This window comes from Trematomus bernacchii, unplaced genomic scaffold (assembly GCF_902827165.1).
Source record: "Trematomus bernacchii unplaced genomic scaffold, fTreBer1.1, whole genome shotgun sequence".
Classification (NCBI taxonomy): Eukaryota; Metazoa; Chordata; class Actinopteri; order Perciformes; family Nototheniidae; genus Trematomus; species Trematomus bernacchii.
The window spans coordinates 1814029-1945130 of NW_022987689.1; the positions used below are offsets into that span (position 1 = coordinate 1814029).

Below are 131102 nucleotides of genomic sequence, written 5' to 3' on the forward strand. Positions count from 1 at the left end.
AAAGATTGTTATGGCAAGCCAGTAAATATTTGGGAATAAATAAAGGAATGTTTTAAAACATATAGCCTATATATATTAACATTACAAATGTTTAATTAAACGTATAATATGTAATTACATTATTCTAATTTAATTATAGTCATATTTATGCAATAATGTAATTATTTATGCTTAATGAAGGTAGTGAATGAGGCAAAAACGTAATTTATAATAGTTGTATTCAAATGTAAACATTTTTTATTAGACTCTGGTACAAACTTAAAACTTTGCATGCATATAAACATTCAGCATTTAAGATACGGTACTTAACAAATATGTTAACATTTTTGTATATTTATATATGAGTAGTTAGTTAATTTAGTTTGCAAAATAGCTGTGTTACACTGGGTTTCGGATGGGTGGATCGTCTACGTAACACCCATCAGCAGATGACAACAACAAAACAGACTGAGGGTGTTAGCGTAGTTAGCTACCTGAGATAAACAACTGGTGGTTTTGCCCGTCTGTTACATCATCTCGGCTGTAGTTTGTCAAATTGGATATATCTTTTACATCCATAAAGTGAATCCGTACAATCAGCCATGGATGACACATTATTTTAATCTTGTGTAGTCTGGCTAACGGTAGCCAAGTGGCTTGCTAAACTAGCTCTATGTATACCAAGCTTAAACAGGTTAGCTAGCTAGCTCTGTTGCTAGCTTTTTAGCTAGCCGTATCGCCTAGGAGAGGTGGAGACCAAGAACAGTGAGATGCGAGCAAAGTAAGGTAAGGACAACGAAATCATTAATTGAACTAATTCAATGCAGAATTTCATCATTGTACCGATATAAGTATTCGCAGATGATGTTGGCTATTTTGGCTAATCTTATTACATTTGTCAAATTAATCGACGTTAGGAATCCTGCGCTAGCCTGACAGCTGTGTTAGCTAGTAGCCAGTTAGCTTCGTCTGCGGGTTGTTATTGCCATGTAGCTTGCTAGCAGCTGCTGGTGGCCCCTTCTTTGACACTGTAACCATGACTAACCGGAGGCCTCTAGGGTAGAGATAAGTGTCCGTATTTTCACTCCTATTAACAGTAAACATTTGGACTCTAGTAACCCTTATTGATACAAGGTCTGCAGACGTGCACACCATTATTAACGGCGATGTGCTAACCAACATCCACTCATTGCCAGTGACTGGGATAGCAACTTAGCTGGTAAACATAAACAGTTAACGTTTGGTGGTTGGTAAGCGTTAACTCTGTTCTGTTATTTGTATAACTCGGTATTTTATCACCGTAGACGTCTCACCAGATAGACATCAGTACATGTCAACGATGTGCTTCTGTCTTGAAAGTATGCCTTTTTGTTTTGCAATAGACCAACATATTACGTGACTTCTTATTGGATGTTAAAACTTGACTGTTTTCAGTAACCAACGACATGGTGACTCAGCTAACTAAGCTAGTTGTTCAGTAGACACGAGATTGCATGTACCTTACACGTTTGGGGGAATAATATGACCTGTTCTTTTGTGATATGATGTTTAAAATATGTAAGGAAGGAGACTACGGTAATTATATCCTTAAACGTAATTATACACATATGTACAACAAAGGTATCAATCAACTTAGCTTTATATCATTGTGGTTGGCAGCATCACGGCTCAGCAAAACTCATTAAATGGTAGCAAGGAAAACTTAATAGAAACTGTAAAAAGTAAAACAGGATTTTACAAGATATCTCATGTTTGTGTTTGTGTTTTTTTTTTTCACAGGTTGGCCTTGTATGACTAAATGAGCGAGATAGACAAATGCGAAGAACTCTGGGAGATTCAACATGAAGTTGTATGTGTTCCAGGTCAACAATGGCAGCACATTGACATTTGACACTGATCTTGCTGTCCAAACGTAAGAGAGCATTTTACCAATATTAGTCAGAAATGGTGGTCAGTACGTCTTGACTGTTGTGACTTAAATCAATTATTCTTTTGTCTCAGTGTACTGGAGCTTAAACATGCCATCCAAGCCAAATATAAGATCGCAATCCAACATCAAGTCCTTGTTGTCAATGGAGGGGACTGTATGGCTGCAGAGAGGCGGGTCTGCAGTTACAGTGCTGGCACTGTAAGTGTATACAATTAATTTATTACAGTTTGTTTTGTTTGCCTTAAAGATTTACAGGTTGCACATGTGAAAACATGCCTGATTACTAATGTTTTTATGTTGATCTTTAGGAAACAAACCCTATATTCCTGTTCAACAAAGAGATGATCTTGTGTGACAGGGATCCAACGATCCCTAAGACCACCTTCTCGATTGAGAGTGAGATTCAGGTTAAGGTGGAAGAATCTCTACTGATGCCAGCTGTCTTTCACACTGTTGCCTCGCGAACACAACTTGCTCTGGTAGTTATTTATTTTATGAAGCTGCTCTGCAATGTTTGCCTGTCATGTGCACCACCTTTATGAGATAAACACATACAATCCTTGCATATAACCCTTTAACTATGGAATGCTCCTTACTTGACCTGACTTTGTTATTTGTTTTGCAGGAAATGTTTGAAGTTGCCAAGAAGCTTTGCTCTTTCTGTGAACGATTGGTTCATGATGAACACCTTCAACACCAAGGCTGGGCTGCCATCATGGCTAATCTGGACGATTGCACTCTGTCTTATCAGAAGTTGCTTGTGAAATTTGACACTTCATACGTAAATTATCAACATGACTTGGAACAAATTAAGGTTAAACTTTCAAAGTAAGTGTAAATTATATTTCATACTTTTATAATCTCATTCAACAGTGTTGAACTTTAAATACAAGTTATCGCATTTGCTTATAATTAACACTTGGTATTATATCAAAATCTTACTTCAATTAAAAGAAGGAAATAACAATTAATACAATGGTCGTGATGAACTATGTCTTGATGCACATTCTTTTTCGATTGCAGGTTAGGGACATCAGTTTCTGTCATGGCGAGAATACCTCTGCTGGAATGTTTAACAAGACACAGTTACAAAGAGAGTATGGAGAAGTCCAGCTCAACCCCAGGAAAGGATTCAGATGAGACGGAGGAAGAGAAATCCACAGAGTCTGTGCTCGGCCCAACTGAGGCACAGCGGCCCCCCAAGCCATCAACATTCAACTCTGCTCCAAGTCAGCCAACTGGAGACCAGGAAACAAATGAAATGACTGACAGTGGTGGGCTTAGATCTGCGCTATTAGATGATGAGGATGACGATGATGATGGTGCAGAGCTTACCAACCCGTCATGCTTCAATGTCACACTATTAGACTGGATCAACGTGCAAGACCGACCCAATGATGTGGAATCTGTTGTGAGGAAATGCTTTGACTCCATCAATAGGGTGAGTCACAGATGTAGAAATGTCATCATAATAGTGTTACAAATGTGTCATTGTTAATTTTGTCTGGAAAAAGTCCCACGTCTTTACTCAAATATTATTCCTTTCAGCTTGATCCACGGATAATTCAACCATTCCTGACAGATTGTCGTGACACAATTGCCAAGCTAGATAATCAAAACATGAAAACCATCAAGGGGCTCGAGGACAGGTTGTACGCTCTTGACCAAATGATTGCAAGCTGTAAGAAGTTGGTGAATGAACAGAAAGAACTCGCTCAGGTACGTAAACAGATAAACACCATCAAATTACTTTCTGAGTTCTTCATTCGTTATCAATTGTGCTTCCATGTTATCTCTTGCAGGGATTTTTGGCCAACCAGAAGCGTGCTGAAAACCTGAAGGACACATCTGTTCTGCCTGACCTGTGTCTGAGTCACACCAACCAGCTGATGATCATGCTCAACAACCACAGGAAGCTGCTAGACATTAAGAAGAAGTGCACCACTGCCAAACAAGAACTTGCAAACAACCTTCAAGTCCGACTCAAGTAAAACCAAAAACCACTTCCATGTGTTTGTTTCATAATTCAAAGACATATTCACAGATGCCTTTTGGATTGTTCCATTGAATTTACTGGTTTTAGTCAAGAGAGCCATGTTTACAGTTTTAACGGTGCCTACGATTTTGCTTTAGATGGTGCTGTTACGTGATGCTTCATGCGGACCAGGATGCGGAGAAGCTTCAGGCTCTACTCAGACTTCTGACGGAGTTAATGGAAAGAGTGAGGGTGGTGGAGGCCCTCAGCACTGTGCCCCAGATGTACTGCTTGGCGGTGGTGGAGGTTGTCAGGAGAAAAATGTTTATGCGCCACTACAGAGAGGTTAGTACTAAATGCCATTCAGACAAAGTGATTCAAAGAGGTGAGCTCTTTTGCATCACTGAATGTGTAGTTTTCTGATGTGTTTTATGCTTTAATTGGTGATAATATGCGCCTGTGCTCACAAAATAAAATGGGATTGTGGTCCTGTATCTTTTTCATTAATGGAACTGGTCTAGACCTTTCCCATGGGACTTCCTATTTAGCGATAGGAGTATAATTAGTGTGGTTGTTTAGGAGTTGCAATTTTGGTGGCCGCTCCCATTGCATCAGCATAAGGCTAAAACGTTATCATCGGTTTGAAAATGTAGAAGGCTGCTGCGTATATCAAGCTTTAATTGATCATGACTGCTGTCCTTCCTCTTAGTATGGCTGTGGCTAAATCACAGTAAGAGTGCGAAATAGTTGGAAGCCAGTAATGCAATTTATGGTGCATTTGTCCTTTTTTTTATTGGGCTGATTTGTTGTTTTTTTACTATAGTTGTCAGGTACATTAAGCCGTCTTGAACAGATTCTACATATATATCTTTTGTATTGGTAGGGATATTTTCTTTGTACAATTTTAAACAGGAATAAAACAGAATATTCTGAATAATTTAACCTTGGAAGGGAACATTTCCTTATAACAGCTTAATTATATTAGAAAATACTCATTTTTAAGTAGACCTTTTGAAAAACAAGATTATTACATTGTTGTCTTAAAATCTTGTTTATCAATATTTTCAGTGGGCTTATGCACTTGTCAAGGATGGGAAACGACTGTATGAGGCGGAGAAGTTCAAAAGGGAATCCTTTGGAAAACTCTTTAGTAAGTGTCTGTCATTGTAGAGCACCGTTTGCTTTTGAAGTAGAAAATGAAATCCAACCAGCAGCAGAGTTTGATCTATTTACTTGTTTCCTTTCAGGGAAGTCTTTCCTCAGAAATCGTTTGTTCAGAGGACTCGACTCATGGCCTCCAACATCGTTTTGTGTAAGCTACAATCAAAGAGCATTTTGATCACTTTGGTATTCTCATGTATTTTATCCCCACTATATTTAAAATTGTCTTTTCTTTTGCTTTCTTTTGTTTATAGACACGAAAGCCCAGAAGGTTTGACGACGAACTTCCAGACATCTCAGTTGATGACCTGCAGTACTTGAAATCATGTTGTCCTTCAGAAGTGCAGCCTTTCCTTCTGTGAGTCCAAAGACTTTACACTTTCTTAACTTTAGATATAACCTTGTCAGTGATGTAACGCTACTAGAACTATCTTAAAGGTCCCATGTCATGGCCATTTCTACTGATCCTAATTCCATTGTTGAGGTCTACTAGAATAGATTTACATTGTTCAATGTTCCAAAATGACATTGGTTTCTCATACAGCATCTCTGTATAGTATGTGTATTCACTCTCTGTCCTAAACGGCTTGTTGGAGCTCCTGCCCCCCCCTCCCTATGAGCCCAGTGGCCGTCTGCGAGACAGCGAGACAAAGCAAAACCCAGCCCGAAACCAGCCCGAACACTCACACACACCCGCAGCCTGGCTGGGAGTTTGTGTGTGTGCTCACACACAGACTCACAGCCTCGCCGCGTCCCGCCGTCTCAGGGAGGAGAAATCGGCGGAGCTGCAGCTGAGAAAAGATTGAGTGTGTGAATTGGTGACTTAACGCAACGGCTCCGCGGACGTAACGTCACTATACCCAAATACGTCACTGTACCCAGGAAGAAAAAGAAAAATCTCCAACGAGGCGTTCTGGGGCAGCATAGACAGGTCTTTTCTGTGTTAGAGTTGTACTCGCTACAGGGTGTACTTTGAGGGTTTGTGACTTTGCAGACCGTTTACATGCAGAAAAACCTTCATAACACACAAGGGGACGGGTAATAACCGGAAAAGCATGACATGGGACCTTTAAGATGACAAATTAAAACATACATTTGGAAGTTTGTGTCCATATTTTAATCACATTTGGTTGGATTCCATTCATGCATATGTTTTCTGTAGAATAATCTATAACCTTTTTGTAATCCCTAATTTAACAGTTTTTCCTCCAGGGTTCCAACAATGTGTGACTTTGAACCCTTAAATCGGCACGTAGAGACGCTTCACCAGCTGGTCAAAGCGGCACAGAGTGTGGATGAGATGTCTCAAACTATTACTGACCTGCTAAATGAACAAAGGGTAAAAACAGCTTCATCAACAAACGTAATCTGTGTTTACTCAGTGAATAGAACTTTAGATAGGCTGGTCACCTAAAAAAAAATTCTTCTACATAGTGTTATTTATTTGTGGTTTGGTATTTCCTTTCTGTCCCTATGTCTTCATCTTCCCTGTCTTTGCAGACATCCTACAGCCAGAGATCATCTGTGTTGACCCCGCAGTCTGGAAGCATGCCGGGGTCCTCCACACCAAGATCCCCCAAAACCCCTTCCTCTCTTAACCTTCAGGGCCCCATCTGCCAGCCCCTACATGTTCCCATCCCAGCTCCTCTGGAAGACTTGTCCCCAGACAGCATCGATGCGCAAACATTTGACTTTGAAACCATTGGCCACCCGAACATGGACCCCGTCCTGCAGCAGGGCTCCCTGGACTTGGACTCTCTAGCAGAGAGCCCTGAATCTGACTTCATGTCCGCTGTCAACGAGTTTGTGATCGAAGAAAACTTGACCTCTCCAAACCCAACCAGTGACCCTACCAGTCCTGAGATGATGGGGGAGTCGCTGTACTCTTCAGTCATCAATGCTATCGACAACAAGCGTATGCAGGACACCACGATACTGGAGAGGGAGAACTCAAGGATCGGTGTCCTCAAACAAGAAATTGACAAGTACCGATCGGCTGCAGAGGAGTCCCATTCCAACTTTAGAAGTGTAAAGGATGACCTCCATCACTTGAGAGGCGTGGTTTTAAAGGAACAGCAGGACTTTGGTTTTGTTTTGATCAATATGTCCACAGAGGTGCGCAACATTGTGGACAACATCTGTGAGATCCACAAACTGGAGCTGAAGGAGCAGCATGAGAGCGAGCTTCTCTCCCTGAGACAAGAGCTCGGGAAGCAGGTTCAGACACTAACGGAGGAAAACCAAGTGAACCAGAATATTGTCCAGCGCGCCATGCTGGAGCTGGAAGGGCGTATGGAGCGCAAAGAGAAAGAACTCACTCAGCTCGAGAATGAGAAAGAGCGATGGGTTGAAACGGAGGGCAATCAGACGGGTAGGATCGAAAACCTGGAGCAGATGATCGCGGAGCAAATCGAGGAGATCAAGACGCTGTCGGCTTCAAAAGAATCTCTGAGCAGCCAGCTGGAGAATCTGCACTTTGAGATTGAACGAAGCCAGCAGAAGATCCGGCAGGAGATGGAAGTTGTTGAGCAGTCCCATTTAAAGGAGATGGAGGACAAACTGAAGCAGGAACATGCAGACAAACTGGAGACCCTTACCCAGGATAACCAGGAGGCTCTGAAACACCAGGCTGCTGAAAATAGTGCAAAGTTAAGCGAGGCTGCTGATCATCACGCGACTGCACTTAAAGAGAAGGAAAAGCAAAGGAAGGACCTGGAGGCTCGTGTTACCGAGCTCGCAGAACTCCGCTGCAAAGTCGAAGTGGAGCTCGCCCTCAAAGAGTCGGAGACGGAGGAGCTGAGGCTCTTATTCGAGGAGACCAAGACGCAGCAGGCTGAAACTGTGAAGTCCCAGGTAGACGCTGCAACTGTAGTCCTCAGTGAAGAGCTGGCAGTCATAAAACAACAGCTTGATGTAAACAATGAGGAGCATGAAGTGGGCCAAGCAGAGCTGAGGAGCATGATGAGGGATGAGAAGGACCACTGCATCTCAGAGCTGGTGGACAGACACGACGAGGAGATCATCTGCGTTCGCAACGAGCTCGCCTCCCTGCAGCGCCACACCCAGGAAGCTGAGAAGACCCACGCCGAGCAGCAACAGGAACTCAAGCAGGAGTCGGAGCAGCAAGCGGCCGCTCTGAGTGGAGAACAAGAGAAGCAGTCCAGGAGTTTCCAGGACCAGGAGCAAGAGCTGAGGACTGCTATCAGCGATCTGCAGGCAGAAAACAACCTGCTGTCCCAACAACTAGAGCAAGTCAGACAAGCAATGGAGAAAGATTTGGAAAAGGAACAGGCCTCTGAGGTTAAATCACAAGATGCCTTTAAATATATAGAGCAGCAGAAGGAGGAAATGGAGAAGAGACTGAGGGAGAAAATAAAACAGCTGGAGGCTGAGCTGCATGAGACACAATCCTCAAGAAGGTAAATGTTTGACTACACCCCACATATATAAATAAATCACGTTTTTAAAGTGACAACTGAATGTAGTTTGGATTAGTTAAATCCCCTTGCATTTCAAATGACACAAACATGTGGGGTTAGATAAGTAAACAATCTTATTTGCTGTTAATTAAGAGTAAACTTAATTCTCTTTGCTTCCCTGTCCAAATAATATAAATCCCTTTTATTCTTTTTTTGTGCTCCTTTTCAGTAATGAAGGGATGCCGCTGCAGGCTGAGGGCCCCACAGATACCGGGGCCCCTCTGTCTCTGGACTCTGCTCTGCAGGAGCGGCTGCAGCAGGAGAGGGCCTCCCTGCTGTCTCAGATGGAGCTCCTGGAGAAGAGGAAGAATGAGGAGATGCAGAACCTCAAGACATCACTAATCGCAGAGCAGCAGGTCTCTACTTTTCTCAGATAATGTCTTTGTCTAAAAAGAAAAGTGCACTGGTAGCTAAATATGTATCTATAGATCACTTTTTAGCTACATTCAAGCAGTACCTAATAACCGTTATACACAGTGAGGATTGACATTGTAATACAGTATAGAAGTGAGTACTTAAATGTTTCATAGATATTGACACTCAGCCACTTCAATTCAAGTTTTCCATTACACATCAACAGATCAATATTTCATTCATTGGAGTCCTCCTCATCTTGGTCTGTCTGATTTCTTTACGCAGATCCACCAGGGGCAGCAGAATTTGTTTAGTTACTTTTCTCAAATTGCTCACTTGCTCTTATCCAGCCAAAAGTGTTATGTTTCGTCACTTAGTTACTAAGGCCTATGGCCCCTAATCTATTTGTTGTTTTGTCTGACTGCCTTTTGTTTTTGTTATGTTTGTTTTGCCCCTGTTCTTCTTTGTAAAGCGACCTTGGGTCTCATGAAAGGCGCTATATAAATCCAAGCTATTATTATTATTATTATTATTACTTATTGATTACAAAGAGCTCTCTGAAGTGCTGTTATGGTGGTTTTAGAGTTCTCTCTGTTACCCCTCCCTTCACAGCTGAAGCTGATAAGAGTTTTGTTTTGTCAACACATTACACAATCAAGCCGTGTTAACTGTATTTTGGAATAACAATTGAGCCCACATAATTACATTTTAGATGTGTTTATGTTTTGTTACTGGGTTTAATAAATGGTGAAGGGATCAGACATGGAACAGTATAACAAAAAAAATCTATAAAAATCAACAAAACAATTGTAACTCCAATGGCTGCCAGCTGATTGATAGCAATTACAGAACATCCCCCATCATTACGCTGAACTCCCTGTAGTAACAAAAACGCCTGTTAACCTTAAAGCTCGAAATGTGTTTTTGTTTTGTTTTTTCAGACGAACTTCAACACCGTTCTAACCCGAGAGAAGCTGAAGAAGGAGCAGATTATACATGATCTCACAGAGCAGTTAAATCAAGTTACCCAACAGCAGGAGAAGGACAAAGGTGAGTGCCGTACAAACTTAGCGCTTTGAGGGGAGGGTCATCTTCTGCTTTAGTTTTTTTTCCTTTAATGATATAAACTGTCCCTACAGAGAGGCGAAGTCCCGCCCTTCTACTTCCGACCCATGGGACCTTATTTCGGAAAAATTATGTATTGAAGTCAATGGGGAGAGAAATATTATCTTTCGATCCCGTTTGAATTGTGCCACGAATTACACGTATGATGTTTGTCAATCTTAAAAAAATCATTTCCATGTCAAAAAAGTCACAGTTTGTCGTAAAACTGTTGAAATATAAGACTATGAAAAATACGCAACTAGAAAGACTACAAATCCCAGAATCCTGGTCCCGCATGCTGGCTCTTACGGAACCGACTAACTCCCCTTGTGTGTATATACAGCTCTCAACATGCCCAGACTTGTAGTGATTTTCACCTCTTTTAATACTTTTCGCCTCATTCTGAAAGAAAGAAGTGAAATGTGCCAACGTGACGGCCGTCTTGGTGTGTGGTGCGAGACGGGAGATGTAGTTCATTGAGCAGTTTCACCAAAAAAAAAGTGTTACTTCACAGTTTTACGACACATTTTAATTTTTTTGACTTGCAAAATTGTCTTTTAAATTGACAAACATCATATGTGTAATTCGTGGCACAATTCAAACGGGATCGAAAGATAACTTTTCTCTCGCCATTGACTTCAATACATACTTTTTCCGAAATAAGGTCCCATGGAGGTCCCCCGGAAAGGGAGGGACTTCGCCTCTCTACTTACTGCCAATAATTAGCAACAGCCATTTTTTCTGGTTTCATGCTATGGATTGGTATGCAGTCAATTCTTACTTATTCAACTGTTTGCAGCTCTGATAGAGAAGCTCTGCGAGGACCGAGCTAGTGTCATGCAGGAGAAGAAACACTTGGAGGAGGAGCTCAACCGCATGCGCAGCACCACCATGGTCTCCTCGGCCTTCTTCACCCCTCACCCCTCAGCTCTGGAGACCCTAGAGGCAGGAGGAGCTGCAGCTCGAGCTCTGCCTCTGGCTTTCTCCTCTGAGCCGCAGTCTGAAAGTGACAGACTGGCCTCTGTGGCGGCCATCGGAGAGGACGAACAGATAGATTCAGCGGTGGAAGCCAGCATGGTGACCGTCCAGTAAGCATCTTTACTCCAATAAATTATTATTACGTCAGATAAATTGTTGGATTGTGATTTCTCCGGATGTGGTTACCAGTTCCATGTTTACACACCAGAAGAATTTCCCGGAAGAAAAGTAAAGGCAACACATGCACATGCTTTGCCTTGACCTCATTAATGGCTGTGTTTTATGGGGGGGGTCAGAGAGTTTTTCATAGTTCACTGAGTACAATCTGTGTAGAGGAGAACCACACAATTGTCCCTTGTTTCTTGTTTACATGAGGTTTAAGAGCTTACTGCAGAAAGGCGACTGGAGTGAGTGTAAACAGTTTCAATCTAATGCTATGATGCCATCACTGACAGAACAAGGTATTTGTGTTCTTGAAGAAGGATTAAAAGATTGTTGAGTTAAGTTTTATAAATGGATGGACAGGAAGGACATTTGACAGTGTGAAGAAGGCAGGCTAGGAACAGACAGAGTAAGTTTTCCATTCATTACTTATATAATATTACAAGACCAGAAATGAGAACCCACGCGTAACATTTTTCGTAGGACCTTGATCAATAATCTTGTCTTCTTTCTTGTAGTGATAACATCCTGATGACAGAGGAGAAACAGCGCATCCTCTTACTGGAGAGGGTAAATATACTCCGTGCTTCTTAGAGACTCGATGTTTCCGGGTGTTTCTTCTCTCTTTAATCAATCTGATATATGTTTCAGACTTTACACATGAAGGAAGAAGAAAACAAGCGCCTCAGTCAAAGACTGGTCAGTCATTTATTGTCTCTGTGTTATGTCACAGCTGCTCCACTAGGTGGCAGTAGCATCAAAGAGTAAAATCCTGACCCAGGCCAAAGAGCTCATTGAAGGAAAAACAACAGCTAGTGTCATTAGTAATTGTAGAGAAATACATTTGAATTAAACTAAACTAAATACAGCAATGTTAAGTTAAAATGTTAAACATATTTAAAGTTGATATATGCTTGCAAATTATTTAAATATTCCCAGACTTTGTGTGATTCTCAAAGGAAAATAACACTCAGTATAATGCTGTGAATTGGGTTAAAGTGCTAATACTTATTACTAAGTCTTGAAAATACCCAACATGACAAATGTTTAGAAGTCATCTCTAGCCAGTGTTAACCCTTCAGTGTAACATGTGTAACGTTGCCTTAATCCTTTTTCTTTGTAGATGTCTCAAAGCATGTCGTCTGTGTCGTCACGGCATTCAGACAAAATCGCCATCAGAGAGTAAGTGAATATCATTAAAAAAACACACACATGGCCTCGTGTGATTTCTGCCTTTTATTGTTTTGAGCTGAAACTCTGACCATCATTACATGCGGTGTAATTAAACACATTACTGTATAATTACGTTAATGTGTTTTTTGTTAGCAGTTTGCAGAAGTCGTGTCATCATCTCTTTGTGTCTTTGTGTGTCTTTTTGTTCAGTTTCCAGGTAGGCGATTTGGTTCTGATCATCCTGGATGAAAGGCATGACAACTACGTGCTGTTCACCGTCGGCCCCACCCTCTACTTCCTCCACTCAGAGTCTCTCACTGCACTGGACCTCAAGCCAGGTCAGCTACACCCACATGGAGTTTTTATTAATTAACTAATAAATAAATATGTGAGAGATGTTGATTAGATTTCATGTATAAGGCATCATTTTATTTCTAACAATGATACTGTATTTACAAAAGGTTAATGATTTTGCTATATTTTCTTTATAAACTTTATGAAACACATAAAAGCCTTTTATTGTTGTTGACTGTGTATAAATATATTTAACACTTCCATTGATTTGTCATCTAGCATCAGGGACTACAAGACGGCCGTGGGTTCTTGGAAAGGTGATGGAGAAGGAATATTGCCAGGCGAAAAAGGTACTGAAGTTACCAGGGGCAAGGGATTTTTCCTTGTTTTTAAATGAATATTTAAGAACCAATATACACATATAAATACACAGTTGTCTTGGATATCCGTTTTTTTTGTGGACATTTCAACACTGGTTTTAGATGAATTTATTTGAATTGATCTGGATCGGTTATTCTGTTATATTCATGTTAACACGTTTTGAACCTGACAAAGCTTTCTTTCCTTGTCTCCTTTCCTTCACCAGGCCCAGAACAGGTTCAAGGTTCCTTTAGGAACCAAGTTCTACAGAGTGAAAGCTGTTCCATGGAACAGAAAAGTATAATAGCAAAGTAATGAGCTAAAATGTATATTTATATTGCTTCATTTAACAGAAACTTCACGTCATCATCCATAACTTGAAAATCGAAAGACCTTAAAAACGGACATCATTCAAGAAGATCATCATGATATTATCAGTTTCAGTTCAAAGTCCCACCTGCTACCACCTTTTTGTTTTCTTTAAACCCAGATTTGTTATTGTGGACCAAATGCTATTAACTTTATCAGGGCATGGCCCTTTACACTGTGGCATTTTGCCATTTGACCTGTGTGTAAAATTGAACAAAATTTGGATGTTAAATATTAGTTCTCATTATCAGCATTTGTCCTTTTGTGGAAAATACTGTGTCATTATCAACATCATAAAATAAAATATACATTTATTATAAATGTTTATTGAGGAATGTTCATGGCATGCATATTGATATATTTTCTTTGATTTACTTATCCAGATAAATGTTGTAGTTGGAAATGTAGTTAATGCTGTTTGTTACTCACCAAGCAGTGTGGCCCTCTGTCGATACTGAAATGTACATTATGGCTGATGCAGACAGTCGTCTTTGCAATCCTCAAAATGCACTTTCAAAAACAAATGCTTTAGTTGATTTGAAAAGGGAAGTTAATTGAGCTGTCAGAACTAAGTCAATATATCAGCACAAACTTCTCACTATCATAGAATATGGATATGTAGAAAGAAACACTTTGTGACTGTGTTTCATTATCAGGAGACATTGTACATTACCCATTAAAAACACATGTAACAATAAATGACTGTATTGTAAAAGATAGAGTTTTGAAACAATAAAGGATTGATCCCAAACATATTTTGCTGTTTCTATCATGGACCATTATTTGTGTTCTATATTTATGAATTATATGTGATGCTTAATAATAAGGCTATTGAACTAACCCTTATAATAATTAGGGTGTGAAATTATATTCCCGGCTCATGGACAAAAACTGATTTATTACACCAGCAGACATTTTCTAATTTTCATGAAAAGCTGCCCGTATTAATTAATGAGGAATATTTTTTTCGACCATGTTTTTAAATAAAAAATAGTGACTTTTAGTACATATAAGATGAATAGCTTTTTTAATTATGCTTTTAAAATGTTCTAGGGGATTCAGGAGTCAATGTGGAATAGCACAGTATAGTGTATTCATTTGATTTAGCATTTTTGCTTTTGTGGAAACGTTAATGTTGGCACGCTGCTGCAGGAAACAGACTTCAAAAAGGCTTCAAATCGGGGCCCAAGAACGATGCGGCCCTCATGGAGAAGGAAGCCCACCAACATCACTTTCCCAGTTCACAGCGGGGAGCATAGCAGCTCTCTGCCGAGCACTCTCTACCATGTGGGTCTAGGGGTGTTTTAACAATGTTTAGCTCTATTTTCTCCATTTAGCATAAGCCTGTTGTCACATTTGGATGGCTCCTTCATAAATTGATGGTGTGATTCCTACAATTTCGGGACAGGCCTGAATGACAAAATATGCAACACAACATTCGATACCGAGGTGGCTGGCAAGCACCAACCATGTGCACTGGACAGGCTCTTAGTGTAAATGTTTACAACCCCCCACTGAGCTCAGTGCTGCTGGGAGTCACTCTCATCAGGCTGAATGGGATTTAACATTGCCATGTGTAGTCTCTAGCTAGTTCCACCATTATAACTGCCTTTGACTCGCTGTCAAACTCCTTTTTTATAACACCTGAACACTTATCTACTGTCTCATAATATTAGCTGTTGTAAGGGAGTGTGCATAGTTATTTAAAATGTGGAATGCATCTTTGCAGTATTTATTTAAACAGGAATTTATGATAATAAAACAGGAAAGGAAATAACACTATTATTGTAAAAACCCTACATGTCACAAACCTCTCTTACGAGTGTTTACTAATAAATAATAGTGCTGTTTTTATGTACAACTTCTAAAAGCTTTCTTTATGGAAATGAGAACAAATTAAATATGAAGTCATACAAATTCAGAAGACATGTTACATTTGTAAAATGTACAAAATATATAAATGCCCTATATGTAGATTTGACCATATGTCACACACCTACATAGACGCAAGAAAATATATTACGCATTAAATTACATTTTAAAAAGCCTTTACATAAAAATATGTGATTTAAAAGAGGATACTATTTAAGTTGAGGAATCATTGTTTTAAAACCTGTTCTATAACAATAAGAAATGTGATGTGCAACTCTCATCTGCAGACTGTAAACTGTATCTATTGCACAAATGATTTTATACTTAATACTGAAGTGATGTAACCGTAGGTGGAATTCTTAGAATAAGATAATTCATAAGGAGAAATTGCCATCAAATTTACACAACTGAATTCTGACATGACTAACAATATATATCACCGCAAGTTAATTCAAATGAATCTCTTTCATCACTATCATGCGAAAAGTTCAAAGATAAGCTGAACTCTCTTCAGTTCAAACGCATAAATTCATCACAAACGTTCTTCAATAATTGCATAAGGACAGGTATTTTAAAGCAGCTTTCAAATGCCATCATCTGAAATGCAAAGGCACATCATAATGGCTTTTCTTTGCATGTCAACACAGGCTGGAGGCACTAAATTAAGGTTTAGATGAGTAAACGTGAAATCTCAAAACGATGTCAGAGACAACTCACAAAGAATGTCTTACGGCCTCAGATCTTGCCCTTTGTCACTGATATCCTCTGTATTTGAAGATAATACACAAGTTGTATTTGATTTTCCAATATCTCTGACACTGTACTGGAGACACGGAGCTGCAAATAAACAAGCATTATTTGTAGAGTAAATATATGCATGAACTTCAAATGATGGATAAATGAAAATAAATAGGGAAGCCTTAACATAACATTTATATTTTTGAAATCTAAATGGAACGAGTGTGTTGAAGAAGAGCCAAGAGGCATTAAGGCTGAAACTGCAAACCAAGGAGTAAATCGACTTAATGCCATCACATTTCCACCCTATTCATGCCTAAGAAAAGGGTTAGGGGAAGAGATTAGGTTATATATCTGCTGTCAGGCACTGAAGAGACCAAGAAGAGAACTTCACCTAAACAGAATGATGATCAAACAGACATGCTTTAACAGACATGCTTCATAATCTCATCCGTTATTGTCCCTCTCTCTGCCTTCACTACAGGTTCAGAAGGAAATCTTAGACAGGGGCAGATTAAATGTGTGATGAAATGTCTGAGAAATATGTGAGAATGCGCGATATAAGGATGGTTGATTTTCTACCCACATGATGAACATAATCACTATTAGTAACACATATCCACATAAATATGATAATTCAAATTTTAAACACATTTATTGGGTTCATATTGGAAATCATCACCATCTGATGGCATAGTTTTATGGATAATTACCGCCAAAGAGATAATGCAGCATATGAAAGGAAGGCTTTGAGGCTTCTCCACTCACTGGGAGGAGAGTGCGTAGGTTTAGTTGTGCATCTGAGCTGTACCCAAAAGGCAAATATGTGGAAAGTTTGGTGACAAGCATCCAGGCGTGTGGTTAACAAGATTGCATCTGGTTAGCAGGAAGTGTGGGATATAACTGAAACTACGCATTTAAAAAGGAACATTATATTCACATTAAGTTCAGTTCCAGCAGTAATCCTTCCAAATATAGATAGAACTATTTCATTTTCAGTGGAAAAATAATTATTCAAATACCCTATAGTGCAAATCCCATTAATTTAGTGCATGGCACAGTTTTTGATTTCCTACCACAGAACAAAACAGGAAAAATCCAGTAAACATTGAAATGTGTTGTTTTATTTTAGTAATCTGGCTGCTTACTGACAAGTAAATAATCAATACAAATAGTTCTGAAGTGTCTGAAAATAGACGGGCGATTTAAACTGTAACTAACAGCCATGCATTTTCCAGCTGCAGAGCAGTGTTGAGGAAATGACACCAGCTTTGATGGGTTGTATAGCTTTTGAGATGAGCCTCTTTATGCCGCTTGCAGTTCCATTATGGCTTTGTTCGAAAGCTTGTTTACCTGCTGATAACATACACTGGTGGATTCAGGAGCACCGATCCAAAATCTGCTGCCAAAGTCACTCAAGTCTCATTGTACTGCAGGAGGGGAAGAATGAAATGTTTATGCGGAGGGGAATGCAAATGCTAAATGTGAAATCAAACTATGGGACCAATAAGGGATCAGAATAACTTTGCCAGGTTTTATTTTTAGCCCAGTTGCAATGCTAGCTTTGTGAAACACTCTTCAGTTTAGCCTCTGTGCATCTGCAAGCTTAGGTTGTACTCAGTGGAGAAATGCTGTTCCAATTTTACAAAAATGTTAAAACTGTAGATTATTGTTTCCAAAAAGGTTGAGGAGAACACAATCTGATACCATCGTGCTTCATTACTTCAATTAAACTGCCCGGTTAAATAAAAAAAAAAACTGGTTATTGTGCTCTCTGATAATATTCAATATCAAATAACCAGCAGATCAAAAACTGCTCATCAAATCGCATCGTTGTACATCACTTGAATATTTTTGGATTTCACTGTTAGAAAAGCTATGGTCTCAGGTCAAAGGAAAAGCCCCTTGGTTTGCATATTAAAGAAGATTTGCTAGACCTCTGTTAGCCATGCATCCCCATGCAGGCAGGTCTCCAGGGGGCCAGCAGGGCCCCACAGACGGGCAACTAGGGGGCCAGGTGACCCTGTCTCTGAGGTTAGCAGGAAACACTAAAGAGGGATGGGCAGGGAGCTGAGGAGCCACTGAGTGCGAGTGTGCAAGGCTGGTGATGGCAGCTGTCAATGGTTTGGAAGGAGAAGCAGACAGATTGTGCGTTCTGTTGGTGCAGCCAGTTCGCCACCTGGCAGGCTTTTCCTTGTTAGAACTTCTTGCTGTTTCTGTTCTCATCAGAGAAATGTTTTTCCTCTTATCCTCTGTGTTCAGGGGAAGTTAAATTTGTCAAAATGTTTAAAGATGTTTAGCGAATTGCAATTGTTTAAAGTACGCTCTGTGCATTCTGTGGCACGGCTGCTGCTACTGTCTTTGATCAAATACAGTAGAAATGGGAGGACAAAAAGCTACATATTTATGATTGTAAAACTAGCTTTGGACTGGATTATTTAAATAGAAATAAAAACAACAAACTGAATAAGAAAATGGAGGAGGATACACATTGTGAATGTTGACCCTGTGCTACATTATTAACTGTGTTTTTAAGAAAGGGAAGGGGGGGGGTGTTTCAAGGGTAGGATTTACTCACTAAAAAATAATCTGTAACTTTCAAATCCCATTATAGCCGTAAATACTGCTCCATGTTGTTCACTTGTTTAGAAGAAATGCAAACGTAAACCATGAACAGCTTAAAAGTACATTTAAAAATCAAATTTGGCAGTCAGTCCTTGTTCCAACAGGATTAAAAAAAAGTCTTTCATTTGATATAAATATATGCAAAGAGAGTGGTGTGGTGATCTGGGTGCCAGAGGTGGCGCTTTACTCTGGATATTCTGGCTTGGGCCTGTAAGGGACATAAATTAACATGAATTAACACATGCATGCAATAAGAAAATAATTAATTCAAGTTATCAGTCACCTCTTCCATTCCAGGAATCTGATTGACAAGATAAAGTAATGTGCAAACTGCTTTTCAAAGCTAACAGCCTGGAGCACCCCTCCTATTAGTTAGTCATTCCCTCAGTATCACACCCGGAATCTGTCATTTCACAATTTTCTCCTATAATGCATATGTGCCGCTCTCACCACTTCACTACAGCAACTGCCATGTAACAAGTTGACACAGAGAACGATACAATTCACGTCCAGTATTCAGTTCCATATACGACAAGCATCTGAGGCAGACGGGTCAAGAATATGGTACATTCTGTTCTCTCTCAAAATTGCTTTTCCACAACTCGAAGCTAGATGAAGCGCCATGATATCCTTCAAACACCTAAGATGAGTTTTTAGGATTTAAAACACTAAGAAGGTGTAAAAATAGTCTGTATAAATGAAATTATGCAATATCTCCAACCTGTCTTTTTTTCCTATATCTTGCTGTGATCGTTAAAATTCATGCACATTTTCATTTAACCTTATTTAGTCTCTGTATATGCATTCTCCTGGCTGGCTAAAATATTGAATAGTTACATTAATATGTTTATTGTTGTTGTGAGAGTTAACATATTTGGCATAAACCTTTTTCCTATTTTGAATTAACTCCTGATAATGATAAATGTACATTCAAATGCAGCATATAAATAGCATTCATGGTAAGATTGGAACTCAGAGGAATACACAAGAAATCTGTTTAAAAGTGTTGTATTCCTCATGCAAAATATTCTTAATGTGGTGTTTAGAAGCCTGGTTTTTGCCAATTATCTATGTAGGCCTATTGTGTAAATGATTACAACGGCTGGTTACAACGAAAATGCCGTTATTACCATTTTCACAAACAGTTACATGATACATTAAATATGTATTTATATGCATAATGAAGTGTTTATAAATCAATATAATATAGTTTGTGATAAAAGTGTTTTGATTAAGAATGTAGTTATTTAAACCGCCTTTACATAGTAGTATGTAAAAAGAGTATTTTACTCTTCACATCTTGTCTGTTAGCTATAGCCTTTTAGCATTGAAAGTATGCCTAAGGATGTATAATGTTTTTATGAAAGTTCTGAAAGAAATATGCTTTTTAAAATGTATTTGAACAGCCACAACTCACTATTCAAATTTCAATCTATACTTGAACAACCAATAAATAGATAATTTGGGAAAGCATTTCAATTATTTTTTTACATTGTCTGCTATGTTAGCAAGTTTAGCCTGGGCTAAAGTGTATCGTATTGTTTTATTCAGAATAACTGCAATTTATAAAAAGTTTGTTTTATTCAAATGGTTCAGGGCCTAATTCAAGCATTTTATATGGTTTGGTTTCAGCAATTCTTAAGTTTAGTTCAAGTTAAGTTAAGCTAGTTAGCTAGTATGTTAAGTGAGCTAATACACAAGTTAGCATTAGAATTTCTGGTAGTGAACACACAGTGTCAAAATCAAATGACATTACTTTGACATTACATTTTTGCCAAAAAGCCACATTTGCATTTCTAATTGTGATAACTTGGTATTGTCTGTCTTTGCTGGAATAAAATATAACATTTTGTTTCAAAGTCTTTAAATTGCAAATACTTTATTTCAGTTGTTTTGTTTGCTAAGTATTATATATATGTAATGTTTGTGATGAATGTTTCAAAAGTATTATGTTGCTTTTAGGTTAGTTTGCATAAAGTATTAGTTTCCCAAGAAGTTATGACCAAGGGGACTAAGGGCAAGATGCAAACCAAAAAGCACACTTGTCCAATTTGGGGAGGGGATAAAACTCTCCAGAGGACGGTGGTGTGCACAAAAGTAGTTCTGTTGCCCGTGAGCTGGTGTCAGCCCGTCCCGTCCCTGCGGCCCTCACCGTGCACTGTGCAGGCCTGACGGGAAACTGACTGCAGATCAGGACATGGCCTCGTTTGTTCACGGTCCCCCCTCTCTGAAAAGAGTTATGCTGTCTGTTTTGAATGGACAGCGTTTTTCTTTGTGTGCTCGATCAAAACAGAGGGCAAAGTTAGTCAGCAAGTTGCATAGCTTCTACATTCTGATTCTTCAAGCCTCTTTTGTATGAAGTTTAGCACAATGTTTTACACCGTGTTTGACCAGAATGGCCTGCTGGAGGTAGGATCATTTTTCCCAACTACAAAATAGAAAGGGGTAGAATGTAGTTTTGCTATTAAATATTACTCATTCATGTTGTTTTTCCTGTAGAACAAAAGTAAAAACGATCATACAAGCTTAAAAACTCAGCTATAATACACGAGTGCAGTGTTGCTGAAATATTTATACGCTTTTATCTGATCTATTTCCTAACCACAAGGTATTTGCCTGTGAATCCCTGGCACTTTTGATATTACCTGAAGGCAAATGGTATATAGATTTATACAAGTTATTTACAACAACAGCCAAGCCATTCCTCTGGAAACTAGGCTGCAGATCAAAGGATTGTTTTGATCTCTACTTAGCATATTTGTTTAACCTAGCCAGTGATTCTGAAAAGTGCACAAGCTTTTCGGTGATATGCAGAGCACCCTTTATCCGTCTTTTTCTTCTGTTAGCTCTGGATTTAAGTACTTTCTGTATTTAGGAGACAACTGGATTTGCCAGCTTTTGAAATGTAGTTGCCCACTGCTAGCAGTCTTGGCACTCAGAAATAGATAACTAGGTATGTTCCACTGCTAATCCTGATCGGCCTTGTAATAGTATTTGCGGACTGTACAGCACTCAATTAGGGCATAATGTGCTATTTTTATTTTCTTTAAGTTGGATTAAATGTGAAAACATGTTTATTCCATCTACTGTTTACTGTGTGGGTACTTTGCAAAGTATTGTTTTATACTGTTTCAAGCAGTAGCACTCTCTTCACACAGGATTGTGAAATGTCAGGAGGAAAACAATGTCCAAACGCTCTCTAAAAAAGATGCCAGGGCAATCAGGACATTTTCTGGAATGCTTAAGAGAATGCATATGCACACAATGCCCTAATTCTCTCTTACTTTGGGTTTGGGAAAGATGAGCCCAGGTTTATTGAGAGCCAAAAAAGGGGGCAGATGGCTCACAAGAGGGATAAACCTGGGAAGTCATGCTGTAAATGTGTTTTACAGAAAACAATGAAAGGAGCGGACAAAGCGATTGTGGCAAAGTCCTTTGGAAAATGGGAAAGCAGCTCTCTAAGGTCCAGGACCATGGAGAAGCCGGATGAGCCGTCCGAGGAGAGTAAGGAGGAGAGCCTTTCCAACTGCACCTGCAAAGACCCCCAACTCGGCAAGAAACCAGCTGGTAAAAGTACCTTATTTTCTTATTTCAAGTCCATTCACACTGCTGCGTCTCCTCCCCGCTTATTTTTCTTGTGGCATTTTTAATTATTACTGTGGTGACTTTATTTATTTTTTCCATTTGACTCAGTGGCCTGCCATATCCGGTGAACAAACAAACCACATTGTTGGGCAGGAGAATTCCTTTTGAGGCAAAGTGTGTCTCCGATGATACAGTGTTGCCAGAAAAAGACAAAGCAAAAAATAGCAAACACAAAAACAGTCACAGGTGCATGGGAAAAAGAGAGAAGCGAGTGAATGGTCACTGCGGTCCCCAGGAGGTCTTTCAGTGTTAGCCAGTGCGGTGGGTGGACTTCTGACAAGGACGTTGGTTAGCAGCCAGGTGGAGTGTGTAACTGAGAAAGCCTCTGTTTATTCTTTTCACATGCTAATGCGGCTCCTGTGTGACTTTAATGCGGCAAAACTTTTTCTCAGAGTTAACATTTGTGTTGTTCCAATACCTGCTCTTGTATCACAGTAGTGGGCTAATTCAAAGGCTCCACACTCTTTCATATAGACTTGGGACTGTGCCAGGGATAGAGATATATTAACTGTGCTGTTTATAAAAAAAAAACAGGCTTTACACTGGTGGAATATTTTCAGGACAAACAAAATGTACAAATGTGGCCTTTTAAAAGATGGAGTAGACATTGTCATTAGGTGTATTTAGATCATAACTATGACATGTTTCTTTTTTAAATGTAAATTTAAGGCATATAAATTGACTTCACTATGTATTGAGAGTTGGTTTACTGTTTATTTAGAGATAAAAGCTTTGTTAAATACCTGACAAAATGGCTTTCATCTATTCTTTATATTAAATTAAGTCCATGTAGCATTTTGCCCTTAACTTCATTTCAGGCCATAATGTTCTATATAGTGTAAAATGTGGAATACAGTATCTCACAGATTTGTCTTGGTCCAAAAACGGTAATTAAGCTTCTGACAATCTGTAATGAAAAACACGAAGGCCCAAGTCCTGAGCAAATGCACCCCTATGTGGACAAAGTATGAACAGTGGGGGTATTTACATGAAACAGGCCCTGCAGTCCTTTTATTACAATAGTCTTTCTTTCCCACAATGCTATCTTACTTGTCAGTATAATAATATCAATATTGCAATAAACATGCTCTAAAATGTATTAGTTCATGAGCCAGTCTAATGCCTCGGAGCACAAAGGAGCAATATGGCCTCACACTATGGGTCTTTCCATACCTTGTAGTGTACGATCTGTAAATAGCTTAAAAGGCATTGCATCTGCCATCTGCACTTCTAGGAACTCTTCTGCATAACCATTAAAACAAGCTGTCTCAGAGGACATCATTCGTATTTCAGCCTCAACCCTGAATTACTGTGTGTTCATTATAATTATAAGGGAGGAGTGTTGCCAAGCTAGCCTGCAGAATGCCAGGTGCACACTTCCATAATCTACCATTTTAAACAACTCAGAGCATTAACAGCAGTATCTACATGCTATTCAGCCATTAGTTCACTTTGGCTTTCATGCTCAAACTCACATCAGTCATCCGAGCATTTTGTTTGCGGCAACAGACATACGGGAAGAAAGTGCAATACTTTGTAGTGTTCCATTTTCCTAAGCCTGCTTAGGTTATGTGACTGAGCCATGCCGCTGTGTGAAATTGTATCCCGATACTGGCACTGTATCCTTGTGAGGGAGTCTTGTAAAATAGGTTTACTTAGCGCCTTTGCTGGCATTTTCCGAAGATAGCAAATGCACAAACACTGTCCATGATCGGATTAACTGTTCAACAAAATGATGCAACTCTTTGTCTTTCTTGTGTGGCATAGGTTTCTCTGCTTAAGTTTAGTGGTCATCCAGAAGAGAATAGAAACATCTGAAATCCAGTCATTATAATCCATATATTATAAATGTAATAGATGACAGGCTTGGTTAGTCATCCTTTGTCACAGAAATGTGACATGTGAGTACCCAGAGAGAATCACTCATGCACTAAATTCACTCCATTTCACAGATACCGTCTAAAACTGCACAACTGCAAGCCCTTAATTAACACAAGTCCTAATTTGTATTTCATTTTGAACTTAGCCTGATGTTCCTCTCCAGTGTTGAGGCGCAAGATTTAAATTGCATGTGATAACTGTGAAAGATTTTTGTAAGCGTCCATATACAGTGTAAAGTACTCTATGCCAAGTACATAGAGAATGAAAATATGCACCTGAGGACATACAGCTATACATCCAGAGTCACAAGGTGTGTCAAGACAAAATGTTAATTACACCATTTATGACAGAAATCAGTTGAAATATCTCCAAGGATCTTGCTTATTTACATTTTAATTACTACTATTACTTATTCTTATTTGTTGGATGTGACCATAGCAAGCCCAATTCCTCCCCTACACTAGAAAGAAGAAAATGACTGTTTTCCACTGGAGGTTTAGATGCTTGTTTATCACTTTTAAATACCATCATCTTTGCTGAAATCCCCTCTCAAAAGAACCTTTCACTTGCTGGAATAAATTCAAATTAAAATTTAAATCCCTCTTTGCATTTCTTCAGCCTTTTTTAAAATAGCTGCCTCCTTTTAGAAAGCTGTTTATGTAGTGATCTGTTCATAATCCAGTTTGTTTCTCAACAGCGAAAAACACAGAAATCGTATTATCACTATCTTGGAGAGATGATGCGAGAAATCAGGAAGTATAAATGTCTGGATCTGTGGAAGTTTTCAAAGTTGTAAAGCTGAAGAATATGGCAAAAGCCTTTCAATAAAGTAGTCTTTAACACTGCGATTTGACTTGCAAATATACAGAAATATAAAGTACATTGTGCCGATAACTCAAACACATTTCCCCAACCTTTAGCAGAGCTACTGTAGAGATACACAATATGCACTTATTCAAGAAATACACAATATTTTGGCATGTTTCGAACAATGTAGACAGTATTTCACATATTCTGTGGATAGATGGCTCAGGAGGAAATGTTGATTTGTATGACATTCAGCTATTGAAGTGAGAGTCTGAAGATTAACCCTTGGCACCGAGACAAGTCATGCAGATCTTTGTAAACAGCTCTTTTTAATCCTAGGAGGTGCTTACACTTCTACTCAGAAAAACAATATCTAATCAGAAATGTAACATAATAAAGAAAAATATCAGACATGTAAATGCAATACCCTTTGATAACAATTCATTTCAGATGTAAAATGACACAGAAGAGGCCATAGGGAAATGTAATTTGCTCAAGCTAGATTGGATTTATTGTTTGGAAACAAATTATAATTGTGTCTCCAGAAAGTTAACCAAGGTCTAAACAAAAGCAAATCAATGACCCACCCCCATTAATCACTCAAAGCTACTTGTGCTGAAGGAAACTAACTTCATAATCAATTTCTTTGTTTTGCTCAAAAGGACATTTGCATTTTAGTTCATGTCAGCAAGCTTCCTGTCTGGTGCAATCAAACGTTGCAAGCCATCCACGTTAATGGAGTTTTTTTTCCATTTGTTCAAGTGCATATCTCTGAATACTCAAGATGATTTTAGCTTATTATGCAAACCACCCAACAAATATTTTAAAGACAGGGGGGGGGAAAGATTGTGTGGAGAGGCAGACTTAACTTTTCTGGTACTCCTTATGCTTCCTATGTCATGGTAACAAAAAATATGTTTGCTACATCATCTTACACATTTTTATTTTAGCTTTAATCTTCCACATTCTGCACATAAGGATCTTGCAACTGAGCACCCACGGGACTTCTGAGACCAGACAGAAATGCCTCCTGTTAGTTGTGTCTAGACATACTATTACGGCCACCAAGGTCATTATCAAAGCACGCATTATACACACCTGTTACCATTGTTATCGATGCTCGTTTTTGGCTGAACATCCAAGCTCTTATCTGGCCATTTGTGGGCGTGTCTGCTTCATTGTCTGCCCGCCTGAGTAGAAAAGATGAGCAGGGACCCCGCGAGACGCCCAGATCTGGACGTAACCTCTCAATGACACGACACAAAGAGTCCACGGCCTCTGAACTACAAAAGCCACATATCCAGTGACCAGCCATGCATTGATTTCTAAGATGTGAGCAATCAGAGGCTCTCATGGGAGGGCAGTACATGTTAGGAACCACTCATCACTGGTGCTTTTAGTTATTACTGGATAATTGAAACTTGCACTTACATAGGTAATTATGAAAATTAACTATGTTTAAAACATATTTCTAGATCCACATGGTTAAAGGATTAAGATTAGACCTTTATATTCATTAAAGCAATTAACAGCCCGAGTAATTGGGATTTTTACAGATCAGAAGTCGATGTTATGTCACTGATCTGTGGCCAGTTAGTCAGGCAAGATGTAGCGTAACCTTGCTTTTCATCGGTATTGATAAGGCAGAAAAATAAGACCTTTAAATAAACAGATAGTTGGAAAAACAAACATTTGTAATCAACAATTCCTCTGGATTTAGGAATTGCAAGTAGACTTTATTACCAAAAAGCCTTAATTATGGGTTTTCCACACACAGTCCATGTTTGGTCACCTCTCAAATCTACTCAAACTGCCTCTATGGCATCTTAGTACTTCTATTCATTTTTGATGGCTACTCAAGTATACAATACCCCATGAGAGGGAGATTTAGTGAGTTTGGACAACAACTATACCAGAGCCCTTGTTCCAAAAGGCAACAGTTCAAGGCAGAGATAGAAAACATCCTATATTTGTCCATAAAACATTTGAAATGTTATTGAAGTGTCTTCAAAGGACACTGAATAAACATATTGTGCCCACGGTCACACACAGATCGCCCCAAAGGGGATTGCTGGGAAGTAATCTAATCATTTCTTTTAACTGAGACACAGTGACATGCAGTGTAGATAATGATCCCCATGAAAAATGTACTGTATTTTCAAAAGAATATTCCCTGACATTAACACAAAGATAGTTCTACATCCTGGAGCCATATCAACAACATGTACTTATGTTGGGTTGATCGTATTTGCATATGCAAATATTTCTTTAAAATTTTAATTCAGTCCTCTTATGTGACTTTGTGTGATGAACAAGCGGCATCAAGTGGTTACACAATGAGGGTTCAGCACCACCAAGAAGAAGAATCTGTGTCATTTTAGACCAAGCTTAAAGCATTATAGCTGAAATTAACCACAGTTTAATATAGATTTTTACACATCTATCACATTCAATGGCACGGTGTGAATATGTATTGTTGTTTGGGTGTATGGGCTGTCATCTGAAATTAGTCGCTTTGCTTTGTTGAAATTACGGGGCGGGGTGTTGAGTGAGGGGGTTTGTTGAAGTTTTGCAGCTGACATTTTGATCTTGCAGTGCATTAGAAGAATTCAGTTAAACATATTTGTGTAGGTTTCACAGGAGGAAGGTATAGTGCTCGAACAACGGGGTGCTGTGACCCATCACTTGCTTACATAATTTGCAGCAGAATGCAAAAAGCTTTTAGACACAGATGTGACCCATTGTAATACCTTTCTAAATGCAATCAAACACTTTCTACAAATATGAGCAGGACTTTTTAAATGTGAACCCTTGTTTGACATGTAATTTTGTCCAACCCACTCCTCTTTCATTTCTCCATCAGCTCTCTCCAGCTATGCCCACATTTTCAGTTGATGAAATAGCTTGACAAAACACTAGTTTGTGTTTTATGCTTGCTTTGAATGATGTCCCTTTTCTTTTTAGAGAGAGAGAGATTCAAACAGATGTTCAGGCCAAAAGGAAAATTATATATTTTGTAATGGCGGTGCAGTGTAGCCCTCAATATGTTTCTGTCCCACAATTTGTCAAGATTGTTTTACACGAGTTGATTCTTTTTGTGTTGTATCCCAGCAATACTCATGTCTAGTATAGGACATGAAATAATCATCCCTAGAACAAGCGTGTTGTGTCCTCACAGCGAGATTGTCTGCATGAGCAAACAAACACCATGTTATTTGATAAGATGCTTAGATAGAACATTCTTTACTTTCATATGTTTGTGTGATTATCAGGCACAAATGGTGAAAGGAGAGGAAGAGAGCGCAGGTCGACTCTCTTTGTATGTCTCTTTCACAGTGTATCATGAATTGGCTCTTGAAGACAGTTAGAAATTAGACTTTCAAATGAGGCATTAAACAAGGTGATGATCAACTGCCAAACCTTAAGTAATGATATTCTCCGTCCCCAGCCTTGCATAACCAAATGCACAAATCACAGGAAAAAGAACTGAAAATACATTATTATTACATATTGTGTTCACACGTCAGTCCCCTGGGACCGGGGGGGGGGGGACATGAGCGACAGATAAGCATGTTTGGGTGGCCCCTACCATCAGCTGGGGAAGGCTACGCTCGGATCTTGAGGGGAGGCCCCCTTATGGGTATCACTTATTTTAAATCCTGAGCCACACCACCCCCACCCTCAACCCCCCCCCCCCTCTTTTGCCCCCCTAGCCCCAGGCTCCACCCAGAAGTGTGGTTGCCTTTGTCATTGTAATCTGGCCCTGTTTGCTAAACGCTTCCACTGTTTACTCTCTGCTATGGGGGCTTGTATGAACAGGAGTCAGCAGGACGCAGGGTGACATCACTTTTGCTGGGGGGGGGTGTTTGAAAAGCTGCATTTGTAAATTCTCGGGGCCCCTTTCTTCTTTTATTCTTGCCTGTCTCTATCCAGGCCTGTCGAACGCATGAGCTAACTCAGGAGGCTAACATGGCCTACAGGGAGGAATTACACCTAATTACTTGAATAACTGCTAGGCAGCAGCCCTCGTAGTCACCAAAAATCATTTCCAGGTCTCTGCTTTTTACTGATAGCCAGACGTCTTGTCACAGAGAACCCCCGGACAAAGCTTTTACATTCAAATGGTCCAGGAGAAATGAAACAGACTGACAGGTACAAACATTAAAAAGGGGGGAAATCAAATTAACAGACAAGGATTTCATATCATCTATTTTTGTTGTTGCCGTAGCGATAAAGTCGCAGACATTGAAACTGGTCTGTTGAGCCATTGTTATCATCCCTGGCCATCTGCTGCTGAGGAGTGACATTCCCTCTCATTTGCATGATGAGTGATGTATGAGGAGCTTGGGAGGGCATATGCCCCGTTCTTATGACAAAGCAGGAGAAAGTTTTTCTTTCAAACACAGAATAAGGATCGATATATATATGAGAATAAGTCAGGAAAAAAGAGCTAAAAAAAAATAAAAAATCACCTGTGAATTGATAAATATAAATGTCTGTATTTGCATTTATGTATGTTGAATCTCCGTTTAGCGCACACAAATCTGTGGTGTGTGTGTGTGTGTGTGTGTGTGTGTGTGTGTGTGTGTGTGTGTGTGTGAGTAAGTGCACGCGCGCATGAGTAGAGGCTAGTGCGCGCATCTGCCTTCTTGTGTGCCTGTTTGTGTGTTTTGCGGATGTGGGAGTAGAGCGAGGAGGGGGGTTGGTGGCTGTTGATGTGCAAATGTGCATCATGTTGAAGGGCTGTGAATGGGGAGGTGTGACGTAAAAAGGGACCCGAGCGCAGGTGCTTATCTCGAGGCTGTCAAAGGCACAGTATGTCATATTCCTGGGGACTACCTTTCAAAGCCACAGCACCAGCTCAGCTATCAAGAGACTGGGAGAAAATCTAACTTTTTGGATCACAGCACTAGGTTGGTGTTAAGTTCTTTTTATTTAATATACTGTCAGTTTGGTCAGCATTTATCTTCACTGATACTCTGTATCGCATGTGAACGACAAGCCTTTCAGCTCCTGCTGTTAGATGCTGTCATCTGAAAACAGGAGTGATAGAAACTTACTGAGATTTTCACTGAGATTTATTTTACTGCTTAACTTGTGTACCGTGTATTTTACTAGATTATGTGAAATAGTATTGTGATGGCAATTGTTTTATACTGTGTTAGGGAGTATTTAGAAAATACTGCGCTGATGATTAATATTGTTTGCTCGATACAAAACGGTTTTCTTAAAATCTTTGCTGGAAAGCGAGCGCAGCTTCTGTCCAGGTTTCAGACAGTTTGAGAGGAGATTAAATGGCTCAAACTGTTTTTTGAGAGGCATGACCTATTTTTGATCAGCCAGATAGAATGAGATACTGTCTATCTAGATTAAATTCACAGCATTTGTGTTGCGTATAAGCTTGTCTTATAGAGCACATGTTTGTATTGTGTGCAGAGACAAAGCATTGTCAGGTTGCCTGTGGCTTTGACAGTGACAGCTGTACATACACGACCACTGAGCCTAATGCACTTAAACATTGACTCTGTGCCCCAATATCATATTTGAACAGTCAGTAAAGTATTTTATTGCATCCGGTTTCAGCTTTCCGTAATTTGCGTTGCAAGTCTGATAAAGTTTAAAAACGACAAGCTAATGTTGATTTTAGTTAAACAGTAACAAATCAGCTTTAGTTTTATACTTTGTGGGTCTTAAATGTGTAAAATACACCAGCACTGAAACATGACATAATGTTCTAAATGTATCTCTGTCATTTCTTGCTTTGTAACTTTGATCAAGTGAAAAAACGATATACTAATGCTAAATGTAGTGCAATACAGTCCACTGGTAACTTTAGGGTTATAAGTAGGCAAGTTTTGCTCTGAACTAAATTTAGAGTGGCCTAAGCACTCGACAGTCTCCAGAGCAACTATTTATTTAGGAGGACGGATGCTGGTTAAAAAAGTTCATCATTTACTAGTAGCGTGCGCCACACTAATGGCTCCCAGTCTGCTTTATGACCCATCTTTAAGTTGATCATTGTTAAACAAAAGTAGGATTTTCTTTTTTAATGAGAGCCGACTTAAGGCCTGGGTTTAACTTGTCTTCCTGATATTATCAAACCTGTCATTTGTTTTAATATTTGGATCTTTATTCTTTTAGAAAATATACAAGATAATATCTGTATGAGGAAGAATATGTATGTAAACGTCAAAAATCTGTCATATCTATTCGCCATGTCTTTCAGAAACATTATACTCTGTGATTGAGGTGTTAAATCATTTTTTAGTTTTGGATAATTTCAATATAACATTTGGAACATTTTCAGTGGTAAAATAAATTGAAATGCCAGTTGTCATTCTGCCTGTTAGCTTCCATTTAATCACAACTCCATCAGCTTATTTCAGCTCGCAGCGCCCAACAAACAAGAAAAGAGCAACCACCGACATTAGATAACACTCAGTTTTGTTACAAATCTGAATAATCCTTTAAAGAGTTTGGTGGGTTATGCCAAAATGATAACATGTAAAGTCAGGACTTGTGAGCGAGGTTACAAAGTTCCACTTCTACTCTTTGTTTTAATGAGAAAGGCAGGGATGTGTGGTAAAGCGGTGATAAGTAAGAGGCATTATCCCTCTCTGCTGCCCGCCCTCTGCTTCAAAGCACAGGGATGTTAGTTGCTACACAACACACAAATGTAACCTCTGCCTGCAGGAACTGTCCATGGTACCTGCTGCTCAACAAAACTGGATCCACAAACTTAGCCACATAGCTTCAAAACACACAAAAAACTCCTGTGAAAAACACATTTTTACCTATTTCCAATAATCTAGCAAATAAATAAAAATATAGAGTAATTCCAGGTTTTAATTTCCTATAATGTTGTTTTAATTATAAGTCAATTGCCGTCGGCTGCACATGTAAACGAAGAAAAGCTCCCATGGAAAAAGCTCAGCATGCATGTCAGTCTGTTACATATTGTGTTACCTGTTTTTTACCCTGATCAAACTTCAGTTAGTTAATCCAGGGAAATGAATTATGTGGATTTAATTCGACAAGGTCTCTGAAATGATCCATCTGCTGTTGAGCAGCTGGTGAAAGGATAAATGCAATTAATTACTTAACTTTTCAACAGTATTCCAGAAAAACAGTGCTGTTTGTGTGTGCTATTGGGGGAAAATGTAAAGCAACAGTGTGATGAAAACCTTTTAAAATGTTTTATTTTATCTTCAGTCCTTAAAACGGGGTTTATTTAAAATAGTATGTCCTTGTATTATTGTTTAAAATTGGTCTTGTGTAAATATATAATCATATATTTTCAGGAATTTGCTTCAATGGCAATCTATTCCTTATATACTATTGTAAATATTATTTATTTAGCATAAATTACATTTCAGCCTATATTAAAAACAATATTATAATATATAAATATGTGTGTATAATTTAGATGTTATATAAATAGTAATTGGCTTAGTCTTTAATGTTATGTTCTGGTTGTTCCTTTAGACAAGGACTGATCAAAACCACATACTCTAAAAATATGCATTTAATGATTATTATACAAATCATTTAAAAATCTTAATTACATTTTTGTGTTGTATAATGTATCATATTCTCTAGCTTGGTGCTGCTTTACAGCTACATTATCTAAAATGTTAAAACAGGTGGATTTTACCTAATAAGATAAAATATAACACAAACCTTTTTTAATGAATTGATATATTTTTTTGACAGGCCAAGACTATGAAATGTTCCCAATTATTATTACATGGGATTTTATTCCGCCTCTCTTATTTTAAAAATATATTTCAGAATGTACCTTGATTGTAATGTACCTCATTGGCTGTGGTTTTGTTTGTTGGCCTAACTATAAAGGATCTGCTTATACCCTTGTGGGTTGGGAAGAATTAGGATTTATGAATTTATTTCCTCTGTTGTATTGTTTAAACAGCTTTGGTTTAGTTTTGATCCCTTCCTCTTGCCTTTGAGGCTGTTCCACGGTGTCAGCTGTTGACTGATAGTAAGAGAACTGCCTCACAGTGTGAATGAAAGAAAACTAGCGGTTGGTAAACACTGATAAGGGATAAATAGAAAGCGGTCAGGCAGAGATAGTTCTGTGGGAGCCCAGATTGTGTGCGGTCTGTTAAAATGAGATTCTGAGCCTGTCCTTTTTATTCTTCCTCCCCTCCCCTCCCCTGTGCGGCGTTTGTCTGGAAAATCTCCAGTGACCCGGCTCGGCAGTCCCAGGCTGCAGTATTCTCTTTTTGTATTTGTTTTGTTTTCTAACAAGGGTCAAGTTGGCCAATAGACACGTCCCTGATGCTTATAGACAGCTGTCATGACTTCAAGTGCTTACAATAGTTACATTTTACACACATTCAGGGTTGTACACCAACACACACTGTAGCAAGAGATTTGTTTAAAAGCTTAATATTTAAAATATTGTTTAAGATTATTACCTTTCATTATACAATTTCCCTAAAAAAAAATAATAATCCTATAATATATTAAAAAAAAACCTGAGCAGGAGCAGTTCTGAAAATCCATCCATAATTTCTTATATCATCCATAGCATGTGCTCAGAGTCTTATTATCATGTCAAGGTGTATATATCACCATGCTATATTAATTACAGTCACCTAATTAGACATTTACACTCTTCACTACAGACCCTGAGGAATATAAATCTCATTTCTCAATTAGAATCACTCCAAATTACTGTTTTTATTTAATGCTTTTTAGGAGCAGTCTGTCCTATCCATTGATTTTTTTTTCTGGGGGTGAATCTATCTTTTATGTGATTAAAAAGACCTTCAGAGGTCTTACCTTGAGGATCACCATGTGGTGTATTTACACAGAAAAATAATTCAGCCCATTGTAGCCCGGCAGCTAATGAGATTGGTTGTTAAGTGAATGACACAAAGGCTAAAAAAAAAAAAAAAAGCTTAGCGTTTCGGGTGAATATCACTGTGTCCCTGCACTCACACACACAAACACATACACACACTATCTCAGCAGCGGCACTCTGGACTACCCTGTACCCCACCTCGATATCCTTCTGCTCCGTCTCCTCCCCGATGTCACTATGAGATGCAAAACAAAGGCTAAGAGGGGCATGGTAAGTCAAGCTCGCGATTCTGCCCTGTCGGACATGTTGACGTGCGTTTAGATGCAGGAGACAAGTGATTCTGTTTGTGTGACGATGTGCTGCGCTGTGTACGCCTCAGGCTCAGATAAGTACATTCATTGAAGGGTCAATAACAGGGAGGCTGTCTTCTGTGACTCAGAATAACATTTTTACTCGACCATTCTTAACTTCTCAATTACTGGTGAAACTTTTTCTTTTCAGTCAGTCTCTTGTACTTGAACTTTGGATTTTAAAAGTAGAACAGGTGTATTTTTTTGTTCTCCTGTGGTTTTATCTGTTAATGGTGTTGGTTATTTAGTTATTGTTGTTGATCCTTGAGTGAAGCTCGACTCGGTGTTGTCCAAGGATTTATCTAATAAAAGCCCTGAAAGGCACAGAGAGAGGCATGACAGCACAAGAGAGGGTCTTGTTAAGCACCCGGACTTGGTTTGTATCGATTGCTAAGCTGTTTCGATACTCACTCAAAAGTGAATAGATGCTGTTTGGACACAAACATGCACATTTGAGCGGATATCGTGTTTCTTCCCTCGGTCTCCTCGTTCTGAATAGTAACAGTGGAGCATCGGTAGTGATTGCTGTAACAGGAACATTAAAGTGCATTAGCTTATCATGCTCCACTGTCAGGCTGGAAACTGGGTTAAAGTCCATTGCGTATATTAAACCCTGGACTTAAGTCAAATTTACATTTTGTTAAAGATTACTCCTTTTATTGATGCATATAATCATATTCATGGGCCATCTGCTGATTTGGCAAGCATGGATCAAACTCACAAAACAGCCCTGCTAACCTTATAAGTACAAAATAGTCTGGCTTAACTCTCCTAGCCCAGAAGTGTGTGCGTTTGTGTGTGTGTGACAGTGTGAGAGATTGTATGGATATTGGATAATACTTAATTTAGATCCTCCAGGCTGCTCATGCCATATTTTCTTTTATCACGATCGCTTTGGTAGCAGACCAGGGCTTGTGTTTGAACAACTGAGCAAATAATGTTGGTCTGACAATAAGCAAAGCAAAATCTTGGTATGAGGAATCTGATTAAACTCTTGACCACGGTGCACAGCTCTCAGTTTATACCCGTCGCCATGGTTACGTGGGTTTCACAGTGCAGTGCTGCACACTTCCACCTGGTTGTGAGCAGCTACACAGGCCTCACCTTCTTGAGGAGGTAATAAAACACTGCTTTAGGCTTTATAGTTCTTCCGATAACTGATTCGCCCTGAACTATAGCCCAGTGTGCGTTTCACAGAAATAGGAATTCACCACTGGGCATCCTTACTGCACGAAATACTTATGTTCGACTCATTCCAAACAAAGCTTACGCAGATTGAGAATTCATATGCCAGAGGTAAATCCGAGTTAACACGGATTTATACTGGCATGAGTTAAAGGACTAGAGTTTGTAATCCAGGTGGCCAAGGGATTTTACCATACAGTGGCAAAAATCACTTAAAACTCCCCCAACATCCTAAGCCACTGAGCTCAGTAAGCAGACAGATTGTTGAGAATTGATGACAGCACAACTATATCAGAGCTGGACTCTGTGTTTGTGTGTGCGTGTGTCCGCGTGTGTACGCCCGCGTTTGTGCGTGCGCATATGTGAACATGTTTGCTTCCTATATACGCTCAATTAGTGCTAAATGAGCGCTTTAGAATAAGACCTTGACAGATTGGTATAATTTCAACAGGGTAGGGGAGCTGTATTGGGAATACTGCCTTCTATCTGCATAAACATCAGTAGCATGAATAAAAAGACCTCCTATTCCAGTGGCCTCGGACTGACTATCAAAGTGATCAAAGTTGCTATAATATTCAAATAATCATTGGGTTAAATAGCCTTTTGCTTGATAACCATATCTAATACATAAAAGATAAAAGAATAACACAAAGGTGCGCCTGTATATGTGTATAGGGTAGTGCATGTGTGTGTGAACTTACACACCCGTGTGCACATGTGTGTGGAGGACAGAGGAGCAGAGATAGAGTGGAGTTGTTTAATGACAGGAACAGCTGACTCATTTAGAGAGAGCAGTGAAAGGTAATTAACCCTGGGAAAACTACAGCTGCCATGCGAGCTGTTCACTTCAGCGCAATCTGATTAGGAATCACTGCTCGAGTCCCTGACTCCTTTCAGACACTGTGTGTTCGAGGTAAACTTTTCCCTTTGCCCCGGAGAGCCTCGGAGCACTGGAGACCTGCCTTTTGTGACGGGGGATTAGCTGGAGCGGTTACTACGTTTCTCCAAATTGCAGACCACCTGGTAGCATTCATGCAACCTCCTCCCATGAAAGGGCCTCCTTGGGCAGGAACAATGAGCGGGATTACTCTGCTCATTGTTACACCGGGGCTGGAACTTCTTTTTCCCCAAACACCTGTCCCCAAATTAGACAGGTTTAAAAAAAGAAAAACATGTTCCTGACAGGATTCAAAGATTCAAACTAACATGAGAGCGGTTTGGCAGACGGGAGGCTTTGACAATGGATGGATTGTGTGCCACTCCGCTTATTATGCTATTGATGCATAGTGTAGTGCAAGGAGATACTAATTTTATTTGTTTTTTGTGTTCTTAATTGGATTGAAATTCACAAAAAAAAATGTGCATATCATCTAGGCCTCTTTCATACGATAAAGGAACTAAAAGCACCAGAAATGTGGTCAAAAACAGAAATTGGCTCTTTGATGTCAGAAGAAACAATCTGGACGTGGTGCTTTTGTGTGGTCCGGCTCCAGATGAACTCAATTTAGAGGGAAGGCTTAGGGATGACTTTGGAAAGCGATTACAAGATTCCGAAATCACCTCGGCAAAGGTGTCACCATCTGACTCTTTTATGGGACTCTTGCTAACTCCGTCCAATAACAAGTTTCCCCTGTAGTTATGCCATCATAACAAATCATTGAAGCGATAGCGGCTAGCCAGGCTCCTAATTGTCTGTTAAGAATTCTGTGAGCTGTGTTCTTTTATTGAAGCGTCTATGTCTTGGAGAAGTGATAAGATGCCAATACGCTCCTCTATAAAAGTACTCTTTGGCAAAAGGGACAAACACTTTGCTTGGCCGTCAGGGTAGCTGTGAGGCTGTTATATATGCAATCGCAGTTGACTTCAAGATCTTTCACTGTGTCTGCATGAATCCAGAAAACTCCATCAGACGGTGGAATGCTCATAAATTGCCGGCAGAATAATTTGATTTCAGATAAACAATTTTTTTCTCTCTTATTTGAAAGACCATATAAATAAACAGCACAAACAAAATCCCTAAATCCTTTTTTTCACATAATTTATATTAAGTATTTTATACAAGGTAAACTCATATTAATATTTAAAATAATTCAAGGGAGTACATTTATGAAAGTACCCTAACGTCCCTTGATTAAATTAAAAAAGAATACATTTTCTAATAAAAAACAGCACATTTTCCAGTGCAGTTCAGATTGGATTAGTTGAGCGTGGATTAGCTCTCGTTTTCAGTATGTAGGTAACAGATAATTAAACACTGTGAAATAAAAAAAAAAACGATTTTATGCCAAGTTTAAGACATAAATTAGACACCCTAGACCTCTTTGTCCCTCCCCCCTCCTAAACTATATCCCTGCCATTATTCTAATGTCCAGCTGGTATTTAGGCGCAGGGCGTCTGACGGCTCCCTGGCCACCTCACAAAAAAACACAAAAAAAGGAAAGTTGTTTATCTAAATATTCTCTTAACAGAAGTTGATTTTAATCTCTGAGCAGCGCTTAATTTACTCGCCACAATTCCATTTGCATCTCAATGAAAAATAGTCAAAGCAATCCCTGCTTTCTGTGTACAATTGTACCTGCTCCCCCCAGAAAGGGTGTGAGCAGGAGCAGGTATCTTCCTGCCAGCTCACCTTTCCGCTCGGTTTAATGTGTAGCTGCTCGTCTGCCTCCTATAGGGTAAATATAAATTACGACCGGGACGCTATATCCTCAGACATTCATTACAAGGAAAAATGAAAGTAAAAGGTGCTATCTTCTTGCCGTTTGCTCTTTATAATACATAAACAGAAAACACTTAGCGTGTAAAATTAATGTGAAAATTATTCCCGGGGTAAACTATAAACACAGAAGTTACCCCGCACATTTACCCTTTTTTTCTCCTTCCCCTAGATCAGAGTGTAATTGCCAGTAATCAGGTCTGTTTGCTGCTGATAAAACCACTCTGAATGCGAGGAACCCTCTTTGTGTGATGACTCAATTATGCCAGAAGTGGCTCATCAAACCTGGCCCATCAGCTGCTTTAATAAATAAGGAGGAAAACTTGCTGCAGGCGCATTATAATTCCATTCATTCCATAATTAAATCCATTCCAGTTTTAACCCTTAACTCAGTGTGCTTCTGGAAGAGGAAACAAAAACAAGGAGCGAGGGAGGGGGGGGATACACACCAGACAGTGACCTTGCACAGAGCACCCATCCGTTCCCTATAATTCAAAATGATACTGTTGAAGAAAGGTTAAGAGAAAAAGGCTTGTGGTGAAAAGGATGGGAATCAGTTAAGACGCGGCTGCTGTTTTTTATGTACAGTATGCATTGTTTCCACACACAGCCTTAGACAGTAATTATATTAAAAGAGTAATCTAATCATAACAGTTGGTTGGTCCAGTGCAGCACTGACATTTTGAAATCTTATTTTGTGTAATCTCATTTGCCTCCATCATCTTCGCCTGTCCCCCCCCCCCCCCCTACCCACCCCACCCCCTTTCTATAGGAAATGTAAATAATGTAATTAATTTTATGGTCTCCAGAATCTTTACTTTGCGACTCTGGCCTGCTTTATTGGTTTCAAGATGAGGTATCAACACAGTAGCACACAGTAAGAGTTTTTTTTTTTACTCCACACCACAATAATGTCTGTGTTAATTACATGAGAGCGTCCCAAGTGCACGGATAAGCTGGGAACAAGGGGACACAAAGACTCAAGGTCAGTGATGAATATCCACAGCAGCTGCACGGTATTAATAAGGCTTTATATGAAAATAATAATAATAGCATCACTTACAACAAAATGCGAGAGTGTGGTTAGAGTAATGTCAGGAGTGTTATACAGATATTTCCTCTCCACTATCTCAGCTTGGATCCTCTGATAATGGTGCGAGGCAATGGTTATTCATGATGGCTGGACTGGGAAGGTCTCTCTCTTTCGCTACCCCCAGTCGCAGCCCATTCTCTCCTCTGTGGTGGGAATGCTAGCAGATGGGGTTAGGGGGGAATGGGCTGGGCTCAAGGACAGCTAGCAGCCAGATTAACACATAGAAAATCTCATGGACCCTCAGCATCAGGCTCCTTTCCCCCTGAGAAATCTGCCCCTAGACGAGGGTAACAGTCCTCTGAGAAGCATTTGGACTTGGGGTGTGTGCATGAGAGGGGAGGGGGTTGCATAAATATGATTCAGCAGATGACGAACCAGCTCAAATAGTAGTGAGTCTTTTTTCATATGCTAATGAACCTGCATGAATAACCCTCCCTCACTCAACCCCCTCTCCCTCCCTCCCTCCCCTCTCTTCTTCTGTTTCCCCCAGTTTTGTTGTTCTGGGGAAGCGCTCTGTGAGCTATAATTAAGAAGATGTTGGTTTTTTCAAAGCAAACAGAAATAAATAATTCCATAATAAGATCTGTGAAGTGAAGAGGCTTAATGTACTCATTGTGTTCATCCCTGTTTTCCCTCTTGGATGTTTTGTATTAATTAGAAGCAAGCAATTTGATCTCTGTCAAGCAATCAATTTGCATCGTGTTCCTTATTCCATGAGAGGTATTAATATGCTCTTTCCACCTTTTTTCTGACTGCATGTTCACATCCATGTCTCTTGGTTAGGAAAATAAAATGATGAAATACATTTTAATTATGAGAATTAAGATGCAAAATGTGTTTAAATGTATCTGTTGTTTTTCTACGTTATAGATGATGAATTAGATGATCACTCCCTGAGAGAAAACAAGTGTGAAAGCATCAACCAGAGGGGACAGTGCGGATCTGGCATCTTCTCCTACAGAGCGCTCGGAAAACTACAATCAAAGGTAAACAAGCAGACACAGACCAAGCTTAAATATACTACACACTTAGTGAAAATAACTTTGGTCAGGGACACAAAGTCTCAAAATGATTGTGTAACAGTGTTTTGGATAAGTAGCATGCTAAGTGCTGCAGGGTCACTGCTCCTCTGACCGGAGTGAACACAAACTCAGATGGTTTTTTACTTATGCACAGCTGTGGGTGGCTGACAGATACTATCATATTTTAAAGGTAGTGCTGAGTCTGCTCTTTCTAAAGTTATGTTGGATAGTTGTCAGGTTGTCTCGGCTGGATTTGTACCTGATCATACTTCCTTTTAAACCATAATAGAACGTTAAGAGTAATCTGCAACAAGGTCTTTAGGTTTGAAAGACCATTGAAGTACTTTAACAATACTTAGGAGCACTGGTACGATACATTACCCAAAGGGCTGGAAAATACAGTGAATAGAGAGTTTAGATCAAATGTAAGACAACATTTGAGACTCTATGCTTTGAAGAATGCTTCTCAGTGATCTAAGGCAACATGCTTTGTAGTAAAACATGCTAAAACAAGGCTATATTTTCTAAGCGTTGGTAAAGTAATCCTACAACAATCCTCATTGTTTCTTTCCAACATTGTTTATGAATAATTGGCGACGACACAACATGTAACGCATGAACATGCTAAGATAGCGGAGGTAATTATTTCCCATGGAAACACTTTGTTTTTACATACATTTGAAGAAAGACAATTATAAACTCAACAAAATCCCTGAAAAACACTGATGGGGAGTTTTAGCAGAACGGTGTATTGTTACATTACATTGCATTTATCATATTGTTATAAGTTATTATAATAAAGTAGGCCTAATTATTCAGTTAGAATAAGACCAGTTTTATTAAATGTTTACACTAGTAACTCTTCACATTAGCATTTCTAGGCCATATACTGTAGGCACTTTTAATAAACTGACATGTATATGCAAGTATAAGGATATTTCAACATATTTTATATCATTTTTCCGATAACAATGTATATTATATTATTACCACTTAATAATTATTGGTGCACACAGGAGGTGTTATAGTGGTTGACAAATACATTAATAAACAATGATATCTGATTCCATCATAATGTCTTATAAACCACATTATACTGCCTATGAAGCCTAAGATTAAAGTTAAGTTTGATATTACTTCATAAACTCTGAATAATGATACATAAATGAAATAACCATCATACAATAAGGTACATTTGATAAAGTCCTCAGCTCGATGTGTAGGGGATATCAAATAAAATCTCCCTTTGACCCTGAATGTTTCTATTTGTTCTGCTTTTGTAAACACTCGCGTCACATGTTTGTCCATGTTGTTGCCCTGCCAGGACTACCTGTTAGTACACAGAGATCGACGGAGGCCTTCCCGGTTCTCTGGTTACTTGTCACCTCTTGTTATGTGAATTAAATAAACAGAAATCTGCCGGTAGGGTTTGTTATAATTATGTCAGAAAGGCACATGTGACGCACGTTAAAAGCAGTGCGAACAAAAGAAAGGTTTCAATTTGACGGTCAGACTTATATAATATGTGAAACTTGATACGCAGCACGCGGTAAAAAAAAACAACACGCTTAGCTATCGTCACACGTAAGCGCAACTGTGTGTCACTGTGTATGATAGGTATAAAACTGACTACAAACGGAGTATTAAAACCTATTTCTCATTATTACTTGATTCATGAGGCTTTTAAAAAAAAGGTATACTGAAATGATAGCATGGTGTTATCATTACAAAACATATTATTTTTGAATTCATTTAGAAAAATAAAAAAAATAAAAGAACATTTTTTTATTTTGTAAATACAAGTTCATTATAAAATGCTGTTTTTAACACATTTGCATTCAAATGGCACATCTGAAATGTCAAATAAAGAATTAAAAAACCACCGTCCTGGTAATAAACATGTGACTCACTGGTGATATTTCCATACACTGATAACATCTTTGAACTTTGATTAATGTCCATGTTACAATCTCAGGTTGCAGGATGTTAGAGCAACACTTTGCCTTCAAAACAACATATTTATACAAAATGTTGAAGCATGTCTGTGTGGGAAAGTGTTGAGGAAACTAATGAGCTACATTGGTTTTTTACAGAACGTAATCTATAGTGTTTGGGAGTTGTTTGTCTCAATAGGCTGTAGTAATCAAAAGTAATGAACCTATTATGAGCAGGACCTCTGAGGGCCCGGCGTGGCATTAAGAGTGTGGCACATAAAAGGTTTATTAAAGGAAATTAAGGTCCATCACTGCCACACCTGCTCCCCTATTATAAATGTATGACAGGTCAGTGCCTTCAATCACAACAGCAAACGAGAGAGGAGTCATGTTTCCCATTACCAGGGAAAAGTAACAGCATATCCTATGACTCACAGATTTCACTGGCCTGTGACCACTATACGCCACCATCAGCCTGGAATAATTATGTTTAATAGGTTTTATTTGGGACCCACAAGCAACAGCCAGCGAGAGTGGATGGATTTTAGCAACTATTTTTGTCTAAACACACACAGTGAGGTGCTGTCCGTACTTTGATGTCATTATTTTTTGCCATTACATTTTTTCTCACCTTTAGAACTTTCTTTTCTAACACTATACCTTATGTGTTTGCATATTTCTGATGTTTTAGAAGCTCTTTGTGATGCTGTCGTGGACAAACATTGATTTTAAGGCTCACTGGCTGACAATAATGTCCAATAATATTCAAAGCTTACCAGTAATGTTCACTCCTCACTAGATACATGTACATTTGAATTCATTATAATCTATGTGTTTAACTCATCTGTACATTGCATGTTTTATTTTTTAACAGATGGATTCTGAAGGTGAGGAGCAAACCCTGAACACATGTAACAGCAGCGCAGGTGAGTGCAGCTCTCGGTTTTAGTTTGCTATTAACTAAACACACACGCATGCACACACACACATATTCCACTTATCGCCATGGGTTAGGGGTATCAGTTCAACAATCCAACTTTATAACTGTCAATTGTATGTATTATCTTGCCGGTCTGAAGAGCACTGCACTGCAATTTCATTATTCAGAGGGGAATAACTTCATTAAATTGGAACACTGGCTCAAATTAGTTAAGGAGTGTGTATATATTGTGTGATTGAAAACCTCTAGACTCGATATGTCATTATGCAAGTGTTCAGGGCCTCGCGCTGCGGCTATTACTACATCTGGGGAAATGCATGAAAAGTGTTATTATTGGTTGTGCTTCATGGGAGTAGGGGTAGAACTTGTGAATGAGATTTACGCAGGCCCCTGGGAAAATTGATTTAGCCTTTTTAGATCACGTTGTCAACGTTGTCAAAGGATGAGCTACCGTTGGTCTCGCAGAGAATGAGCAGAGAGAATAAAAAGCTTTTCAGATCAATGACAAGACCACTTCTCCATCCTTGTGCTGATTACTCCCCATGGCATTGTAAAAGAGAATAACATCTATGGTAAAAGGCTGCAGTATTAGCCCAGGTGGTACCATCCCTAAAAACACTATCTACAAAACAAATATTTACAGAACATTGTAAAAATTTCATTAGCAATCTCCCAAAAGTAGTGATCCGCTTTGAACCTTTGAAGAAGAATATGTCGACAGATGCTGTGCTACTGTAGTGGAAATGTAAACATGATGTTTGATCGGGTTCTTTTTTGGCCTTTGTTTTCACAGGGCTGGCCGACTGCGTCACTGATATTCAAAGGTAAAACTTTATGACACACATTTTCTCATCTTTTTTTAGCCACCGTGCCAAAAAGGAAACATTTCATCCTCGATCAGTGACGTGACTCATTAACTTCATAAAAGAAAGTGTCAGATTTGAGCCTTTGAAATTAGCCAACTGAGGCCTCTATTGACCTTGCTGAGCCTTTTGTCCGGTCCCCTCTCCCCTCCCCCCCCCCCCCCCAGTCCATATGGGTCCATGGTGAGGAAGAGGAGTGCTCAGGAAGGGGTGCAGGGCGCCCCCGTCAACAAGAGAAAGTCCCTGCTGATGAAGCCCCGCCACTACAGCCCCAGCGAGGCATGTGAAGAGGAGAGCGAGGACCTGGCACCGCCACAGGACAAAGAAGAGCTGAGGAACATTGACACTCCAGCAGGTAAACAGATGTCCTGTTGTTTTGTCTGTTTTGATGAACAATTGACGCTGAATTTTAAAATCCCATCTGTTGCATTCATATTTCCCTCCCTCTGCCATCAGCCAGCAGCCGCAGTCATTGTGCAGTGGAAGTGAAAGACTACACTGCTGGGTCCACATTAGTTGTGTCTCACGTCCACAAATTGAAGTTTTGACAGCTGATCTGCCATGATATTTTTGGCGTGGCTTTACCCTCTTTTGATGGGGCCAGATTTCAGACCCCTCATCTGTCCTTTTTCAATAGCCAGTCCAAAACCCATTGAATCCATAGAATGAAACACTGAATGGGGGAGTGCCCGGTATCACTTTGAATCAAATTAAACTTCCTCTATTCTTTTTAAACGGAATATAATTGAAGTCGCCTATGAAGGAAAACCAATTGTGTCAACATTGCTCGCCATATGTTGCACATGTTTTCATTTTTACTAAAACCACAAATACATTTAATCAACAGCTTAAAATAATGTTTACTTCCACTTACGCCGCTGTCCTTTCAACAAGCGAAAATGTTTTCTTTTTACCTAATGAATTGAATTTTAGTGCATTTTGGCAACAATGCTCGCGGTGTACATGTGCATTCTCGCCCACTATAATCTGCACTGATTTGGTATATTTTTAACGATGTAACTAAGCAACAAACGTAATTGTCCCTTTCAAAAGCTTTTGTTAGGCCCTCTAACACAGTCTAATACATAATTAGGCATAATGTCTACAGCTCATTATAGTACACATGTGTGTAGTTAAATGGACCAGGAGAGTAGCTCACTGAATTGTGTGGATTCACTGGAAATGGAATTTATTTGTTTCCTGGGTTCATATTACATTCACTGTGCATCATTCGTTTTCCTTTTGTTATTGTGGATACTTTTTATCACCCAGCGTTGATTGACTGCTGTATATTTTCCTGATTTGAACCTGATATTCAGTGGACTAGCTTTTAAACAAAACAAAATACAGCCTGAATAATACATCTAAAAAAAATGATGGGTGTCAAATGAACACGGGTATTGACAAACAATTTCAGAACATATTTTGCTGTTATTGTCAGATTTGAGGGCTATTTTCTGTGGAAAACAAAAATTGGAAAAGTAGACTAGAGGCAGTAAGATTTTTTTTTTTGCTGTGGGAAGCTGGTCATATCTGCATTTTAACAAAAAGGGAGGAAAAATAAGCCTCTCGTTTGGTTGAGCCACACTGCGTTCAACTCCAGCCAACTGCAGCCCTGCTGCAGAGTGCTGGTAATGGCTATTCTGGAGTACAAACTGTTCACCTGTTCCAACACACAAACCACCGGAGGGATCCAAGTTTTTTTTCCTCCATCTCTTTCCTTTTTTCACTGCACTTCTGTGTCTCTATGTGTGTATGTGTGTATGTGTGTATGTGTGTATGTGTGTATGTGTGTATGTGTGTGTGTGTGTGTGTGTGTGTGTGTGTGTGTGTGTGTGTGTGTGTGTGTGTGTGTGTGTGTGTGTGTGTGTGTGTGTGTATACGTCTGTGTGGATGTATGACTGTTTGCGGCTGTGTCAGGCCGTGGAGTCCATCTGGATGAAAAACAAAACCCTTGTTGCTCGCCTCATAAATGTAAATACGTTTAACTGGTTTTAATTTTTAATTCAACAGGGTTTGTCTTCAGACACCTCTTTTAAAATATTTTTCACAGCAGGGGGCTGTTATAGTAACACATTGTAATGTTGCAAAATGCATATGAAAGCAGACATGTCAAATTCCACCGCACCTCATTATGCAGAAAATCATATATTTTTTCTTTTTTGTTTATTAGTGCCACATATTTTATGTTAAAGCTCTTATGGTGAGGGTTAGATTGTTTGTGCTGCTATGTTAATAATAATGCCTGTATCTGTATCATCCTCAACAGTGTGTGATCTGATTCTCAAAATCCATCTCTATCTATCTTCTCAACTTATATAATATCTGATGTCTAGCCACTTAAGAGGATATAGCCCCACTGAAAGTGAAAACCCTCACAGTGCAAAGAGCCTTAGAGCATACGTTTGAATGGTTTTGGAGGATCAAGAGAGATTTTATTGATTCAATCCAGATGATAGCCTCCCATTGTTAATCACTAACTATGACTTAATATAAGCAGTGATGTTAATAAAGTGTTGTTTCACATGCACTTAGGATAACTCTAACCCTCTGTCTGTTGCACTGATCAGACTCTCTGTGGCTTTGCACAATATGTCTGTACATGTGACCGGGATTTCTGGATTTATGCTGAAAAGATAGACGGCAAAAGGTCAATGCAAATTCATTTATCGCGAGCACTCAGCAAATTAAGCTATAGTAAAAAGAGATTATAGAAAATGAGTGTGAAATTTAGGAATTAAATGCAAACATATTTGAATAATCTGCAATAATGGTGCTTCATTTATCATATATGGTGTCTTATCACACCCACAAGGATTTCAATAGTAAAACGCCGGGATTTTAATGCACTATCTTCTAAAATACATAAATCACATTGTTAGAAAAACCCTTCTACAGTAACTCTCGTTTGTTAAGCATCTAAGTCTATTAAGAGTTGAGAAATAATGTCTTAATAACAAAACATTTCCGATTTTAAATTCAAATCTATTTCAACCACTGTTTTAAAAGCGTTCTTCAGAAACTGCAGGTGAATTAAATATCAACATTTGTATCAAAATAAATGTAATCACTGTCACTGCAATTTTTGGTGATGTTATACTTTTCTGTGAGCGCTGTAAAATGTCTAATAATTGTTTATTTTGTTTGTTAACTGAGATGTATAGACCTAAACCAAGTCATGCCACACAGACAGCAGCAGCTAACACATATGATTTATCTTTTATCTGCACATCTGTAGTTTCCTCCATCTGTTTCTTTCAGGAATCCTCATCCCCTTTCTTGTACACATCTCTAGAAACAACAATTATGAATTTCTAAATCAGTTTTATGTGCAGTTGACAACATGTTGCCGCTTAGTTTGCACTTAAATATACACATCATTAATAAAAAACTGATGTTTGCTGTCCACCGCGCAGTAAATCCCTTATAATCTTGTCCTAAATCTATATTGGGTTGAGACACCAATTGGAGGCACAGAGGAAGAAGAAAACAATTGTGTTTCTCATCACTAGGTTTTATGTTCAACTAACAAACATAAGGTCATATATGTTATCTCAGACATACTTGAGGAATTGCTTGGAATCTTGCAAGATTATGATTTCTATTGCAACATGTGTTCTTTTAAATCCTCTCAGTTCTAAAAACATGTTTTTCTCGAAATATCATTTATAGAAAAGTAACAAAAATCTAAAACCTTTAAAGGATTTGGAGAAGATTATCGCGGACAAACAATTCTCTATCATGAGTGTGACCGAGGGGTCACAGAAGAAGATGTTTTGTCTGTTAAGTCGGAAAAAACAGAGAATAAAATGTGTTTTCTTGTTGTTTTAGATGGGAACTTAAAAGCAATCAATGGAGTCGCCTACATAAACGGCCACGACGTGCCAGCTAACTCCGGCGATTCACTCGGATGGTCAGAAGTTGCGTCCGATGGCTCTCCTCAGTGTGAGCCAGACACCACCGAACCTCTGATGGATGAAGATGAAGCGGAGCTCCTTAACAACGAAAGAGACGACCAAAGCCAAGACAGGATGAGCCGTACGTCATCGAGTCCATACCCAGACATGAGGGAGGCTGAGTGGGAGCCTCTGTCTCTGTCGGCCAAGGTCAACGGCTCCACCTGCAGCCCCCAAAGAGCCTCCGAAGACCTCTCAGGAAGGGGCCGCGTGAAGGAAGAGCCTCACTTAGAGTTAGGGGGTCCGATGGGCAGGGCGAGTCTTTTTCAGGCCGAGGCTCTGAGGTACAGGCCGCTCCCCACAGAGGAGGACAGTGAGGGGGAGGCGGGGGTGGAGAGGCCGCCTCAGATGGAGGGGTGGGCTCTGGGTCTCCACCCCGACAGAGCCCTGGAGATGAGCCGGGGAGGGGGGGTGAACTTCAACATGTTGGAGCAGGCCATCGCTCTGCAGACGGAGCAGAGGCAGGTGCTGCACCACGCCTACAGGGAGATGGACCGCTTCCTCATGGAGCAGATGACCAATGAGAGGAGGCACCAGAGGATGATGGACATGGAGGGCAGACTCAACTATCACGGAGGAAAAGGTAACATGAAGCTGATCTATACACAGCTGCAAGAATCAAAAGTGATCATGTTGGGAACAATCGGTTTTGGGGAATGTATTTTTCATCTGGCATAAATCAGATAGACCACTTGTGATTTGGATGATTGGGCGCTCCAAAAATATTAAAAAGGAATAAAAGAAGGGGGGGGGGGGGAATCAGAGGGAGGAAATCCTCTTAAGTATTAAAAACATTTTGGCAACAAGTGAAGTAATAAATGAACAGACTAAAATAAAGAAGAACAACATTTTCTGATGGAATTGCTACTACTCAGAATATTGGATTTTGATAGGAATCAACTGGATATTTAACCATGACCATAAGTCTTAAATCCTCCTAAAGTACCTCTCATGTTTCCCTCTGATTCTTCAAATGACTGCAGCTAAATGTGTAATCCTACATGTAATCTTTCAATGGATGGGCATTAAGAAGTGAATGTTGAACTGCAGCCTTAACTAAAATGAGAGATTAAAAGATGCGTTTTGTGAAAAAAGTATCTAGCTTTGCATGATATTTTCAATCTGTTGACCTTTGCACAATATGTAGACACGAAAGTGCTTTGTATGCATGTTTCACTTCAAACTACACTTCTTGATAGAACACAAAGACAGGAAGGCTTTGTTATAATTCGGGCAGCAACACAGTGGCTGTATTATATTCAGTTATTGTGACATCTTGTTTACTGTGTCCGCAGATTCTCCACGTACAGATAAAAAGGACATCAAGTGTCCGACTCCTGGCTGCGATGGCACTGGTCATGTGACCGGGCTGTACCCGCACCACAGGAGTTTGTCTGGGTGCCCTCATAAAGTCCGAGTTCCTCCAGAGAGTAAGTCACACAAGAAGTATTTGTATACATGCTGTATAGTGGATGAGTTATACTTATAAAAACTGCCATTTGTAATCACTCTCAGTAGTTGAAATCTTCTTAGCACGGAGCCAAAGACAAGAAAGAATTGCTTATACATTTAGTTCATTTCAAAGATGGGAATAAAACTTTTCAAATAAAGTTAAAGGATTTCCTCTCTCTCTCTCTTTCTTAATGTGCTGTTGTGTGAATATGGAATTCTTTCTTCCCCCCCCCCCCCTTACACTGGCGATTGTTAAGTCATTTCAATACAACTCAACAAACATTCGACATTAAACAGTAATGTTACAAAAGGAACAGAAAAAGTAATTAACTTTTTCAAAAAAGCGCGTGCTCTTCGACTGTAGGCAGTATTTGCAAATCAAAGGGCTAGCTAACGCAGCATTCAAAAATAAATAGACAACTCCAACAAACTAATTGGAGAATATGTACAGAAAGGAAGTTTCTAAGGATACAGAGCGGACCTTTAACGACGCGTTTGTTTTGAAGAATATAATCAGCTGTCTTGTAACGTTCCTCTTTGCACTAAGCTATTTACATTTCAGGCACATTACAGCGTCCCTCACAATGAAAAGCCTTTTGCTGTTTCTTCTCCTGTTTCTGTCTCTGTGGGATCTTTCCTCTATAGGCACTAATGTTCCAACCAGTTCCATAAATCCTGATTTAATGCATGAAAATGTGTTTGTTTTATTTCCATAATGCTCAGTATGGTTATGTTTTACATCTTATAATCTTTCCGCTCGATTATGTCTCACATGTTAAATGATTTTGTACTCTTCCTGAGCTTATCTCCTCTCTCTGTCCTCGTCCCCTCAGTCCTGGCGATGCATGAGAACGTCCTCAAGTGCCCCACACCTGGCTGCACAGGAAGAGGCCATGTCAACAGCAACCGTAGCACCCACCGGAGGTACGTCTACAGCAAAAAGCCATTAGAAATCTGCACCCTTTTACAGTATTAGGCTAATGTGTTTGATTTCCTCCTCAACCAGTCTCTCAGGCTGCCCCATCGCTGCTGCAGTGAAAGTGTCCAAGCCTCAGGAAGAGAGCCTGAAATGCAGACAAACACCTGACCGCTCACCGAGGTACACTGCCAGATAACGCTGGGGATTGTCACTGCTATCATTGTGTTCACATGTGCAGGACAATAATTACAACACGCTTTCAGAAATCCTATTCAGCTCTGTAGTGAACTGAAGTTGTTTAACTGAGGTTATGCAAAAAAGTGATAAACACTATTATTGTTGAGGAGAGTGTGGGATATTTTTATTCACTGATCCCAGCAGATCAGTCTATTTCCAGCTTTCCAAGCAGACATAAGCAATGGTTGCCGCTCCTGTGAGTTCCTCTCTATTAGAGATGATAAAAGAGCAGAACTCTTTGTTCCCTGTGGATATATCATGGGCAGGATGCCCACTCCTACTATATTAATTAGTCTGGCAACCTGGCTGTGGATCTACAACACACATCAGATCCCAGACTCTATGTGTACAAAAGCACTGGCATCCCTGACTGCTTAAAAAAAACATTTATACTTAACTGCTTAATATGAGCTTGCTGGGCACTTGTTATTTCACGAGGTTTGCACAATAAAATGATGTGTTTTTCCTTTTGTATTTTCCTCCTTGCAGAGCCATCGGCTTGATAAATAAATACGAGATGAACCAGTTGAACTACAGGCTCTCTCATCCAGTAGCAGCCTTGCAAACGAGCCTCACAAAAGACATGGTCAAGTACAGCAGAATCCGCTTTGATTACGCCAGCTTTGATGCACAGGTCTTCGGCAAACAGCCTCTGATGGGGCCCAACCAGGACCAGGAGATGGCACATTTCCCCGACTGTAAGTTTAATACATTTCAAATAACAAAGCTCTTAATATGGTATTAAATGAGTGTCCATTTTTTGTCAGATGTTTTAGGTAAGGAGCTTTGACAGATCTAAATGCTAATGTGTGTTACCTTTTAAGGGTTGCATCTCCTAGTGTCTGGTGTAAAAGCCAACCAATATGAACTTCCAACTTGTTTTTTATGTACATTACGCTTAGGTAGTGCTGTTTGAGTAACTATGTTATTCACTTATTTGTTTTCTTTCAGCACCTCAGCAGTATGCCGGCTTCCTCGGTGCTCCCGGTGGCCGGTTGCCCACCTCTGGTCAGCTCAGACCTCCGAGTCAATTCAAAAAAGAAGACGGCCTCCAAGCCGCGGCAGCGACAGCCGCCATCCTTAACCTTTCCACTCGCTACCAGAAGAACATAGAGGCTGTACCCGGCCGGCCCCTGGCAACCTCAACAAAGGTAATGAAATTAGACCACTTGGAAAGGTATTTAATGTGGTCATTTTAAAGGAACTCTGATTTGTGTATAAAAAGGAAAGACATCAAAAGACGGATTTTGGCAAAGGGAGCTCGGCGCCTTGGTGGCAGGAAATGAGAAGGTTTCTTCTCCATAAAGCTTTAATGTACACAAATGGAAATTCAAAAGAAGAAATACAATCAGCCTTCTTAGACCCAATTACAACTACGCGTCTATTTTTTTATTAAAACATGTGGTACTGTATTTTGTTTCGACATCAGCTGGCATGTAAAACCATGAACTGTTTTCTGAAAACGCATCTTGCCCGCTGCAGATGGCAGAGGATATTTTGCTTAGTTATATGATCCAGGATAGGCTGTGTGTCTACACCAGATAGCATTTAAAAGCAGTTTAATGGATTAGGCCAATCAGCTGAAGGAGTTAACATCTGAAAAGTTGAATTCAAACGATTCCAAACTCTTCTTGGAAACGTGTTCAGATCAAAAAATCTCCTCTGCTGTCATTGTCTCTATGGTGCCAATTCTCTTAAACTTCATGATTAATATTGTTCACATTCTGTGGGTTACTTACGTGCTCAGTGTACTGTAGATGATTCAAGGTTTCCACACCTACACAGCACAGATCCTTGTCTCCCAGCTTGTTGAGCTGAGAATGTGGCCCCGTACCAGGTACCAGCCCACTGAATGAATAAAACAGTGTTAGCAAGTTAATCATCTGTTCTCATTTACAGCTTAGTTGTCTTGGAGAGACGTTCAAAATAAAGAACAGCTTTCAGGTCTGAAGGAAAGGGGGCCATATTTAGAGTGCTATATGTCGTTGGATGCTTCAACTTATCTGCATATGCATGATATGTATAGCACAGAACACGCAACACATAGCTGTCATTTAAAACACAAGCTTATTTTCATTTTAAAATGCGAGCCGCTTAAATGACTTACTTAATTAATCAATAAAAGCAACAAAAGACAACTAAATCCGGAGTTTTAGTTTTTAGTTGCAGCTAAAAACAACATTAAATCTTAATAAATCACATAAAGTGTTGCGCATCCTTTTATTTTTACACTGGTGCTGTTTAGATTAGGAACACACATCATCAAACGGCTGGATAATTTAAGTGGACAGCCACAGCCAATGTTCATGTAAATCATCCCCTTTAATTAATTTGAAAAGCTCCCTTTTGTTGTAAAAAATAAATAATGATGTATAGGGTTTAATGAAACATATGCGTTGAATAATTGGTTTCATTTATGGAAAAGGATTTCAGCATTTAACGAGGTAAAACTTTTAATACCATAAAACAGCCATAAGTCATCATGCTTCTGCTTTTCCGCACAAAAAAAAAAAACGACAAACACATCTGTCAGCGGGGAAACTTATGCCACATTAAGCTTTTTAATTTTTGCTATAATAATGATGACCTAAAACCTGCAACCTCCCCACCCCCCAGCTGCCATCAGGGTTGTGTGTCCTAGAAAACAGATGACACAGCTGTCACTGAAAAACTACACACCAGTGATTATTTTTTTGTGTTCAGCAGAATTAACGCTGGCTTAGTTTGGTACTTTGTCTGGTGTGAGATAACCACTGTATGTATTATTTAAATATGTTTGTTTGCTCCGCGTTTCAAGTCGTTTTTTCATGTTTACAGAGAAATGTTGTCGGGTTCCAGTTTAACATATCGCTGCTGTCATATTAATAAGACGGCGTACTGTTTTATTTACATTCCCTTTTAGTGTAATTAGAAAAAAAAGGTTCTATTTTTATATCCCCTGATTTATTTGTTTTCACATGTAAGCACGCGCTGCCATGACTTTATTTATTATACCCTCCCCTCGTATGATTTGATTAAATGTTGAGGTTTCTTTTGCTCTAGGACATGCTCATAGAGGTGGATGAAAATGGCACCCTGGACCTGAGTATGAAGAAGTGCACCCCGACAAAAACACTTTTCGACGACCCGATGTCCCCTTCTGAGTCGGCCGGGGCCATAGGCGGCAGCATGCTCATCGGCCCCGCCTTCTACCAGCCGCTGTGTGAGAGGGACAGCTGGGAGGGGCCCGTCAACGCTCACGCTCTACAGGATGCTGAGGTGTGACAAAAAAACACAACCCCTCACATTTTTGGCTTTAATGTGAAAATGTAAGATGTTAATTGAGTGCATTAGAAAACAGCAGAGTTATGTCACCAAACAAAGAATTTCAATTATAGGAATTGATACAAAAATGGATGAGATTGAGCAACATACAAGATGACAGAAAGTGAAAGTCGAAAAGAAATTAGGTTTATTACTTTTACCAGAGAGAATGAGTAAATAAAATATGAAGGTCATGTTTGAAATCCCCTGACAACCCCCTACTCTACATTTCTTTAAAAAGTTTAAATCATCTGGACTTTAGATTTTCTATTCATTCAGTTTAACTTATAATTTCCAAACATAAAAGGTCTGAATGCTGTTTAAAAGCTGACAGGAACCTACGAAATACTGATTTATTCCTTTGAGTTGATGATCTTTGAGTTGAAAATGTTGTCTAAAACTGACCAAAGTTACAACTTTAGCTAAAATAACACTTTCAATAGTCAAATGTAGTCAGAACATTCCAACAAAAAGACATCATCAAATAAGTAAACTTTGGTCTAAAACTACTCAAATCCATCTAAATATTTGTATCAAATATAAAACCCATATATAAAGTCTAATGAAAATTGTGTGACTAAATCTATAAAACATTCAATATCTTTACATTGAAAACTGCTCTCTAATCTGGTCTGCACATATAATGCAAGTACCTGAAAATCATTTGCTACGCTTTAAAGCTTTTCTTTTCTTTACTTAACAATGATAGTTGTTTGTAGTTGCTATAAGGAGTAATCACATTTGACCTGCTTTTAAAAATCATACAACATCTGGTGACTGCACAATCTTGTCTGTAGGAGAAAAAAGGAAATCCAAACGTCACGGCCATACCTCGTAAATACTATGTGGATTAACTATGACTTTAAATGGATGTATGGTTTACTAGAGTATAAGTATCCTTAAGCATAATCGCACTCTAACCCCCCAGGGTTTGGGTTTTTAAGAGTATTATACAGTGCTTTTCATTAATTATTCACTTTTAGGTCATTGTAGATCAGGTCAGGTTTGGCATTTCAGACAGTGAGGCCACGTTTTAACTTTCTTTCTGTCTCATCAGGAGGATTACCATCATGTCTCATTGGAGCACCAACACTATCAAGGGGACGGCAGCATGTTGAGCCCCAACGCCAAGCTGCTACTACGAGACGTAAAGAAAGAGCTTTTGAGGTTTGTCAAAGAATAAAATAACTTAAAGCATCCGTATTCAGTGGACTGTGTATAATGTGAGCTTCCCTTTCAGCTGGCAGATGGTCAGCAGTAACGACCTACCATACCTTTGTTTAAATAGGACGGTTTGAGTCAAAGAGCACTGCAACTCACTGTGTTACACGTCATTGTAACCGGTATGTCTGCAGGTTCATGTGGAGCAGAAATGCTTCTAATTAAAAGTGAGTTTTCTCCCTGTATATCCCGTACAAGCTAACAAATCTTGTAGTTAGAGTGCATGCTCTGCTGGGTCTCCTCTTCAGAATCACACCACAAAATCAAGTAGGATCCTCTAGTTTCAACAGCACAGCACCCCCCTTCAGGGATATTATGATACTAAATGTAGAACAATATAATAATAATTCTTCTACTAAACTTCCCGCTGTACTAACTCTTTTTTCTCTCTCTATTTAACGCCCATGAAAAGGTTCTCAGTGTAAAAAGAAAGATTGAGATGGAGCTGTGGGAACTAGAGTAATCTGTGTATTAATGGCTTTGTGTTCTCCTGCAGCTGTCCGACCCCAGGCTGTGACGGCAGCGGCCATGTGACGGGGAATTATGCATCACATCGGAGGTACTGTAAATAATTACACTCTCATTAGCACCAACGCGCAGATATATAGTGAAGGGAGACGGCGCTGATTGTTTAATTATGTTGATACAGTTGAATCATGGCTTGTAGAGTTAAGATTTGAAATCATGTGTCACTTTTTAAAAACACTGTGACATGGAAAAGCTTTCTCATGACGAGGAGGTGGAATTGTGTTTTCAGATGATTTTGTATAAATATGCTTTGAGACATTGTATTAAGATGATTTAATTCAGCTGTGATCAAAGAGTGCATTAAAGTGACTGTTAGCTCTTTATCCTCTCTAGTGTGTCTGGATGTCCCCTGGCTGACAAAACACTCAAATCACTGATGGCAGCCAACTCTCAGGAACTAAAGTATGTGTTTATGAAAACTGTTATTGTTGCTAAAGGATTTTGCACATTAAACTAGGAAGCTAGTTTTTACCTCAGATAGGGTCAATGCTTTCCTTTTCTTTTCCTTTCTACAACACATTATGCATGGTTTTCTGTACTCCACATGAAGTTGTTTGATATTTGTACAGCCTTTCTGCATATTAGCATGCATCCACTGCTCTGCCCGCAGTCTTTTGCTGTAAAAAGCACCTGGTCTCTGTGTCTCTTCACCTGCAGGTGCCCAACACCTGGCTGTGATGGATCTGGACATGTGACTGGGAACTATGCTTCGCACAGAAGGTAGCAGAGAAAAATCATCGCAACTGAGCATGAAATACATTTGTCAGATGCATGACATTCAAGCAGATGGTGAAAGTCGCACTTTATGCTGCAAACATGCTGCACTTTTTGAAGTCTTGTTTTTTATTGATATTTTTGGCTTCCAACTTCTTCAGTGATTAAACATTTATTCATGTGGATTTATAAGATTCGATTGGCTTGTGCAAATGCAATCTCAATAGACCTCATAGCTGCCTGTAACAATTCAGCTTACATTTTTTTTACTCTCAAATAGATTTCCTTCATGTTAACCCATATTGTCGCCAATCATTTTTAGCTTGTCAGGATGTCCACGTGCCAGAAAGGGAGGTTTGAAGCTCACACCAAACAAGGATGACAAAGATGAGCAAGAGCTTAAGTAAGAGATTTTTTTTTTCTTTTCATCCCATTTTTGTTTCAAAAATAAAACAAGAAAACATTGTGAAAATGCGTCATGCTTTTACCCGGGGCATTATACCTGGAGGCCATTAAGTTAAACAAAGAAAATAATACTTCTCGTCGTAACATTAGTGAATTATTTTCAAAGGATTAGCAGGGTGTTTTTGTGGGATTTTTTCAGGGTTTTGTATTTTTTTTTTTTTTCTGAATGGAATATCTGGCTTATTACTCTTCACTGAGTGCTTTCTTTATAATTATAGTATATTAAGAAAATGTCCAATTGCCCGCTCTGATGGCATCGCACTCATTTGCAGCTTAATCATTGTCTGTGAAAGTGTTATTGAAAAAAAAATAATGTAATTGATTTGCAGTTTAAATCCAAAGTCAGATATATGAGCCCTTGTTTACTTACATACATCTGGACAGAGATTTTTTCTTTTTAATTACTAATGCAAGGGCATGAGCTTAGGAATTAGACTGGAATATATCTCATACACATTAAGAGAGAAAGGGAGAGAAAGGGGGAAGGTAGCAAATGTCCCTAGATTATTGTAAACAGTGGGCCATATGGCATGCCTCCATTGTCCTCCTGCCTTGCATCGAGCTACCTACCTGTAGTAGATGTAAGTAATGGGACTGCTGTTGTTTTGTTCTCTAAGTGCTGCTGCTGTCGAGTAACAGAATGCTGAAACAGGCTTTTTGCAGCAGCACTCTAAAGCATGTGTGCCATTTGTATCATCTCAGGTGACCTTTCACCTTTATCAATAAGGGAAAGGGTTAGCCACCTCCAAATTACATTCTTTCGCATGAGGGGATACATGACAATTATCTGTAATTCATGTCACTCCATTACTGACCTGCAGAAAACAGGCCTGGAAATGCAACTGGCAAACTCTTAATGAAATACAGCATGACTTGTGCTTTATGTGTTCACGCACAAATATCATCAACATCAAAGCATTTGCACTGATCAGAGTGTACGCTCTAACTCAACTTGTAGTGGATTAGTAACTTATATCTAATGCGATTATTTTTGTTTTGGCGACTTCGTTTTTAATCAGCATTTGGCTGGATTAATCAACTTAATGGTTAACAAATCTTCCGGTCTAGTTATTACATTTTTTTTAATGATGTGGTTGTTATTATATGAGCAGTTAAATGTCTTTGTTTTTTTCCGCTGCAAAGAAATGTTATTTAGTGCAATTTAGTTACATGTTTTCCTGCGTGAGTCAGCAGTGTTTACAACATGCACGACGCTGTGTGTTTCTGGTAGGTGTCCAGTAATGGGATGTGACGGACAGGGCCATATATCGGGAAAATACACATCCCACCGCAGTGCAGGCAGTTGTCCACTTGCTGCCAAAAGACAGAAGGAGTCGTCCATCAATGGGCTGCCCTTTGCCTGGAAGTCCAATAAACAGGAACTGCCCCATTGTCCCCTGCCTGGCTGCAATGGCCTTGGACATGCCAATAATGTGTTTGCCACTCACAGAAGGTGAGGTCCTCCATTTATCTGCTGGTCGACATGTTGCATTCTTACAATGGCGTCTTAACTCTCATTCACAATCTCCTACTGATGCTAAAGTGTTGTGATATTCTTCCAACTAAAAATGTCAATTTATGACCTGCTGAATTAGCTTGTCGGGTTGCCCACTGAACGCACAGAGTATCAAGAAAAAGCACACAGAAGAAGAGATGATGACCATCAAACTGAAAGCCAGCAGTGGTAAGCTACTCCTAAACACAGCGTGGTTTAACAATATTCAAGCATATATATAGATTTATATAAAAAATCCGTTTGAACACGTTAAATTGGATTATATGCTTCAATTCAGGAGTGGAAAACAAAGAGGATATTCAACATTTGGATCATGAAATTAAGGAACTGAATGATTCCAACATGAAAATAGAAGCAGATATGATGCAGCTCCAAACACAGGTAAATATCTACTTTGACAAGATTATTTAATTAAAAACGTCTTGCTCTCTCTATTTGGCAAATGTCTTATCATTTTTTGTTTTTGTACCCGAAAGCAGATATCGTCTATGGAATGTAACCTGAGGACAATTGAAGAGGAGAACAAGATGATCGAACAGCACAACGACAGCCTTCTGAAGGAGCTCGCTCGCCTTAGCCAAGCTCTCATTAACAGTCTAACAGACATTCAGCTGCCTCAAATGGTACAGTAAGCTTTAAGAACAGACCCCTCTACAACTCATTATATCTAACCTGTCCTGGAAGAAATCACATTTTATATGAAATGTCTTTTTCTGCTGTGCTGTTTTCACTAATAGTCAAACACTGTGTTTTTGTTGCAGGGACCCATCAGTGAGCATAATTTTGAAGCCTATGTGAACACATTAACTGATATGTACAACAACTCGGAGCATGAATACTCTCCAGAGTGCAAGGCCCTCTTGGATAATATCAAACAGGCTATTAAGGGCATCCATGTTTAAGCTGTAGAGCTACCAGGAGGTTTCTTTGACTTGGGATAATGGCACTAGATAGCTCTATTTTACTGAAGAGTGCTGGCTTGGCTGCATGTATAAGACGAGGCTTTTGGAAATGTGTTTGGCGTTTCCTGGTAAATACACTGCACTGAGAAAATGACCAGCCAGATTTGTAATGCTTTTACTGTTTCTGCATTCACTTGATATGTTTATCCTGGTGAGATTTGTACCCCTCTTCTTGCACTTAATTATTTTGTATGGTTTGCTTGATTTGAATCTGTATGTGTTCATGTCATTCTTATATTATCGCTATTTATTATTATATTTGTTCATCAGTGTATTTATTTCCTCGATTTTAATTTATTTCTTGAATTGTAAATGCTTAATATTTGAGAAATCTGTTTCACTTTCTGCACATTGTAAATTTACATAGAAGCACATTCCAATTTCATGGCATACTTTCGCCATCTAGTGTTGAAAAGCGTATATTATTATTGAACCATAAGTTGGATCTCCCTTCAAAGTAAAAAAACCTACCAAAACGACTATGAATCGATATTTTTAAGCATTGCTTTTGCTTTCTTTATTGGAAACTGAATGTATGGTAAGACAAAGTGAACAATGAGATCAAAAAAATGCAATGCAACTGTACTGTACATTTTTCTTCTGAACCAGTAACAGCTGAATGCAACCAGGAAGTGACACTGAGCAAAGATGCAACATCATTCGCTGAAATGACTGTCAGATTCTGCTTGGCAAAGGGTGCCACAAGAAGAGTGCAACAAAAATCAAAAATCCACTTTTGTCAAGATGTCTTTTTTAAAATATAGATATTAAACTGCCTTCTGTGCACACACTTTGGAGTGTGCATATAGTATGTGCCTAAATGTATATGAATCCATAAAAGTATACGAGTACTATGTTTTGTGGTAGGACAGTATTATGTGGATGGTGTCTAATTTATTATACAGTACAATTATTTTCATAGGAGGTTCCTGATGACTGTTTAAATACCGTTGTCTCAGTAGCTGTAATCTCAGAGTCAGGTTTTCAAATATCACGACTGAGATTAAAAAGCCTGGTGTTTATTTTAACTCTTGCTAGCATGGAGAGGAAAAAAAAAAAGGAATTAATTCAACGACGTTTCCTGTTTTATCTTAAACTGCTTTCAAGCCTTAACATCTCAACCAGTCTTATAATATTCTTGTAACGCTTGGGGCAGATTTGAATAGTAGCTATCTCAAGAATCGAGCTGTCTACCATTCGGATTCAATCATTAAATGCAACAACAAAAAAAACAAAAGGAAAAGAAAACAAATGAAAACATAGACAAATGGTAGTTGTTGGCTAATCAGTTCTTTGTTTGCATCAATTGCACTTTTGTATTTTAATTATTTTGTGTTTTAGTACACCAAACTGCCCTGGACTTTAACAAAAAAGGAGGGAATTTGGACACTGTAATCGTATCAAAATACATGTTAAAATGTTATATTAAGTTAATCACAAGAAAATCTTTATTTGAGCAATACATTTTCATTTCTGCGAAAATAAGTCAAAGACATGTAGCCTAGGACATTTTGAGAGAGAAAAAATGTAACAGCAAACGAGCCAAATTACCGAAAAAAAGGACCCTATTTTATCCAAAAACTCAATGTTGTATCGAACGTTAATCTTAAAAAGTGAATTGAATCAAATTCTTTAGACTTAATCCTTTATTTATAATTTATTATATTTAATTCCTATACCACACATTGTTTGCTCAGGAAGTTTTGTGAATGATATTTATTTTTTCCCTGTTAGTATTTGATGTTTTGTAATGTGAAATGCTTTTTGTGGAACGATATTAGTAAGATATGAAATTGTATTGTATTTTCTTTTCTTTTACATTAAAATGTAATGCTTTTTTTCAGTTGAAGTAGTTTGTAAATTGATACTTCCTATTACTTTTACTATTTCATAATAAACAGATATGCGCTGTGTTGTACAGTTTGTGTATGGTAGAAATAAACTTTTCAAATGGTTGTGTGTTTTTCTCAAAGCTTCTGATGTTCACTGTGCGTCAAACGTAAACCCGGTTACCCCAGAAGGATCCAGTAGGGTCTACCTTTTCCTTTGGCATTAGCGTCACCTAGTGTTAAATATGAGGTATTACATCTAGGATAACAAGGAGTGGTTAATGGAGTCAGGATACTAAAAGCTGCCGGGGTTAGAAATCAAAGTAAAAAAAGGTCTAAGATGCTGAACATGTAATAGTTACGTCTCACCTTCCTTTTATCTTTAAACTGACCAGAAAATACTTAAAATAAATAAAAAATATAATGCAAAATATAATGCACACATTACACAATCATCTTCAATGCATTTAGTTTAGGGCTGCAGTGATTATATATATATATATATATTCTATATTCTATATATTCTATAAACTAATGATTATTTAAATGATCCCATTATTTTGTCAAACAGTTCAAAGCCCTAAGGATATTTAGTGTACTATCACTTAAGACAAGGAAAAGCAGAATATCCCAACAATTCTATTAGCTAGTGTTGGGTTATTTTACTTAAACGATAACATACATATCTAATGATTAATAAAAAAGTTGATAACATTTCTGTTAATTGAATAATTGTACAATTTGTTAACTCCTTTCATTAAAGGAGTAAAATAGTGTGTTTGCCCATGTACAATGACAGGTAACAAAATAAAAAAGTTAGACAGCTTTTTAAAAAAACGTCCCACAACAATAGTTACTGTAAGAAATAAACATATTCAAAGATGAACTTACTGTAGCTCATGTGCCCACTCATTAACTTAAGTGCATCAATATACCAATGATTAAATAAAAGGCAGACCACATTTGGTAAACACATGATCAATAGAAGTATCAAATATAAAATAAATATCATTAAACGCACACCAAAAGCAGGAGGCTCATGAAACTGAAGTAAGGTTTGAACTCCGAAACCTTTTCCAATAAATCAAAGGGAGTCAAACCAGATTAAAATAAACGTCTAAATCCATTTTTGATCATAATAAGTCATCTTGCTACCCCAATTCACAGTGATTCCAATTATATGGCTGGTTCAGATATATTGGTAAATTTGCTCTGTATCGTTGTATTCAATGACTTTCATTTACGTGTGGAATCAGAGTCAGAATATGCAAGGCCCAACTGAAACAAAGGCAGCATTTCACCTAAATAGTTTAATTTGATATGTTGTAACAGCTCAGCATTCACAGAAAGAGGCTCTTGGCTCACACTCAAAACCACCACCAACAGAATGTATATCATGCTGCAAGGGGCCACGGCTTCCTGTAATGTATATGTTGTGAGTGTGTGTGGACCATAGACACGTGTGAGTGTGTGTAAGTGACAGAGCGGTGGTGCAGATATATAAAGAAGCTCGGTGGCCACATACGTACACACTCTGCCCTCAGCTAACCTTGCTGTAGTCAACACTGTCTGTTTACATTTGTCTAATAATACAGACAGCTAAAAATAATTGGTTTCATAGAAATAATATTAGAAGAAAGCATAGCCAAATATATCATCTTGACTTTACTTTAAAGTCATTACATATATATTGAGGACAGTGGGATCATGAGGAGGAGTTTGCATTATACAGTAATATAAGTTACACATATACATCTATACTATATTAAGACAAATACATATAGCATTTAATAGTTATAACAAAAATAAATCAACACAGTATTTCTCCATTAGCTTTGTATTCTTGACAGTGTGGATGAAGTGCATGATAAAATATAGGGGAGGTTAGACTACTAATTTATAAATCCCTGGCCCTGGTTTCATATATCACATACTAATTATGACGCTAAACACAGGCCTTACTTGGAGTGGAGATGCGGTCTTTCATTAGTAAAGGCCTGCTATGACCCTGCATGACCCGACAAATGACCTGACTAATGATTCCAGAAATAGGTGCAGCATTCAATTATTTAAAAACTAGGATGAACCCATGAAACAGTCTGCACTCATGGTCTTGTGAGTAGGACTGAATTTGTCAATAAAACCACCGACTAAGGAACCAATATGTTTATCTCTCGATATCAAACTGCAGGAGAAAGGTCTTGATCTGCATACATTACTCATTTACTATCAATGCTATAAATGAACAAATATAGGCAGATATTCAGGATTCAGAAGTCTGAGCAAATACCCTGAAAACAGGAAAAGCCAGGTCATTTTCCCCAAACTTATTGAGTTTGTACACTCAAAATCCTCCTCTAAAACAAGTCATCTGCAGTTCCATCAGAGGATGAGGTGAAGCGAGGTCCCTGAAACCTCGCCTGTCTATTCCCACACTTCCAGAAAACCAGCTGCAGGCTAAATTTAAAACCTTTCCTTTGGGGAACTGTGTGAGGTTACAAGTAGGGTGACATTTTCCAGGATCTTCCAATGTTGTTAAAGCAAATGATCATAAACCAGCTTATCACATCAATGTGTCAAGTTATACTATTCCTGAACTATATTTCTGTGCCTGTATGCTGTATGCATTTACTTAACTTATATTGTATATAGACATGCATGGTCTCATAAGATAAGGTAAGGCTTTAGTGATCCATACAGTAGATGAGAAACTTGGTTGTCGCAGCAGAAGGGTATATATTAAACAAAAATACTATCTTAAAAAAAAAGGATACACTATGCAAGAGCACTTAAACACAAAATTACAAAAGCGACAGTGGTGGATAGCAACACAGTGAGATAAATGTATATTGTAATAAAGTATAATAATTAAGTAAAGCATATGGCAGCCAAACCTATCTTTAAATGCCCGCAAGAAAAGATGTCAAACTAGATTGTCTTGCAGTGGAAAATTACAACATAAACTGCACAGAGTAAAGCCAGATTAAATCTTTTTTTCTGTAATGGATGTACTTATCTCTGTAGTGCAGTACACTACCTCATTAAAAATAATAATTGCATACTGCTCCTGAAAACTTTTGATATTAAAAGTGCAGTAAATGTAAAGCTACAAGTAGAAGGTTATTTGATACAGTAGGCACAAGTGGATATTTATGAAATACACAAGTAACGCTAGAATCAATACATTTTTATTTCCATACTTTTTTCCAATCTGACCACATCTGCTCTGTGTTGGATGTATTTGTTGTGCATTACCCCACTTTATCACAAAATATAACCCTATTTATATGGTGTGTATCTACATATAACAGTGAAACAATAACTCAATAAGTAGAAGTTTTTGCATTCAAAATCTTGCTTCAGTAAAACAAGTATAGGCACCAAAATATACTTAAAAGTCACTAAAATAAAAGTATTCATCAATTTGTATAGGTAGATAGATAGATAGATATATAGATAGGCCTAGATAACTTTGAGCAACAGTGCCTCCCTCCACCGACAACATGTCAAACCACGTGACCTGTGTTTACATCCTCTGCTCAGCTGTTTCTTTCTTCTTCCACTTCGACACAGCGGCTTGCAGTTTACTTTACTCTTTCATCCCAACAACAAGCTAACTAGTGCGCACAGTTACCCCGCAGTCAGCCTCTGAAAGGAGACTGCATGAAAGTCGCTGTCTGACAGTCGCATTGCACACAGCATCCACTTACAAGGAGTGAGTTAATGCGACACGACATTGTGAGTATTTTTCAATGTATTTCAAGCAAACTAACGAGTGTGCTTTTGAGTGCGCCGGTTTGTGTTGTTGACAGCGTAATATTTGTGTTAGGTGTATTAAAAGTGACCCACTATACTTGTTTTTTTGGCGTGTTTGCTCGCTGGCAGGATAAAGAGGTGAGCTTACCTAACCTGCTTTGTCTCTGTTTTGATGATGGCGCACTCAGGCCCTCTAAAGCTAAAGCTAGCCAGGTTCATTACAAACTCATATGGCGTTGTCCCGACACAATTTAACTTAAAAACAGTCAAATTTAAACCTATTGTTTCACGTGTCAGTCGGTGCAATGTATGCACAGATGACACTGTGTTTGCGTCTTTTGTTTTGATTTGTCTCCGGGCTTTTAGTAGACTTTTTTTTTCTCGGTCAATAACGTTTTCTGTAACATGCGGAAGAAGCTGCGTTATCTTAGTTCGTCTCGGTGTTTCCCTTACAGTGATTTGGTGAAACAAGCAGGGATATTCTAGCATCTGTTTTGACAAACCGATTTGGATTGTCGCTGCTTAAAGATTGAGGTTAATCGCAATGCAGAGAGAGAAACAGAAACTGCGATTATGGACGACAAGTGGGAACAAAAGCGGGACAAACACACTCTGTTTTTTTTTATTGTGTCAGCTCGTGTAATGGATGCTCGCTTTGCCATATATTTCCCCACATATGTGACAGGGCAGGTTTTTAGGAAACAGCCGACATTAATAGCGCTTGACAACATTTCGTAAAAGCTGTTGTTGTTTTGCTCCATCGTCACACGCAGTGCGAAGAAAGCGTCCCGGCAGCTGATTGGCTGACGGGCTGCTGTCTGTGTGGCAACCCCAACACGTGACCACGTAGCGAACTGATTGGCTTCATCGGGTGTCAGTTATGGGATCCACTTGATGTTGAAAATTAAAATATCTTTATAAAGTAAAGCAACATCCCTGCCACAAGAGAAACTTTATTTTAGTTTCTTCTCAGAGAAATTCAATTATTTTAGTGCTTCTCAAAGTGGGGTCTGTGGCACAAAAGTTTACAGAGTAATTCGTTGACCTATCCTACATTTTTGATCAAACACATCTCTAACAAAGTGGGGTCTGCGGCTCATACATTTTTAGATCCATTTATTTAAGTTGCCAAGACAATTATTATTTAATCTAACACATCTTTAACTCTCATAAATCTTTAAATATGTTTAATATGTGTATAATATGTATCTTCTATCTGTAATCAATGTATCTTGTGTTGTTCTTTCAATTACCTAAGACTACAGAAGTGTAAACAATAGGCTATGTAGTATTATATATACACATTAGGGGTCCTCTTTATATTATTATTATCTTGTAAACAGATTTGCGTTATACAAATGAGAATCTCTGCCTTAGAGAATAATGCACAGACTATTTTACAGCTCACTAAACAACTAAAAAGACAAGGGGTCTTTATAACTACTGCATTTTGTCTGAATTGATCATTTGTAGATTATTTTCTTGTTTGGTCTTCAAACTGTCCAAAATGTAAATGATAAATTATAGACTGGGATTTATTGGCAGAGATTAAATATAAAACGCATAAGTAGCCTATGTTTCTTTGTGCGTAATCACCCTAAACTATAAGAGTTGTTTATTCGTTTAGATTAAGACCTCCATATTTACAGAAAGCAGCTCCTCTTAACGGTTCCCACCATGTTGTTTTTCTACAGCCCAGAGCGACAGACCAAACACTGATTCTAGAGAAGGGCTTTCACATTTTCTGTAACCTGGAGGCCAACGTAGGTTTTCTGACACGTCGGTAAAAAAGGAGTGTTTAGCAGATGGGTTATCAGTTGGTTGCAATCCGCAGCCTCACCACTAGATGTCACTTAAACACACACATTCAGTAATTCAACTGAAACACAAGGAAAAAGAAAACTGCAGATCCCCATAACTGAAAAAGGTTAAACTATTATTTGTGAAGCATCTAAATGATAGCAAATCCTAAAAACAAGAGATGCAACCATTAATGTTTAAATAATCTATAGTAGAGTAACTGTTATTATCTTTCCAAAACACATTTAATTCAATATAAAGACAAAGAAAAGCAGCAAACATTCCAGAAGGTAAAACCAATATAGTTTTGCTGTACGCACACGAGAAGCATGAATTGGATCAAAATGTAAGCCATGCAAGATGCAAACGAGTGCAGGTTCACCTAGTTGCCACACGCAGGGAAATACACTTCTTTCTTGAGCTAAACAATTCTGTCACATTTATCCCCAAACTGTCTGACCTTTTTTAACATGCAGCAACATTGGAGCAACATTTAAAGGGTGCAGAAGAGAATAAGAAAAACAACAGCAGTTCTTCTCACTGTTTTAAATGTGTGTTGTGACACACTCCCACATGCACGCGGTTCCTGTTGTTAGTGTGGTACAAGAAACGCCTCAACGGTTGCATCCTCTGGCAGTTTTTAGGCTAATTAACTCAGAGTCCAGTGGTCAGTTGTATGAATAGAGATGCGAATACATTTCTATTCAGCATCATAAGATCCCTAACACTAGGCTGGGGGTGGAGTCATAGGAGAATGCATTTTGTTACCAAATCAAAAGGTTTCATCCACTGCTGAGCATGTTCAGAGGTTTTCTTAGCAGTTTCTCATATTCCAGACAGATGGTACTAAACAAGGCGTTGTAATAGCGAGTGACTCGTTAGACTCAGGGACATCCTGTGTATCTTTAGATATAAAAGTGCTGATCTGAATATACCGCTAATCTTGCCCAAAATCGTACAACTATAGAGAAACACATACATAAAATGGCAAATATTATTTAAAAAAAAGAAAGAAATCGGTCTTTGAATATTAAAAAGAAAAGTCCATCCGTCTCACAAGACTAACTGACTTGTACAAGTCTGATAATAGATACATGTTGCATTTTAATAGAAGTAAAAACATAGACCAGGGTCATGGGGGTCAAAAAAAATGATATAAGCACAAACTTTCTGCAGTGACCATCTGCCCCTTAGAATATATGCAAGAGGAATTATGCGTAAAATGTTTCCCCCGGGGTAAAGACTTGAGGTCAGTAGGTTGTTTACATTTAAAGGATGTATCCTCTGAGGACCAAACACTTGTTTAGCAAACAGATTTTGAGATAAACTATTTTGTTGTAACAGTGGTGCTAGAAAAAAGGTCATTGGGTGACCAAAATAATTAGGATTCATCGTCAGCTTTCAATGTAATTCCACAAAGATTCAATGGGATTGGTTCATCAGTTTGAGTTGTTTTTTGTGAAAGAAAGTGTTCAAGTGGATGGTTTGACTCGCTGGTGGCTGAAAATATGTACAAATTAAATTACAAAGGTCATATTTATGTTGGTTTAGAATTACAATATAATGTACAGGGGATTGAGATCAAAATCTCAAATGTCGTGTTTATCTCCACTGGAGATAAACACGACACATTTCCTTTTTAGTTGCTTCTTTGCACAGAGGAATACTCTGGTGTGTAAGACTTCAAAAACATCATTCAACTCAGGTCCCTTTGCAGCGAAAACAAATGAGCGCTTCGATGAAATTTGCATTTTGTAGAGCACATTTTCTTACATGTTGTATTAATAATACATTTGACATGCAGAGAAAAGGGTTCCAGTATGTATTTTCCATAGAGCCAGATCTCATTAATTGCACATTTTCAAGTATTTTATCTGATGTGGTATATCCTTTTAATGTGAACATAACATGCTGGCATTTTTGTGCAGTGAATATAATACAAATCATTCACCCACTGGCATCAAGAAATGTACATTTAAAGGCAGGATTTGTATATGACAAGTTATTATAAAAACATTTGGTAACCATTAATCAAAATGATGAATTTGTTATGTCTTTTCTAGCTTTAAGCACAAATCATTACATATTAGCTCTCAGTCCATTACAAATGCTAATGTGACACTTCTGACTGCAGGTTTAAGTCAAGATTTATTGATGAATGTGTATTTTTATATTTTTTGGGCCAGAGTGAAAGAGGGAGACGGAGCGGAGGACATTGCCTGCAATGTTTGGCCGGCTAGGGATTCGAACCGCCTTGCAGTGGTCACTGTATATGGGCTGCCAGCTCTAACTAGCTATCCGGCGGCCCGAATGTGTGATTATTTTTGTCAAAAAAGAATAATATTGTTCTGGCGTTTTGCCACAGAGGCATGGATGTCACCTTCTTTGTTGCCAGAGCTGCTAAAACGTCTGACTTTACACTTCAGGGGTTGGTAACCATGAGGATTATCAGTTTCCCTGCCTGTTGATCAGCAGTGTGTACATGCCACTGTGCTGCCTAGACAGGCCTCAGGTGTTTGGTTACAGCTCTAGAGTTGATCTAGTGTTGACGGAGGATCTGTTACGTGTTTCGTCATCCTGCCAGTTCAGAAAGTTCTCCCAAGCCAGGTCACGGCAGCCAGTCATGACCTGATATGGTGTCAATAAACTTTCCATACACACCAGGGATCAACTCAGGACTTCCAGTGAGTGTTTACCAGTAGATTTTTCTTTCAGTGGTGAAGTAGCTTCACTATAGAACAAACGTTATTGCCTACAGTGGCTGGTCCTTTTGTATTTGTCTTAAAAGGAGTGGGTGATGGATGAGTTCTGTTTCGAGAGTCTGGATTATCATTGGAAAGATTGTACATCAGTGCCTGAAAGCAATTTGCTTGTCAAATACCTCGCCTATATAATTTTCCGGATATTATTTACACTCAAAGGACTATGCATTACAGAGAGGGTAGAGGGGAAAACTAGAATAAAAAAATACATTGCCACACAATCAGTGATGGTGAGCGAATCAATGATTATTTTTGCCTGTGAGAAAGAGCCGAGAGAAAATGACCTTACGAGGCCTCCCGCTACAAAGTCACCTCTGAATTTAATCTTTATTAGCTGAGTCAGATGTGGAGATGCTGAGGAGGCAGAGAGGGAATTCAAGACTTGTCTCCCTCGGCTGAATCTCCAGCTTTTACTCTGAGCCAGTGTAGGGTATTTCAGTCAACAAAACATCTATAAAATGTTTAATTACCGCCATGTTGTAGGGCTTTCCTCTTTATTGCTACGACGTGGTTTTTAATAGTACTACACAGAGAAGCCAGTAGCACAGTACTCACAATGTAAGTAACTTTCAGATCAGCCTTTAAGTGACCACGTTAAGTCAAGCATATAATTCTTGGCATTTAAAGGTCCCATGTCATGCTTTTCCGGTTATTACCCGTCCGCTTGTGTGTTATGTAGCTTTTTATGCATGTAAACGGTCTGCAAAGTCACAAACCCTCAAAGTACACCCTGTAGCGAGTAAAACTCTAACACAGAAAATACCTGTCTATGCTGCCCCAGAACGCCTCGTTGGAGATTTTAATTTTTCCATATTTTTCTTCCTGGTCATAGTGACGTAACTGTCATAGTGACATAACGGCTCCGCGGATTGGTCAGCTCCTCACACACACACACACTCACTCAGCCTTATCTTTTCTCAGCCGCGGTGCTCCGTGGAGCTTCGCGGGCACTCACACTCACTCAGCCTTATCTTTTCTCAGCGGCGGCACCGCGGATTTCCGCACACACACACACACACACACACACACACACAGCCAGGCTGTGAGTGTGTGTGCTCAGGCTGAGTTCCGCGGTGTCTCGCTGTCTCGCAGACCCCACGCAGCAACCAGGAAACTACACCAGTAATCCAGCTCACACTGTCCGCTCCTCGCAGCAGTGAGTCCCGCCAACACGGCACCCAGACCCCACGTAGCATTCTCATCTGTTTGTCATTACTGGTGCCATTGTAATGCATAAACACTGATGTTCCGCTGTAACAGTGGTGGACTCACAGAGTGGGCGAGCTGACCAATCAGAGCATAGTGGGCTCATAGGGAGGGGAGGGGGGGGGTGGGAAGGAGCTCCAACAAGGCGTGTAGGACAGAGAGTGAATACACATACTATACAGAGATGCTGTATGAGAAACCAATGTGATTTTGGAACATTGAACAATGTATATCTATTCTAGTAGACCTCAACAATGGAATTATGATCAGTAGAAATGGCCATGTCATGGGACCTTTAAGTAAATCAATTAAACTAATAGTTTTAACTCTAATAAACCTTGTGTACAGTATGCACCACATTACACTGTGCATGTAAGCATGACGGATGTAGCCTTTTCACAACACACATTTTGATTTGTATTTGCAGGAAAATCACAGGTGTAACAAATTGCATTAATGTCGGTTCGGTTTCATAAAGCCATGCTGGTGAGCAAGCAATATGTTTGTTATGAAAAAGGCCTCTGAAACAACTGCTACAGAGAACTGTGTGTTTGGGGCATTATCTCTTTACAGTGGAGTTAATGCGATAAGCAAAATAGTAATGTGACAAATTACATTATCAAGTTAAAATGCCTTAACGAGCCTTAATATTGTATTTTTGGATGTTTCCTAACTTTTTGTGAGTACATATCGTTGGCTTTAAAATAGATAATGCTAAAGTTGACTTCATTTGGAAAACCACAAAGTCTGTTTCTCTCAAAGTTGTTAATTCTTCATGAAAAAGACACATTTGGTTGTGGGAGAGAAATCAATCTTTACTATGAGAATCTTAAGTCAATCTTTACTCTATCTCCTAGCAGACATGTTGCCATAACGCGTTTATGTCCTTTTTCTCAGGTCACTCTCTGGACATGACCGCCGTCTGAACCGCCGTCTGAGGAGTAATAGCGGGAGCATCCTTTAGGTCAGCCATTCATCTCCATGCACCTCTGAGGAGGAACCACTGACCCTCACTACGAGTTTGGCCCTTTGAGTTTCTCTTCTCTTTTAACCATGGGGGGAGCCGTGAGCGCGGGCGAGGACAATGACGATCTTATTGATAATCTGAAGGAGGCCCAGTACATTCGCACAGAAAAAGTTGAACAGGCTTTTCGCGCCATAGATCGCGGTGACTACTATCTGGACGGCTACAGGGACAATGCCTACAAAGACTTGGCGTGGAAGCATGGCAACATCCACCTGTCCGCTCCCTGTATATACTCCGAGGTGATGGAGGCCCTCAAACTGCAGCCGGGACTTTCTTTCCTCAATCTGGGCAGTGGGACTGGCTACCTGAGCACAATGGTTGGCCTCATCATAGGTAAGCATTATGTACCCAGCTGTGTTTTCCCATGAGTGGGGAGGGCTCAGATGTCCTGTAGAATCTAGGTTAAACAAATATTTCAAAAAGGTACACTGTGTGCCTGCAGTTCAGTATCAGTGATTATAGGACTGCAAAGATTTTTCTGTATTTATCCACAGATTTCTTTCCTGATGTAGTCTAGACTCGATTTACTTTATGGATTCCATTGTCGTCACAGCAGCATGTACATAGGGCATTGCACATGAATTAAAAATAGCCTTGGAAATTAAACACAAACCTTAAATATATGCACACCAACAGTTAATGATGTATATCTAAAAAGTGTCCCAATCAAATACACAGTATAAATATACAGAATAAGTTAGTATACACTATGGTAGGGCTGCTCGATTATGGCAAATCATAGTCACGATTATTTTTGGTCAATAATTGATACCACGATTATTAAAAACGATTATGCATTTACTTTGAAAACATCGATTTATTGAAAAAGAAAAAATGTGAACAGTATGTTTTTAACAGATGATTACCCTGAACATTAAGTATAATTCAACTGAAATCACAATAAAAAAATATATAATAAAATAATTTAAAAAAAATATTACTTTTTTCCGATTACGTTGTTTTCGTAATCGTTGCAAGCCAAAATCGAGATTTAAAATACGATGAATTGCACAGCCCTACACTATGGTAGAGATTTGGATCGTAGTTTGTATGGCTGTATTTAAAAGTACTCCTTAAAATCTTTTGTTCTTAAGTTTCATAACTTTCTTGGAAAAAAGGATAAAAAAATAGAACAGAAGAAGAAAATCACAGTGGACAAAAAACTAAATTACCAATTATTTGACTTATTGGTCTCCCTAATTGTTTGGTCTGTAAATGTGGGGGGAAAGCAGTAAAATATGCACATTAGAATTTCTTAAAGCCCAAAGGACCCTTTACCAACTGCTTGTATTGCCAAAAAGCCGAACCTCAAGTATATTCAGTTTATAATCACAAAACAAACACAGAAAAACTAAATAAAATCATCAAATTGGGCATTTTTGTTAGAAACAAATTAAAAGATGATGTGATTATCAAACCAGGCACATTAATTTCTTCAATAACATTGAAGAACATTAATTTCTTCAGTCCGTCGAGAAAATGTAATTGTTTCAGCTCTACATGAAATCACAATGGGTAGTAGGTAATGCTGGGTTTGTTATGATTGTTTTAAAAGAAAATATGTTTCCTGTTGTGTTTTCTTCCAAGGGCCATTTGGTGTGAACCATGGAGTTGAGCTCCATACAGACGTGGTTGAATATGCCAGAGAGAAACTGGAGGATTTCATAAAAAATAGTGACAGCTTTGATAAGTAAGTACATGCAAACTGAAACCACAGTAAGATATGTAATTAAGTTTATTTTCTTCTGGTATACAAGTCTTGCAAATTAACTACAAATCATCTCTCTAATTCTACTCATCTAAGCTTCATAATTCTACCACAGATCACTAATGTGATGATGTGCTTGATAGATATAAAAGAAAACCTTTTTTTCCATTGTTGTTTTATATAATGTTTCCACTTAACTTGTTATTTTTCCAAAGGTTTGAGTTCTGTGAACCCGTCTTTGTGGTGGGGAATTGCCTTGAAATCTCAGCAGATAGTCACCAATACGATCGCATCTATTGTGGTGCAGGAGTGCAGAAAGACCATGAAAATTACATGAAAGTACTGCTCAAAATTGGAGGCATTCTGGTGATGCCTATAGAGGATCAGGTAAGTGCTACAAGCCATCAGAATGAAACAGAACCAACACATTATGATTGCTAATCAAAATGCTAACACATGAAGGAAAACACAGTAAAATAGCTTTGACCTACAAGACTGCTTATGCGACTTTCACATGAATTATTGAGCCACTCCTGCCCCTGGATGTGGGAGGCCGGGCAAGGAGCACACACACACAGGGATGTATGAATACATGTATTATTTAAAATGGTCGAGGTTTGACTGTGGACAGACTGGGGCATGCACTGTAAGGGAGCATTCAGAATTATTTGGGAAGTTGGTGGAGAAAATGGTTTTCGAGTACAAGGAGGGTAAAGATCATGACAGATTCATGGTTTAAAACTTTGGGCAATTTAAGGAATTTAAAAGGAATCTGAAGTGCAGCAAAGCTTGGCTCAGATTAGATATTGTGACCCGTGATGTGGATATTTGGATTATGTTGTCAGTTATTTAAGGCATCAGTGCACTTTTAAAGTGAGTTCAAAGAGTGCAATATACTTAAAATAAATAAATGCAATATTATACTGTGTGTTTTAAAGAAGATGGAAGGCTTTAGTAAGAATGAAAACAGCCTGCACACACTTTTGAATCAGAATGCAGGAAATGATTACGCATCATTTAGATCAGAGATCCTTGCCAGATCTAAACAGCATGAAAGTGCTACAGCCCATATCAAAATTTGCACTAATGCGAATAATTTTAAAAACAACGTATTTTTTCTTCCTCTTTCTTGTGGTCTTTCATCAGCACCAAATAGGCGTTCTTGGCCCTTACAAAAAAAAATGCTCTCAAGAGTGGACGAATATGAAAGCTCCAGTACTGGGAAAAGAGCTTTTTGAAAATACCAACGTCATGATTTAATTTCTTCAAAGACATGGCTCGGTACGAGAAAGCAGCAAGCTTTGTCATCTGTACCTCCATATTGTTTGGTATATATAATGAAGAGCATGAAATAGATGTCATCTTAAACGTACTCTATCTTTGAGATTATGCTGGTAGGTGCTCTCAAAGCCTGAAAGGATGGACTGCCCTTAGTAGAAAGTGCATTTTTGCTGTATTGAAAGAAAAAGTACTTGCATAGAGAATTAATGAACTACATTTAAGAGGGCTATGAATGGATGAACTATACATTCACCTTGAAGGCATCTTCAGCATTAATGGACCTGTTGTTCCCTTGAAAACATCACAGCCCCCCCCCCAGCAAGATGTCCACTCCCCTTATTTCCATACATGAAGAGCTCATGTGTGTTTTGATAACCGTGGACTGCAAATTGCTTGTTATGCCCTGAGCCCCCAGATATCTGTCATCCACGGAGGGCAAAGTCTCACATATCCAACTTCGAACACCCGCAGACATCTTGAATTAATCAGTCAATTGGCTAAAAGTAGGTCAGATTATGACAATAATTAATAATAATCATCATTAGTTTCTATAGTTTTTCTAACATCAGACATTTTTCAATACTCTACCGTTGTAGCTTTTCCTTTTTTATAAAATGTTAAGCATTTTTATTATATTTTTTAATATAAATATAATATATATATATATATAGCAAGGTTTGAGCGAGGGTATACAACATTTTTTAATTATGGTTATAATAATATTTATGTTATATGATTTTGTGTTAATTTGTTAGTATTTTGCATTGTCTAATATTTAAAGTTGCTGGATGAGAGGGTTAGGGTTAGTTTTGATCACTGCCTTCTTGTTGATGCTCAGATTATCTTTGAGATTGTTCTATGAGCCCTTTGGCAGTAATTGGCTCCCGTACAAAGCAAGTGTGGAAATGAAGTTCATTTTGAATGCACCTATTTAACACTGCAGCATTTATGCGGATGTTAAGAGGCTCTTTTCTCCTCCAGGGGCAATATTTCCCTTGGTTACACAGTGTATGTACATCTGCCAACCATGATAAACCATAGAATAGAACCAGGATAATTGCAACACTGTATAACTGGTTTGTGTAGAAAATGAAACCATAGAGGAATCTCTATTCAGGTGGCACAACTCCACAAAATGCACAATAAGCTAAAAGTTTATTTTCAAGAAACTGTGCTGGTTTAGGTTGTGATTTCTTGCTCCCTGGTGTATTTCATATTTTATAAGTTCAGGGTTTTGCTCTTTATGCAGCTGACCCAGATAACCAGGACTGGCCAGTGCTCATGGGAGAGCAAAAACATCTTGGCGGTGTCCTTTGCCCCCCTGGTCCAGCAGAGCAGAGCTGATGGGGAGAAACCTGACACTGTCGAGCTGCGTAAGTTCTCCGGCCTCAACAAAACTAAACCAAACCAAAACTCTGTGTTTTATTCTAACTGGTCCTGAAGTGTAGAGCAGGCAATATTTAAAAAATGATGTGACTAGACGACTCCTACAGCAATATTTGCTCTTACTTACGAAGCCCGCCCTGCAGCTGCTCCAAAGAGCCAGTTGCTTCCTTTCCTTGAAATAATGAGACGCAGTCCTCTCTTTGATGGACTCACTTGTTTATGCTGACCTAGTTGAAGGACTGGTGGAGTTGTATAGATTAATCTTATTGTTGTGGTGCATTGCCCTGAAGGAGTGTCATCTCTCTTTGTCCTCAGCCTCATTGACTGTGCGCAGCCTTCAGGATCTGTCTCGGGTCTACATTCGCCGCACTCTCAGAGACCTGGACAGCGAGGACAGTGCGGGGAAGGAGGCGGTGCAGAGAGTTCCCCAGAAGCGCAAACGCAGGCGCTGCCAGCGGCGACGCATCAACACCTACGTTTTTGTAGGCAACCAGCTGATCCCCCAAATGGTGGAGAGTGAAGAGGAGGAACACGTTGAGGAAGAACAAAAAGAAGTGGAGGACGAGGAGGAGGAAAGAGACATCGGCGAAATTGAAATCCTCAAGCAAGCGAACATGTTGAGAGACCAAATAATGGCTTTACCGCTGCCGGAGTCACTGAAAGCATATTTGCTGTTCTACAGAGAGAAATGACTGATTACTCAATGCCCACTCTTTATGAATGCAGCGCCTTCTGAATGCTTTTCTCACCCTTTTTCTGTACAAATGTAGCATTATTTCCATTAAATCTTGATGGCAAAACTGTAACAGAAAGAGACGTCATAGATAATATTGGATAATAATGTTATGATTGTCACGAATTGTTCGTTTCGTTCCTTTTGATTTGTATATATTAAAAACTGTGTAAAAAATATACTAAATGGTCAGTTTCCAAAACCCATTTTGAGATTCAGATTTTATTACAATTTCAGGATTTCTGCAGAAATGTGCAGATTCAAAAGTTCTTATTATATTTGTTAAAATAAGATCATGCTAAGATGAACACTTTTATTGCAGCTTTTTTCCAGGAGCTTTAACTTTAACTATCGCTGTCTGGGGATTTAATGAGCACCAGAAAAGGAGCAAAAGACTCTGAAAGGCAAATTAGGCCGCCATGTTCAGTTAAAGAGTGAGACATAATTGCAGAATCATTAATGGGGCACTTATGTTATTACTCTTACTGAGTTTTGGTTTTCAATTAGTGTGATTTGTACCTTCCTATTACATGAAATCATCGAGAGACTAGATTGGTTCTTCATTTTTTCTACAAGGCAATTTTTGATGTATCTTTTTCTACAGGGTGTTTACATTAACGTGTGTTGTAGGCCCTCTCCTCTACATGGTTCCCCTTTACATTGTTAATGCAAATAGTATGTAACTTTATCATAACGGATGTTTGTCATAATGATAAAACTGATGACTGGTGGTGGTTCACATGTTCAGCTTTGTTTAAATGAGACTGTTTATAGGAAGATTTTTTGTCAATGCATGAATATACTGTAAATGTGTTGGGTGTTCCTGACTGTGCTTCACATCTTACGCTTGGTCACTGGAGGTGATGTCCCAAGTGATTAAGTCAAGACATTTTTTGACGAAAAGCAGAAGTTGGGGAAGGATTTAAAGAATATTAATCATTTAGATTACCTTGAGACAAATCTCAAATCTGTACTCAAATTAGTACTGCATTTTTTGTATAGACAGCAATACAAATCAAAGTCACTGAGGATTTTTGAAAGCCTTTTGTATCCTGGACTGTAGAAATGTCCAACAAAGCACCTTAGTCTGCAGTCCTCGAGTGAAAAAATAAATAATTTGTATTGTGGACTGATCTCGTAATGTAGATCCTGTTTAATCAAAGTACAATTTGCTTGCAGAACTTCCATGATAGTGGTGGCTTTTAAGTGCCAACGTCCCCCATCACATTAGGACTTCTGTGAGTTTTCTAGCACAGTAAATTTACCCAAGCGATGGTATATTTCTACAAACACATTCCACAGTGAAAAAATAAAAAGAGCAGCACATCACTGATCGATGTCACACTTTTTCTAAGAGCTTTATGGTCACAGACTCTAGAGATTTCATTCATCTTACTTTGAATGCTTCATTTAGTATTTCAAAAGCTGAGTTGAATGTTGTTGATATTAATTCTATTTAATATACACGTGATATTAATGTGTTTTTATCATATGAATCTGCATTCAGTTTAATTTGCATTCAGTTTGTTGTAGCGCCCTCTTGCTGTACTGTATCTTGACACTGGGAACTCTGTAGATCAAAACTCCACTGATGTCTGTTCAATAGATAAAATATAAGTGGTATAGGTCTTAATTTTGTTCTGCTGTAATGACAAATATCTTTGGGGAAAACGGGAGTGATTATTCTATTAGTAGTGTTTAAGTGTGAAGAGGTAACAATTATTTTCTGTAAGTTGTTTATTTTTTTTATATTCATAGGAAAGCTTTGCAAGTGAGCCATAATGGAATAATCTTTCAGTTTATAATTACCAATAACAACAAAGTCCCATTTGATTTGTGTAGTATCCATTAACATTCTCATGACCAATTACAGGCATGCAACAATTTATATACCATCATCCAAAACGTAATTGCTAATTAGAGAGCACTTTAAAGATTGAAAGCAGCGGACCTACAACCTCGACTCTCAGGTCACGCCTTGCACCAAAGTAAATGGGACTGCTATGATTACGTTTAATGTGAACGAGATTTGACTACAAGACTAGCACCGGTAAAGACCCAAGTCATAATCGAGTCTGTGCTTTTATATTTGGTTAATTTGATGAAAGCCAAAACAGTTCTGTTACTGTTTACCAGCCCTAAGTTGATAGGATAGATCATAGTGTGTGCAGTTCATTTTAATAATGTGTTGTTTCTCCATAAATGTTTGGCAAAAAAAATAAAGTTCACAATCACATTACGCCTCTTCTAATCATTGCACTGCTCTTTTTGTGTCTTGTTGGAATAAGATGTTTACTTCCCCAAACGTGTTGATGTGGTCAAGGAATGAGTCATTCTTGCAAGCTGACAGGAAACACAAACAGTAGTGCAAGTGCAAATCTGACATCCTTGGCAAGCTTGTGATCACCTTCTTTGTCACTGCTGATTTGAACTGTTAACATAGAGTTTCCATCTTGCATCACATTATGGCTTTTCTGAAAAAATATTAAACAAGTTAACAGGCCTAATATGCAAATAACACCCAAGGCATTACATTTATAGTACACTCTCCTGCGTTTGACAGAGGAAAACAAAGATGTAACATAAGCGCAAGATGCACGTTTGTTTGTTTGCTTTTGGCCTTTTGGGTATGGGAGGAGAGAGACGGCACAAAATGTGAGGACGTTGCTGTAAGGGCTCAGCCTTGGTAAAAGGGGTTCCTACTCAGGAGATCTACCTAGACACAACAACAAGATTTAAATGAAATAAAATCTGCCGATCCCACTATTCCCCATAAGGAAATGCCAAATATATTTTGTAAGATGATGGCTTCCTACTAAGAAGATTCCATTTTATTGATATAATATAATTAGTGAAACTTAATATTTAACTAAATTAATAGAAGAAAAATAGTATGATGATGACAATGATTATTTATAAAACGGGCCTATAAAACCAGAACAAATGCAGGCAACAAAACCAAGTGATATAAGGCTTTGCACATCACACCACAGACTTCCTCTCTTCAAACCAACAATAGGCAATTTTACTTTATAGATGGCAGTCCACAATGACACTAAGAAGTATGTGCACACAACTGATTATCATAACAACCAGGACAAAACTATAGAGGACAATAACACAAACAAAAATTGACAAAGAGAAATAGTAGGACCCCACAGCGGGTGCAACAAGCGATATAAAGCCACATCAATTAAGTTACATGACACTTATAGAGTAAACAGCTGCATAAAACATCAGCAGAGCAGACAGGGCAGACATTTATCAACATTTTAACAATGCATACTCGACAGCCAAAGCAGGGCACAAACACACCAAGCAAAAGAGAGATGCACAGTTATTACACAAGGCACACATAACCATACAGTACACAACGCTCCATTGTCAACCGATGGTGAGAGGTAAGCATAGACTGTAATGACTGTAATACACGAGGTAAGTGCAAACACTAAAGTTAATAGTATTCTGAAGACATTTTGAGAAACTTGGACCTTAAGTGTTCGTATTCTCTTCCACTTTATACTTCCACTCCACTGCATCTCAGGGGTAAATATTGTTGTATTTACTCCACTTCCTTTATCCGACAGCTTTAGGTTTATTCAATTGTTTTCATTTGTAATTGTACCTAAGTAACATTTTCAATGCAGGACTTTTACTTACTACTCTTACTAACAGAGTATTCCTACTGTGTGGTTAATATGCCTTCTATTTTTACTGAAGTAACATTTTTGAAGACGTCTTCTACCACTGTGCCTATGTGTGTTGGGTCCTCCTCTGGAGCAAGTTACATAGGTGGCGCTGTTACAGGCCGCTAGGGTAAGTTATGCATTTTTATTATTTAAAATAGAATAAAAGGTGGCTAACAGCTCTGTGAAAACTTAACCAGAGTGGACCTGGCAGTCTTGAGAACAGAAGAGAACCCTTCCTCTTGATTTAGCTCCCCCATACTTGATGCCCTAGCACCGGCTATGGTTGCATGCATCACAACGTGTGTGTTTATTTTACTCACCTGTCTGTAGTTCTTATTATACATCCATGGTAGCCTCATGCACCTGAAACTCCTGCACAACTTCTCTGCTCGTCCTTTCTCGATGCTGAATATAACCTGTCCATTCAGCCTCTCTGTCAAGCAGCAGAAGGTCCACACACACACACACACCTAACTGAATGTTAAAGTTATTGAGTGAATTTAGAAATCACTCCTGGAGGATTGGTTTATTGCCATTAGCATTTAGCAATTAGCCAGATAAAAACGTGCACCTGTTGGGGACGCAACAAGGGTGTGTTTGATTTAGGTTATTTATCGTGCTCTCAGGGTGGTGTATTAAACCAGAAAGTGTGGATGCCAACTTTTTTCTTAAACTGTGCCAAGCTGCAATCTCACTAACGTTCACCAATATTTAGTATATATTAGCATTGCTTTGTTGAATGCTAATCCCAAACACTGCTAGGCCCGGCCCAGGTGTGACCACGCCCCCCAGACCCCCTGACACTCGGCCTGTGAGCATGCACGTTCACTCTATAGGCTATACTTATACAGCCTATGCTTTCAACATGTATATTTGTAAGTGTCAGTTCTACCACCATCAGCAGGCAGACATGTGAGCAGACAGACAGGTAAACAGCTTTTGGGTTCATCTCCTCACTTTTGTTTTATTCTCAATAGGCTATGTGTATTGCAAAGTTAAATAATTGATAAAATACTTTAGAGAAAGTTAAAAGTACACACAAAAAAGCAACTATTGGCAATGTTGCAGTAACTAAAGTAATGTAATTAGTTAGCCTACCTTCATCCCTGCTGCTGAGAGTTAAGTACAATTGACTGTGCTATTTTGAAAACACCTTTTTGCTATAATTATGGACAAACATTGTCATGTATCTAAATATTTTAATCTCTCTTTTTAAAGTACGTCAACAGCAAGTACAAAAATGCGCAACTGAATTGACTTTATTATTTATGGTATCTCAAAATGCCACAGTCAAGTATAGTCAAGGATAATTTAATTGGGAAATGTGCTTGACTTGCTGAGATTTTTAAGCAGTCTCATGTCTGAAAGTGGTATCAATCTTTTTAACTGAGTGTGAAAGTGAATAAGTCTATTTCAACATCAATGTCAGCCTGTTAAGTGTATTCAAGTGTATTTTATGCCTTATTACTTAAAATAACATTAGTCAAATATAACAATAATTTAGGTACATATATTACATCGCACACTTTTGAATACAATACAAATACATGTTTTGTGACATGTGTACATGAACATGTTAAATTGGTGGAATATCCATACATGAAAAATAAAACCCGCCACATGTGATCCATGTTATAAAAGTTCTCATTTATTAATTTATTATACAGCATATTTGTTAATAAAACATCTGCAAAAAATTAAATAAACCTCCCTCTCTAGATACTGTGTAACAAGGGTATACAACCGAGATGATTTTAAAGCACAAAAGCATCTCTCAAACTTTCTTTGCATAGACTGCACCACCATTTCTCTCCCTCAGACACTCCTGTCAGCTTAACAAGCCCGCACAGCACGGAGCACTTTACTGACCCCATTTAATTCCCTAGAGTTTACTTACCCATGGGCCTCTTCTGTTTGGAGTCTACTCTGTAAAATGGAAGGCAAGTGCATGACTAATTGCGCTAATTGACCTGAACTCTTTTTGAATATGATATTTTAGTTGTCACCTGACTGCATTTTTAAACTGTTTAATACAGGTCGAGAAGTTTAAAGGGCCATCGAAAAACCTTTGGAGGCCTTGACGCTACATATTTTCCTTTAAAATGAAAAGTTATCATATTTACAAGCTCAACGCTTTTTGATAGACTATTCCAAAAATACATGATAGCTGATTTTCATTCTTCTGAATTGGTCCATCGAGAAGATTATGATGAGAGCCCGAGGTTATGAAGCATCTATCTGGTCGTCTCTGGTGCTCATCAAATTAACAAATGCCATAATCCGTACAAGTAATCCCTCAAGTAGTCGCCATAATTCATAAATCTTTGAGTTCATTTGAATGTCAGTGTTTATTAACATAATCACGTTTTGGGAGAAAATGCTTTAAACATTTTGGAAGGTGTTTTCTAATCATGTTTAAAGGTTGTGAGATTTAGTACAGTGGTTGGTGATTAACAAAGCATCACTCTTTCACAAAAAATACACCTTCATACAGCCTTTCTATCCACTCATTCAGGAAATAGATATATTCTGACCTCAACCTGTTGCTATGCGTCATAAACTTTGAAAAATAAATGAGGTTACTCAGCATATTCGTAAATAAATACATCAAAAGCGTTCATTTAATCCAACCAAAGCTGCCTGCAAACTTCTATGTAATTAAGTTTAGTCAAAATCCAGATTCAGAATCAGTTCTATGTTGTCATTTAGCTTTTATGTTGGAATTGAAAATGTAATTCAATTTGACTGCTAATTAATATATGAATGAATGGTAAAGTTTTAACTTCAAGTAAGCATAAAGAAATGGAAATATAGAAAGCATCATCATATCACATCATCATATCCGATGCCCAAACCAATCCTCAGAGAAGGTCAAGTGATTAACTGTCTGTGACAAACTGACTGATTCATTAACAACTGATTTGTATTTACTCTTCAAATCTTGATTAAAATGACATAGAAAGGCTTGGGAAAAGAACTACATTTTTCTTTGTGATGTGTTTGTCATACAGGATGTCTGAGGATCAAGAGAAGGTAAAAAATACTTTAAAACATTTTATAATTGCACATGTTGTGTCCACACAGTCTTTTTGTGAAGTAGAGGTTCGTAGGTCCACAATTAGTCCAGAAATCTGACACTTCTTCCATGTATCAAGTATATCACTCTCAAAGAGGTCTTTTATTCAACCGCTGTATACAGTTGTCCACCATAATGTCTTTATTTGAACGTTTTTTAATTCTCCTGTCCACCATTTTAGGCCACAGTCACGACTCAAGTGCAGCATCTTTTTCAGAGAGGGTCCTGGGAGAGTAGCCCCTGTCAGGTGGCGTATTTGAGTTTAGGGGTCTGTGAATTACAGGAGATACTGGACAGAGAAGGAAACCCAGTGGTAGTCGCATTGCCTTGGCTCTCCACAAACATCGGGTCCAGGCAGGCGACTTTGGCAGCAAAAAAAGCGTGAATACAATGAAGCACGGCGAAGAGGTTTGAAAACTCCAGCTCCTTTTAAGAGAAAGAAAAAAATAATCAATACTCAAGTCATATGTAAGTAATTCATTTTCCTATACAGTAGCATGGTTGATTTGAAAGCCTTGTTGAATGACCTTTTCACTGAAATGCAGAAGTGATATGTCAAAGTGAATTACCTTTGCTTCAATAGATTTGGAGTCTTGATTTTGGAATAAAAACTTGATCTTGCTTTTTCCATCGTCAGATGATCCTTTTAGTTGGGAGAACTTGTATCTCCACAGAACTGCCTTAAAGGAGAAATTACAAAATGTAAAAATGGGTCTAAACAACTAAATCACAACCATACATCTTGATTTACTGAACTCATTATTCTGTCACTATTTCATGAATAAATAACATAAAAAATCCACATGGACTCAGGGAGAAATGGGGCACGTCAACAGATAAGCCAGATAGAAGCTTGTTATTTTTATGCCATTGGGAAATTTAACAAGACACAGCTATTTTACCTGAAATAGCCTCAGTGATTCAATTAGGGTTGGACTGAATAAACAAAAGCTGCACAGTGAGCCAGACGACATCAGGATGACTTTCAGGTAGACAGCTGGCTATGCTTTCACATGAATATGTATTCATGCCACCGTAATAATGACTGTGACACCAATCTGATTAATTGGCAATGACATAATGAATGTTAAAACATAACACACAAGAAGTGTCACTGGGATATTTGGCAAAGAGTAAAGTCAGAGAACGTTCATGAAATAATACCAGTCTGGCAGGGAGTGTCACCTCTCCTCTAATAAAATCTCATATGACTGTGACAGAGGTGACAATGTCTCAATATCTCTCCTGTCAATCAAAACCACCTATTGTAAAACTATATCTGTATTGTGGTCTTCATGAAAAACTCTGTGTTCATTCAGTTTCTTCTTAAGGTTAAATCATCATGAGAATATGTCAACCACAATGTGTTATTTTGGTTAAAGTAGGTTTAATAATGCTTTATCTATACCTTATATTTCTACTCTATTTTACTTGTATGTGATGGCTGTAGATACTTTACAGATTAGGATTTCACCTAAAGAAAAACAATTATAATACAAAACCTGTTGATGTATCGCTGTAGATTACATTACCCAAGAGAATAAATTAATTAGGATCATTTAGCTTCACTTCGACCAGCTGCAACACTAAACTAAGTCTTAAACTTTAATGGAGCAGTAAAGAAATCCAATATAATAATATATAATACCATAACACTGACAGTGCCCACCCTCCTGTATAATGAGGGTTTTTATGCTGTAATATCTCTTTATTTGTTCTACGTATTTGGTTTATTTCTATTAGGTTGATATTGGATGTTTTTTCTTTTGCTTGGTTTGGTTTAGTTACGTCAGCATTATAGGACCAGCATGCACCTGGCAGTGCCTTTGGGATTTTGTTTTACAAGAATATGAGAGGCAGCGAGGATATGTTGTTCTTTGTTTACTTATAAAGCACAAATTGTTCCCAAACATCTGAATGACAAACAGATGTGTTCCCTTCAATACTGTTGTGAATATGTTGCACTAAAGTAATAGTGACATTTACAGCTTGGGAGGATTTGTATTCTCTGAATCACTCATGGGCTATCATATACTAAAGAACACAACAAATATTCTCCAACATACAAGCTTGAATATTTTTTATAATCTTTATAATAATAGCATTGCAGGTGCAAAATCAGCATTGCTGTATTAATGCTTTTAAATATTATAAATATATGAAAAATACGTCTTGGGACTGTCATCCTTGTGTCATATGTTCCAATACTTTTTTTTTTTTTTTTTTTTAAATGCTTTACAAAACAAACTAGAGTTATGGTGGAAAATATCACTCTGGGTCCAGAGCCAGCAGATTACAGCTCAACTTGTCAAACAGAGTAAAACTGTTTTTCGATTGAAACTAATTCTCACAAGCTTTTTGAAATTTGCCAATAGCAGCTTTTAATTACAAAGTAATCCTACTCAGTGTTCTGTATTGTCTGCAATTTCAGTTTACATATGGATTGTTTTTAGCTTTTTTCTCTCTCTAAACAATATGCTGGCAACATTTTTCACTATCCATGGGGAACATTGTTGCTCCACATTGCAGGAAACAGGGCCAAAATCTTAGAGAACAATATGGCAGTGCTTGTGTCCTGCCACATAATGTGCACCAGTGGAGTCTGCATGGCTCTCAGACTTGGGTAAAGGCCAAAATGAACTGCCGGAAGGAGTGTGAGATTTGAGCTGGGGGAAGGGAAACAGCCGTCAAAATAAATGTGCTCATACTCCCAAAATGCACACAGAGCAGAATAAGCAAGTAGCACTAAGAAAAAATAAAAAGGGAGGCTGAGGCATCATGATTAGATTCATCACACTGTGTACAATGCAGTTGTTGGAAATCTCCCCCTGAAAGGATCCCTCATTTTTTGTATTGATGATTCAATACTGTCTCACACTCACCTTTGAAGCTGCATCAAAGCACACAAAGCCCATGCCGAAGTCAACTGTGAGTCCCATAAGGTGGCTATCCATGATACAGGCATACGTCTTACACTACAGAAAAAGGAGAACAAGATGTTACCAACAAGAGCTTCACAAGGACACAAAAGCCTATTTTCTTTCCTGCAGGAAATGTCATATGAGCTTTATCAATCTGTGCACTAAAACGACTGAGCTGGAACCGTGAGCTAGATTAAAATCATCACAATTCCCTGCACGTTGCCTACTGTTCAGGTGCGGACCTGTATCCTCTCCACCTCCAGGAAAGTGGCCATCTGAAAAGCCTTTTCCCAGGTCAGCAGCTCGCACTCCAGTTCCCCGCTGAAGAACAAGTCCTCTCCGGTCTCCGTCTGGACGCTGAAGCAGTGCTTCCTCTTGTCCAGAAGTTCGTTATCCTAAGATAAGACAAGTAAGGCTGCCATGCTGATCAGGTACAGATGGGCAGAGTGACGTGAAGCAGCGCAGGATCCTGAAGCTAATCGCAGGTTTATTCACTCTGAGGGCAGAGTAAAGACTGTGTACTGCAGCTTTAAGAGTACTTGAATTATGTTCTTCCACACTTACGTGCATGTAATGAATATTACAGCTGAACAACAGGATGTTTTTCCCTAATATATTTTTTGATACCTTTATGTTCCCAAATGGCACAGTGTAAGGAGTAGGTCGACTCACATCTAATTTAATGTGCGAATCTATAAGAATCACATTTGCCACCATGAGTTTGGACAAAATGAAATGCAGCTAAATTCTCACAATCAAATTGAAAGTGACCTCGAACATGCAGAGTGAACAAAACAATCTGAATCTTAAAGGAGACCTATCATGCTATATTTGAATAATATATTGTAGGGCCATACCTATATAAGGTATATTTATACGTTTTCTTTTAAATACCAAACAGATCATGCATTTTAGCCATGCCTCATTTTGCTCTATTTTGCTCTCCTCCACCCCTGTCTTTGCATGCGCTGCAGCTGACCACACCCCCCTGCAAAGGAGGGGGCCGAGTTACGAGCGTCATTTTACCATGCTGTTACCATGCCACGGCAACCTCTCATTCCCCTGATTGGTGGAGAGTTGGCCATATAGGCGGAGCTCCTCGTCACTGACGTCAGACTATTTTCAAATCTGGATCAGTTTTTATCAGATCCGTTGCAGCCCCGTTTTTAGAGATTTTGGGTATGGAGGAAAAGAGAGAGGGTTGTGTTTTCTGACACTTGGTGAGTTCCCTGACACACCGGGGGACACATATTCAACAATATATAAAAGACGTACAAAGGTGCATTTTGCATGATAGGTCCCCTTTAAGTGTTTCATTGTGATCGAAGTAGAACAAATCAATCAGCGAGTTATATAAGTATATACATTTTCTGCTTTATATTCTCTCAATATATCCAATGCAATAAGAGTTGCTTCTCCTAATGTTCAAGAAATGAAATGGCTGCTTTACCTTTAAAATCTTTGAAATTATCTCATACACAGTGAAGCTTTTCTCGGCTCTGGTCCAGTCCCATGTAGTCACCTGAAAAATATCACATACATTTTATGATTGATTTAAAGAATGGCTTGATTACAGAGAAAGAAAACAGACAACTTGTCAACATCTCAATTGAACAGATCACAATGATAATACTGGCTGATATTTCCACTTTTTACCACAACTACAATTTAAAAAAACAAATATTTAGCAACAATGGTTCTTCGATTTCACACAGAAATAACACTGTGATTCCTGCTTACTACAGGAGCCAATTTAGCTTTGCTTTAATGTTTGTTTTTCTAAACAGAAGATTTACTTTTACAGGAAAAAAGATATAACCACTAACACAAGATTGTCTGGAATTGCTGTAGTGTAAATGTACCCAAAACAAATAAAAACCCAGACGAGGCGCTATCGTTGCTCTGAAATATGATAGCATTTTGGCTCCTGCACAGGGTAGAGAGAGCAGAAAAGAGTCTCTAAAAGTAAAACTGCTACATGATTTTGCACAGTTGACTGATCTGAAAACATGTCAACGCACAACAGCATTGTGCATTGACATGTTCACAAATGACTTGGTAGGGTTGCTTAGCTGTGATTGGACAACCACTGTTCAGGGGATGGGCTTAGCCTTAGGTCATGATTGATGAATGGTTGTGAAATTTGAGGGAAATATGTTCAAATTGTAGGTAACTAACACGTCTTCAGTCATAAAGAAGATCGTCACTTCGTCTGCACAAGCAGGCTATGATATTCCTCCATCCACTCACATTAGCATATCCCATTTATATCTGCACATTCAAGTCGAGCAGGCGATTCCAGTTTTCTATCAATCTTTTCCCATCTCCACTATACCATTGACAGCTTATCCCTCTTGTCATAATCACTTAAGTAGCTGGCAGAATGTAAACAGATTTAATGATCATCATCAATCAAGAGGGAGATCAATGTAGCACAAAGGATTATGAGCGAGCTGCTTTCTCCTTTTATTCCTAACAGGAAAGCATTTTCTCTCTCAACAATACATTAACATGAAATGAAAAATGTCCCGTGGAGTTGAGCGACACTCAATTCAAACACAGAAGTTTGACAAAACAAATACAGATTAAGTGAACACTCACAGGAGGGGCAGAAAACTTGAAGAGTGAGGAACCTCTGAGAGCGAGGAACTTGGGCGAATACATTCGGTCCTGAACGGAGTCCTGCTCCTTCTCCTCAACCCAGCCCATGTAGATAATCTGTCAAACAGGAAATAAAAAGACGAGATCATGAGGGATAATGAATGTTATAACTGAGATCATAAGCAAAAGTACAACATGTTTTCATTTGCTTAGATACTGTTGTCTTTGCCTGTGTGTAATTATATGTGTTCTTTTAATGCCATCAACCTACAAGGGACTGCAGATGAAAATGAGCCTATTTGACTAAATCTGGCACATACTTTTTATAAAGTGGACTCATGGTAATCAATGTGTTCCTTAATTAAATGCATATGAACATATAACGATGTGTTAACACTTCTCTAAAATCAAAAGGAATAATTGTTTAAAAGCCTTGAAAACCCATTTTATTAATCCGTTCTCAATCGTGGTCCTACATTATAGGGCTGCTCAATTAATTGTATTTTAATCACAATTTTCCAATCACGATTTTGGCTTGCAACGATTATGAAAACAACATAATCGAAATAAAACAATTATTTATTTATTTTAATTTAAAAAAAGAAATTAGTTTTTTTTAAATAAAATTTTTTGTATTGGTTTTTCAGTTGAATTATACTTAAAGTTCAGGGTAATCAACTGTTAAAAACATACTGTTCACATTTTTTTTCTCCAATAAACTGATGTTTTCAAAGTAAATGGATAATCGTTTTTAATAATCGTGATATCAATTATTGACCCAAATAATCGAGATTATGATTTTTGCCATAATCGAGCAGCCCTACTACATTACACACATTTTCTGTCACAGTGTTTGTAAGAAGTGCCCAGATCTATTCTTAAAGTATCGATACTGCTGATACAAAGCTCTGTTTTTAGCGTCAATAATTAGATACAGTAAATAGGATCATTCCCAATTTAAATGCATGGTCTTGCTTTGGATCAAGTTTTGGACTTTTCTTAGTGGATGCTGAAGAATCTCTGCTGTTGTTTTGTGCACGTATGCAGCAATCACAACATTAGTTCAAAGGATTCACACAATACACATTTGTGATTTAATGTTGTAAACGATGTGTTGTTGTGAATGCTTTTAAATTGTAAAAATCACACACATAGTTTGGATTATTTCACACAGGATTTCTACATGTTTCTGTGTGATGCTCAATTGGATCAAATTATTAAATATACAACAGTATATCAAATATTTAACAGTAATTGTATCTAAATGTGTTGGGTTGTTTTTTGACATAGCAAGGATCAAATCATAGAGTTTGCTGCATTCAACTATTCATAAATAATAACTTGGACTGTTGCTAATTTAGTTATAATTATTCCACTTGAGTTCTCAGGGGCTTTAGAGATGAACCATGCACATGCATCTATTTTTGGTTTAACAAGTCATGGTACTGCATAACAGGAATAATGTAAAAATCCAATATTATCATTCAGCACTTATGCTCTTCTGATCTGTGTCTCATAATGGTCTGATTCACAGAGGTACTTAAGACATAGTCCAAACTGTATGTACATTACAATTAAAGGGGTCCTATTGTGCTCATTTTCAGGTTCATATTAGTATGTAATGTCTCTACTGTGACATGTGTCCATGCTTTAATGTTCAAAAAGCTCTTTATTTTTCTCATACTGCCTGTGCTGCAGCACCTCTTTTCACCCTCTGTCTGAAGCCAGAGCCCAATCTGCTCTGGTTGCTAGCTGGTTGGCTCTGCTGTGATTAGTCAACTGTTTAGAGATGTCCCGCCCCTTAGCCTATCACGTACAATGTGTTGGAGTGCTAGCCAATAGAAGTGCGAGTGTTACACAGTGGTGTCATTAGGTGGCGTAAGTAAACAAAGGCGTCCAATGGCGTTTCAGGCAGGGGGGAACGTGGGGATTTCAGCCTTTCAGACCATTTACATGCACAACAACCTATAAAACACACTACAGGAAAGATAAAACCCCAAAAGGATAATAGGGCCTTTTTAATTCAGGGTGATTGCAAACTAAGTAGAATGTTTGCTTGCTTTTCTGTTAATGGATGGAAAAACAATCCAGTGAAAGATTTAGGACAAGCAGTCACATCTCATGCCGCTTTATTTATTCAAAGAATTGTCAAATGAATTAATACGTTTTTGTGCGGCAGAAACCAAAGTAAATAAGAAACAAAGAAACCCCACTGTTGCATTAACTCCCCATGATTAAACTGAAAGAAATGAGACTGTGAACGAACAGACTGAAGGTTGTTTTCTGATTATTTCTCAGTGGATGGACTTTAATGATGCAAACATTCTCCTTTTGTTGCAATAGTTAGCAATATTATACCGTGCCCTTTCTGTGATTGAAAGACCTTGTTATAATCACTTGGGATTAATAAGATGGGGCAAAAACCATAGACTGCATATATAATAAAACACATAGAGAAATAAACATCTTAACAAGCAGGAACTCAAAAAACATCTCACCTGCTGGTTAACCGGAAAATTCCGGTTAATCTTCTTCACCTGTTAAATCCAACAAGAACATCAATAACTCATTAAAATCTCTCTTGCAAACACACATTACTGGTAAAAATAAAATAAATATTAAACAGTCCCCGGACCCTTTAGGGACTCACAATCAGGGGCAATGTTTATAAGGAGAAATAAACTGCATCACAGCGTCTGTGCTAACATGTTAACCACATCACTGCAGGAATACTGTGAGAGCTACTTCATTTACTCAATGCATGCAAATTACAAAATGAGATAGAGTCATTTCCACAAGGACCCAAGGCTCTTCCTTTATCCATTTAAGAAAAACATTCTCTCTGTGATAATAAAAGCGGGGGGAAACTACCGAGAGAGCAGTCAGGCTTTAAATTAAAACATTCTGCTCAGATCACAGGTATCACTCGCTCCTAATCCACACCATACTATCAATATCACGCTTTTTCTCACGGCAGGACACCAAATGAAGCTATCCATGCCTGACCACGTCCTTCTATAGAGGCAAGAGTTTCTCACTGATGTTTTGAAATGTAACAGAAGTTTCGTCCCACGGAGGAAACAATTAGTTTTTTCTGTGGAGGAACTGAAACGAAACAGCACGATAATTGTAGAGATGTGAGCCGGGTGATGGTGGGTTTGTTCAAATTCAGCTGTTTGTGGTCGGGACAAGTCACTGTGACCGCACGGTTCAACTACCTCTGACACAAATAAGAAATGGTCCTGTTGTTTAAGTTACAAACAAAACATGCATCTTGTACTCTATAGAAGAACGTTCACATTGTGTGAAGTACCTGAAGTAAAACGAATACTTGCTTTCTAACCCTTACTTTGCTAGTGTTGTACATTATCTCCGGTGCTTGGACTTGACTTTTGTAAAGGGTAAATAAGGGTAAATTGACTCTAACTCCACTACATTAATTTGATGGCTAAAGTTATTGTAGCACAGATGCATCTCCTTATACAATATAAAGGAAACATCCTTCTCAATCCACTGCAGAAAACGTTGCTATGTTATGATATCTGCTACTTGCATTGGGACTAATATTAATTCTTTAAGGAATACTAAGGACATGTAAAATAATGCAAGACATGAAAAATGTAGTAAAAATAAATACATTTCAAAGGATATACGAGATGATATAAAAGCATGTTCCTAACACCACAGTTCTTTCATAGTATTTTGTAACATGTATGCCCCTTTCTGTCGAGTTATTGCATAAATGTTTTATTTCATTTGACTAATATAAGTCATATTTGGCATAACATTTGGCACAACAATTTCTTATCTTATCAGATATTTCAAGTTAACGTGCAGATGTAACATTTGTAGAGAGCAAAGAACTCCATCCTCCATCACCACTCAGAAAACTGGAGGCATTTTAATGACAAACAGTTAAATATTTCTATTACAAAACAGCTCATTTCAATTTTATGACAGCTATAAAAGAAAGACTAAAACTGCTGTGGAAGCAAAGGATGACCCTACTATTAATGATGTCCTTGATATTCATGTATTTTTAGGAGTTTGTGTTATTTTTGTCCACTTGTACATCTTATTTGCAAGATTTCCAGTTTAATAAGGAGGGCCCACATTTATTTTCAAGGCCTATCTATGAATATTTAATAGGACTTTGAATTGTTTTGACTTTGTGAAGTCAACCGTTCCAGTCTGTCTATTTATTATATTTTGTGTTTTTAATTGTTAAATATTTATTACGTCTTGGTTTAATGTTTTTTTTTACTGATGCATCTTGTCGTTGCACTATCCTGCAAATGTCCCTGCTGTGGGATTAATAGGGGATTATCTTTTATTTTTTATCTCATCTTGAATCAGGTGCAAATTGATAAAAATGTGCCCTCAAATGCATTCCCTACTTTTACAGGTTATTGTTTTCAAGGTCTTTGAGGGACCCTGGCTGATCCGCAGCATGAAAAATCAATCAATAAAAATCACTTCATTCGTCCCAAAGAGGTTTTGTGCAGCAGTAAAATGAAAACACAAAGCACACAAACACACAAAATATAAACAAACAACATATCATATGACAATTAATGAGATTGAATGTGTGTAAGTGACTCAAAATATGAAATTATAAAGTGTGTTACAATTTGGACTCTGATCTGGGGAATTTAGCTGAAAGCGTATAAAAATGTCCTTTGTCAGACTGAAATGTCTCAACAAATACTGGATGGATTGGCAAAGGACTTTGGACAGACATTTATTATCAGTAGAAGATAAATCCCACTGACTTTGGACATCCCCTGGCTTTTCTTAAAGTATCACCATGATGTTGACACTTTTATTTTGACAATGTTAGTGACATTAATGTCCTCAGGATGAATTGTAATCTCTCTGGCATTTCGTTCACTCTGCATCATCAGGTCCGATTTATTTGGTCAACCACCAAATATCTGCAGAACCAATTACATTCTCATCAGCCTCAGTATGTTTTCAGTACTCATGAGCAAATGTTAGCATTTACACTGTAAATTAAAATGGTTTACATGACACAATACACGTGCAAAACATCAGCATATTAGTATGTTGACATTTAGCACAGTCTCATAGAGCAGCTAAGCATGACTCTAGACTGTTATTCATGTCTTTAGATTTTGTATATACTAGAAGCACAAATCGCTCAAATAGCTGCAAAACGACAGATAAACTGAGGCGAAATGTGTGCCTATGCAGGGCTGACATTAGCAGGAAAGGCAAAATCTAGAACATTAAATGCAAAGGATGCAGGACAACATTAAATTCAGGTGGCAATAACCAGTACACTTCCATCGAAAAGACCCAAGTAGTTGAACACTAAAATGATAGAAAACAAGGGTAATGATGATTGACATCCCTGATGGTTCAGCCATATCAAAAACTGTTTTTTCCCCCCATCCATCTAGTTTGCTAGTTCACCCTCCATTGTTGAGGTCATCGTGGCAGTGAGCGATCAGTGTTATGTTAACGTCCCTCACTTCGTCCACTCCAATTAACCAAGCCTCCATTATTCCCCAAGACTCTCAAACACACACACACACACACACACACACACACACACACACACACACACACACACACACACACACACACACACACACACACACACACACACACACACACACACACACACACACACACACACACACACACACACACACACACACACACACACACACACACACACACACACACACACACACACACACACACACACACATGATAATTACTAATCCCCATTCATCACTGGTGCTCACTCCATGTTGTGTTCATATCGTGTGGAGAGCCAACACTACTGTCTGGTTACATATTTGTAGATGGTGGCTGAACAAGACCTCTAGAGATTTAACTTGAACTTTGCTACATGGAAACAGACCTAAATATGCTGATTGGTTTGTCAAAGTTAGATTCTTATGAGCCACCACACATGATGGAGCTTGCTAGCTGTATTTGTCACCCTGCTGAGCGTCATCTGGAAACACACTTTATTTATAGAGCTAGAAAAAGATGCTCACAACACGAGAAACAATACAATATTGTTCTTTCTTTTTGTTTGGCTGCCTCATGCAGTAATTATTGTTCAACGTATAATGTTGAATTATAGATAATAAGAGCATGGGTTTGGCTGAAGGGAGTTTGTTGGCAGTTATTGTGACCCAAGGCTCTAGGATATAAGTGAGTACTTACTCGAAGTGAAGAAAGACATTAATACGGGTCTACGTTGTGCGGTGACATTTGCAAAGGGACTGTTAGACGATCCACAAATTGAAAAGGCTTTTGCATTAACTCCCAACCCAACACCTTATTGGTTTACACAGGGGACAGCGAGAGGCGGCAGAGCTAACAAGTGTTATTATTTCATACTCACATTGTGCTTGGTGAGATTGGAAATGTTGCTTGCTATTGCCTGAAGCCAGTCCAAGCAGTCTTCGGCAGTTTGGAACTGAACAACTCCACTGCAAACTCCATCCACAGCTACGACCTGGAAAGCATTTTTCCTGAGAGAATTGAGAGAAAAACAAAATGATTACGGGGTGATTTGGTATTTTTGAGCTCAATAACCACCAACAACATACCAAATGTATCAATTTCTTATTCTTTTTCGATGTTCAGGGAAGCCATTAGATTATTTTTGTGTCAGCAGGGGATGAAAAGCAACTTGCAAAGACCAGAAGCTACCTTGCATTATGTATTTCCTCAACTTTGCTTTATTCTTCGGGTGGTCAAAGTTATTTTTTCATTCCATTTCCTCCCAGCATGTAACATTTTTGGGCAGTCTCTTTGAAAATTCTAACATCTCAGTAAGAAAGAAGCATTTCCCAAAATGCTGAAACTATTCCTTTGAACCTGCAATAGCCATTGACCATGTATAAGAATTGGATTTATGGACGTCACCCATTGTGTCTGCTTTGAAACCTTGAGTTTGGAGTTTTTACCCTCACCATGTCTGTCTTTTGACGTGATTGGGTGGAGCACCGTACAAAAGAACACTGAACAAGGACACCAAACATTACAATCAACTTTCATTTAGCGACCAGTTAATCATAGAAGCTACACAGCATACCCTGACTTATCGTCTGTATTCTTCTAAATGAGATCGTTATTTACTAAATTAACATTAGGCTGTATTTCAGACGATTTGAATACAGCAATTGGTGCCATAAACTTGTCAGGATAATGTTTACTAAGATGATAAAACAAGTAAGAAGTAGGCTAATTTTCTCATACTCTATTAAACAATCTGACTTATTTTGGCAACCAGTGGAGTCTCCCCCTGCTGGCCGTCAGAAAATAATCCTGAGGGAAATATCGGGCATTTTAGTATCTTAATGCCCCACTTACTTTGCAAGCTTATTGCTATAACTGTTAAGGCCCACGGCTTGGTGCTAAGTGTAAAGGTTTTCCGAAAGCTTTCTATTGCCTTTTGCTGCCTGATGTTGCAGAAAACAACATTATCAGAGCAGTGGGAGTGAACCAAAATAGTAATGTTGTGGACAGCTAAACAATGCCTTGAAACTAGTGATAAAGTGGAGATGCAATTCTTCAAAACACAAACACATAAGAAATGATTGGGCAAACAAAATGTTTCGTCTGACCTGGTTTAATTCTGATGTAATAAAATGAAGTGAAGTTGATCTTCATTCTGTCATGAAATGAAACTGAACCCATTGCCCACCACAATGCTAATCAATCTAAAAGCTTATGGTATCCTTTAGCAATTTTCAGTTAATGGGCTAAAACATGCCAAACCACAAGTGGTCCATTAAGAGTCAATCCACAAGATTACTGTTTCTATCATCCACAGTGTGGCAAAATGAAAATGTATCTAATATTTTCTTTACTGTCAGCGTAATGTCTTTTCCTTTAAGCATCCATTATTCAGTAGATATGTCTTACCGCAGAACTATTTTGCCTATTTAATTGTGTCTAAAGGGATACACTAAGTAGGAGAACTGAATATATTTGTTCAGATGAAGGATGACAAGCTGCTCCATTTATTAAAAAAACCTTTAAGCATTTTACAAAAGATCTCGGCACTAATTCCTGCAGAGCCTTACAGCGAGACACCAGCTCTGCAAGTGAGAACAGGCACCAATGACCCTTCAACATGCAACCAGCAGCTCACCTGCAGACGTCAGAGCCCGGGTTGTACTGAGACAGGTGTGAGTGCAGCAGGGGGATGAGGCGCAGGTCCACCCATCTCTTCTCCCAGCGGAGTCCGGGGGACGTGGGCCAGGACGAGCAGGACAGCGTGTCCTGTAGGAAGTGTGAAACACAATTTGAAAAGGAGCTTTTCAATACATTCAACACATCGAGAGTCCTGCTGCTGTTGTTGCTGCAGGTGCACAGGCAAGGCAGAGCGAGGGAAGCTGAATCACCCTCAAGAGATAAAGATAGAGCCTCAGCGAGCAGTGACAGTTACACGGAAACAACTTTCTGGCACTTCTGCATAGATGGACAGTAATAGAAACAGTCAGTCAAGAGATGGCTAATAGAAAAAGTACCGTGTTGTTAGGATGATAGTTTAAGTGCAGGCCGCTATCGCACAGAGGAGAGGAAGTCCCACTACTCTGGTCGCTGGGGATGCCTGAATGTACAGCAGGGACACACAAACAAACACAAAAGACAAATCGATAAATCAAAGACATCTAGAGTAACACATACATCTATTTCAAGGTTTCCAACTGCAGTGAATCACAGATAACAAAAGTGGGTTGCTTTGTTCTCCTTCAGTGTGGGCTTCTGCTCGGTGCCGATTTGTATTCAGATGACTGGTTGGACGGCCGGTCAACCCGGCCTATATACGCATATGAAAGGATTTTATGAAAGCTTTCATGTCTAAAGGCCGGGGCTGAAGCTTTCCCATGCAAGAGCAATCAATTGCACAACAATGAGCAACGTCAATTCTTTCAGTTTAGTCTTTAGAAATATTTTGCGAAGCTGGAGATGTGTCCATTCCTCTCTTTTCCCCACCCTCTCTTTAGCAGAATGGCATCTTTATTTAGTTGAAACTCCCAATTCTGTAATCGGGAAGCAACTATATTTAACATTTCTTGTTCTCGAAGTGGCTGTTCATCCTCCAGGTTATTGTCACCAGGACAACCAATCCTAGACTGAAATTAATACCAGCTATAAATACTCTTGGTTAATTATTTTTGCACTCCGGTTATGGTGATTATAGGCCTATACTTTAATTAGAGAGTGCATGTAGAGGTTTCTTACATGTGCAATCCTCACACAGGGGTAGTTTGAGAAAGGCAGGAGTCTTCTTAAGGAAAGACACAGTTAGAGTCACTTCTTCCCCAGCATTTCTCAAAACCTGGACCTGCAAGAAAGACAAAAAAAACACAGGGATATTTGTATTGCAGGCTCAGTCATTTGTGAGGTTTTGTGAAGGCTTGCTGTGATGAAAAATGGTGTGCTAACTTCTCACTAAGAATTGAAAGCCAAGATAACAGATCCACACATCTCTTATAGGTTCATTTAATACAAAAACACTTGGCTTTACATGTCAAGAAGATACAAAAGTAAGACGAGATAAGCCGTTGAAAGCGCAGTTGCAGTGGAAGAAAAATATGAGATATGAGATGACAGCTTACCACTTCCTCGTGGCGATAACTTCTAACGTTTATTCCATTTATCTGAAAACAACAATAACAGGGTTACCCTAAATAATACCGCTGGCATTGCATCACTCCAGCGCTAACTTCAAAATGATTAATGAGGCGAACACAATAACTGTTACGGCATATGCGCCGGAAACTGTAAACAAGAGAGTCACATTCACAGTTGCCATTAATACAGAGTGTTGACGGCTGGCTTGTGAGTTTTCGCTCTGCATCAGATGAGCTGAGGGAGATGAGATGTGGGATTTATTTATTTATGTGCAGGAATACATGTAATAAATGAAGGACTTGAGGTGTGACATTTACCTACAGTATAGGCATGCAGTTCTGCGGAGTGGCACATTAATTATTAAAGAGACGGTATGTGTTATTTTGCAGAGTAGGGTGAGATGTGTAAACAAGAGCTTTGGCATTTTACCTGAAGGATGCCGTCACCGATGAAAAGCAGCCCAGAGAGTTCAGCTGGAAATAAAAAATCACCTTGGTGAGAACAAACTAGGGGAAGGAAATGAACGAGGTTGAAAAACCTTCTGTAAAACACAATGTACCTTTTTGTTCTTTTGATATTTTTGAAATCACAACAGGGATTTTATGCTCTGCTCCACCCTAAGGAGATAAGATTAAATTACAAAAAGGGATCACAAACACAGTATGAGTTAAAGACACCCAGAGCAATTTTCAGCAAGTCCCTCATCTAACGTTGTTATTGCAGTTTGACAAGAAAATGATCAATAAGCCTTGTTTAGACTTAATTTAAAGCATTCAGGAGGAGCAGCCCAATCAGCTGGGATCGAAATTACCTTGATGCTCAGGCCAAACCCTCCAATTGTCTGCCTCCTGATCGTTACAGTCCTCTCCTGGAAAAGATTCGGTTAAGAGACCAGAAATCAGTACAGACTGGTTTTATCAGAACTCAATTTCAATCAAAATAAATAAAATGGTGCAAGAGAAAACCAATACAAATATGTGATGCATCCTTATTTGCTTCTGTGAGGTTCATTTAAAAAAAATAACAATGACCAGTAGCTTATTTTCCCAATTATAATTATGCATAAAGTAGGAGGCTTTGATAATCAAATGTTTTCTTTAACTTACAAATAATGATTAGGAGCAGCATTTACATACATTAATTATTAAAGGAGGATACCATTTAAGCGAGGTCGCGTTATTTTCTTTCACCTACTTGGCGAGAATTACATTAGAAGATAGCAGTCTAAGCATTAAATCAGAAACTGGAGCCATCAGCCGGATAGCGTACCTTAGCATAAAGACTGAAAGAGAAGAGGAAATAGCTTGCTTGGCTATGACAAAAAATGAATGAAAATAAATCTGCCTACAAGCACCTCTGAAGCACTAATTAACACGCTTCAGTTTGGGTGCTGACGAAATAATATAATGTGTTAATGAGGACGTTTAGAGGTGCTAGCATCACAATTCTGAAAATACATTAACAAAATATTAAGACCATATTTAAGCTTGGATGTGACTTTTGGCCTGGGTTCTGTCCAATTCTCTTTGGTCTTGCTTCTACTGAACCGTATGGATCTACGGATCTGGGTCAGATATATTTTGTCTCATAGATAGTGTTTTTTTTTTGCATGGTTTTTAAGATGCAACATTTTTTATTGTGTCAGGTATTTTGGGTTTTACTTATTTTCTAGACGTAGTAACTGTCTTTGGCTCTAGTATAAAAATGTTGATTTAACATTGGGGAAATTGATGCCTGACTGCCTTTCAACACTAACAGTATGGTGCAAACAGCATGACTTCAAGGCTGTCTTTTGGAGTGAATTGGTTCTCAGTTTTGAAAAGTCTACACTAACATGTTTTAAGGTTTTATTACCGTAGCATGTCTTTGCACTTTACGTCAATTAGTAATAATGTTTGAGAGGACACTTCATTTACCTTTGAAGATTTACCCAGCAACATGTAACTGAATTAATACTGCTTTCTCCAGAGAGGTAATAGTCTCAGAGAATGTATTCATGTGAAGGCAAGTGAGGCTTGAATATAATACACCATGATCCAGTAGGTTAATCACTATTTAATAGCTACATTGATGTATGAGGAATAGATTAACTGATGTAGATTTGTCATAAAAGCAGTCATTCAGAGTGTCTCTCAGTATCTGTGTGAGGTAACGTTCATGTATTGTACAGCAAATGTAACTCATTTCAATATATAAGCATATGAAGGTACAGTTAGTTATTAAGATAAGGACAATGTTACTTACACTTGAATAAAAAGGCTCTCCCGACACACAGATGACATCTTGTTCTTGAATGGTCAGAATATCTTTGGCCAAGTGTAGTCTTATATTAAACGGCTCCTCATTACCTTCTTGCATCAAATAAATCCCATTCTTTTTCTGGGAAACAAAACAGTGAGAGACATAAAATCATTCATCATCCCTCCACGACTAAATTAACTGGCCATGAAATTAAATGTTGTTCTGAATACTCGCTGCAGGATCAACATGAAATCAGGATACAGGGTTTTGACGATGTTTGTCTGTCTCTTTTTTTTTTTTACTGTGTTCCTTTTGAATGGTAATGCTGGAACAAATAACCATATTCAGCACTGAGTAATAAACACGCATTTAGAGAAAGGAAAAAAACACAAGACAACTTCTGATTTATGTTTCAAATAATGAACAGACCCTCTGAGAAGCAGCTTTTCATGAGTCGTGTGCTTTGTGTACATACACAGAGGAAATGATATCCTCATTTGTTCTACATATAAGGCTGATGGCATATTAAGAACCTTTGAAATTAAGTGGCTGGAACCGAGCTCACCCTCCACATTTGAATTTCCCTTCTTCATACAAGCAAGTGCGAGGAGGACTGTGACTGTTTCCAATGATCCATTTGAATCATGCTAATCCGCATACATTTGCATTCTGCATATGCCTCCTCCTCCCAGGCTAATTGCAATGTCTGTCCTGTCCTTGACTTAAAAAGGTCTAAATGAAAGAAGCCCCTTCACCTGACTGCTAATAGAAATAAGAGACACCAGTGTCAGCATCCCTGTCACCCGGGATACGGCGCTCATCACTTAACAAGAGGAGACGTTTGCACGGTCGCTATTCTTAGACGGAGTATCTCTGCAGGTCAAACTTGAATTAAAGTACGTTCACGGAGCATATTATCTTTCAACCGTAATGAGCAACGTGAAGAAATGAGCCTCGGCCTGCAGCTGCAGCGTGAGAAATGAAATGAGCAGTGAATTAATTCACATTATTTGGAGTACAGTAATGTGTGTGTGAGAGTCATTATGGGAGCAAAATGAGGGCAGCCGTGCCATAACTGTATATTGCTGGGTCAGAAAGGGCTCACGTGATTCAGCGTTGTTTGACCTTTTGTCTCGCTTGTTTAGTACATAATTGACCTTATCTCCGATCCTATTGCATGATAATCTTTTACTCTCCCTTCCAATCATCCTTTCTATTATCATCTTAATTGTGGATCTGCTAGCTTGCACATGATTGTGTATTTCCTATTTCTTTCCGTAGAAAAAAAGTCCTTCGCTTAGGTTATTTCCTTGAATACATCTTTATATAGGGTTTTTCTTATCTTAAGCAATCATCCTTATCACAAACTAAAAAAATACAGCTACCCTGAAACACGAAACAAAACAAACATGGCAGATCATTTTTCATCATGAGAACACAATTGTTCCAAAACAGAGTTTCAGAAGAAGCTCATGGAAACTGATGAGCAGCAACAACATCTTTGTTATTTTGTCATATTTGTTATATACTTTGTCCTTTAACGGCAAGATATCTGGTATATATTTAATCTTTTATTTATTGCCACATTCGTTGTTTCCATGCTGACACTTTGGATTAAATTGTAAACCATGTTTTATCTTTGCATATTCATCATGAAGTGTGAACTTTTCTTCCGAAGACCGATTTACCCGTGTTTTACTTTGATTAAAAATAATTCTCAGCGTTTGTTATGTGATTCGGTTATTTGTGCAGATGTAACAATGTCTGTATTAAAAGTACTCCTTTTAATACAGAAATTGTTACATCTGTGCTCTATCCGCATGCTTTCAGAGATGTTGTCTCAGGCATTTGAAAATGCCAGAGCTGTTTCTATAATCATTGTTCAATTAACTGTCAAAATGTTCCATTGATTGAATGCCACCAACCTCTTCATTTGAAGTCTTGAAATCCATGTGCTACTACGCAGTGAGGGATACTGCAATGGAGAAAAATAAGAGTGCGTTAGACACGGCCAAAGACTCGCTGCAGCAAAAAAGGTACAGCCGATTTCATGTGGCATTATTTATTAGCAGGATGCTTATTTTCATCATCTGCCTTTCTTATACAGAATGTGCAGATGTATGCTTTTTCAAATTGAACTTAACTGTATAGCAATCCCAGGGGGGAAACCGGGGGCCATTAAACTTTAATGAATCATTTATTAGAAAAGGTGAGATCCCAGGTATCCTATTAAATGATTTAATATCCAATCCAGCGCCTCCTGAAATGAACTGTGTGCCATATCTGATGCCTTGTCATAGACATCATAAATCTGGAACACAGTAGGAGACAATAACACAGTAAATCCAACCACAACCTGTCTTATTGCTTTAGAAGAAAACACTGCCACTACCAATAAATGGCGCATTCGTTTTAAACTACCGGCTTGCTCTATGCAGACAGGCACACATGTATACAGAACCGAGGAAATGTTATGCGAGAGCCTCATTTACATAAACCGGTTCCACTCAGTTTTAATCAGACATGACTGACACTTCACTCAACATCAACAAAAGCAGCGCAAAAATGGCTCCACTTGAATTATAGAACCTGTGCTGCAGTGGGAGTCGAGACGTACCTCAGCAGAAAGGCCCCCAGCGCGTTGTACGGAGAGATCTAGCCATCAAGCGTCGAGCTGATCTCTGATCTGAGCCGAAGCAGAGGGTCTTCCCGAATCATGGCTGTCAGACTCGGCTGGTTGGAGATCAGCTGACACCGCTCCTGGCCGGCCGTGGGAGTGGACGAGCTGGAGAGCAGAATGAGGCGATGGCGTAGTGAGGTTTCACTCCTGGCAATCCCTGATGGGTGTCCGAGCTGCAGTAACAGGAGGAGGAAGCCGTTTTTAGGTTTCATTGTGATAGTCAACCTATTTGCAGGAGAGGAGATACTGTTCGACACAAAAAACAACAAATGTCTTCAAATCAAGCTCAAAATGAGAGCTGATTTGTGTTGTTTGAATGCTTACAGTATGACTGAAGCAATCTACAGTTATCAGCAACAAAGATGTCAGCGTTGTCAATAATACCACTGCAAGTTGAATCAGAATCACAGCTTTATTCCCAAATAAATAGCTAGTTTAGGGATTCAAAAGAAATCTGGAAACAGTGAATCCCATTCTTCAGCTATGTAGAAGCATCCTCTCCAAGACCTCACACGTACAAACCTGTGGGATTGTTTGCTTGAATGCCAAATGCAATTAAGTCATATTCTTCTATTTCTGTATGCCGAGCACAAATTACTCTTTTAAAGTGTTTATTACATTCAAAAGCACCCCCTTGAGAAGTCGTCTTCATTAGCGAGCATTGTTGGCTCGAAGCCAGCTTCTTGTTGAGCGTTGCCACTATGATCATTGTGCTTTAGGAGTAAAAAACGTGTAAAAGTATATCCAATTCAAACTTTATTTCATGCAATAATCATTGACTACTGATTACAGTAACAGTAGTTTGTTGACGTTTCCATCAACTGCTAAAGCACAAGAAGTCTAACAATGAGCCAATGTATCGGTTCCTAAATCGACAGATAGATAATGTTTATGATTATTGTCGTTTTACGGAGAAAAATGCCATAAATCAGTCCAGCTTCCTATTATAATCGGCTTTATTGTGTCTTATCTGATTTGCTATAATTAGGGTCAGAACTGTAGTTCAGACAAAACAAGCAAGCTGAAGACGTCACCTTGAGCTGTGAATAAATGTGATGGGTATTTCTTTAACAATTATCTGACATTTTATAGATTAAACCACTGACCAATCAATCAACTGATTCGCTAAGAGTTCTGCAAGTAATGATCCATACTAAGATAGATGGCTTCTAGATAGTTTACTGACATTCCTATTAGGTTGTGTATTATTTATATGGTCATGTATATGAAAAAGAATGAGCGATACTACTGAGAAAGCTATTATTGATATGCATTCAAAAATATATGTGGTGTGTTTCCATGTGTTTTTTATCTATTTCTTTTTTTCCAGGGATTTATGTTTGAAGTTTTATTGACTTAAGAAAATCCAATATGAAATACGGGATCACAGTTTTCTCCGCCTGCCGCCACACTCTCCACATCGAGCTGTCGGACCGGAGATGAGTCAGCTCTGTAATGGATGTAAGAGAAATCCTGACATCATTTGTGGAGCTGCTTTTAAGAATTAATGTCTTCACGTGGTCAGCTGAAAAATGTGTCTGCCGCTGTGATATGAACACTTTGTCTTAGCAGGTGCCCTCCTGAACATCCTGCCAGGCGCCGCCACTTCCCCTTCTTATTTGTTATTGTGTGAGAATCCAGATTAAATTGGCCGAACCTTTTGTGCTTTTTAAGTCGAGTCAGCGCAACTCCTTCCACAAGCACGCCATCAGATACTTCCAATCCTGACAATTTGCAGAGCAATGTTTTTCAAATAAAGCTCTTGTGTTTGACACAATGGCAGGAAACACAGAGAGAGAAGATCAGATTGCCTGGATGATGTGGAGATTGTAATGTGACATCTCCATCTCTTAGACCGGAGGACAGCTGCGGCCCGTTCAGGATGATGGATGATCGTCTGGGCGCAGGTGCAGCAGCTGCCTGCAGAGTGCTCATGCAAATGTAATTTTACTACCCGAAAAATTGAGATGGGTTTCACTTACTGTACTGTTCACTTGTTCTACGACCTGGAACATATGGTGCCAGGGAGTGCAGCGTTTTAATTTTGCGATGGATGATAGCAGATATTAGGTTACTTAAATGTTATGGTCTCCCCGAAAAGAGTCCTGCTCATAGTCAACGGCGTTAAACTGACTGAGTTTCACAGGACCTGTTCAGTTTATGTTAGAAAACCAGTGTAGTCTGATGTCTGTGCACACTTTCTTGTGTGTGGTCTGTATCTTTTAAACCTCTCTGTAAAAAACAAAGGTAAAGAATACTAATTATGATTACTTGTCTTTTTATTTATGTTGCTATCTTGAGAGGACGCTAAAACATTTAAGTATTTTTTTTATCCATCATGGCAATGTTTTACCTTCCAACAAATAAACTTCTGGAGGCAAACTTCTGGGTACTTTTTTGAAGATGTTTGGGCTAATTTTCTTGTATATTTTCAGCTTTGAAGACTTATCTACTATTTAAATAGATAAGAAATAAACAATTGCATTTCATCTGAATCTGATTGTGCTTAATTGGTTTGCATATGTTTTAAAAGTTAAAGAATTTAGTTGGTTTGTTCATTTGCTGTGACAATATTATATAATCGTTTTTAATGTTTTTTGCTTCTTTTTAAATATCCATAGTTATATTCGTTTAGGGGTTCAAATCCAGCCAGGGACCGTTTCTTGTGTATGATCCCCTCCGTCCCTAAACAATCTTCCAAAAAAAGAGTGTTGCTTGAATGTTGCTTTAGATGTTGGTCTTCTTTGTGTTTCAAACTTGGGAGCTTAAGTTCTGTGTTTGCTTTAGGGACAGTCGGTGCATTGTAGAAATGGATTTAAATAGATGTTTTAATTAAAGTGCAGGTGCAGTGATCTGTTGTCTCAGGGGGATACATATGGCCTATTCACAGATAAATGAGTGGCAAAAAAAATGTTTTCTCTATTCAACACTCGGTGCAGCTAACAACTGCTTTCATCACTGATTAATGTGAGAACGATTTCCTATAATCGGTAAAGGGTTTGATCTACGACATGTCGGAAAATGGTGAAAAATGTTGATACTATATTCCCAGAGCCCGAGGTGACATGGACAGATTGCTTTTTTCATCTGACCAATACTTCAAAAATACACAAGTTACTGACATGGAAGAAAAGCAGGAAATATTTCATTTAAGAAGTGATTTTGGCAATTACAAACGCTCAAATGATAATAATAATGTTCATTATTTATTAATCCGTCTTTTATTTTCTAATCTCATCATTCGGCATAAGATGTGAGGGATAAAAATGTCCATCAAAAGAGCCCAGTTAGGCATCTTAAAAGATCCTCTTATGTAAAGACAAAGAGTCTTGAACCAAAGAAATGTTAAAATACATTGAAATACATTGAAAAGCATTGAAAAGCATAAGATCCTCCGATTTAAGTAACTGGAATAACAGACTGCTTTTTCCCCTTTGATTATCAAAATTCTTGTCGATTACATTTTGGTTGCTTTCCATTTCAGCTGTCCATGGTTTTAATTTGAAGAGTGCTTAAAAAGGAGTTTGGTTTGCAGGTTCCTATTCACCTGACAAATGAATACACTATTTTGTCAGTCCACTGCTGCTGTGCTCACCTCGTGTAAAGAGGCAGCTGTTTGAACAGTTTTGTATGTATAGAGCACATTATGTATTCAACAGGGGCCGTTTAGCATGCCGCTAGAGATGCTTCTTCTTCCTGGTTTCTATCAGCTTGAGTTCAAGATGGATCATTAATGCAAGACAGAAAGAGTATCTCATAATGTTTTCAATTCTTCAAGTCAATGAGTAAGTCAAGAACTGAGCACCAGCAAAAGCTAGATGAGGGGTTGCCAAAGCTTCACAGATGGTCGCGATGCTTCACGACAGAGGGGTTTAAGACAACTTTTCTGGGAAGACAACTGAGGAAATTGGTTTTATTTATAGTTAAGATTACTATGTGAGATTATAAACTCAAAAACTCATAAGTGCACAGTTAACATCTGAACATAACTTCTATATTCCCAAGCCTTTCCTCTCTGTTAAACAGTCTCTTCATTAGAAAAGTAAGCAGTTAAAACAACTATAGAACTAATTCAACAATGGCTAAGCGTCAGGAAGAAGAACACACTCAAGTACAAGGCCTATTCAGTATGATTATTAAAAATACAAAGAGAGAATTGCATTAAAAGTTCAAAAAGTAAGATGAAAATTCATCCCTGATGCATTATTCACAGGAAATAATCTGCTCTAAATTATCCAATTATCGCTTTCCTCAGAATCTTTTATTTGGTTTGCTAGTTGAGTTAATTATACAATATATCAGTTCATCTGTACTGTTAATGTTATGCATGGAATAAAATATGACATATCCATAAAATATATCACTTAGTCAGGGGTTGTCAGTTTGCTCAATGACAGAAAAGGGTCCCTAAGCTGAGGAGCTCTCCAGGCCAGATGCTCAAGAATGATAGGAAGAGGAGTAAATGAATGACAGACACATTTATAGACTGAGATCTCGACCTTCATGACTATGACGTATGTTTTTGGCAACAGGGAGCCACCAGATATCAGGGGATTGCCAACTTAAATCAAAGTGAATCATGCCACAAAACATTAAATCACTCGATATCATGAAGCAAAAATAGATATTTAACGACAGCTAGAAGAAACTAGTCCTGCAGCATGTTTGATAATAATTGGAATCCTAATTGGATTATAATCGTATTTATTCTTTAACATACGATATAATGGTGCAGCGCCTGTGGATAAATGGACTAGCAAGTCAATCATGTTACTTTTAGACCCTAGCCACACGGAGACGGTAACGAAAACGAACCAAATTCGATATCAAAAAAGTCTTCCGTCCACACGCAATCGGCACCAGTAACGTGTCCGTCCACACGAGACCGCTCGACCCGCTGGAGACGCTGTAGTACATATGCCGGGCCTGTAAGTGGCGCTGTACTTCCGCCACAAAATACACCAAAAGCAGCGAAGAAGACTTCACGAGCATGCATGGTTGCCATGGTTGCCCTTCTGTTTATGCTCCGCGGTGGATTTAGCAGCAGAGGTGGGGAGAGGCAGGGGCCAGGGCTCTGGCTCTTTTTCTCCCTCCTCGAGGCAAGCGTGTGCTCCTGCTGTAAATCTCTCCGGTAGTCCACCAGCAGATGGAAAACACCCACCTCTCCGCCTCTTCCAAGGGACGAGGGAACCGTGCGGCAGAGTTTCCGTTAGAATTGTTTTCCGCCGGTCAACATGTCCGTTAAAGTTTAAATCTTCCGGACAAAATTATAAAAGTGCCGGTCAAAGGTCTTCTTTGTTATTTATTGAGCTTTAAAACAAATGAATAACGACTCTATATAATAATATAAGAATAATATACGGAGTCTCTCTTTTCCTCCCCCTCTCCTGACAGCCCGTCAATATTTTCGTTATCAGGAAATGATCGTATAGGGCCTAATCACGGAGCCGTTTGGCCCCCCAGAGAGTTGCGTCTGCAGATCTACCCACCTTGGGACCCGTTCTCGTTATCGTTTCTGCGTTTCCCTGTCGGCCTCGTGTGGCCGAACCGTCTATATGATAGAGAACTGTAACGGATACGACCCGTATCATCTCCGTGTGGCTGCAGCCTTAATGTGGGTCTTAATTAGGCTCAACATGCACCCTTTTTACTACATTGAATCACATGATTCACTGCTAATTATATGTTAAAATATATAGTAATTTTGGTATTTAAAACCAACAAGGAGAAGACTTTGGGGCCGGGAAATGGCACCATGCTGTGTGAAGAGTACATGAAAGGATTAAAAAGCTGAGCATATTGCTGAAGGCTAAGCTACGTTAAAATGAAGCTACACAGTCAAGGGACACAGCTGCCCACTTACTAAATATAAAGCAGGGAAATATAGAACTATCTCAAAATTGCTCGGGCAAATTATTTATTTATTCACACAGCATGATATGAAACAAATGAATATCTTGGGGGTATAAATTAAGATCTGTGGATCATGAACCTTAGTAGTAAATGTTATTGAAGATAAAAGAGGCAGTTAGAAATTAATGAAGATGGTGTGTTGACATTATTTCCTAGAAACTCTGCATGATTAAATGATGATCATTTCCAACTGCAAGGTATGACATAACCACGAAAATATCTACTAAATCTGACTACATATATATAGGGCTGCCTGCAACTAATGGCATTATCGATTATTCAGTTGATTACTTTTTTAGCAATGGTTGAATCATTTATTCCATAAAATATGAGGAAAAAGATGCCAATCACAATATACAGCATCCATGCTTGGTTTAAACAACAGCATTAAAACATTTAGCATTTACATTTAGTTTGTCTACTAATTGTTTTTGTATTCACAACTGCTTTAGTGAACTGAATCTATGGCGGCCATACGGTCTGTTCTGCAATCAGGAGCAAAAATTATAATTGCTGCTCAGGGCTGTTTTACATTTCACAGGTTGAATGAATTGCACATTTTCCATAGAAAACACAACAATGTAATTCACAGAGGAAGCCCGCCTGCCATCAGGGCTGAGTGACTTCTGTAGCGTGGCGTCGAGGCAGGGGTGCTTAACGAACAAGCAGAATATCGACATCAATCAAATGGGACCTGAAATTGTCCAAACCTGGGTATTTACATGTTGCAAAGCATTAAGGAATGAATATACATGCAGTGCTGGATGTATAGATGTTATCTCTGAGGGGTTAATCCAGTTGTATGTTAGGCAGATTACTAGTATCATAAATAATTGTGTGTAATCTCATCCCTTATTGCTTTGCTTAGGGGCAGTTATCACTTGTGTGTAGCTCTCAGAGCGTTGGTCTGTGTTGGTCCTGAACCTCTAAATCAGATGGGCTGGTATATGAGGCGCATATAAATGAGAGTTGTGTCTTCTGTCTTCCCCGCCCCACGAGACTTTGGTGTGCATTCGCTTCATTAGCCATCAGTCTCTGCTAAGGCAGACTAATGGTTTTCTAGTTGCATGACAGTCAGTGACTTTGTGGCACACACCCCTGATATTTCTTTCCTGCACTATCTAAAAAGATAAATCTGAAGTTTCGGTTTATTTGTTCTACTCGTACATCACATCGCAATAAAAAAAAAAAGCATATGGCTACTCCTGTGTGGATTCAGCATCTGGAGCACTTTGTATGGATGGTTGACCAAACAGTTGCTATAAAAGCCCCACAGCAACATCAGGTGTGATGCATTTTCCTCTCTGCCGCGGGGCTCTGGGGCGAGATCGTAATGAAGATGTCCAGCCTTACAGTGACATACTGCCTCTCCCAGCTGCCCTTTAGATAGAACAATCGCTGCAGGAAAATGTAAAAAAAAAGATTGCTCTGTTTTCCAGACTGCTTTCTTTAAATTCTTAAAAATATTCAGCATCCTGTTTTAGTTTCTGTCTTATGCTTTCCTCTAATCTCATTGCTACTTTTCCTCCTTTTTCCTGACAGCTCCTGTCAAGTGTTTTGCGCATCACTCTGTGCACAGCACTCTTTTTTGTGATCAAAATAGGTCAGTGAATAAAGCCACCTGACAATAGTAAAATGAATTTATGCTTCACTCTAAATACTGGAAGTGTCACCCTTGAGTATTCATTACCACTCTGTTACATATCAAGCTGCTGGGTGATGCTAGGGGAGTGTAACAGCATTTCAAATGTGTTAACATACATAATTGATGTCATGTGTACATCCAGTGCTTACAGTATCGCCTTAGGAAAAGCTTTCCCACTTGTATGTTTCAAGACGTTTAACTAATCCGGATTCTTAAACAGGCCGATGGGATTCAGTTGCAGGAGGATCAGCAGATTATTGATTACTTAAGTAGGGAAGATAAAGTGTGGAGGAACTCTTCGTTGTGCAGTGTAGACATTGTTTCCAGATCATGATCGATGCCAGTTTAAGTTCATGCTCCAGCTGGGGAAAACTTTGTGACAATCGTTTTTTTTCCCCCAATTATCAGCAGATCTAGACCGCGACACTGTATGGATTGGAGGATTCAAACAAGTTATCCCTGGCACTCTGTACCCACCGCTTGACATATTGACCGGACATGACTGACACCATTTCACTCAGGCCTGATTTTCTGCCAGTGTACCTCTGTCACTTGGCCAAACTGCTTTTTGATTTAGGACACAAGCAGAAGGAGGGGGGATGGGATGCGTGTGCTAGGGCATACAATTGTCAATGACATGTCAAAGTCTTTCCCTCTGGTAGGAAGTGAGACCTCCAACATCAGACAGATTGCTCCTGACCTATGACCACCAATGGACCGGCTAAGCTCAGCTCAATATGCTTGTACGAGCACAGAAATCATTGATGTGAAGTCAGATTTCTCCATCTCAGCGGGCTTCTTAGATACAAACCGCACTGATTGTAAGTCACCTTGCAGCCCATAATGAGGATAAAACACCTGCCTATGTGCACCCTGCCACAGCAGTTTACATTTAAAGAAGCAACATACATTTTATGAAACACAGAAGGATTCAGGAGCTTTCTGCGAGGCTAATAAAGCACACTGGAGCAGCAGCAGCAGCAGGCTGTGCAGGAATACCTCTCAGGTTTATCACAGATGGACATGGCCTTGAAGCTTTTTCCGAGAAGAAGATGAGCAATTAGTGAATAGTTTATTGACGTTAAAAATATTAAATGATGGCCTATTTTCTAAAAAAAAAAAAAAACAGGAAAAGAAAGTAGCTTATTACTGGAATCCAGTGCAGGGAGAGTACTTAATGCTGCTAAACAGCACTATGGATGAAAAGAGGACTGCTGCCACTGCACTGGCTGGAGGAACTGCGGGTACCTGCACTGAGGCAATGTGAAGGTTTTCTGCAAGCCCACATACTCCCTTCAAATCACACAATTATGAAAAGGTGTTTCATCAAGAGGCCCATTAGGAGTGAAGTAGTCAGCTCAGTTTAGCCCATCACCCAAAATGTGCCTAATAAGAGGATGGGATGCTTTCTAATGCATCGGATCATATGGTGATTGGTACATAAATCTTGGTGCGCAGCATTACACCAGATTACATCTCAAAAAAGTACAATGTAAAGAGATGAATGTTTGGCATAATAATTACCTACCTACGTTCGTCGCGCACTACATCATGAGGCAGTGCAATATGTAAAAAGCCAGAACAAGGTCTGAGAGGCTTACCTGGTTTTCTAGTAACAGGTGGTAATGTCTTATTAGATCCCTTGGAGCTCCAGTCCCTCATGTGTCAAGCTTTTCTTATTTTAATTTATGCAACGGATGCTAAGACATCTCTGCGAAATCACAATGTATCCCTTGTGGCAGCATCGCCCACACGGCATCCTGGTCCACTATACTCTGTAGCGATGTGCAAAAAAATCGAGAGAAAAACAGCCCGCAGAAAACAACATTTGTGCCTATTTCCTGGGCAGCGGCGGTTTCAGGGATTCCTCTCCGTCGACATCTCTGGCAGAGGGTCCAGTTTCACAGCTCCGTGTCTGTCTCCCTCTCGCATCGTTCTGCCAAAATGACTGAAGCTGGAAATCACATGCGGCTGGTTTAACGCGCGCGTCAATCGACTTCGTTTACCCAAGGCACCCGCACAACCCCAGATCCATTAATATAACATGCTTCTACTTTTTCACTGTTTCTCGTGACGTCTGCTGCTCTCTCTCGCATTAAACCCGAGCACAAACATCTCACAAAGCGTTTCTTCTTTTTCAGCCAATTACATTTGCGTGCACTGCGGTCCTGAACGTGTGTGTGCGTATTTGTGTGTGGATGTGGGTGTACTCACTCGGGATTCATCCCAAGGTTTGCCCGCTTACAGTTGAGATCTGCAGCAAAAGAGAACAGAAAAATAATATTTGATTTCTTTCAACGCCAACACTTCAAAGTTATTTTCACATTAAAAGGCAAGTGTGTGAATTATGTGGAAGCATTCAAGCATATTACAACTTCCCTCAGCTTAACTGCATTTATAAGAGCAAATAAAGCAGGTTGTGGATTTTCTCAGCTTTAGCACAGTCAGCCTCTCATGACTCAGTGTGTGTTATCAATGAACACACACAAACACACACACACATACTTGCATCAGAATCAGAATTTGAGTTTATTGCCAGGTACGGTTACACAAATGCAAACATTAACACAACAAAAGGATATAAGTTGTATGAGAACATCAACAATATTACAATTATAAAAAGAAAGATATTTAAAAAACACATTAAAAACAGATATTTACACCAAATATAAAAATAAAACGTTGGTAAAATGAATATATGACTCGTCAGAACACACACTGTAGATACGCAGTCTAGTATTTGGACTCTAGTATTTGGACTCTAGTATTTGGACTCTAGTATTTGGACTCTTTACCCGAGGCCAATGTGTGAGCAGATGTGCGAGTTGACCAGGTGCGCCTTAGTTTCCATGGTGTCATACGCCAGCTGGAGACCTGCTGTTTCCCTACATGACGTACGTTGACTCTTCTGACGTTTCACGCTCCCACACCAACCTGAGCAGCACGTCACTGACGGCCTGAAGGCACAGTGCAGCATTCAAGTGTGGAACCCAATGTACACCAAGTCTTTCACTCTGAAAGGAGGGCTTCAGGAATGGTGGAAACCTGCAGCTCTGCATGCTGCTTCCTGTTGGTCCTGCAGGCTTATCTGCAGGTATGATTTAATGGAAGAGCTCAGTCACATAAAGAGTAACAAGTGTAATTCCACCGTGAGGCTTTCCATCCCTGTCCCTCTTAATGGCTTAACTGTGATCCATTAGCAAACCAAAGCTAATTCACACCTAGATTATGGCTCTTGTAGCCCTCGGGTGTCACCAGAGGCCTTGTTAGAGTACAGCATTTGACCTTATTGTATCTTTAACAAATCTGACCTATACCTACAGATCTGATGCTATACTGCTGGTTTGAGCAGAAGCATTTTTTGGTTTTTGCCATTCAATATATGGGGAGAAAACCCAGTTGAATTGGCTTAAATGTTTAACTTGTATTGTATTGCTATTAAATCTTCCCCATTTACGGTTGCAAATACATTTTTGCCATAGTCTCTTGCTTTAAGTGCTGGCTTAAGAAAGCCTCTCGCATAAACAAATCTTCAAATTACTTCCACACACTGAGGTATACAGATTTTCACATTTTTGTAAAAATCTGTTCATATTTTTTGGCACACCATGAGTGGAGAAGTCTGCAGCAGAAACCAAAAATGTTGGATTGGTGCATCCCTACAAAACACATTTTCTCAATCCACTTTTCACGATGAGATATTACCAAAAAGGATCTGCCAAATTTGAATAATTTTTGGTTCCATGTTTGTGTTTTAGCTTTTATCACTTGTTTAAAGTAGTCACGGCTCAGTTAGAAAAAGGTGATGCCCCAATCAAAAATTAGAAACATTTGAATCAAAATGTGATAACAGCGGCCAAGACTGTCTGGAAAATCTGATCAAACTACACCCACACAGTGTTAAAGGAGCAGGTTGGCTGAGTTTTTAGTTTTACATATTGGTAGACATTATGTTGCTTATTTACTGAGGAATATTCCTTATACTTGATTAAGAACACATCCGATTTGAAACCATGTTTTTGGGGGGCATGAAATGAAACTGATCTCCTGCACTGCACACATACACTATTCATTGTATTTGTTTGCACATTAAAACGCTACATAAACACACTTACGCCTTCATATACTCAGATATGCAAACAAAAGCCTGTGCATGAGAGAAAGGGGGTGAAATAGCTTATGCAAAAACAGCTTTAAAAAAACTCTAGGCAAGATAAGCGGGATTCCAAATGATGAAGAATAAAAAAGGCATTTAGAAAAAAAGAATACAAAAGAATATCTTCGTCCAGTTGTTCATCAACACTGTAATTTTGGACGTTAACGTTTGCTTTTTAGTGTTTGTTAAAAGAAGATTATTATTTATCGACAATTTGCCTATTTAAATTACAGACAACACATCAGCTTGAACATAAATGAAGATTAGGATGTCTAGACTGTCTTGCAGATAACACCTGGATGTCCCATTTAGCAGCAGCTGCCTCTCAAAAAAGCAATCGGTAACCTCATACCTGCTTGACCAGAAATCAAAAGCATGTTCATGTTATTATTAAGCACAAACTTATCCTGGTATGACACAATGCAGGGCCAAGGATACACGGATTCCTCTCTGTTAATTAATTTCCGAGTTCACAAACTACAGCCTCAGAATTGCTGATATGATTTGAGTCGGCTGTGCTTTCACTCCCCCTTCATTACCGTCAGTAGGAAAGCATCCACTTGCTCTGAATGCAGAGAACAGTACTGAAGCATGAAAACTGCACAGAGGCATTTCTTTACCTGACCATGCATGGCCTGCTTCTCTCGGATATGGTTTTGTTGGAGGCCAATATTGATGTCAAAGCATTATCGTTCACGGTGCACAATATGTTCTGCTGGATCACCACCAAACACCTCCTCACACATCCTTGCCGTACAGCATGCTGAATGTGTGACAGGAGTTATTGGGCACAGATAACCTTCCCTTCCCTTCCCTTTATAATCCAAGCGGGCACAAAGGGAAACTATTCATGATCTGCAATTATGTTTTCTAGATAAGATAAGCGGTTCACAATTAACTTAAGGCTTGCCCTAGACATAAGGAGCTTTTCATATCTGCTGACCTAGCCAATCAAACTGCTCTAGGAGCTTCAATATCACCATGCCTGAGCCTTTGTGTGTTTCTTTTTCTACTGCCTTGTTACTTTTGGAGGTTCAACTCCCGCCCCTCCCAAAAGAACTGAGTTGAACACAAGGGGGCGTAGACTGCTAAGTTTGCCTCTCCTTGTTAAGTTCAGCAGCAGAAGCAGAAGCAGAGATAAATTCGATTATGGTATCATGTCCGACCTTGAGAGGGAACTACTCTTACATTTACATTTCAGGACGGCTGCCTTATTGCATTATTGGCGAAGAAATGTGTGGCTTTCTCCACACACAACTGCATTATTAAGGGCCATCCTCTGGCAAAGCCACAGAATGACAATGTGGATGGCAACATGCAGGTTGGTCCAGTTGTTGGTTTGAGCATGAAGCAAAGGATTTGTCTGCCCAATTAAATTGTATAAGAATGCTTTGTTTAAAAGATGATAAATTGTGTCGTTATCATCATCATTAGGAGTGCTGGTGTTGGTAGAAGAATTCTCCAATTTTGAAATGCCACCCATACAGGATAATCAAGTCCCCAGAGGTTTGTAACACAACAATCATCAGTAGCACCATGCACACTCGGTGCAGTGATTGCATTAGCAATGGCATTCATAAATAATCCTGCCAATCTCTCGCTCCAGCTCTTATTATTTTCCTTTCTTTGCAATTCATTCTTTCATCTCTGCAATTGCAGGAATATTGTAATTAAAACGGTTCAAAATGTTTGACTTTGGTGATTTGCTCTGCTGCCTATAGGCCTACAGTATGATGCCATATACACTTGCATTCTTGCAACAGACACAAGTGTAGCACAAGGCACCTGTCTGACAGTAAATGGCACTAACCCAGCCCCGTGGGTGGGTCATGTGCTGCTATAGGCTAAACTCGCTTTTTTAGGCTCCGTGGTAAAAGCGAGATTTAATTGGTTTGAGTTCCCAGTATATGTAAATGGCAGTGTGTGGCTCCTCCCATGCACCTGATGGGGAGTATTTACAGCTCTTTACAGCTACTCACTGCACTGCTTCCAAGAGCGCAGCGCCGCACCATGACACTCCACTGGACTTAAGCAATAAGGATTTACGTATCTCACAGTAAACTCGCCGCTTTATTCTCCAAGAAAAAAGTTTGTCAAAAACTTTTCCACTTGTTTTCCAAGATGCCACGCTCTTTCCTGGTCAAGAAACACATAAACTCCGCAAAGAAGCCAAATTATAGTGAGCTGGAAAGCACAACAGGTAAAGTTTCAAAGTAAAATAAATGTCTGACTTTAAAAGTGTTTTTATGTTTCTTACATGTAGTCGCTGTTTTTTTTTGTTTTTTTTTACTTTGCAAAAGTTTTAAAACTTATCGACCAACTTTAAAATCTCTGCTCCTCGCTCTTCAAGCGATGACAGCCCACACATGATCACTCATTTGACTTTCTTTATTTTCAGTGTTCTTCACGCCGCACATCTACCGGGGCCTTCCTCTGCCTGTCATCCCCCATGCGGAGATCCTGAGCCCGGCAGCGTACAGCCCCATCACCGTATGGACTACCAGCAGCTTACCGCTCTCTCCACTCCCCAGTGACCTCTCCCCCATCTCCGGATACCCCTCATCGCTCTCCGACACCTCCTCTAAAGACCACAGCGGCTCTGAAAGCCCGAGGAGTGATGAAGACGAGCAGATGCTGCCCAAACTGACAGATCCTCACGGAGTGGAGGCAGAGAAATTCCAATGTAGTTTGTGCAGCAAGTCCTACTCCACGTACTCTGGACTGCTCAAGCACAAACAGCTGCACTGCGACGCCCAAACGAGGAAATCCTTCAGTTGTAAATACTGCGAAAAGGAGTATGTGAGCCTGGGAGCTCTCAAAATGCACATCAGGACTCACACTTTGCCTTGTGTTTGCAAAATATGCGGGAAAGCTTTCTCAAGACCGTGGCTGCTCCAAGGACACATCAGGACGCACACTGGTGAGTGGATGGGAAATAACAGAGAGGCCTTCAGTGGGGATGTTTGTTGTTGGCTTTTGCAGGCTATTTGTGTTTAACCTTGTACATGATTAAACAGCCTCTAAAGCATGTTTCACAGCTCACTACAGTTTTGTAGTGGGGCTGAAAATGCTGTGTAAAGTCTACTTCCTTCCTTTTTGTGAAAGATGTAGCATTTTCTCTTGACAAATGTTGTGTTACAAACAGCAACAGAATATAGTGCTTATCTTTAAAATGCAGGCTTGGAATTAGTCAGAAATAACAGAGCAATATTCCTTCTGTAACATTTGTATTCACATGTGTCTGTGGCCTATCTTTGACAATGTCTTCTTTCTCATTTCCCCCCTGACAGGAGAGAAGCCGTTCTCCTGCCCTCACTGCAACAGGGCTTTTGCTGACAGGTCAAATCTCAGGGCTCACCTACAGACCCATTCGGATGTGAAAAAATACCAATGCAAGAACTGCTCCAAAACCTTCTCCAGGATGTCTCTTCTGCACAAGCATGAGGAATCTGGTTGTTGTGTAGCACACTGAGCTGGGATACTTTTCAAACACCAGAAAGAGAAAAAAAACTCTTCTTTACTTTTCCAGGAGAACTGTCAGGGAATCACATCGAAAGGGTTTTTTTTTCCCAAATATGCAGACTTTCTTTTCCCAAGAGCGGTCCATTTCATTTCAAAGTGAGAAATAGCTTTGAGATCACGTGCTTTCCGTCTCGAGCAGTGTTTGTAATTGCAATCGAAGCAGAGCTCTGTCATGTCGTGTACTTGCCTACCTGTGCTATTCATGCACTTTCCTGCATGTCTAGAATGTTTTATATGCCTTCACTATGTTATCTTCAGTGTTTTGTACCAATGTCTTTCAATGGCTGTTATGCAGTCCTCCACTTTTTTGTACGCACCACACAAACGATACCAAAAGGTGCATTATGAATGACAGTATACATGTAACTAGAGGAATACTGAAGCCATTGTTACTTAGGGAACAAGTGGAAACTTGGTTTTTTTAAGGTGAAATCGCTATAATAACTTTTGCACAGAAACAGTTTGCCAGCACTCAAATAGCAAAACAGATTTTCTCAAGTGCCTCAATTTTTTACTTGGCAATAATATGTATTATTCAACAGTTTCCTGTTATATTTTTATATATTGAATGTAAGTATGACTGAAATGATTGTATATTTGCAGTAAAAACTGTGATGCTGAATGACTTTCATATTTCCATGACACTTTGAAAATAAAGTTTCATGACATTTTGTATAATTTCTGGCATCTTTCAAGTTGCTTTTCATCTGTGAATCATTTTCCTGTTTGAGCAGCTCTTTCAACAGCACTCAGCAGCATTCATTGATGGTCCCACGCGTCAAATGGAATAATTCGCACAAAAGTAAATGATATTGAATCTAGCTTGCACCATCTCATGTTATGGAGATGTAAAAACGAGCAGAGAGGTGACTCAGCTCTGAATCAGGCCTGAACCTGTTCCCTGTGAACCTGTCCAGACATCAAACAATCTTGAAATCTAACACATACTAGCTATATTGATCTGCACTCACTTGTTACACCCTTTGAGGGCCCATGACTTTCTTTACCTAAAGTTTAAAAGTGAGGGTGTCTCTTCGGAAATAATCCTAATCTCATGTCATCAATGTATGTAATATGAAGAAGTTGTGTGTTTTATAATCGTCCTGCTAAATCATTACAATCACTGCAGTAGCACAATGCACTCAGATATCTAGATTTTAACATGTTTTCACAAAAAGCAACCTCCTTGAATTTCTGGGATGCTTGCCATCAAGGATTAAATAGACTTCCTCAGGCTACATTTTGTTGTCTTTTTCCATATGCTGTCTACTTGCAGCAGAAAGAGATTAGAGTACAAAAAAGTGCAAAGGCCTTAAGGGAAACAGTCAAAGTCTTTCTAACAAACCCCAGAGTGTGTTCTCGTCTGCCCTAATGCCCAAAAGCTGCTGACCCAGAAGATGTGATCTAATAAATAGACAATTGTTTTTCTCACTGTGAGGGGCTGAACTCTCCTGTACTGTAGGTAGATTTTCTTCGCTGTGAGTCATCCTCCAGATATTCCAGGTGCTCGCCGCTGGGCTCTCTGTCGGGCCAGGCGGCTCCAGGGCTCTTCAACAACCTCACTGGAAAGCAGGTGCAACCAGGAGGATACAAACCCTAGGTCCACTGATGCTGTGTACGCCTCAGCCATGACCTAATGTGGAAACATTACAAGCAGCAGTTTCTATTATTCAGATCATTTGCCACATAAAAGTAAAGTGCCATCAAGAGGGCACTCAAAACTCCAATACTGCTGAGATAGTGAGGCGTTTTTTCCTCCCTCACTAATATCTCTTATTCCATAGACAACTATTTATCATACCAGTGTCAGAGGGGATCTACTATGAATACATAATGCCAATTAGCTTCACAGTCTTGCAGTATTTCCCCTTTTACAAGAATAATTAACTGCATGACTGATTTCTCAGATAACAACAACATGTTAAATGCTTTCCCCTCCAACATGAATGTTTGATTTAATCGTTGTGATGATAGTAGGAGGAGAAGGGGAGGGGAAGTTAGCAGCAACTTATTATTCTTTAAAGCGTATGTATATTAGAGGATGTGTTAAAGAATGTGAGGCTGTTAATAGTCACACTGTTGTGTTTAAGTTGTGAATATTGCTAAACGTAGGTACAGAGCCTGTGGGTGTTTTAAAGCAATTAGATAACAAAGATTCTCTCAGCTGAAATGTTGGGAAGATAAGATTAAATCGTTCATTCCCATGAGTGAACTAACAAACATTTTTTAGGCCTGAATTAAGTCATTTATCATATTCAGTGGGGAGAAAATATGACTTTTGCCACAACAAACTTAACTTTAGCTGTAATTTCATTTGGCTGTTGAATAATATATCGATAAAAGGGAGAATTGACCAGCTCTTTCCCAAAAGTAAACTAAAATGAAAAATGTTTAGGCCTAAATTAAGTCATTTTTCATTTTCAGTGCAAATTAGAGCAGCAATTTACAAGTAATTTCCCTACTGGTCAATTTTCCATATAATCGGAAATGTTTTCAGTTGAGTTTATTTCACCAACAAGGGCCCATTCATATAATATCTCTTGTGTATGTCAAAGAAAAACACAAACAGGGACAGATAACATCACTCCAAGAAAACATACTAAATTACCACAAAGAGACTGAACATACAGGAATCAGAGGCTACAAATGTGTTAACCTAATAGTTAACACAATAGTTCTCTAACATTGTTTCCTATAAGACAAAGAAAAGCCACAAATACTCACTTTTAAGAAGCTAGAAACAGAGAAAGCTTTTCCTTTTTACTTACTACGAAAAAAAATGTTCAAAGCAGATCAATTATCTGTCAATCAACTAACTGATTAATCATTGCATCTGCAGTGGAAATAATAAATGATTTTTCCACTCTACATCAGCTCTCTATACATCTCACTTGGTAGCCTATAAATCTGTGTGAATTCACAGTACTCTTTATTTTATCATGTATTTTTATATCACAGGTAAAATAAGTGTCCTCATTCTGCACATATGAGTGTTTGGGGGCGACTTAAAAGCGCAGAGCCGCCTCAGAGAGCGGTGTGTTAGACGTAAAGGAGGGCACAGCTCTCAGAGACCTGCTGACTTTATGGTGAATCAGGGAGTATGATTCCTTTATGACCATCAAGTGGAACAAATAAAGTTAAGGGTGTCCTCAGAGGTCTGATTGTCCTCGTCGGGACGTGACCCCTCCTCTCTAACCCCGGCACATCAGAAGGAAGATGATTGTGTATTCCCCTTTACTCTGAGCGCCCAGAGGAATGTTAGCCTTTTTATTGAGCTCCCGCATCTTGTTAAAGACTATTTTCTTTCATTTCTGTTGTCTCCTTAAGTGACTGGGTAGCTACTTAGAATGGTGTTGCTTTCCAGCTCGAGGTGCATATTCTCCAGATAATACTGTTTTCCTCTAATTGTGTGGTGTCCTCTGCATCCGCGCTCTGCTCGTTGATAAATTGGATTCATGCAGATCGAGCGAGCATAATTTAATCACCAGGGAAGATGGGTTCTTCTGAAGTTTTGCTGCTGTCTTATAGTCGTATGTGTTTATCTCATTATAGTTATAAGAAAGGTTTAATGTAAAAACTTTAAATAAAGTGCATTTTAGTTAGAGAAGACAAGGAGGTGACTGTTTGATGTGCGGAAGGCTGCAGTCGAGAATTGAAAAATGTTGGCTGACCCTTCATGTAGGTCAGAAATGATTTTTTGTTTGGTGTGTCATTACGAGCACTGAAGTGAAGAGTCCAGCAGAGACAGACCAGGCTGTGTTGTCTTAATCAATAGCTCTGTGGTCTTCTTTTTGTTGCATCCTTGTAGGACAGAGGTCAGCTGTCAAGGGATCCTGTGATCATATTTACTTGATTGTATTTCCTCCTTAATGTTCAACCCAGAAAACCCCATGACCACAGCTGTAAAAGATCTTCTCTGTAAACAACACCAAGCTTTGTGACCACTGATGATTTGACAGATTGAACCTTTTCACAAAAGTTTTTTTCCCCTCTAACTTTTTTATTTGAAAACCCTTTATTAAGCATTTCTTGGCAACACATAGAGCATAAATAATTGTCTGGTAGCACAAAGGGAACCCTATATATTGTAGCTGTAAGCCGAGATAAGGACAGATTGTAATTGTTCATTAATGTATTCCACTGCAGAGAGAGCATTAACTACAGAAGCAGTGAAGTTTTATTTATCTATTCAAGAGTGAAAGATTACTTTATGTGTCCCTATAGGGAAATCTGTCTTAGACAAGGCTGACACATAAAAAAGCCATACGATTTAAGTGAAGACATAAAGTACATTTAAAATATTGTGCTTCACATTCCCACATTTCACACCCTTCTTATGTCCTGAGTTTAGGAGAGTCACTGATAGAGGGATGAAAGAGTGTTATACTTATTAAGGAGCCGTTTGCACTTTGAATACAGGTCTTTAAAAGCTTTTGGAAAGAGAAATGGTCTCTTATACTCATACATTTCACTCCCATGTGGACCGTTCTGTTTATTTATGGTTTTAAATTAACTGACATTTTCCCAAACCAGGCTCAGATAAGAATATACTCTGTTTCAGCATTATAAAACAACATCATTACCCTCTGTCCAAGCTCAAACACTGTGCAAAAAGTCAGTGTTGGACCATAGTGCATGCAGAATTCACATGGACATTCAAAGACAGACAGATTACTGTCAATATTTACACCCAAGTATTTGTAAGAATGAACCTTCAGGGTTAAAATAAATCCGTTATGGACCAAAAGTGGAGAAAGATCCCCCCAATGCCAATTTTTTCAGTTTTATTTTAGTTGACAATAAGATATATCAAGGTTCAGGCAAGGTCACAAAATATTATTAGACAAATCTATGAGAGAAATGTCTGTTTAAAGTCTTTATTGTGAAAATGTCAGTTCCAAGCAGAATGAGTCCACACAAAAAGTGATTGAGAGCCCTTGTATTTTCAGCATTACTAACAGGTTATCTGTGGCGACATAGGGGGAAAGAATTGGAGCAGAATTGTGTGACGCATTTTTCATCACGAAGCAGTTGGGAACGAAGAATTAAAGTGAAGTGTGAACTGATTCAACTTATATGACAAAATATCATGCATTTTCTGAACAGTTCTGAGGTTTATTTGATCATAAGTTGTGAAAGTCAAATTAAACACAACTTTGGTAGTTTGAGTCTCAAAGTTTGGTCATGTCTTTCAACTTTCATTCAATGAAACCACTAGAACTTTCAGAGATTTCAAAATGTTCAAAATGACTTATGTTGTGTTTATCTACAGATTTGTGGTCAGCGTATTACCAAATGATTGGATTCTTTTGGATCTTATCTGCTTCAACCTGCAGCTCCCTAGAATCGAGTCTTGAGTCTTTTCCCCCCACTTTTCAAAAGATCCCACCCGAGTGAATAATGATTTCAGAGGTTTCTCTCCGCTGCATTTTCAGGCGATGCTGGACAGAGTTTAAAAAAAAATGTTCTGACAGGTTCCTCTGAATGGTTGTCGTTTTCACAAAGTTTGCAGGAGAGTTTTGATGTGAAGCCCCTGTCACACAAAGTGAAGATAAGCTGCTTTTGATTTGAATAATGATGATGTCATTCTTTGAAAAGCGGATGAAGCAAATTGCTCATTTTTAATCCTTTTAAACCTCAGAGCAGCCTTTGACACCGTTGATCATCCAATTTAAAATTGAACGCCGTAAGCACCCGCTGGTATTACCTGCCCCGCGCTTGACTGATTCATCTCCCTCCACTCAAACAGAAACTTTTATTTCACCAGTGGAAACTCATCTTTCTTTTGAGCAAACATCACACAAGGAGTTCCTGTCCTTTTTTTCATACATACCACCCCCTGGGCCATATATAATTTGTAAACACAATGTTTAATTTTGTTGATATGGAGAGGACTTTCTATAATGTATCATTAGCACCAGTCATTTTACACTCAATCAACTGGCCTTTGTTTATCCTCTCACTTCTCCTCTAGCGCTAGACGCCTCACATTTGCGGTTTTACGATTAAAATGTATTGCCATGACATTTACTACAGACATTAATTTTCATTACAGTGAATTATTAGTGAATTTCAGTGATGCCCTGACTTTTAATTAATATATTTTAGCCAATTTATTTCAGGTAGAAAATGTAAATCATCAATATTTAAGTTTATAACCCAATATCTACCAAATGAATGACCTTTCCATGAGCCTCAGTTGTACTTTGTGTTGGCAGGGACTTTCTGACAGCTTCTTCTCCTCTTCTGTCTATTCTATAAATATGACTTGTACTTTTTGTTACCAGGAGTTGCTCATCAGGATGGGAAAATCAACTCACCACTGTGGGCTCTCCTCCAGGCGAGTCCACCGTCAGCTGGTTCAGATTTTCAAATATTGACACAAATATTGAATTGGACACTGGCTGCAATCTCGACCGCATGGATCTTCTCTGCCAGACATCCTGCAGGCATTTGTGCGGACGTTGTAAGATGGGCTGGAGAAAAAAATAAGATGGGGTGTTTTATTCTGAATAATGTACACATTGAAGTAGGTTACAGGATTGCATTTAACTCGAGTTATACCTTGTAAGATTACCTGTGACAAATGAAATTGATTAACCTGTTAAGCCCTGAGCCTGTTTTTCAGGTCTCAGGCTCGAAAATGACATTCCCAGAACAAACTATTATCTTCACTTCTAAAAGGGGTAAATTAATAATCTTTTTTCTCAAAGCAATGATAATCCTGTGAGTTGGATGTAGAAAAGTCAGAATCAATATAGAATTTTTTTATTTGAAAGTTAATTCAGATTAAAAACATTTTAAATTATAGTGTCCGTCCAAAAAGAAAACATTACTTATAGTGAAAACCACCCTTGAATGATGGGATGGTAGACTAAAAGCTTTAGGAATCCAAACTATAACATATAATAAGTACCCTGTATCAAGATTGATGCAAAACAAGTGAAAAAACCCACCTCTGTGGTCATTTGGTGTGTATTTGGGTGTATTTGCCGTTTCTCTGGAACCCATTGGTCGATTTTGGTGATTGACATCTCTTTTGAACCGTTAGAGCCAATAGAATCGAAGGGGAAGTTCCTAAATCCACCTACACATTACCATTGAGGAGTGAGAGTGATGCGCCCACAGTTTTCCAAAACCGAAAGCTACATTACTCTGAAAACTGAAAACTAGGCTTATTGCCTTAAATATGATGATCAGTAATCATTTCAAAGTGACTAATGGCGCGTTTCCACTACACGGCCTCGCTCGGCCCCGCTCGGTATGGCTGGGCCTCGTTAGGACTGGCTCACTTTATGGCGCATTTCCATTACAGTTTAGGAACTGGGGTAGTATCTATAGTAACGCAGTGTAGGCGGAGCCGTGACGTGATCTTCAGAGATCCCCAGAAAAACAACACAGCCGTTAGCTGTTAGCACTCAGAGCTCACAGCTCCTCATATATGTTCAGAAACTAGACAAAAGTTAAACAAGTACAAACCACAGACTGCCTGTGTCATGGTGAATACAGTCGCTGCTTTATTTATGTCTGTATAGGCCGTTGTTGTGAGTGTGGACGGTCGGAGCATATACTGCGTTAGCTTAGCCAATCTCCATTTAGAAAACAAGCATTTTAAAAGGTTTTTCCCCTGCTGTCTGTCTGCAGACTTGACAAAGCATTAATTCATGGTTTTTACTAACCGGTATCAGTATGTTGTTACTTCATCATTTTGAAACGTGTATTACAATTAAATCACGGTCAAATATGTCCATCTTGTTGTAGTTGTAGCCCCCTTGCCAGCGATGCTCTCTCTAGTTTAGCATACTCAGCCCGACTCAGCCTCGTTGTCTCTGGCCCTAGACCCGCGATTTTATGAGGCCAGGAAAACTGTGAATTAGGACCCGCCGGCCGGTAGTAGGCCAAGTGGAAACGCAACCAAAGACGGGCCGCTGACGTCACAGCCCTCTTAAACCGTGCTCCGCGCTGTAGTGGAAACGCGCCATAAGGCCCCGCTCACACGGGACCGTTTGCGTTTATGCACAGTATGCGTATTCAAAAAAGTCTTCCGTTCACATGCATTCGTTTCATTTAACGTGTCTGTTCAAACGAGGCCGCTGGAAACGCTGTAGTACATATGCCGGGACTGTAAGTGGCGCTGTAACTTCCGCCAAAATACACCAAAAGCCGCGAAGAAGAGCAGCCCCGCCACAATGTTGCCATGGCTACCCTTCTGTTTAAGCCCCGCGGTGTATTTAGCAACATGTATTTCATGTAATTCTCCATGTCCACTTGTTGCTGATGGTTGTGGTAGAGGAGCTGTAGATGTTGCACTAATATCTGTAGCATGGTCAGTAGCAGTAGCACTAGCAGTAGCTACTGACAGGAGGAAGTGTGTGGCGATTGCTGGTATTCAGCGGGATATAGTCATTTCCTCAGCATATGGATAAATGCAACAGGGAAGTTAACTGAAAGAAACCGAATCTGTGGATATTGCATCGACCGACCAAGAAGCACGTCTCTGTGGAGAGGACGGCTCAGAAAGAGAGATATTCTCTACAAACACCGGGTGAGATCGCACCTTTGTCAATATAATGGATCAATGCATGAAATCTGACTCCGTTTATTTTGTTTAAGGAGTATATTGGGCGTTAACAATTCTGGTTTGCCTTTTATAATATTATTTCATTCAAGAACCCCTTGTGCGTTTAATTAACACAGCTATTTTTGATAGTTGCTACAGCAGTGAGCAGGAGAGGTGGGGAGAGGTGGGGCTATCGCTATTTTTTTCAGGAAATATTCGTATAGAGGTGATTACACGGACTCGGTTGACCCCCCAGAGCGTTTCGTTTGCAAATCTATCCACCTTGGGACCCGTTATCGTTTGTGGGGTCAGTTTCTATCGGCCTCGTGTAAATAATAGGGCTATACACACGCGAAACTATGCAGATACAAGCAGTTTTCTCCTCGTGTAAACGGCGCCTCAGACACATTGGATTAACCTTCAGCAGCGTTTTTATCGTTTTAATGCCATTGAACACAACTTTTGATCAGAAAAACAGCAAAGGTAAGACATATTTGCCGTTTTGGCTCCGTAAAGCTACGTTGTGTGTTGTCTGGGTTTGCCTTCGCTGCCCTGAGTTTTGATCGCACAGTGATCTGATATCTTGTTTGTGCAGATCCGATAAGTAATAAAGTATTTCTACTGTGAGTTTTGTGCTAAGTGCGTTAGCATTTTTTCGCTCAGGGCTAATTCAGAGGCTTGGTATTACCCTTGTGTTTCGTTTAGCTAAAGATTGTTCATATCGTCAGTTAGCTGAGTTTCTTCCCGTTAAGTGGGTATGACACATTAATAGGTTGTTAAATGTTAAGAAGCCCTGAGACACAGTTTCATGCTGCCGGGTTTAACAGGTTAATGGATTGTGAGCATGTTAGCATGATGGCGTTAGCATTTAACACTGCGCCATTCAAACAGAGTTGCTGTTATAGCTGTAGATGCTTCATTTTGTAACAATAAATCACAAATAGTTCAGATTGAGAGGATGACAGTTCATTATTTAATATGGCAACTGCAATTATATCTTAAATTAAAGTAACATTCAGGATAAACCAAGGTTATATCCACATTTAAACAGATTGAAAATCTTCTTTATTTTATGTCAACATTTAAAACCAAAGAAAATGTTTCTTATCAAGGAGCCTTTAAAGAGGATAATAATTAAAAGTCTTTGTACTATTGTGCAAATGGGAAAAAGTTTGCTTTTCAAAAGTTATCTTTTGCCAGTACATTGCCTAGAAAACTTTAAGAAAATAATATATTCAAGGTTAATATTTATTTATTTATTATTAATATACTTTTCCTGAAGTATCAAAAGATATACATTATTAAGTTTGTGTTTCATTTCATTTTATATTCAAGTTTTTTTTTAGAAGCCAATTTCAATTACATGAAATATTCATAATCTAAATATTTATATTTCCTGATTTTGTGAGACAAAACAAAACTTGTTATGCCTCTCTTAGATCCCACTGGAGCCTCACTGTCTGCGTTCAAACCGGATGGTAGCTTGGCAGTAATTGGTTACCATAATGAATTTTAGGCACCAATAGTTCCTTTGTCTTTAACCATATAAAAAAAAAAATAGCTCGCAGTATCAGTTAATGAGGAAAATATCAGAAAATTAAAGACACATCTGGAAAACACCAATGGAGTTTAGAGGCATAACGAGCTTCAGAACTTCTAAATAAGCAGAGCTGGCAAATGTTTACTTTAATTACAGCACACATGTTGTTTGTCCTCCAGTATCTTTAAGGTAACTCCATCCAGCTTAAGTGGCTGCAGGTTGGGCAGAGGCACCACATCCTCACACGTTTAGAGGGGATTATACCATTTCACAATCAACTCCTGCTCGCAGCAACAAATTAACATTAGGCTAGGTCTAAACCGAATGCATATTTAACAGCTGTGTCTGCGTTCATTCACATTCAGAATGAGGGAGGAAATTACTAAACATAATGCACTGGACTTTAAAAGACAAATAATCATCATGGAAATGGGATTTACTTTCTAATTGTATGGCGGAGTCATTTATTCAAATCAATTTCCTCACTGTGTTTACCTGGTGTGGCAAGCGCTGTGCATCTTAAAGTTATTTTCAATCCATTACATACTCGGAATTGAAAAATGTTACAGGGCACTTTTCATGATGTCCACTGATGAGGCTATTATCCGTAATTCATTTCACTCTCTGAATCTATAACAATCAGAAAGGAGGAGGTGGAAAAAGAGGAGCAGAGGAGATGAAAAAGGATTCAAAAGACTGCAATTAGTCATGGATTGTGCAAAAAGAGGGTTGCAGGTATACTGTAAATATGATAAACATTACTGCACGTTCTTGGCATATTATTTTGATCAGTGATTATGTGCGAGCAGCGTCGGCGGTGCACAGTGGTGTGATAGTGTCAGTGTGAGATGATCCCTGAGAGGCCAGCAGACCGAGCCAGTGACCTAATTATGATGAATCAGAGCTGGGAAAAACTGTCTGGCCACCAGCCGATTCTAAGTGCTTTTACACTCCACAGCAACAGCATGAACTGACTCAATAAAGCAGCAAAAAACACAACAACGATGCTCTGAGCTCCACAGAGGCAATAAGTATGTTGCTTAACTCATTTTCTTGTTGTATGAGCTGAGTATGGAGGCAAGGACATTTAAATGTATTTAATATGAATATTATTGAAGACGGGATGGGTTATTTTTGTGGCTTTTTCAACAATGTTTAACTACTGTTGTCTTCAAGTTGAAATTGAGAGCTTGTAGGTATGACATTGGAAGTCTTGCACACAATATAGGTTTTAGAGGGTTAAAGTGGGTACTGCTGCTGCTGCTAGTTAACTACATTAAACCACTAATGCTAACAATTTAGAAAGCGCACAACTTGAGAAACAAATGTAATGCAGATAATGCAAACAAAAGACATGATGATAATAGAAAAAATGATGCCAATGGGAATGTCAACACTTTGATTGACATATTATTATTACATAACAAATAACTACCATTTCTCGTCAGTGAAAACGTAACAACTACTGAACTCAGAGCTTTCAGGACATGTCTACTTAAATGTGAATACTACATAGGGTTTGTTCATATGGATCTTATTGTGAACTGGCTAAACACAATGCCATTTGAAGGCAGCATACGCTTCTTGCTAAGAGTTAGATCAGCGGATTGCTACCACTCTTTCATGTGTAGAGTTAATATGAGGCTACAGCCTGCAACTGGTTAGTTTAGCTTAACATAAAAGCTGTAAACAGTGGGAAACAGGTCAGGGTTATCTCCAGGTTTCTTGGGTTGGTAGCAGTGACTTTTAGGCAACCAGCAGAGAATACAGGAAGTCACTGCCCGGTGAAGAAAAACGATCCAACCTTAAACTCAAACACAACTTTCGGTGTTATACTTTTTTCCACCAAAAAATGCTTATCAGAGAGTTTAAGAGGAGCTGGTTAGCAGATGTTTAAGTGGAAGAGCAAGGCCATCAGTTTTCCCTCCCATTTCCTCTTTTTGCTCAGTTAAAGTAATCGACTGCTTGGTATTTAGCAAACCGAAGCAGGAGTGAAACATTCTCATCTAACTTAACACGTAGTGTTGGGATTCCTTTAAGGTGAAACAAATGGATCCAAATTGTGTGATCTTGTCATTGAAATATGCATATCCCTGTTAAGTCCCAGGTACCGACATCAAAGAGCAGCTGTTCGGGGACACACACATTCACACACATTACTGCGTGACCTCTCCTAACTTATGGGTAAATAGTGAAACAGAATACTCTGGAGGCTTGAGAAAGACTCGCCCTGTACTTTGGCATGACATTGGGCCTCCGAGTGGTATTAGGCAACATCCACAACACACTTAAGACTTGAATATGTTGCTTTGAGGAATTTTTGGGATTTCTTAGATGGATGTGTTAGC

General features: G+C 38.9%; 5 protein-coding genes across 8 annotated transcripts; 4 read left to right on the forward strand and 1 right to left on the reverse strand.

Moving 5' to 3' along the window:
* The first annotated feature begins 436 nt into the window (after positions 1–436).
* On the forward strand, positions 437–14073 carry rb1cc1 (RB1-inducible coiled-coil 1). Of its 3 annotated transcripts, none has more exons than XM_034137389.1 (23): positions 437–765; positions 1759–1891; positions 1981–2107; positions 2218–2388; positions 2535–2737; positions 2933–3350; positions 3458–3628; positions 3712–3896; positions 4043–4229; positions 4953–5034; positions 5132–5196; positions 5300–5403; positions 6246–6384; positions 6546–8464; positions 8694–8880; positions 9820–9928; positions 10782–11070; positions 11641–11692; positions 11774–11821; positions 12246–12304; positions 12506–12633; positions 12869–12939; positions 13176–14073. In XM_034137389.1, the coding sequence occupies exons 2-23, from the start codon at positions 1821–1823 to the stop codon at positions 13251–13253; spliced, it is 4863 nt and encodes a 1620-aa protein (XP_033993280.1). In that variant the 5' UTR covers positions 437–765; positions 1759–1820; the 3' UTR covers positions 13254–14073. The 3 variants fall into 3 exon arrangements, with proteins under 3 accessions (XP_033993280.1, XP_033993281.1, XP_033993283.1); XM_034137390.1 differs by having other exon boundaries at positions 6258–6384; XM_034137392.1 differs by lacking the exon at positions 11774–11821.
* A 15656-nt stretch (positions 14074–29729) lies between these two features.
* Positions 29730–61044, forward strand: st18 (ST18 C2H2C-type zinc finger transcription factor). Its single transcript, XM_034137156.1, has 22 exons — positions 29730–29799; positions 39928–40043; positions 42888–42939; positions 43747–43777; positions 43984–44171; positions 47648–48355; positions 49068–49202; positions 50058–50148; positions 50231–50323; positions 50870–51078; positions 51332–51531; positions 53423–53638; positions 54741–54850; positions 55401–55463; positions 55766–55834; positions 56090–56152; positions 56469–56549; positions 57843–58064; positions 58207–58295; positions 58405–58508; positions 58604–58750; positions 58889–61044. Exons 3-22 carry the CDS (start codon positions 42888–42890, stop codon positions 59027–59029), a joined length of 3012 nt encoding a protein of 1003 aa, XP_033993047.1. The 5' UTR covers positions 29730–29799; positions 39928–40043; the 3' UTR covers positions 59030–61044.
* Positions 61045–64435: 3391 nt separating this feature from the next.
* Positions 64436–78813, forward strand: pcmtd1 (protein-L-isoaspartate (D-aspartate) O-methyltransferase domain containing 1). 2 transcript variants are annotated; one of them, XM_034137698.1, is made up of 6 exons: positions 64436–64656; positions 71340–71802; positions 73057–73159; positions 73393–73564; positions 75708–75831; positions 76160–78813. In XM_034137698.1, the coding sequence occupies exons 2-6, from the start codon at positions 71496–71498 to the stop codon at positions 76534–76536; spliced, it is 1083 nt and encodes a 360-aa protein (XP_033993589.1). In that variant the 5' UTR covers positions 64436–64656; positions 71340–71495; the 3' UTR covers positions 76537–78813. The 2 variants fall into 2 exon arrangements, with proteins under 2 accessions (XP_033993589.1, XP_033993590.1); XM_034137699.1 differs by lacking the exon at positions 64436–64656 and adding an exon at positions 69140–69158 and having other exon boundaries at positions 76160–76536.
* A 3079-nt stretch (positions 78814–81892) lies between these two features.
* sntg1 (syntrophin, gamma 1) lies at positions 81893–112967 on the reverse strand. The gene is made up of 19 exons (XM_034137229.1): positions 112578–112967; positions 103356–103591; positions 102664–102713; positions 100742–100876; positions 99309–99365; positions 99057–99114; positions 98927–98970; positions 98482–98523; positions 98105–98207; positions 97387–97469; positions 97008–97138; positions 95250–95379; positions 91363–91401; positions 88865–88981; positions 87714–87785; positions 86506–86658; positions 86225–86317; positions 83912–84022; positions 81893–83768 (listed from the first exon to the last, which is right to left on the reverse strand). Exons 3-19 carry the CDS (start codon positions 102688–102690, stop codon positions 83586–83588), a joined length of 1578 nt encoding a protein of 525 aa, XP_033993120.1. The 5' UTR covers positions 102691–102713; positions 103356–103591; positions 112578–112967; the 3' UTR covers positions 81893–83585.
* A 4149-nt stretch (positions 112968–117116) lies between these two features.
* Positions 117117–119325, forward strand: snai2 (snail family zinc finger 2). The gene is made up of 3 exons (XM_034138289.1): positions 117117–117332; positions 117531–118052; positions 118423–119325. Exons 1-3 carry the CDS (start codon positions 117254–117256, stop codon positions 118602–118604), a joined length of 783 nt encoding a protein of 260 aa, XP_033994180.1. The 5' UTR covers positions 117117–117253; the 3' UTR covers positions 118605–119325.
* The last annotated feature ends 11777 nt before the right edge of the window (positions 119326–131102 follow it).

Coding starts and splice junctions, on each gene's coding strand:
- rb1cc1 (XM_034137389.1), top strand. CDS start 1,821: ATGAAGTTGTATGTGTTCCAGGTCAACAATGGCAGCACATTGACATTT. Junction 5,404..6,245: donor GAAGTGCAGCCTTTCCTTCT/GTGAGTCCAAAG, acceptor CTAATTTAACAG/TTTTTCCTCCAGGGTTCCAA. Junction 12,940..13,175: donor AATATTGCCAGGCGAAAAAG/GTACTGAAGTTA, acceptor TTCCTTCACCAG/GCCCAGAACAGGTTCAAGGT.
- snai2 (XM_034138289.1), top strand. CDS start 117,254: ATGCCACGCTCTTTCCTGGTCAAGAAACACATAAACTCCGCAAAGAAG. Junction 117,333..117,530: donor TGAGCTGGAAAGCACAACAG/GTAAAGTTTCAA, acceptor CTTTATTTTCAG/TGTTCTTCACGCCGCACATC. Junction 118,053..118,422: donor ACACATCAGGACGCACACTG/GTGAGTGGATGG, acceptor CCCCCCTGACAG/GAGAGAAGCCGTTCTCCTGC.
- sntg1 (XM_034137229.1), bottom strand. CDS start 102,690: ATGGATTTCAAGACTTCAAATGAAGAG. Junction 97,470..98,104: donor CCTGTGTGAGGATTGCACAT/GTAAGAAACCTC, acceptor CTGTACATTCAG/GCATCCCCAGCGACCAGAGT. Junction 87,786..88,864: donor TCAAGTTTTCTGCCCCTCCT/GTGAGTGTTCAC, acceptor GATATTTTTCAG/GTGACTACATGGGACTGGAC.
- pcmtd1 (XM_034137698.1), top strand. CDS start 71,496: ATGGGGGGAGCCGTGAGCGCGGGCGAGGACAATGACGATCTTATTGAT. Junction 73,160..73,392: donor AATAGTGACAGCTTTGATAA/GTAAGTACATGC, acceptor ATTTTTCCAAAG/GTTTGAGTTCTGTGAACCCG. Junction 75,832..76,159: donor ACCTGACACTGTCGAGCTGC/GTAAGTTCTCCG, acceptor CTTTGTCCTCAG/CCTCATTGACTGTGCGCAGC.
- st18 (XM_034137156.1), top strand. CDS start 42,888: ATGGATTCTGAAGGTGAGGAGCAAACCCTGAACACATGTAACAGCAGC. Junction 53,639..54,740: donor ACGCTCTACAGGATGCTGAG/GTGTGACAAAAA, acceptor CTGTCTCATCAG/GAGGATTACCATCATGTCTC. Junction 58,065..58,206: donor GTGTTTGCCACTCACAGAAG/GTGAGGTCCTCC, acceptor CTGCTGAATTAG/CTTGTCGGGTTGCCCACTGA.